Consider the following 144179-nt stretch of genomic DNA (forward strand, 5'->3'; position numbering starts at 1 on the left):
CCTGGGATCAGATGGGCCAGGTGGCATGAAACTGCGCAGGGAAGATACCACATTGGATCTTCTTCATTGAAAGACCTCCGACTGAATTGTCATGCAAACGAGGCCAGCCACTTTTCTGATATACGACTGAAGGCGGGTTCCATTTGAACAGTGAGTGACCAATAGCTGAGGCTCAGGTAAGGTGAATCTACTTTTTTCTGTTTTAGATCAGGGACTTGATTGTATTTGTTCTGTGAGAATTTTTAAAATTCAGGGACAGAAATATTGCTATCTTGTCATAGATCAGGGAAACAGAATAAGTAGGCAGGTAGTCTGAAGAGACTGTAAACACTTGGTGGTACCACATTAAAAACAAAAGGGTTACGTAACATTTAAAAAGGTTAAAACAAAATGGGTAATATGTGCACAAAAACAAAAAGACCCCAAAGCCCACCGTTAACCGAAGACGCAAAATATATGCAATCACAGCGCGCCGACAACGTTAAATATTACACTAAATGGGTTAATAAATATGAATTTGATGGGAAACTTGAAAGATCCTCACTTATCAAACTTATTAGACAGCTAAAAACTGATTCTAAAGGTCGGGTTAAAAAACAGCGTAAATTAGGAGTTCCTCAGGCACACAGGTGGATTGAGGAAGCAAACCGAAGAGAACAAAAGAATAAAAGTTCAAACGCAATGTTTCCAGGCAAAGAGGATAATAACTTAGTTATAGCATCGGCCCCTCCACCCACTCCGGTTTCGGTTCCCTTACCAGCTCCCTTACCGGAATATGAAGCAAAAGAACAAACTGACCCACCTCCACGATATCCAGTTGTTCCCATAAAACCACTACCATTTGTTAGAGATCCTATCGAGACTAGGTCTCGTACACGTAATTTAAAAGGGGATATTGAATTATATAAAATGAATGGAAATTCACGGGCTATGAGTGAAGAAGAGATATGCCCACTCATAGAAGTACCAAATCCTCAGGCAGGACAAGAAGGGCAGAACCCAACTCTCTTAGTATACAGACCGTGGACACCGGAAGACATCCGGAAAGCCACAGAGGGAATTCCCCATCCAAATGTTAATTTTAGAAAGTTCTTAGAAGACTTACAGGGCATGAGATTAAGTTATCACTTAAACAGAGAGGAAGTAGAAAAAGTGGTTAGACAGATAGTAGGTCCAGACTGGCACATGATCAGTGGCAACTGGAATCCCCGTGACGCTGCACTTAGGCCCCTCCCACATAGCAGTGCAGAACTAGACAACAGAGTGAAAGGTCTGACAGACCGAATTTCTGAGAAATGGAAGCCTAGGGCAGACTGGACTTGCATTAATCAATGCATCCAACAAGAAAGTGAAACTGTTGATAGATATTTTTCCAGATTATTGGAATGTTTTAACAACCACTGTGGAATGCAAGTGCCTGAAGATCAGACACAAGATTCCCCATATGAGCAGCAGTTAAAGAATGCATTTTTGAAAGGCAGTATTGCACCCATAAGTAGTTTCATTACTAAACACATGGTAGACCATCGTACAAGCAGATTACAATCACTGCTTGAATATGCTAGACATGCCAAAAGGCATTTTAACAATAAAAAGAAAAAGAAAGCCCAAGTATTTGCTGTGGAAGATGGAGAAGTTTATTTAGTACAGTCCGGACAAAAGGGCAAAAAGAATGCCCAGGGAAATAATCTGATCAGCGATCAGAGGACTTTGAAGGGAGAAAGAAAAGAGGTGAGTGCTTCAAATGCGGGAAAAAAGGACACATGGCAAGGGATTGCAGGAAAAATAAGAAGGCAGCAGTGGAAGACAAAAACGATGAGGGTGAGGACTGACTATATGAAAGTCAGGAATCACTAGATAGGAATAATAGAGAAAAGACAAATGACAATGTGATAGAAGGAGCAGAGAATGTGATAATAGAGGAAGTGCAGGAAGCTACCGATAGTGAAGAAAACGAAATATTAGACCTAGCCTTACTGAGCTTAGAGCTCTATTTGGCTGACACAAAACCAGAAGTGACACTCCTGGTAGAAGGGAGGGAAGTTAAATTTTTGTGCGATTCAGGGACATCACGAACCCTGGTACACCCCTCCAAACTACCAGAAAATTCAGAATCACATGACTTCATACTAGTAAAAGCAGCTAATGGACAGCTGTATCGAGAGTCTCTCTCCCATAACATTACAGTAACAGATCCTGTTTCAGGATTAACCCAGAAAAGCAAAATTGTTGTTTCTGCAAAATGCCCAGTGAACCTTTTGGGCAGAGATCTTATACAACTATTAGGCATAGCAGTAGTTCCAACCATGCAGGGTATGGAAGCACAGTGACAGACCAGTACTTTTGCAGTGCAAACGAAAGGTGAGACATTTTACTGGTACAGCCAGGACTTAGTTATGACTGGTCCTGGAGCAGTAACTGAAGAGTTAATGAATGTAGCTATCAGTAAGTTCCCCTCCCTTTGCATTGACATACAACACCTGTTGCACTGTACTCTGTATTATTGTAATACACCAGGACCTGACAAAAAATATGAACAAGAATTGTTTAAAAATCATGTAAACAGATTAGTACTGTGTAATTTGTACTGGGACATGAAAGGGAACAGTGTAGTTAGCTGTTCATTACCCCAGGAGTTCTTTTCACTTTGCAAATCAAATCTAATACCGCATGTTAGTTTAACTAAGTAGGAAGATTTAAAATGGATAGACCTAGGAGAAAAAGTCACAAAATGGGAAAAACAGACAGAATTAGAACTGTCAGAACAGGGAATACAAAGACAGAAACTGAACTGGATAACAGAAACACATCCAGCTGTACACTTACAGTCCAGCAAAGACAGCTGAGAAGCCCTCTTATTAGAAGAGGAAGAAAAAGCTTTGTTAGACATACCAGAAACTCTCTGGTCAACAGGAAAATCAGACATAGGACTTATTCGCACAGCAGGACCAGTTACTATCACACCAAAGTCAGCATTTAGATAACAAAAGAGACAGTACCCTTTGAGAAAAGATGCAGAGGCAGGTATTAAACCTATCATAGCAGCTTTGCTTAAGAAGGGAATACTGGTGGAATCTCCCGATTCGCCATGTAACACACCCTTATTCCCAGTTAGAAAAGCGAATGGAGAATGGCGTATGGTCCAAGATTTACAAGCTGTAAATGATGCAGTAATACCAAGAGCACCTACGTTGCCAGATCCACATACCTTGTTGAATGATTTAAAACCTCAACAGAAGTACTTTTCTGTGGTAGATATCAGCAATGCGTTCTTTTCGACACCGATACACTCTGACAGCCAGTATTGGTTTGCATTTACATTTCAGGGGAAGCGGTATACATATACGCGACTACCACAGGGTTATAGTGAAAGTCCAACAATATTCTCACAAGAGATGGCAAGTAATTTAGCGGGATTTATCCCACCGAGAGGTAGTCAAATTTTACTTTATGTTGATGACATCCTGCTGGCCGCCTCTACCCAGCAAGATTGTAAGGAAGATACTATAACATTATTAAAATTCCTAGCAGTTGAAGGACACAAAGTAAGCAAAAATAAACTGCAGCTTTGGAGAGAACAAGTGAAATACCTTGGATATGTAATATCCAAAGATGGCAGAACATTAGATGAGGACAGAAAAGTAGCGATCTTACAAGCACTAAAACCTACAACCAAGAAGGAAATGATGTCCTTCCTGGGTACGACTAATTTTTGTCGGAGCCGGATCCCAAACTATGCTTTGGAATCTGCACCTTTAACCAACCTGATTTTTCAGAAGCCTATGGCAGCACAAGATTTAATACAATGAACACCAGAAGCAGAATTAACTTTCTGCAAGCTGAAACAATTGATAGCATCATCATTAGTTTTAGAATTACCAAATTATCACAAACGTTTTTTCCAAACTGTAGATTGCAAGCAAGGTTATATGACATCAGTATTGACTCAACAGCATGGGGACAAACAATGCCCCATTGCTTATTATTCATCACAACTGGACCCAGTGGCGCGGTCTCTTCCCCACTGTGTACAAGCAGTAGTTGCAGCTGCAATGGCAGTGCAGGCTTCGGCCTCAGTAGTGTTATTCCACCCTCTCACATTGAGAGTGCCTCATGCAGTCACAATCATTTTACTGCAAGAAAAAGTAGTATATCTTTCCCCTGCTAGGCATCTTTCTTGTATGATTATATTGCTGAGCCAACCTCACATGACAACTGAACGATGTACTACTTTGAATCCGTCTACCTTGCTCCCAACTCCTGTGGATGGCACACCCCATAACTGCCTGCAGGTAATTGAGCAAAAAACACTGCCTAGAAAAGACCTCACGGATGTTCCCTTGGATGATGCTGAGGTGACATATTACGTGGATGGCTCATGCAAAAGGAGTCCTACAGGACTGAACCTAACAGGTTATGCAGTAGTTTCTGATACTGAGATTGTAGAAGCAAAACCTCTACCACATAACTTATCTGCACAAGCAGCAGAGTTGATTGCCTTGACACGGGCATGTACCTTAGCAAAGGGTAAAAGCGTAAACATTTTTACAGACAGCCAGTATGCTTTTTCTACTGTACATGTTTTTGCACAACAGTGGAAGAATCGAGGAATGGTGACATCTACTGGCAAACCGATTAACCATGCACAGTTTATTTTAGATTTGTTAGATTCTATTCAGTTGCCTCAGAAAGTAGCTATTTGTAAATGCATAGCTCATACAAAACAACAAGATAGGATTTCAAAAGGCAATGCGAGAGCTGACACAGCTGCAAAGCAAGCAGCCTCAGAAGCATTTCTTTTGAACGAGGAATTACAACCTTCTGAGATTTTAGACTTAGAAATGTTGAAAACAATGCAGACACTTACTACACAAGCTGAAAAACAAAAATGGAAAAGACGAGGAGCAATTCTCAAAGAAGGGCTGTACATCTCCAAACTGGGAAAACCGATATTACCGTCTAATTTATTTAGATATGCAGCTTTGTTGAGCCATGGGCAGAGCCATGTCTCAACAGGGGGGATGGTACAGTTAGTGAATCGGGTGTTCGCTACGTATGGGTTTTCTAACTACACTAAAAAATTTTGCCTGTCATGTCACACTTGTAGTAAACATCATGCACAAGGGGCATTAAAGCCCAAGCAAGGGAGTTTCCCTACACCACCGTATCTGTTTCATACTATCTGTATGGATTTCATAGAATTGAGGAAATGTGAAAACAAAAAGTACTGCCTTGTCATTGTGGATATGTTCTCCAAATGGGTGGAGGGCTTTCCGACTAGTAAACCAGATGCAGCCACTGTTGCAAAGACCCTAGTTAAAGAGATTATTCCTAGATTTGGCATACTGGAAAGGATCTACAGTGACAATGGTACACATTTCGTTAACCAAACTATACAACAGCTAAGTCAGTATTTTGGGATTTCTTTAAAACATCACTGTGCATATCACCCTCAATCTGCAGGGTTAGTAGAGAGGCACAATGGAGTTTTAAAGAATAAGCTTAAGAAGCTTATAGCAGAAACACAAAAGAATTGGGTGTACTGTTTGCCCCTGGCACTGTTGAGCATGAGAACTGTTCTGAATGCAAAAGGATTGATACCTTTGGAAAAGATTTTCGGAAGAGCTTATTATATACCTCAGTGGAAACCTCTCATGCCTGCAGACCAGGAAGCAGACTGGACACTTGCAGATTACATGAGGAATATGCTAAATAACAAACATATTTTACAGTTTAATTCTGTTTCAGATAAAGACCAAACTAACCCCTCCGAAGTAGCAGTAGCCCTAGGCACTTGGGTCTGGGTGAAGACAACCAAAAAGAAGAATTGGACGACACCAAAGTGGGAAGGTCCGTATCAAGTACTGCTGAGCATGCCCACAGCAGTCAAGATTGCGGAACATTCATCTTGGATTCATTTGACACACTGTAAACTAGTCAAAAACTTTGAACTTGATAAAACTCTTGCTAACACACAGCAGCAGTAAAATGACGACAAGACCTAGAGACAATAGAAATACTGAACGATTTCAGCAGAATATTCAGCAGTGTTGCATAATCATCTTAATAACTGCATTAGTGACAATGTTCTTTTTACTGTGGCTTTTGCTGTGGCCTTTCTTTTCTTCAGCTACACCAGCTAGACTGAACAAACGTGATTCAACACTCATAGACTGGCATTCGAACTTTAACACTTACCAAGCAATCAAATATGTGTATGCTGAGACTTTTAATATTTCAAATTGTTGGATTTGCACAGCTATACCAACAGCATACGGGGGATTATTGATGGCTGCTGTCCCCCTAGGGGTCAATGAGACCTGGGAAAACTTGATTTTTGAGACTACACCTGTGAAATCTAGAGACAAAATTGCATTATTTCTACCTGTTACACAAACAGGAATTGTATGCTTTTTTAAGAATGACACGATTCAAGTAGGTTGGAGTAGATATAATGTAACAGTTTCTTATAAATGTTATATTAAACCTAAAAATGCTAAAAATACAGAAAATATTTGTGATGCAGATTATGACTCATACTTTGAGTCCTTGCATAAAACTGTCAGTGATATAAAACATAATCCTGTTCTTTTAAAGCAACTGTCTATTATAGATAAGAAAATGTTTCATGCAGGGAAGGTGTATATCAATACTAAGGTAGAAAACTGTTATTTCACATGTGGAAAAAGGCATACAAATGGTTGCCTGAGAATTGGTCCGGCAGTTGTTTTTTGGGTTACCTGGTCCGGGCCATACGACACACTACAGCTTTGCCTCATGGGAGAATTCAAAATGTCAGAGATGTCGCAAAGAAACCTGAAAATCCAATCAAGAAACCTGAGAATCCAGTGGGACAGATCGTAGCAGGCTGGAGGAACCATAACTCCGTGAAAGACAAAAGTAAACTAGCACACATGGACTTGAGTGACACTATCATATCCTGGGCTGGCATATTCCCTGCATATGGTGCAGTTAAATCAATTTGGGAACTGAGAAAGCTATCCAAACTTCTCAAGGTCATGAGCAATGCAAATTTTTCTGCTCTTGAATTAATGACTGATGAACTGAATGCAATGAGAACTGTGGTGCTTTAAAACCGCATGGCTCTTGACTTCACCCTAGTGGCGAGAGGTGGTACGTGCACTTTAATCAAAGACGAGTGCTGTTCGTTCATTCCCGACAATAAGCACGAAATTAATGATCATTTGGAAGTGATCCAACAAGTGTCAGACATGACCAGGCCAGGCCCAAACCCACTAACGGACTTTTTCCAGAATTTGTTTGGGGGTGGGGGGGTTCCATCGTAATGAACATCCTGATTGCCATTTGTGTGGGATTACTATTGTTAGGAGCATGCATTTGCTGTGGAATTCCCTGCATGAAAAAAATAATCAAAGATTTTATAGACATGTCAGTTTCTGAGACTTTATATCAAAGTACTGAAATTGAAGAACTATTGAAAAAGGAAACACTTTCATAAGTTTAAACTGAATGACTCTCTTAGCTGCAAATCCTCAAAGGCAGAGGTTAGGAGAAGAAACAAACTGTTTATGTTTTTGAAATAGAATAAAAAGTATTAACAGGGGGGAAATGTTAGAAAAATATGTATTAACATATGTGTGCAATGCTTATTTTAATAAGGGAAGATTAACACGTTTTTATTCTATATGCAGCATTAGTTTTATTTAAGACTGAAAATGTGCTTTTCTGAAATTGTGCTTTCTGACACTGCAAGATGCACTCTGACCTAGTTTGCTAGCACAGCAAAATACATGTTTATGCCTTGGAAATGTACTGGAAAGCAAGTGATTTTCTGCTAGGTCAGGAAATTAAATGGAGAATAATAATAATTTCTGTAGAGCCATTCATTATAGACAATAAGCTCTGTTCGTGTTGATGAAAAAGTGCACAAGCTGCAAGAAAGTTAGATACTATAAACAATGAACTGCTTCAGAAATCTGTACTTGCATTGTGCTTAAATTAGCCATAGTACCTAGACTTGTAACATCACATAGCAAGAAAGTTATAAGTGACCAGTTGTCGTCAAGGCCATCCTGTTTACTAAAAAATCTTTTTTAAACTTTGAAGAGTCAGCTAGAAACATGAGAAATATCTGTAAAGTAACAGAATTGTGAACTGGTGATCTGCTACGTCAGTCGTAGTGGGCAATGTCTTGAAAGAAAGGTATAATAACTGTGACACTTCCTGATTTAGTCAGACAAACTCTGTAACTGCATTTTTTTGTCTCCTTGCGCAAGAATAAAGACACCTGAACTGAACCTTATGCTTTTGGTCTTTTTAAAGTATTTTTCTCTAACAACTTGTAATAGACAACTAGACATACTAGCCGATGAATTTGAACAGAGGGGGTATAATAAACAACAAGCACTAGAAATAAAGGATGAAGTCATGTCTAAGCAAAATAATATTTACGCACCAATATTTGCACATAAAAGTGCAGTCAGTAAAATGAAAGAGAAATCAAATATACATAATGAATGTAAATGCATCATGAACTATGACCAAAATACTAGAAATATAAGGCACATTATATACAAACATTGGCCCGTGTTGTCTCTGATACCAGAAATGAACAGCATAGGTGCAAATACCACTTTTATATATAGGAAATGCAACACTATAAAAAATAAATTATGTTACAAAGAACAACAAAGCAGTAGTTCACTTAAGAAGAAATATGTAGGAACATATAGATGTGGGAAGTTTGTATGTGTAAACATATATATACTAGCAAGAGTTTTATAGATTCCTCGAGACAGAAAGAATTTTTTACTAAAGCCTATGGAAATTGCAACACTAGCAACATTATTTATATGGCAAGATGTGTGCTATGCACAGTGTTCTATATAGGAAAAACAAACCAAAAGTGTAAACAGCGCATAAGCAGTCACATGTCTGAAATAAGGAGACAGGTTATTACTAACTCTCTGTATAAACATATACTGAATACAAATGAGCAGCATGTATTTAAATTTTTAATTTTAGAAAATGTATCTAACAAAGAGAGGTGGGAAAATCAAAAATTATACTGAAAGAAAGGAAAATAAGTGGATACTGTACTTTAATGCATGCACCCCCCAGGTCTTAATGAAATATTTTCCCTCAAACCTGAATTAAATCACTTACATAATTGTATTAAGTGAATATACTAAACATTTTATTAGAATTTTAATGTGCTTTGTTTTTATGCTTATGTCTGTATGACTATGTATATTTGAAGCTTATAAAGAAATACAACTTTGATGATTTTAACTAGATGATTATTCAATTAATGTACTAATCAGTAAGTATAAAAACAGTTAGATGAAAAGTACAAATGCTATCACCTGAAGAAGCAGATACGTTCTGTGAAAGTACTCAGTACTTGTGCTATCTGTTGGAATAAAGGAAGTTCATTTAGCTTTCTGCAATTGGTCATCATAAATGTCAGGATAAGCAAGATAGTGAAAACCTAAGACTTTTCTTGTGGAACATTTGTTGCATTCGTTCAATTTTGTTTACACTTGCCTTATATGTAGACGTTTACTTTATTATTTTCAGTTGTTGGGTACCATACACTAGCTCTAAATTCTGACATGGCTCTAATATAGATTATATATAGAGGAGTAAGTATTATTGCTATGTTGCTGATGATACACCTCAGCAAATAACTAAGGTAGACTTCATATTATAGCATAGATGGATAAAGTCCTACCTACAGCTCAGTCAACTCAATGGCTTGGATGTATGAGGATCAGGAGGGACAAGATGGGGGTATCTATCCCAGAGAGAGGATATGCACCAGCACACTGCTTACGTTAGATCTCTGAGGAGGCTGTGGACATGCAAGCCACATAAGAAAGTGTGTTCTAAAATGGGAACATGTGGGGCAATGGCTGAATCACAGTGGAAGTGTGACAATATGCTGCAAACCTCCATTGCACAACTTCCCATAAGGAATTACAAGCATATGCAAGGGGAAGATAGGGAATTAGGGTATAAAGTAGAAAAAAATCCCTGGTAGTGACATGATGCTCCACAGGGATGCCTTGATGTCTTTACCAGCCCCAAATATGGGTTGGAGTAATTCCACCGGTGTCAGGAGTGCGGGCTAGACCTGGTAATTGAGAATAGGCACAAGTGACAGACAGTTGTCAGCTGCAAGGAGAAAAAATATCCCAAAAATAACCAAGATATGCATTTTATTTTGTGTAAATGATACCCAAGTGTAGATTAAAGCTGAGATTAGTTTCTACTAAAACTTACAGGACCTTATATTATTTAACTTCATTTATTATTTTCCCACTGATTTCTCATATTGTTGTTTTGGACTGCCTCTAGCCTCAATAACTTCATACTTTGGTATAATTACACACACTGATTGACTTGCACAGATAAACTAATCCCTTTAAAGTCTTTTACAGTGTGTGGGGATCTTTATCCTTTTGAACACACATGTCAGTTTTAATATATTTTGCAGATTCAGTGTGAGATACTGTATCCAAATATTTTAAAGAACACATTTAGAGTAAGTATTTGTGTTCTTCAACACCCTAAAGGCTTACAAAATTAAGGAAATGGATTTAATCAGATTTTATTTTTCCCATGTTGATCAGCTCCATGGAGTAAAGAGACAAAGCCCTGTCTATGACCCTGAAATCCATGGTTCAATTAGCAGCATGGCCACTGAGAGAGCTGGAGAGAAGAGCAGATGAGATGAAACAATGTCTGCTTGTCTGTCTCTGTGAGAGATGTTGTGCTTATATGCCGGAGTTGCATGTCTCACAAGAGATGTCCTGGTATAGACCCAAAAACATACAGAAGTAACTGCTTCAAGGTGGAGGAGGGCCTTCTGATGGTTACATCGCTTGTAGAAGTAGGTGACACCCCCTCAGTAAGGCATGCTGCACTTCTGTTCCGAGGTTCTACAAGCACACACAGGGAGAATGTCAAAGATAAGTAGTAAGCTTTCTCCATCATGTGGGTGACAGCACCACCATCAGAGATAAGTAGTAAACTTTCTCCACCATGTGGGTGACAGCACCACCATCAGAGATAAGTAGCAAACCTTCTCCACCATGTGGGTGACAGAACCACCATCAGAGATGAGTAGTAAACTTTCTCCACCATGTGGGTGACAGCACCACCATCAGAGATAAGTAGTAAACTTTCTCCACCATGTGAGTGACAGCACCACTATTAGTGCTCACCTCTCACTTAAAGGAGAATGAATGAGGCAAAGGACTGTTACTTCTAGGGGTGGGAAAATATGCTGCATACCACCTGGATGCTCATCAGCTGAGCATCCAGGGAGAGGCTTAATAGACATAGGGGGATCAAACTAAAAGAGGAATAAAAAATTATCCTGGTCCATTAACCCCAGTAATGATAAAATAGTCCAGCAGGGGTGCATGCTGTCCCTGTATTTGTATTTTGGCTACTAATCCATTGCATTTTGTATCTGGGAAAGAAAGTATTCAGGATATCCAGAGATAAGCATACATATAAAGAATATAAATGTTGAATTTATGATGATAATGTCTTGTTAATCCTGAGTAACTCTGATCTCACATTCCATTGGTTATGGTATCTGACTGCAAAACAAATTCAGATGCACAAGATATTCCTTGATGAAGTCAAACACAAGTATTGTATATTAACTAGTCCCCGTCATTGGATTCGATGGCATGACAGATTTAGATGAGTAAATTATGCTATAAAATAGATTGGAGTCCACATTATTTCCAAGCTACAATTTAAGGAAAATTGAGAAGGAGGGATATGGACAGATACTAGAAGAGCTTTTCTCAGCAGAGACCAGAAGAAACAGAGAAATGCTACCTTAGACTACCCCCGTCCTTCACTGTTGCACCTAGCTTTGTGTCATCAGTGAAGAGATTGATCTTGTTCTGTATTCTGATAATTTGTGCACACTGTCATGTCAGAAAGATGTGAATGGCACATCTTTTACAGAAAGAAGAGGCTGGCCTAGGTGGAATGGGTAGCGGATTGAATGGAGTAACTACTCCCTTGATCTGCAAAAAGATTTCTTCATTGAGAGGGTTGTTTCCCCATAGCAGGGAGTATCAGCAATGGTAGTAAAAATAATCAATAGAGAGACATTCAGTAGGGCATAGGAAAACCAGAGAAAGAGTGAGGGGAAAGACAGGGATGGAAGAGATGTAGAATGTTACATGCACTTAAATGACAGACTAGATATTTTATTGTCTCCCGTCAGCCTGCATTATGATGGCCTAGAATAGTGTGCAATTAAGTACCACAAGTAATATGTGAAATCATGATGTTAAATTGATGGCTACCCACATGAGGATCAAAAGGTCTATGTTTGTTTCTGAATATACGTTTTGCCTGTAAGTCTTTTTTTATTGCATTGAGTTTTTACAGCACCCAGTATCAGTTTTGTACTCAGCATTTCATTTCCATATTTGGCATGGCATAAAGGTCTCAAACTTTACATTTTGCTTATCTTTGCATCTATTAATTGGTTTCTCATTCTCTGTATCTAACTTGAATCTTTTCTCTCTTCTCTTGTTTTCCTGGGAATCTCTGCTATCCATGCATTCCACATATGTTTAATGTCTCTTCTTTCTTCTATTTCACCATTATCAAGTCCAATACATACTCTGTCCTCTTAAATTATTTGTCACCTTTCTTTTCTTTCTTGCTTCCCTCCTGTAACCACTATCCGCCCTAAAGAACCATTCATAACTTTTTCCTCTCGAAGACCCCCCAAGTCAGTATTTCATTGCTGATTCTCACACTTCTCTAATTTGCCTGAACTCCCATATCAAATGGGATAGCCCCCCCCCTTTCCACACCTCCAACACTGACTGTTACCTGCTTCCCTTTTCCACGACCCTTAAGGGATAGGTACCACCTACATACCATGTGACAGACTTTGTCCATTATCTTTAGTGCCCTTGCATTTCCCAAACCTTCTTACATACCTTATCCCTTAATTGGTTGAGAACTCTTTACCATTAGCTTTTCTGACCCTCTCCATCACATGTTCCTCTTTTCAACACCTCATCTCCTTGTATATAAAACCTCCCCTTTCTTTCCTGTATTCTACCCACTTTCCCTACCTGCCTTTCTTCCATTTCCTTATAATGCTGTTTACCAACATGTTCTGCCAAAAATCTTGACAGACTAGTCTAAATTTTTAATTAATCCCATCGATTTACTATTAAAATCTGGAACAGGGGTTACACAAAACTGGGAAGGTCAAATGCGTGGTGTGCACAGGCTTGATGGAAATGGTTTTGAAGAATAATTTTTTATTATTCAATGGAGAATTTTTCCAACAAATTCAAGGTGTGGCTATGGATACAGCCTGTGCACCTACATTTGCAAATCTAGTTTTGGCTAACTGGGAGGAAACATATATCCTTAAATCTAGTTTTAATTCTTGTTGGAGTCTTTATCGGAGGTTCCTTGAAGATATTGTGGTTTTTTGGACAGGGGGGAATGAAAAATTAGAAGAATTTATGAAATATATTAATGAGACTACAGACGTCCTTAGATTTACTTATAAGATATCTGAATTAAGCCTTCAATATTTGGATATAGAAATATATAAATGCAATGATTCATTTGAAACTAAGGTATATAGGAAACCAACCTACTGTAATTCATTCTTACATTATGATAGTGCACACCCAGCACATTGTAAAGAAAAATATAGTAAAAGGTCAATTTGTTAGGGGGTCACGTATGACAAGTAATTTTAATGATTTTATCTTGGAGTGTGATTTGTTGGAAAGCATGTTTTTAGAAAGGGGATATGCTAAGGATTTTATTGCAAATATTAGGTCAGAAGTGGAAAGAGGTAGATTAGACAAATTTAAGCCCATCTTAGGAATAAAGGAGAGTAATGTTAACCCGGTAGCAGGAAGGAAAGAAGCAAACACCAATGGGGAATATCAACATGCCCTCATTTTAGAATATAATGCCTTAAATTATAGTACTAGATTAATTTTCCAGAAGGAATGGGAAAGATTTATGGCATTTACTGACCTGGAGGGAATTCCTAAAAGTATACCTAAGGTTGTATTTAGAAATTCTAACAGTATTAAGGAAATTTTGGAACATAAGAAGATTGATTATAATAAGATTAATAATTTTAATAATACCGGAAAGAATGGTACATATAAATGTGGGAAGTGTAATCAATGTGACTATATTGCTAATAAAGAGAAAATATATGTAGAAAGCAGGGAGAGATGGATTATCAGTAAAGGTTTGTACAACTGTGATTCTAAGGGTTTAGTTTATCTTGCCACCTGTGAAAAATGTAAGTCCTTTTATATAGGTAAGACAGAAAGAACCCTAAAGAGAAGAATTTATGAACATACCTATGATATAATAAAGGAGAAAGAAACAAATGCCTTATTTAAGCATTTTAAGGTATGTAAAGATAGTAAATTCCACTTTTTTGTAACAGAGCATATTAAAAGTGGTATTAGAGGGGGTCCTTGGGAAGACACTATAGGTTATAGGGAATTATGGTGACAAGTAACGTTAGAAGCAAGTAAATTCCCAGGTTTAAATGAACATGTTTCCATATTACCTCTTTTAAAATTAAAGGCAGCTAAATTATGAGGGTTAGTGCAATATATAAATTCACCATTAGGTGGTGCTGCTTGGGTATAAAGTTTTTTCCTTTTAAATAATAAGAAGTTTCTCCAATAATGATTTATTTAAAATGTCCTTTTATATAATGTATATAGATATGAATTTATACATATTTATTCTTTTAAGGTTTTATATTTATTCATGAAATGGCTATTTATAATCATGTATTAATTTATATTTATTTATTTTTTATTAAAAGGTAAAAATTTTAATGGAATTGACACAATACTTTAGAATATTAATGAGCCCAAAGGTCTATGTTGATTAGTGCATTCAAAATCAATTGGAGTTTTTTTATTGGCTTGTGTTTTTAATTGATGTATAAAAGTGATTTGATTATGTTTAGATAACATCTGGTGAAGTCCAGTGGTTAGGACGAAAACGCATGTATTTTCTAAAAAGAGCATTAATGACAGTGTGTTTTTGGCGTGTAGTTCGTGAATATTAAAACTGTGTTGATCCAATGGAGTTTTTCTCTGTGACCTGCACTCCTATTTATTAGTAAATTTTTAATTAATCCCATCGATTTACTATTAAAATCTGGAACGGGGGTTACACAAAACTGGGAAGGTCAAATGCGTGTTTCCTAGTTCCCGTAATGCTGATCCGGAAATGTTTGAATCCACAGTAGCGAATGACAGTGTGCATTTGGTAATGTGAGATCGATGTTCTGATAATGGATTGCACTACAGTGGGGATCAGGATGTTTACCCCTTTCCTCACTGTACTGCAATCTCAGAGTTGGAATATATAATTTTCAGGGGGTGTGGGGTGCAGGGAGGCATGCCCTCCTGCAAAACATAAAAACCTATGATGTAAAATTAAAAGTTTTAGGAGACATTAAACAGAATAGCCTGGGTGTCTGATGTCACCTCCTGCTGTTATATTTAACTCTTTACATCTGAGTGACGCTGCCAGGAGCATCTGCAGTTAACTCCTACTGGCGCCTCTAGGTGTCAAATATTGTTTGTTCATATTTGCATCAATAATTCCAAAACCATGCTATGTACAAGGTTTTAAAAGAGTTCACCTTAAAGCTTAGATAATAGCAAACTCAACTGCATTAATATTTGACCTCTGTCTTGTGCAGGTAAAGAGATATTAACTGTTGTTTTTATGATATTAATTTATATAGATATAATTTTCACATTTTTCTAAATATCTCAACAAACAAGTAACACAGACAAAACTCCTTAGCCTCATATGAAAGCTTTCAGCTAGATGAATAAAATGCTGCTGACAGTATTCGTGTAACTTGAGTGGGTGCTGAAATACTATAAGTTGTTTACAAAGGGTCTATATCATGACGCTGAATGATAAAAAGAGCAAATGCTCTGTTATCGAACACTAAAAGTCGAAAGCACTGAATGCCGAACACACGGAACAGCGATTTTTTTCCCAGGGAAAAAAATTGCTGGGCTATTTTCGGTACTTTGTCATTTCCTCCACGGTGGTGTGATCTCAGAGTTAGTATATTTAAGTAGGGAGGTTGTGGGGGGGTGAAGCCCCCCACTTCCCCACTTTATTTTGTTTTTGGATTTGTTTTTTTTATTTTATTTTTTTTGCGGAGCAGCAATTTTTTCCCTGGGAAAAAAAATCGCTGTTCCGTGAGTTTGACATTTACTGCTTTTGGTTTTTAGTGTTCGATAAAAGAGCGTTTGCTCTTTTTATAGTTCAACATTGTGATATAGACCTGTTTACAAAATATTACAAACATAATAGTTACTGTGTTTACTGTAACTTATAAAATTCAGTTAAAGACCTAGAACCTAAAGAATACTACCACTATAAAAATAGTTTGTGCTAAAGGGTTTGCCATTTATACTTCTTTCATAATCCCTATGGTTCCAGCAGCATGAACATTTGTTTGAAATGTGAGGACATAATTTGATTCTGTCAAAAGGCTGAGGCATTGCCATTGGAAATTACAGTGCAAACTTCCTAAGCTCTACTGGAGTGAATGAGTTAATGTCAAATGCAGGTGTCGGAGAAAGGGCATTCAAAATTATAGGCAGGTAGAAATTATGGATGCAACATTATTTTTCGACTTTTTAACTAAAATATTTTTGACTTTCCACCTTTTAATAGTAAACTATCTCATCAATAATTCATAGCTGATCCTTCTTTATCTGTAATTCATTTAAAGATATTATTCCCCCTCTTTTTTCACTTATTTCTTATTTTTCTCTTCCTCACTTAAGGCAGCTCAGTTCTTCTTTATCTAACCACTTCTGTTTTAAATGTCTCACTGCCCTCTTTTTCACCTTTGTACATGTTTCCTCTTTCAGATCTTCTTGCCTTCTATTCATGTTCTTCTCCTTTGCTATACCTCCTTTCTCCGTACGTTCTTTCATTATGCTGTACTCAGACCTTAGTGTAACACTTGTAGTTTCTGATGCAGGGAAGTCTTCATCCCCCCACCTCACCCCAACACATTTATCTTAGCTTTGTTTACCCACTTCCACCCCTTCCAAACATAAGCTATGACCACCCTATCCAATCTCTCACCAGTCCCTCACCTCACCCTATCAGGGTATCCCTCATCAGATATAACACCGTAGGCAGCATCTCCACCTTAACCACTGCCACTTGTTAGCTAGACCCATGTGACCTTCTTTGATCTATGTATTTATTTATTTATTTACATGCATTTGACAATCAGCTAGGTGTGCTGTTCATTTATCCCTTTTCTGCTATGACCCAGACTCCAAGGGGCATGAAAAAAATGAGATGAACATTAGGCAAACTTACATTTACACATTACAGTTAGTAAAACAGAGTATAAATATAATTATTAAAAACAGTTGAAGTTGCAGTTCTGTACACTGGAGAGTTATTACATCATGATAGGAATGACCTGGTATAATATATATGCTAAACGAGTTTTTAGGTGACTTGTGGATCCTTAAGGCTCATTATGTACCATCCATTATCAAGAAAACATGTTCATTTGGTATTAAATAAGTGTTCATTCAACTTAGCTTTAATGATAGTAATTCTCTGTTGTTTCCTTATTTCAACTAGTATTATCTTGTAGTAAAATTGCTAGTAGGCTGGTAAGGTTTTGGGAAGAGATAAATAGCATAATATCTAATTACTTAGGATTGATTAGTAGTATGCTGTTTATGGTCCACTTACTAAGTGTTGAGAAACTATTCTGCAATTTATTTTGCAGGCCATTTTTGGATATGGCTGATTCAATCAGCAGAAGGTCATCAGTATACATGGTCATATAAAGCAAGAGAAGGTCATGGGTAAGACCATTTATGAGCATTTATGAGCAGTGAGAGCAGAGGAGGTCCCAGTTCTGTCTCCTGTGGGAAATTAATATTTGGGCACCTATGTCTGGCAGTGTCTTGTTGGAGTAGATCTAAAATGTTCTTTTATCCAAATGACTTCGGAATCATTTTAGTGACTTACTACTAAAGTTAAGTTTACTGAGTTTTTTTAAGTAGCAGGTCATGATTGATAGTTTTAAATAATCTTTTATGTCTATGAAGATACCATCAGTAAGTAAGCTGTAATTCGTATTGCAATAAATGGTGTCAGTTACTTTATAAAGGGCAGTTATTACACTAAACTGAGTATTTAATCCATGTCATTCATCATACAGTAATCCATATTTATTTATATGGTCAAAGATTTGCTTATATAGCAACTTTTCAAATATTACAGTGAAAAGGCGCAAGCTTGAAATGATTCTGAAATCTTTGCATTTTTTGGTTCACTGACTTTGGGGAAAGAGTATAGTGGCATGTCTTAAGAGTTTAGGAAATATGCTGGATGTTAATAAGAGATTGTGTGTAAGTTTGCACTGTTAGTGACTGCCATGTTTTAAATAGCCGGGTAACGTACATTGACGTTTACTCAGTTTTTGTAACTGTTTATGGTATCTTTGGTTGATATTTCATTTTCCATGAAATATAAGGTTGGGCAGTATTCATCTAGAGGGTTTAGCCAAGCAGAGTTTTGTGTTTTTATTGTTGACTGGTTGATTGGGTGGTAGCGTGTTGGTTGTAATGTCAATAAAGTTAAGAAGAAAGCTTCTGTATTTTGCATCAAAGCCTGGACTATCATTGTCTGAGGTGGCATTATTTGAGTAATATGAATCAGCTATTGCCCCTATTAATTTATCTATTTCTAGGAGTGTAATGGGGAGGAGGACAAGACATTTCTCTTTGTTGTGAGGCAGTTAGCTTTAGCAGTTTTGTGGCAATTCCACTTACCTTTCTGTGCTCCATTTAGGGCTGATGTAGCTGAAGATTGTTAGGGCTGTGCTTTCACTGTTTCCAGACTTTGTTGCTTTCACACACAAGATTTTTTAGTTCAGTAGTCAACCAGTAACAGGTCTGTTCTTTACGTTTCCTATGGTTGATAGAAGAGATGGAATCCTGTATTTTAGATAGTTTACTAACAAAATAAGTTAGGGCCACAGTGTGATCTGTAAGGTTACATAAAACTGCTGTCACTCATCCAGTCAGGATGAAATAGATGAGCCTTCATGGGTTCTGTTCAAGCAGCTTTATTATGTGCAAACACATTAGGATTGAGGCTTAATAACTTTAACTTAGATAAACATAAACAAACTGGCTGTTAAACTCGTACATGCTCACTCTCTGGCTGCACTCTCAAAATGGCACTGATGCTAGCACGTGCTTGCTATTTATATGCACATGCTGACCTTGAAATGCTTCTTAAAGATACAACACACATACACACAAACACACACACACACACACACACACACACACACACACACACACACACACACACACACACACACACACACACACACACACTATTCTACATCCTCCATCTTTGAGAAATAAGTCATGCAATATTGACAACATTGATTGACATGCAATCGATACAAATAATTCTTTGTCATGCAATTATACAGAGCTAAATACATACAGACAATTATGTCCAGGTTGCTGTGTATTTCACACTAGGTCTGGAAATACGACGAAACTGTGTGACATAGAAATAAGAATTAGGACTAGCAACTGAGGCTGTCTCTGCTGAATGTTCAACTTTGGGGAGAACAGGAACATCAGCAGGAATGGAAGTAGAAGGTAAGACATGTTCTGTAACAGGAACATTGTCTGGATTGCTCTGAAATCCAGAGTCTGTATCACAGGAACAATGCTGCGATATTGATTCTAGTACAGGAAAAAGATGTCTGAGATTTCACCTGTACTCCACACCCTCAGATTCTACGAAGTAGGATTTTGGCTCGGCACATATACCTGATACTTGACTAATCCGGTCGAAACCTTTCGCCATTTGTATCCTCACTGTCTCTCCTTGTTTCAATGGACAAAGAAATTTGCTCGATTTATCATAGCTGGACTTCTGGAAAGGACGCTTTCTGAATAGCTGGGCTCTAATTGTCCTGTTGTTCTTAGCTTTAGGCCTCAACAAACTGGAACTGATAGGCAAAGTTGTTCTAGTTTGCCTAGACAGAGATCTCTGAGCAGGCGAGCCAAGTATATCATCACGGGATATGTTTCTGAGATAGAGGAAATTCAAAAGGACATCGGTATCATCACGCTTTGACTTCTCCAGTAACTATTTTGCACTCTGTACTGCACGTTCAGCTAGTCCATGTGACTGTGGATATTCTGGACTACTAGTAACATGTACAAAGTCTCAGTCTTTTGCAAATTTCTGAAACAACTGTCTTGTAAATTGGGTACCATTGTCAGAAATAACTTTGTGTGGACTACCATGGATGGAGTAATAACATTTCTACTTGGTGATAACAGCAATGGACGTTAGATTAGGTAGTAAATCAATCTCAAACCAGTTTGAATAAGAGTCTACCAATACTAAGTAATGCTGATTGTTCCACTTGAATATATCAGTGGCTACTGGTGACTAAGGTAGTTCAGGAACTTGACTTAGATGAAGTGTTTCATTTTGCAAATGCGATTTAGTACTATTGCATACTGAACAAGAAGGAAGTACTTTATCAAAGTCTTTTACTAGAGAAGGCCAAAATATTAGTCCTCTCACTCTTCTTTTGGTAGATTTGGAACCTCGGTGACCACAGTGCAAAATCTGGATATAGTCATGTTGTAATGAAGCAGGAACAACAATTTTAGGACCTTTGAAAATAATGCCATCTTCTATCAACATCTCATCACTGTAAGGAAAATAAGTTTGTGCTTTGGGTGGTAGGCTAGATTGCTTTTTCGGCCATCCAACATTAATGTAGTGGTTGAGCTTTTGCAAAACTAGATCAGTCATCAAGTCTTATGGTAGAAAAATTATGCACTTCTATGACATCAAAGTCAAAATTCTCTGCATGAAGCTGTTCTGTTGTATTTCTGGGCAATTTGGATAAGGTATCAGCCAGATAAAGAAGTTTGCCTTTTGTATAGACTGTTTTAAAGTTGTACTTTTGCAATTTGAGCATCATTCCTTGTTATCTCATTGGAGCTGAATGCATAGGCTTCTGTAAAATAGTAACTAGAGGCTGGTGATCAGTTTCAATCTAAATAACTCAACCACTGATATAATCATGAAACTTTGAACATGCAATTACTATTGCCAAAAGTTCTTTCTCAATTTGAGCATATTGCATTTCAGTTTGGGTAAGAGTTCTAGATGCATAGGCTACTGGTCTGCCTTCTTGAAGAATAAATACGCCAAGACCAAATTTTGAAGCATCACAAGAAAGAATTACTGATTTATTGACATCATAATAACAATGTAGGTGGGGTGGCAATTTTCTGCTTAAGGTCTTTAAATGCCTTCTGGTGCTTTTCCAACCAAGACCATAAAACATTCAGTCAGTTCTCTGAAAGGTGCTGTCAACTCACTGAAGTCTGGTATAAACTTGTGTAAACCACAGATAAAGCAGAAAATACCTGAACGAATACCACACGAAAATGGCCAGTGGTCCAAAAATAGTTATTGTTTATTAAAATACAAAATAATTCTCTAGCGCCTCAGCTGTAAAAATCCTTTAACAGAGTATAATCACACACACTAAAACTTGAGTTTATATACTTTTGAACTTTGTAAATTATTTCATTAATAAAACAATTAATCAATTACAATTTACTTAATTACATTACAACAAACACTTTCAAGTGCATTCTTGATTCAAGCCCCTAGGGCTCATAGTATCAAACTTAAGAATCAGCATAGTTTCTTTTTTTCTTAATACATTTTTTATTTGTTGATCAATCATCAATTCATTAGTTTCTACTTTTTCTAAAATTGCTGCTTGTAACCCTTCTGGGTTACTATTGTGAAATTCCTTAAAATGAACTGCTACTGGGCTAGTTAATTTACCTTTTCTGATGTCTCTTATATGTTCTTTAAGCCTACATGCAAATTGTCTTTTACTTTTCCCACATAAAATTTTTTACAGGGACATTTTAAACCATAAATAATTTTCTCCGTATTGCAACTATATATGCCTCTTGCTTGAAATTTATTTCCATTAATATAAATAAATTCCTTTACTATGAACTTACATATGCTACATTTTCCACATGAAAATGTGCCTAACATTTCTAGGGGTAAAGCTAACCCTATAGGAGGCATACTAAACTTCCCATGTACTAAAAAATCTTTTATGCTTCTATCTCTTCTAAAGGAGAAGCTGATGTTCTTATTTTGTAAAAAATCAACTTCCCTCTTTAATATTGTTCAAGAATATTTTACTTGGTCTTTTACTACCTCTGAAAATACTGAGTATGTTGATGTAAAGTATATACATTCCTGTTCTTTCCTATTTTCTTTCTTTCCGTGTATGCTTCCACTTTTCTGGTTCCAATTTAGTACTTCCTCCAACCCCTGTTCAACTTCTACTGCTGGATATCCTCTCTCACAGGACTACAATTTTCAACAGACAGTTAAGCGAGGTAAATGGAACTAAATGTAAAAAAACTGCTTCTGCAGAATGTGGTTATTTAGTTAATCTATCAGGACACTCATTAACAGACTGTGAAACGAGCTTTCTGAATAAGGGACTAAAATTTGTACCAACAGTATTTCCCAGGTTGCATGAACTGAAGTGTGTTTTTTGTTTTAACTGGAAACTGCATTTAATTAATTATTTTAAAGAAAGTGATAATATGTTACAGAATAGTAATACAAGCATTGAATCTGATAATAGTAATGTGAGCTTTTATTCTTGTTGTTCAGAGGATGAAGTAAACGCATATTACAAATTAAACACTGAATTAGTGAAAGTAAAAAGTGCATTCATGCCCCCAAAAACAAACAATAGTATAAAGTTGTTTGGGACATTGTTGAATCATAGTTTAGAAAGGGAATATTCATTATTTGATGGGAGAAATGTGAATTATTATTTAAGTAAAAAAAAAAAACAATGGAATAGTTTAAAAGACTTGAACCAAAATAAAGAGCTGATATTTAAACCAGCGGATAAAGGTGGCAAGTTGGTGATTTTACACTATACTCAATACTTATCCATGTGTTATAAACATCTAAATAATGAGCAGATTTACAAAAAAAATTATATAGATGAATATAAAAAGCTGAAAAATAATATAATGAGTTGATAAATAAGGGAATGAGGCTTCATTATTTTTCATTACAAGATGTACATCAGAAATATAGGATTAAAAATGCAACAATGGCTCAATTTTTTGTGCCCCAAAAATACACAAGGATTTGGTTAATTCTCCTGGATGACCTATAGTTTCAGCTTGTGTTTATTTCTTACACAATATAGCAAGTTTTTTGCATTATTTTATACTACCTACTGTGGATAAAATGTCTTCTTATATTAAAGATGTCTTTGATTTCCTAGATAAGATCAAGGAAATTAAATGGCCAGAAGAAATGTATTTTGTTGTAATTGATGTTGTTAGTTTATATACCAATATCAAGCATAAAGATGGTATTACAGCTATAAAATGTTTCCTGGGAGAAGCCCCAGTTATTCAGTATGTAACAGATTTAATCCTGATGTGTTTAGAAAATAATATATTTGAGTTTAACGGCTGTCTATATAGGCAGCTACAAGGTACAGCTATGGGGGCAGCCTTTGCCACTACTTACACAAATATATTTATGGGTCATTTTGAAAGCTGGTATATTTATACCACTGAATATTACAAGGAACATGTAGTCAAATATTTCAGATATATTGACGATTTGATATTTGTATGTAAAGAGGGACACAGTAAAGCTAAAGCATTTATTAATAAGTTGCATGATAATAAAGTGGGGGTAAGTTTTGATGGGTTACAAATAGGTGATGAAGTTCATTACTTAGATGTTAATGTAAAGGGCAGGAAGAATTTTATGTTAAGAACAAAAATACATAGAAAGTTTGTAGAAACAAATTTTGTTTTACATGGTTCCAGTTTCATCCCCCCCACACTATAAAGTCTATTCCATATGGAGAATTCCTCAGGGTAAAAAGGTTATGTAATAACACAATAGATAAGGAAAGGGAAATGGAAGAAATGTTTCATAAGTTCTGTGAGAGAGGATATCCAGTAGTAGAAGTGGAACAGGGGTTGGAGGAAGTACTAAATTGGAACCAGAAAAGTGGAAGCATACATGGAAAGAAAGAAAATAGGAAAGAACAGGAATGTATATACTTTACATCAACATACTCAATATTTTCAGAGGTAGTAAAAGACCAAGTAAAATATTATTGGACAAGATTAAAGAGGGAAGTTGATTTTTTTACAAAATAAGAACATCAGCTTCTCCTTTAGAAGAGATAGAAGCATAAAAGATTTTTTAGTACATGGGAAGCTTAGTATGCCTCCTATAGGGTTAGCTTTACCCCTAGAAATGTTAGGCATATTTTCATGTGGAAAATGCAGCATATGTAAATTCATAGTAAAGGAATTTATTTATATTAATGGAAAAAATTTCAAGCAAGAGGCATATATAGTTGCAATACGGAGAAAATTATTTATGATTTAAAATGTCCCCATAAAAAAATGTATGTGGGGGAAAGTAAAAGACAATTTGCATGTAGGCTCACAGAACATATAAAAGACATCAGAAAAGGTAAATTAACTAGCCCGGTAGCAGTTAATTTTAAGAAGTTTCACAATAGTAACCCAGAGGGGTTACAAGCAACAATTTTAGAAAAAGGAGAAACTAATGAATTGATGATTGATCAACAAATAAAAAATGTATTAAGAAAAAAATAAACTATGTTGATTCTTAAGTTTGATACTATGAGCCCTAGTGGCTTGAATCAAGAATGCACTTGGAAGTGTTTGTTGTAAATTGTAATTGATTAATTGTTTTATTAATGAAATAATTTATAAAGTTCAAAAGTATATAAACTCAAGTTTTAGTGTGTGTGATTATACTCTGTTAAAGGCTTTTTACAGCCGAGGCGCTAGAGAATTATTTTGTATTTTAATAAAAATAACTATTTTTGGACCACTGGCCAGTTTTGTGTGGTATTCATTCTGGTATAAACTTGCTTAAATAGTTGACCATACCAAGAAAATGTTATAGAGCTTGAACATTATCTAGTGCTGGCATCTCAAGAATGGCTGCTTGCTTGGACAGGTCTGGTCGGAAGCCAGTGCTAGTAAATAAATGACCTACATATGTAACTTCTGGTAGTCTGAATTTGCACTTCAGAGTATTAAGCTTTAAGTTCACTTTGCATGCTCTGTCTAGAACTTTCTGAAGGTTTCTGTCATGCTCTGCTTCACCATTTCCTCCAACCAATAAATCATCTACTATTATTGCACAAGGGTTACCTGAAAAAACTTTGCTCCATTGCATGCTGAAAAACGTCACTTGCAGAATTTATTCCAAATGGCATCCTGAGGAATCTATATCTTCCAAATGGGGTACTGAAAGTAGTCAGTAATGAAGATTTGTAATCAAGCATCACTTGTCAAAATGAACTTTTTGAATCCAAGATAGAAAAAACAGTAGCATTTGGTATTAGGGCTGTGACTTCCTCGATTGAACGCATTGGATGATGCAGTCTCTTTAATGCCTTGTTCAAATCTCTTGGGTCAATACATATTCTGATTTCATCTGAGCCTTTATTGTGGGCTGCTACCATGGACGGCACCCATTCAGTTGGTTCGCTGACTGGACAAATCACACCTTGCTGCACCATTTTATCCAGCGGAGCTTTAACTTTATTCTGCATAGCTATCAGACCTTTTCTTGCCAGTCTGACCACTGAACTGACCTCTGGGCCTAATTTCATAGGATACACTACTGGAAGTTTGCCCAACTTGTCATCAAAAACATCAGCATACTCTGAGAAAATAGCTTCAGTAAAATTGGAATTAGGATATGTGCTTATATGATGAACTTCTTTGGTAAAGGAAAGCAAATTAATTCTCAAACTGTCTCTGAAACCTAATAATGATTGCACAGGTCTTTGGACTACATAGAATAACAAGCTGCAACAGTTCCTAGGCAAATAACATGAAAGCTCTACTGAGCCTTTGATTTGAATTTCTTCACCTCTATAAGCAACAAGTTTCGCACACTAGCTACATTGAGTTGTTCACCAGTTATCACCTTAGCAAATGTGTCTGCTGACATAACACTACACTTTGAACCAGTGTCTACTTTGAGCTCAGTTGATTTACCATTGATCTGGACAGTACAAACCACTTCATTTTTTTGCCAGCAAATTTACTGCATCAGCTTTTTCACCAATTACTGCTACATCATCTATGTAGAAAGTAGAATTGCAGCTCTGTGTATGATCAACTTGCTTTTTTGAGTGACTCTTCTTTACAATTTTGTGAGGTTTACTTGATTTGCAAAACTTCTGAAAATGGTTCCATTTTTTACACTTGTGGCATTTCTGATCAAATGGCATTTTTCTCTTTTAGACTCATGATTGGCACCACAATTGCAACAGTTAACAATAAAGCTGGATTTGGGTTTTGATGACTCACCCTTGTACTGCAGTGAGGATGTCCTTTTCTTATAACTTGCTGGAAAACTACAGGTATTACCTGGGGAGCCTGCAGGGGTGGCAGGTGCCATGTGCTTAGGCCTGCTTCTCCTAGCCACATGCTGCATGCTGTCTACATCTGCTGTGGAGCCTGCTGAAATCATGGTCTTATCACTTACAAGCATCCTTGTGTGCCTTTCTGTAACTTCATGGATTTGACAAATCTCAATAGCTTTGCTCAGTGTTAAATCACTGTCACGAAGCAAAATCTTTCTCACGGCAGCACTAATAATACCACACACGATCCTTTCCTTTATCAACTCATCTTTTAAGTCACCAAACCTACATGTTTTAGCTTTGTTTCTCAGGTCAGTAATATAAGCTGCAAAAGTTTCTCCTGGTTTTTGATCTCTTGTGCAAAACAAATGCCTCTGTAATGTAATATTTGTCTGGGGATTACACATTTCCCTGAATTTGCACTTCAAACACTCAGGGTCCTCCCTTGATTCAGCCCATACAACTATATGATGGTTTTCACCTTCTCCCACATATACTGCTGGTGCATACACAAATGAACTCTCTTTTTCAATGGCCTCTGACCCAGCTAGGTTTAGCAAAATGAATGCCCTGGTGCATGCATCTTTGTCAGAATAAGCTGCTTGTATAAAAATATTGTACTCTTGCTCAAATATTCTTCAATTCTCTGCAATATTCTGATCAAACAGCGGTAGCGTTGTTACCTCACAGCAAGAGGTTTTCCCGTTCGATTCTCGGTTTGGCTTGGGAGTGCCTTCTGTGTGGAGTCTGTATGTCCTCCCAGTGGTTGGGTAGCGTTCGAAAGACATTCGTGCATAAATGGTGTGCCTTCGTTGAAGGTTTGGTGTCGAGCTGGCACCTTGGCGTTTCGTAAAAATCTGCTGCCAATCATTAGCGGACCGGAGTTCCGCTGTGGCGACCCCTTACCGGGAAAAAGCCGAAAGACAAACAACAACATTCTGATCAAATACAAGTGGTGATAGTTTTTGAAATCCATCTGCCATATTAACATATACCAGGCTTTTGCAGGTATGCACGAACACACACACATATACATATGCCAGAAATGTATGCCAGTATTTGTAACTATGCCCAATAACACAACAAGCCTCTGAATAACTGAACTGTACAAAATAAGTCTCTCAGGCACAAGACTACTCTTGAAATTACTGTACTGTAAGAAATCACCTCTTATCAGTGTAAGAAACATTTCAAAATAATTGCACTGTGTGAATAAACTGGCAGAAAAAACTCAGAGTAAGAAACATTTCAAAGTAATTGCACTTTGCAAATGAACCGTACACAGCACACTGAAACTTTCTCAAAAATGGCAGTACTTTGCTAAATAACTCTTTACAGTACAAGAAATACTCTGTAATGGCAGCACTTTGTGAATAGACATACCCAGCACAAGAAACTTTTTGAAATGGCTGTATTTTGACTGTACTTCTTGAAATAGTTGCACTTTGCACACAAATAAACTCTTTGGAATAAATGCACAGTAATAAGCACACACCATAAGCACTTTTACACGCTTTGAGTTACTTTGAATAACTCTAGTTATGCCCTGAGTACAATGCAAAATAGTAGTTCTGCCAAAACACAGCACTTTGCCAAAAAAAATGCAGTTGCCTTGCTTTATTTATGCTTAATGTGCCCTTTTTGCTCTTATTATATTAGTTTTGCTCATTAATCTCTTTTCATGCCCATTATACTTTTCTTGTGCTCGTTTTGGTCTAAACATGCTCAATTTACTTTAAACATGCTTGTTTTGCAATTCTGAGGTAATTCCAAACTCCTTATGTGCTTTTCTGATAATCATTTTATCAAATATCTTAATTTTAAACATTTTGTTTAATTAATAAACCTTTTGTGCCTCTCGCTTGTTTAGTAATGCAGTTTGTGCCCTTGTAATGCTCAGTTTTATCTTTTTTTTATAAGATAAATGGTTTGTGCAAGTTTTCATTACCTTTATTTCATTTCTGGCTCGATTCAATTAGTTTACCTGCACTGTTAACTCTGCACCTCATAGCTCTGCAAAGCAGTCTCTGGAATCCCAGTTCTGCCACCATGTTGCCTGTCCATTCAGGATAAAATAGACGAGCCTTCATGGGTTCTGTTCAAGCAGCTTTATTATGTACAAACACATCAGGATTGAGGCTTAATATCTTTAACTTAGATAAACCTATAAACAAACTAGCTATTACACTCATACATGCTCACTGTCTGGCTGCAGTCTCCAAATGGCACTAAAGCTAGCACATGTTTGCTATTTATATGCACATGCTGACCTTGAAATACTTCTTAAAGGTACAACACACACACACACACACACACACACACACACACACACACACACACACACACACACACACACGCTATTCTACAACTGCCAAATCCAAATATTTTAGAGTTGCATTAAGTGTGTCCTGTTTAGCCTAGGAGATGTGTCTGACAATTAGTACTGGTAGCGTTTTGTGAGTTTTGAAGGACCAGCATGATAAAACAGGACAATGACTTACTGTTGAATAAAATTAAGAATTCAATACACAGGAGGTTCAGATTCAAAAGTTTACTAGTGTACACCAGGAGGCAAAAAACATTCAAGTACAGAATTTTGTCTAACATGAAACATGACGCACACAATTTTATATAGGTTTAACATTCAAGCTGTGCCCACCTTACTGACGTGATATGTCACAGGGCATCTACATCACTTTAGCTTACAGTCCTCTATTCATAAAAACTGCTGATGCTGTATATTTTAAAAAAGTTTTCCTCTGGTAACAATACGGCCTTGCTATCCACCTGGTCAGACATAATGTCTTTCTGTAAAGTTACTTCTTCAAGGTTTCATATCAGTTCGAATACAATAGCAGATTCAGACTTTTAATACACATCTTTGTTCACTGTTACACTTTCCCACCAGCTGCATGCTATCTCAGTAGCACATATACAAGGCCAAATCATCCCAGCAGGAAAGAGCAGAAGATTTCATTATTTCACACATTTAATTTCCTGACCCAGCAGATAATCACTTGTGAAAAGCATAAACATTAAAACTTGCTAAGCTAGCATCTGCCAGGGTCGAAGGTCAGCTTGCTTCAAGCCACACTGCAGTTTCAAAACTACTTACATTTACACATGAATTAATCCTTTCTGTTATATGATTAATAGAATAAAATGCATTATATACTACTTTGCTTTTAAACTAGCATTTTTCATATATGCAAATACACATTTTTCTAACATTTTCCCCCCTATTAATACTTTTTATTCTATTTTGAAGTATGCATAGTGTCATTTCATCTCCCAACTTCTTCCACTTAGGATTTTCAGCTAGGTGAGTCATTCAATCTATACTTCAGAAAAAATGTCATCTGAGATCAATTTTTCAATCTCAATATCTTGATACAAAGTTTCAGTAACAGATACATCAATAAAATCTTTGATTAACCTTTTCATGCAGGGAATTCCACAGCAAACACATGCTCCTATTAGGAGTATACCCACACAAATGGCAATCAGAATATTCATTAGGATGGAACCCCTCCCCCCAAATAGATTCTGGAAAAAGTCCATCAATGGGTTTGGGCCTTGTTCAGTCATGGCTGATACTTGCTGAATTACCTCTAGGTGATTATTAATTTCATGCCTGTTGTCTGGTATGTACGCACAGCATTCTTCTTTGATAAGCGCGCACGTACCACCTCTCACCGCTAGGGTGAAGTCAAGAGCCATTCGATTTTGTAGCACAACAGTTCTCATTGCATTCAGTTCATCAGTCACCAGTTCTAGGGCAGAAAAAGTTGCATTACTCATTACTTCGAGAAGTTTCAACAACTTCCTCAGCTCCCAGATCGATTTGACTGCTCCATAGGCTGGGAATATTCCTGCCCAAGATATAACACTGTCACTCAAGTCCATATGAGTCAATTTGCTTTTGTCTTTCACGGTATTATGGTCTTTCCAGCCAGCTTCCATCTTTCCAACTGGGTTTACAGGTTTTTCAACTGGACCTTCGGGTTTTTGGGCTGCTTCTCTCACGTTTCGTATCTTACCCAAAGGCAATTCTGCAGTATGTCTTATTGCCGGAACCAAATAACCCAAAAAACAACTGCCGGACCAATTCTCAGGTAACCATTTATATGCCTTTTTCCCACAAATAAAATAACAGTTTTCTACTGTAGTACTAATACGCATTAACCCTGCATGAAACATTTTCTGATCTATAACTGACAATTGTTTAAACAAAACAGGATTCTTGCGAATGTCATTCATGGTTGTTTTCAATGAGTTCAAATATGAGTCATAATTAGTATTGCAAAAAGTATTGCCATTACTATTCTTAATATAACACCGATAAGATATGGTTATATTACAATTGCTCCAGCCCACCTGGAGAGTATCATTTTTGTAAAAACATACAATTCCTTTTTGTGTGACAGGTAAAAATAAAGCTATTTTGTCCTGTGATCTCACAGTTCCTGTATCGAAGAGTAAATTCTCCCAAGTCTCATTTATCCCCAAAGGGACAGCGGACATTATCAGTCCTCCATATGCTGTTGGTATAGCTGTACAAACCCAGCAATTTGAAATGTTCATAGTCTCTGCATATACACACTTCATGGCTAGGTATGTGTTAAAATTTGGATGCCAGTCTATAGACGTTTCATCACGCCTTCCCACTTTCACTTGTGTGGTTATGTGTAGGATAAACCACAACAAGAGGAAAATTGTCACAATTACAGTCAATAGATGTATACTCAACAAAATGATTATGCAACATCTCTGGGGTTGATCTAAATTTCTATTCGCTTTGTTTTTGGCCATCTTGGTCTGGTTGTGTATCAGTCACAAAGTTTTTATCAAGTTGAAAGTTCTTTACCGGTTTGCAGTGTGTCAAATGAACTCAGGATGTTCTCTCAGCCACTCTGACTGCAGTAGGCGTTGCCAACAGAACCTGGTACGGTCCTTCCCACTTTGGACTCGCCCAATTCTTCCTTTTCGTCACTTTCAGCCACACCCACGTCCCGGGGGCCAAGACTGCTTCTACCGGTCTGGTCTGTTCCTTATCTGAAAAAGAGTTAAACTGCAAAACAGATTTATTTGTTAACAGTTTCCTCATATAACTAGCTAATAAACTGTCAGCCTCTTGCTCTGCAGGCACGAGAGCTTTCCACTGAGGCACATAATATGCTCTCCCAAAAATCATTTCAAAGGGAGTCAAACCCTTCACGTTTGGAACCGTTCTCATACTCAGCAGTGCTAAAGGCAGACAGTGTATCCAATTCTTTTTGGTCTCCTCAACTAACTTCCTTAGTTTGTTCTTAAGGGTACCATTGTACCTTTCCACCAGTCCTGCTGACTGTGGGTGGTAGGCACAGTGGTTCTTTAAGGAGATACCAAAAAATCTCCCAAGTTGCTGAATTGTCTGGTTCACGAAATGTGTGCCATTGTCACTATAAATCCTTTCCGGAATGCCAAATCTAGGGATTACTTCTTTTATCAAGGCTTTTGCCACTGTTTCTGCATCCGGATTTTTGGTTGGAAAAGCTTCTACCCATTTGGAAAACATATCTACGATAACTAAACAAAACTTTTTCCCTTCACACTTATTCAATTCTATGAAATCCATACAAATAGTATGGAACGGATATGGTGGTATAGGAAAACTTCCTTGCTTGGTTCTAAATGCCCCTTGTGCATGGTGCTTGTTACAAGTATGACAAGCTGCACAAAATTTTTTTGTGTAGTTTGTGTATCCATATGTTTGGAATATTCGGTTTACTAACTGTACCATCCCCCCTGTTGAGACATGGCACTGCCCATGGCCCAACAAAGCTGCATATCTAAATAAATTAGACGGCAATATCGGTTTTCTCTCCTTGGAAATGTACAGTCCGTTTTCAAGAATTGCACCTTGTTTTACCCATTTTTGTTTTTCTGCTTTTGTAGTAAGTGTCTGCATTGTTTTTAACATGTCTAAATCTAAAATCTCAGAGGGTTGTAATTCCTCATTCAAAAGTAAAGTTTCTGAGTCTGAGGCTGCTTGCTTTGCAGCTGCATCAGCTCGTGCATTGCCTTTTGAAATCTTATCCTGTTGTTTTGTATGAGCTACACATTTACAAATAGCTACTTTGGTAGGTAACTGAATAGATTCTAATAACTCCAAAATAAATTGTGCATGATTAATAGGTTTTCCACTAGATGTTATCATTCCTCTATTTTTCCATTGTTGTGCAAATACATGTACTGTAGAAAAAGCATACTATCAGTATATATGTTTACACAGTTGTTTTTTGCTAAAGTACATGCCCGTGTCAAAGCTATCAATTCTGCTGCTTGTGCAGATAAGTTATGTGGTAAGGATTGGGCTTCTAAAATTTCAGTGTCTGTAACTACTGCATACCCTACCAGATTCTTTCCTGTAGGACCCCTTCTGCATGAGCCGTTAACGTAATATGTCACCTCGGCATTATCCAAGGGCATATCTGTGAGATCTTGTCTAGGTAAAGCTAACTGTTCAATTTCCTGCAGGCAGCTGTGTAGTGTGCCATCCGCAGGAGTTGGAAGTAATGTTGATGGATTTAATGTCGTACATCGTTCAATTGTCATATGAGGTTGGCTCAGCAGTATAGTCATACATGAAAGGTGTCTAGCAGGAGAAAGGTATGCCACTTTTTCTTGCAGTAAAATTATTGCAACTGCATGAGGTACTCTCAATGTGAGAGGGTGGAATAACACCACTGAGGCTAAAGCCTGTACTGCCATTGCAGCTGCAACTACTGCTTGTACACAGTGAGGCAAAGATCGCGCCACTGGGTCTAACTGCGATGAATAATAGGCTATGGGGCGTTGCTTATCCCCATGTTGTTGCGTGAGTACTGACGTCATATATCCTTGCTTGCAATCTACGGTCTGAAAGAACCGTTTGTGATAATTTGGAAGTCCTAAAACTAATGAAGTAGCTATCAACTGCTTCAACCTGCAGAAAAACGTTTCTGCTTCGGGTGTCCATTGTAAAATATCTTGTGCTGCCATTGGTGTCTTATATATCAAGTCAGTCAGTGGAGCAGATTCCAAAGCATAATTTGGTATCCAGCTCCGACAGAAATTAGTTGTACCCAAGAAAGACATCATTTCCTTCTTGGTTGCTGGTTTGGGTGCTTGCAAAATTGCTGTTTTTCTCTCCTCGTCTAATATTCTACCTCCATTGGATATTACATATCCCAAGTATCTAACTTGTTTTTTCCAAAGTTGTAACTTACTTTTGTTTACTTTGTGTCCTTGTGTTGCTAAAAATTTCAATAATGCTACAGTATCCTCTCTGCATTGTTGCTGGGTGGGGGCTGCTAGCAAGATGTCATCTACATAAGGTAGAATTTGACTACCTCCCAGTGGGGTAAACCCTGCCAGGTTGCTAGCCATTTCTTGTGCAAATATTGTTGGGCTCTCACAATATCCCTGTGGTAGTCGAGTATAGGTATACCTTTTACCCTGAAATGTAAATGCAAACCAATATTGACTATCAGGATGTATAGGTATTGAAAAGAAAGCGTTACTGATATCTACCACAGAGAAATACTTCTGCTGCGGTTCTAAATCATTTAACAAAGTATGTGGGTCTGGCACCGTAGGTGCTCTAGGTATTACTGCATTATTTACAGCTTGTAAATCTTGTACCATCCGCCATTCCCCATTTGCTTTCTTAACAGGAAATAGGGGTGTATTACATGGTGAATCAGGAGATTCTACCAGTACTCCTTCTTTGAGTAATGCTGCTATTATAGGCTTAATTCCTATTTCTGCATCCTTTCTCAAAGGGTATTGTCTTTTCTGTGGTCTAAAAGCTGACTTTGGGGTAATTGTAACTGGTCCTGCTGTTCGAATAAGTCCTACATCTGACTTGCCTGTTGACCAAAGAGTTGTCGGAATTTCACATAAGGCCTTTTCTTCTTCTTCTAATAAAAATGCTAATCAGCTGTCCTCGCTAGATTGCAAGTGTATAGCTGGATGTGTCTGTGTCAACCAATTCAGTTTTTGTTTCTGTATCCCTTGTTCTGATAGTTCTAAATCAGTCTGTTTCTCCCATCTTGTTACTTTTTCTCCTAAGTCTGCCCATTTTACACTTTTGTTCTTTGTCAAGCTGACATGTGGTAATCGATTTGATCTATATAGTGCAAGGAATTCTTGAGGTTATGAACAGCTAACTACACTGTTCCCCTCAGTATCCCAGTACAAAGTACGCAATACTAATCTAGTTGCACGATTTCTGAACAATTCTTGCTCATACTCTCTATCAGGTCCTGGTGTAGTACAGTAGTATAGAGTACAGTGTAACAAATGCTGTCAATCAGTGTCGAGGGAGGGGGCTTTACTGATGGCTACGTTCATCAGTTCCTTGGTTACTGCTCCTGGACCAGTCGTGACTAGGTCCTGGCTGTACCAGTAAAAAGTTTCACCCTCCGATCGCACTACAAAGGTATCCATTTGTCTCTGTGCCTCCATACCTTGTACAGTTGGAACTACTGCTATGCCAAATATCTGCATAAGGTCCCTGCACAATAGGTTTACTGGACACTTTGCAGAAACAACAATTTTACTTCTTTGGGTCATACCTGAAACAGGGTCAGTTATTGCTATATCATGGGAAAGTGGTTCCCTGTATAGCTGTCCGTTTGCGGCTTTTACTAGTATATAATCAGGTGATTCGGAATGTTCTGGTAACTTGGAGGGGTGTATCAGGGTCCGTGATGCTCCTGAGTCACTCAGGAATTTGAGTTCCCTACCCTCCACCAGAAGTGTAACTTCCGATTTCGTATCTGCTAAGTAGAGCTCTAAGCTCAATAATGCTAAGTCCAAAATTTCACTTTCTTCATCCTCCATATCTACTTGCACTTCCTCTATTCCTTCTATCACATTTACATTTGTTTTTCGTTCATTAACTTTTCCTGATGATTTCTGACTTTCGCATGATGTATCTTCACTATCATATAGTCAGTCCTCATCTCCCTTATCTTCTGTAATTACCTTTTTGTTTTGCTTACAATCCCTTGCTAGATGTCCCTTTTTCCCGCACTTGAAGCATTCACCTCTCTTTTTCCTTTCTTCAAAATCTTCTGATCGTTTGTCAGACTGTTTGTTTCCCTGAGCATTCTTTTTGCCCTTTTTATATGACTGTAACACAAACACTTCAGCTCCGTCTTCAGCAGTGAACACTTGCGCCTTCTTTTTCTTTTTACTATTAAAATGTCTTTCAGCATGTCTAGCATATTCAAGTAAGACTTGTAGCCTCCCTGTTCGATCGTCTATCATATGCTTTGTAATGAAGCTACTAATAGGTGCAATGCAACCTTTCAAAAATGCATTTTTCAATTGTTGTTCATACGGGGAATCATTTGTTTGGTTCTCAGGAACCGACATACCGCTATGATTATTAAAACATTCTAATAATCTAGCATAGTACCCATCTATTGTCTCATTTTCCTGTTGTATACATTGATTAATGCAAGTCCAGTCTGCTCTAGGTTTCCATTTCTCAGAGATTCGGTCTGTTAGACCTTTCACTCTATTGTCTAACTCTGCGTCACTATGTGGGGGTGGTTTGAGCTCTGCATTACAAGGATTCCAGGTGCCACAAATCATGTGCCAATCTGGACCTATAATTTGTCTTACTACTTTTTCTACTTCTTCCCCATTCAAGTGGTAACTCAACCTCATGCCTTGTAAATCTTCCAAAAACTTCGTAAAATTAACTTTCGGATGGGGGATTCCCTCAGTAGCTTTCCGGATATCCTCCGGTGTCCATGGTCTATATACTAAGAGTGTTGGGTTTTGCCCTTTCTGTCCTGCCTGAGGATTTGGAACTTCTATAAGTGGGCATATTTCTTCCTCACTCTCATCCTGTAGGTTTCTCTCTATTTGATATGATTCTGTGTCCCTATGTATTTTACGTGTTCGGGACCTAGTTTCAATAGGATCTCTAACAAACGGTTGTGGTCTTGCTGAAACTTCAGGATAACGTGGAGGCGGACCAGCCTGTCCACTCGCTTCATATCCTGAAAAGGGTAAAGGAGGGGGCAAGGGAGGAGGAGGAGGAGCTGTTGCTATTACCAAGTTATTATCTTCTTTGTCTAAAAATAATGTTTTTGAATTTTTAAGCTTCTGTTCTCTACGATTTGCTTCCTCAATCCACCTGTGTGCCTGAGGAATGCCTAATTGGCATTGCTTTTTTGCCTGACCTCCCGCATCAGATTTAAGTTGCTTAAGGAGTTTAACTAGTGCGGTTTTATCTAGTTTACCATCAAATTCATATTTGTTAATCCATTTCGTATAATACCTAACGTTATCAGAACGTTGTAATTGCATGTATTTTGCGTCTTCGGTTAGGGGCGGATCTCGCGATGTTTTAGTGCACTGATTTCCCATGGCAAAGAAAATGTTACGTAACCCTTTTTATCACGTGATATCAAGTTCTCAGTTCCTTTTCACAGTTTATCTAGAATAACTGCCTACCTTATTCTGTTACCCTGATCTATGACCAAATATACAGTACTTCCTTTTGTCCCTGATCTGCAAAACAAATCTTGACAACAATATACTGTAACCTAGTCCCTGATCTAAAACAGAAAAAAGGCAAATTCTTCCTACCTGAGCCTCCGGTATTGAATTGTCCAATATCCGCTCTTCGGCCACAGATCAGAAAGTGGCCAGCCTCTTTAAACGACAATTCAGTCGGAGGTCTTTTCACCCAAGAAGATCCGTTTTCGGTAACTTCTCCTGCGCAGTATTCGACCACCAGTAGACTCTGATCTGCAGCTGTCCGAGGGAATTCTGGCTCGAAGGACCAAACTGTTAAATAAAATTAAGAATTCAATACACAGGAGGTTCAGATTCAAAAGTTTACTAGTGTACACCAGGAGGCAAAAAACGTACAAGTACAGAATTTTGTCTAACATGAAACAGGAAGCACACAATTTTATATAGGTTTAACATTCAAGCTGTGCCCACCTTACTGACGTGATATGTCACAGGGCATCTACATCACTTTAGCTTACAGTCCACTATTCATAAAAACTGCTGATGCTGTATATTTTAAAAAAGTTTTCCTCTGGTAACAATACGGCTTTGCTATCCACCTGGTCAGACATAATGTCTTTCTATAAAGTTACTTATTCAATGTTTCATATCAGTTCGAATACAATAGCAGATTCAGTCTTTTAATACACATCTTTGTTCACTGTTAAACTTTCCCACCAGCTGCATGCTATCTCAGTAACACACATACAAGGCCAAATCATCCCAGCAGGAAAGAGCAGAAGATTTCATTATTTCACACATTTAATTTCTTGACCCAGCAGATAATCACTTGTGAAAAGCATAAACATTAAAACTTGCTAAGCTAGCATCTGCCAGGGTCGAAGGTCAGCTTGCTTCAAGCCACACTGCAGTTTCAAAACTACTTACATTTACACATAAATTAATCCTTTCTGTTATATGATTAATAGAATAAAATGGATTATATACTACTTTGCTTTTAAACTAGCATTTCTCATATATTCAAATACACATTTTTCTAACACTTACCACAGTCCTTCTGTCTCACAAAATCTTCATGTTGTAATGTCTTGATATTATTGCACCATTTTTCTCAATAATCCTCTGTCATATAGAATTCCATGTCATCATGTCCCAGTACTAAGCTACTCTTCTCGCTGTTTCATTTCTTAATCTCTTCCCACATCTGAAAACATTTGATTTTTATTAAACACTGGAATGTAACCATTTAAGATTAAATGTATTTTTCATACTGGGTGGCACAGTGGCACAGGATATAGGGTTGTCGCCTCACAGCAAGAGGTTCCCTAGTTTGATTCTCAGCTGGAGTGTCTTCCATGTGGAGTCTGCATGCCCTCCCTGTGTACTTGTGGGTTTCCTCAGGGTGCTCCAGTTTTCTCCCACATTCCAAAGCCCTGAAGTAGGTGGATTGGACACACTAAATTGACTATAGAAGTGAGTGTGGTGTAGAAGAGCAAACACAGCAGGGCTAGCCAACTGATGCTGTAAACGTTGGGTCTAGATGATTGTTACTGTTGAAGTAACACCCCGACCCCATGTGCAAAAATAGGAGAAGGAGGTTATGGATAGATGGGTATTTTTCATATTATTCAATGTTTGTATAGATATTTGTATGTATTTTTATGCATATGCCAAAACTATTGTCATGTACTAAATATATTTGTTAATATTACTGTCATGTACTAAATGTTTGTTTTACATAAATGTTATACATTTCTTGTATTACTCATTATGCAATGTCTTCAGAGTCTGGGTCATACCTGAAAATGGACCTCAACCAGTGTACTTACCTGGTTAACAAATATATACATAAATAAATGAATGAAATAATGAATAAATAAATAATCAAGTGGTTGGGCAGAGTAGAGACTTGTAAACATCTCTGTGCAATGTTAGTAAAGATAAGGTCTGCCAGAGTGTGATTGCCAGTTTGTTGGTTAGACCTTTTGTAGGGTTGCTTTACTCTGATTTAGACTATGTTCTTGTAACAATTAAGCCAACTGACTGACTTCAGGACCTGTAGCATTTATGTTAAAATCTCCCAGTATTATTGTGTCCTGTGTCTAACCACTAGGAAACATTTCATGTAAGACTTGTAAAGGAGACTGTAGGAGGTATATAAAGTGACCCAACATTCATCTGTGTTTGTGCTCTTAGTGTCAGTTGTACATAGACCCAGAAGTGTTCTTTATCATTCTGTGTATTCGTTTTTGTAACTTAAATGGCGTTTAAGTATGGGTCTTTTGTATGAGCAGTGCAGATCTGCCATCTGTTGTTATCCCCATCTGATGTTATTTTATATGGAGTACCCACTGCTGATAAATCGAGAGGGACACAAGTTATCTTTTTAGTCATGTTTCTGAGATAGCAATTATATGTGACTGTTCAATGATTATCTTAGTTTCAAGAGCTGACCACTTGTTATTTATACTATATATATATTCATGCTTGCACTTTTAAGAGCGTTATGTGTGTTTTTCATTGTACTTGTTAGCATGATGGTGTGGATTGTGGTTAGCCTGTCTATAACCAATACAGCTATTCTATTAAGTGTATAGTACAATTTGGGTACTAGTTTCTTGAGCTTCCAGATACTTTGTTGCAGTGACATACATATTTTACCTGTAGAAGGATGTGTCTTTTAGAAAGGTAAGTCAATCTTGGAATATATTGTTTTATTAAGGTAAGAACAACTATTTCAATACTCATGGGAGCACTCCAATTAGGTGTTGCTGAAGGTCTTGGGTTTATTTGGATTGTGTTTGAGATATAAAGGTGCATGAGTAATAGAGTAAATAATAGAACTGAGAGTAGGGTTCATAGGTGTGTACTAGGCTAATGGCCCTGGAGTCTTTACAAGCCTAGCCCAAAAAAAATTGCCCAGGCACCGTGCCACCTCATGTCAGTTCACAGTGCCCCTATCCAGTAGGGCAACTGGAGTGATCCCTGGGGTGAACTTTCTGTTACCCATCCACTCGTCAAGACTTCTCTTGAATAGGGCCAGTGAGGTGCTCTGCTTGCCACGAATGGGAAGCCTATTCCAGAGTATGGGCAGTCTTTGGGAAATTAACTTGTCCCTCCAGCATGTGCTGTTAATTGTGGTAATGAGGTTGTGATCTCTGGAGCGTATGGCACGGGGGGATTGGGATTTCGTTAGGTGTAGCATTTCAAGTCTGGCTGGGTCTGACATGGCTTTGTAAGTTAAGCAGATGTCACCTCTAAGTAGACGATAAGAGACTGAGAACAGCTGAAGTTTCTTGAGTCTGTCCATGTAAGACATGTGTTTAAGGCCTAGTATCTATTTTGTGAGGTACTTTTGTGGCCTCTCCAGCTGTTGTAGCTGTCTGGTCAGGTACATGCCAAACGGGGCATTATATTCAATGATTGGTCTAATGAGGGATGAGTAGAGAGTGATGATGACCTCTTTCTTCCTGGATGCTTTGGTTATAAGATGTGTCACATAGAAGGACTTTCTGTCCACAGTGGCAATGTGGTGGTCGAAGGTGAGGTGGCTGTCGACCTGGGTGCCCAGATTTCTTATGGCCCCTTCAATGTTCAGTGGGCTCCCATCAACATGGTAATTCATGACAACTGAGTTTTTTCAAAAGGGGATGATAAAGCATTTTTGGCATTAAGCTTCAGGCCGTGGTTCCGACACCAGTCATTGGTCTCAGAGAGGCCCTTTTGTAGGATGTCTGCATCACTTGGGGAGTTGATAATGACTCCTAGTTTGCAGTCATCAGTGAACTTGGTCAGCCAGAATCCTTCTGTGTTGACCTGGACTTCTGAGAAGTAGATGCCAAACAGGAGTGGGCCCAGGACCGAGCCCTGTGGGACTCCACTCGTGACTGGTCAACAGTGTGACTTAGAATACACAACTTTCACTCTGTGGGTCCTATCTGTGAGCCAGTTTGCAACCCACCTAGTGATGTAAGGATCGATGCCTAGTTTGCTGAGTTTATCAATGATACCTGAGTGGGGAATGGTATCAAAGGCCTTGGCCATGTCGAAGTAGGATGTATACACTGCCTTACCCTCATCCACAGCCTTGGTGACTGCCTCAAAGAAGTCAACCAGGTTCAGCAGGCAGGATCTCCCCTTGACAAAGCCAAACTGTGTGGGGTCAAGAGTTTGGAGATTGCCTATATCCTTGCTAAGCAGGTCCATGATGATGTGCTCCATAGCTTTGCATAGCAGACTCGTCAGGATAATGAGGCAGTAGTTACCAGGGTCTGTAGTTGCTCCCCCTTTATGGAGTGGGATGACTGTAGCAGTATGCCATTTGTTAGGGACATAGCCTGAGGTAAGGCTGTGATTGAACAGGGCACACAGATGTGGTGCCAGTTTGTTTTGTAGCTCATGTAGGACACAGCCAGGGATATTATCAGATCCCATGGATGCTGTATTCTTGGCTTTGGACAATGCAGCTTTTACCTGTGCCGTAGAAATGGTGGGTACCAAGCTTTCTTCTGGTATTGTGATAGGGCCCTTGGGGGGGGGGGTAAAGCTGGCACCGAATCTGCCAGCTGGTATGTTGGCTACATCTCTTGGCTCAGTATAGGAGGTACCATTGTGCAATAGCTCAGAGCAAATCTGGGTATTGCCTTGGAGTTTTTTTGATATAGCTATAGAAGGGTTGTAGGAATGTGCATTATTATGAGAATGAGGTGATAAATATAGGGGTGCTGATGCAAGACCGGGGTTGGCAGCAATGTATGAGGGGTTGATAATGAAAACAGAGATTTTATTTATTTATTCATTTAACATTTGTTTACCGGGAAAGTCTGACTGGACAGCATGTCCATTTTCAGTGGAGGCCCGGAGAGAAAAGCTCCATTTTAGGCAATGAAAGAATTTTGTATGGCATACTGAATTAATAAGAGTATGGAAGGATTACAGGGCTATAACCCAGAGAATATGGTAGATTTAAGTTAGGATTGTATGAGTTAAGCTATTGAAGTATGAGAGAAAAATGGAAGATGGGGTACAGACTATCTGCCACCTAAGCTGTGAGGGGTGTGCAGCAGGTTAGGTCAGGATATAGGGTGATATCCCAACTTAACTACCACCAACGCTGTACAGGTAGAATTGCAAGTAATAGTATAGAGAAGTGTATAAGGAATATTACAGGTACATATGCTAGCTGTAGCAATGTACAAAGAGCTGCTACCTCAGCTGTCAACAGGTCAGTTGGATGTATGAAAGGTGGGAATAACTTCAGGTAAGCTGATGTTAGTTGTGCACGAATAAGTAGGGGATGAGCAGTATACATGAGAACAGCTCAGCTAAGCTACCACCTTAACTGTAAATGAATAGGTGTGGTTGATGAGAAGTAGATATGGAAAGAACCTCAACCTAGAGGCCATCTTAGCTGTATATGAACTAGTGTAAGAGAGGTTTCAGGTGAACTACCCCCTTTGCTGTAAGTGGATAAGGGGAGTATATGAAAGGATTCAGCTAAGCTGTCCCCTTCACTTGTAAGCAGTTAGGTGAGATGTATGAAAGCCAGATAAGAAAGGTTGCAGGGTGTTTCTACTTTAGCTGTAAGTGGAAAGATTGGTTTAGTGGAAGGCAGAGAGGAATTACAGTAGAGAGCTATTGCTGATGTTGTGACTGTGTTTGTAAAATAGCTAATCTTTGCAGAATATAAACATTTTACAGAGAAGTCTGGTAGATACACTGATGTGAGGAAGATAAATGGAGAATGTTAAGGTGGATTGTTTTTCTGGTGCAGTGGTTTATGAAGAAGTAAAGTTAATTTGGGGGTTATAGATAGGAAGTTGTTTGTTTGTATGTAAGCTGTCAGATAACTGAGAACATCATCTCCTTCTACTAAGAATGGGAAGATCAGCATAAGCTGCTCATTCCTACCCTCCCCTGCCCATTCTTCAAGGGTCTAAGCAGCTAATCTTACTCCTGTACTACTCTGACATGCAGATTGCTAAGTGGGAGGCCTGCCTCTGTACTCATGTCAGCTAGAATGCCCTAGCCATATTTAACAGGAAGCTGCATAATACATGTCTCACACCTTCTGTCTGCAGCCTTCCTATTACATTCCATATTTGTTCAACTCTACGTGCCCTGCCACTAGTCACTGGGGTAGCCCCTGGGACTTCACCCATCTATCAAGTATGCCTTAAAAATTCCTCCATCCTCTCTTCCCTCCATACCTTATAACAACCCAATTATTCTGAAGTTCTACCTTTTGCTGGTTTTCGCGCTCATCTAATTTCCACAATAGGTGCACATTTTTGAATGTTTAGCAGTGTTGCTCATACAGAATCCCAGCCCTCTTGTCCAGCTACTTTTGTTGGGTAACCTGTTTTTAATCTAAGCCCATTATGGTTTCTTACTGAGCATTAACTTCAATCTATAGGACTTTCAAGCCTCACACCAGGGACAGACCTATTGTGAGGTTCAGGAACTAGTCAGTTTTCTCTACCATAATGCTTTTGCTCTGCTTCTGCATTTACACTTATAGTTTTATTCTTACTTTTTATATTCCCCTTTGCCTTCCAGTCACTTCTGCCACTACAAACATTCACCAACAAACCAGAGGAGAACAGTTCCTTTATTCATTCTACATTTCCTTTATGGTGAATGCTTCATGTACCCAGGATGTTGCAGAGCACTTTTACATTGCATTCATTTTTCAGCACCTCATTAGCACTGCATTTCTTACTAATACATCTAATACATTAAAAGTTTACTTTCATCATAAATGGCATTGCTTTTAGCCAGCTGCATTGGCATAGACAGAGCCAGGTAACTAAAGTTCATTTAGCAGTCCAAGCACTTGTTGGAGCTGGCAGGGAGGAGAGGAGCAGTGATGATGCAAAGCTACCTCACCTCTTTTTGTGAGGAGGGCTTGGAGGCACATGACCAGGGCACATGTCCTGTGATAGAATCCCTGGTGTCAACCAGAAACAACATAGGAGTGATGGGGAGAGCTGGTATGAGGGGGCACATGACCAGGGCACATAGTCCTGCGGTAGACTCCCCGGTGACAGCCAGAGACAACTTAGGACAACTGTCTTCTGATGGGCAGAGCTGGCTTCTGATGGGCAGAGCTGGTATGGGGGGGTTGCATCACTCATGGGAGTGACTGATATGCCCTTGCTAATGCCCATTTCATGACAAACCCTTGGTTATGTTACTGGACAAGTGCTGAAGAGTTAGAGATACGAAGAGAAAAAAATAATGGCTGCATAAATCTGTCAGTCAGCACTAACCCCAATTAAGGGGGAGCAAATGAGTCTCTAGGTGGGGGGGGGGCTGATGGCTGGTAGAGCATGGCAAAGAAAAAGTGCAGAAAATGTTAATTATTTGCAATGGCTACATGGTATGACACTGCACCTAAAAGCATCACTGTATACATAAGCAATCTGTTAATTCAACAACGCATGGACTTTAAGAAAAAATGTGAAAACATATGTTTTTTGCAAGGACAAGCACCATTTCAGCCCTGCAAACCCCACATTTTTAAATATGCTAACTGAGCTCATGCAAACACAGGGGTGATGAGAAACATCTTCAGCACCACATTTTTGGGATCTCTCAAGAGTTCACTGCTAGTGGTCTGATTATGGATCAGACTGCAGATTAAAATGATGGACAGTTCCTATTTTGTGTTTAACCACTGCACTTGTATCCATACATCACACCTCCAGTGCTGAAGTAATTTAGCCTGATGAAATATTGTTGCAAAAATATAAAACTACAACTACTACTACACAGCTCCAATCTAAGGCTTTTATTACTTCTTGCTACACTCTGGGTATTGGATGTTTAAATGAAACATTTTTTCCTGGGTTATCCTGTAAATGGATTCTAGAAGTGAAGTGAGATTTACCCAGTGTACAGTGTTAATGAATGAATGAATGAATGAATGAATGAATGAATGAATAAATAAATAAATACATAAATAAATAAAAAGTGTATACTTAACAGGCAGCACCTTCCTCTGATACTGGTGGATCAGATGTCTGTGGGTTCTCTTCCCATTCTATGTGTTTAGATTCATTTTCCAGTGCTGACATCATAGTGCACCATAAGGGGTGAGGCATGCAGCACATCTGAGCAGACATCCTTTAGATGAGACACTAAACCATGTTTTTTCTGCTTGAGATGTTGGTAGTACAGATGGCTGTAAAAGATACCATAGTTCTTATGGAAGCCATGGCAATTTCCTAATGGTGCTGGCCTAATTTCCCATAGTAAATATGAATACCACTTCTGGTTTCCACTGGAAATAAGCCATGCTAAGTAGGACTAACCAGGTCGACAAAAAATGAATGAATACATAAATAAAGGTGGGAAGCAAATCATATGACCAATGACAAACATCTAAGTACAGATTTAAATTTTATGAGGCTATTAAAAAAATTGCCACTGGATGATATCAATCTTGTTGCGTTTTTGCTTGCAGTATGTATAGATAAACTGTCTCCTCTTGGGAAGTGACCAGACGAACTCCATTCTGGAATGCTTCCTATTTCATTGAAAATGGCTTGCAGTTGCAATGTATGGATACTCCACCACAGTGCAGATGAAGTAACTAAATTACCCTTTTTGTATTGTTATGCCCCTTAACGCTCCTGGCATACAGATACCAAACTCTTTCTTTACTCTGAAGCAAATAAGGATTACAAACAAATAGCTAGATGAGGTACCTTAACCATAGAAGTTTCATAATGGCACTAGACCAAAGTGATTTAGCCAGCATGAGTCCTACAATAATGGTGATGGAGGCAGTGATGGGAGTACAGATCAGTCTTAGTATTATCATGCTTTGGATATTTAAAGCAGTAAGGAAAGTAACACAGCAAAGTAAACATATTTTTCCAGCAAAATACGTGTTCTTACTGAAAAGTAGGGTACAGAATGAGGGTCTATAAATGACAGTTGATGTGCAGAAAGAAAAAATAATAACAAGTTCATCTGGTGGCTGGAGAAAAATAAAAACCATAACAAGAAAATGGAAATCAAACACTAAATCAGTTTTAGAGAATATACTGAGCATTGTAAATGAAATTAAAGAAACGGAACTATGCCGCTCTTTTAAGGCAGGAGGAAGTAAAGTGCCTAAAATAGGCAGCATATTTGCGATCAATACTTTACCATATTTGGGATGAATACTTATAAAGTAGCAATCAAGAAGATGTGGAATGTGGAAGGGTTGGTCAGAACTGTAACTACGTCATTTGGCACCCTGTGCAGTTCCCCCAAACTGTCCTCTCAACTCAGAGTTGACAACCAAAAGAAAAAAAGTCTTCCCAAAGTTGAGAAGGTGATGACCAAAGGGGAAAAAATTCTTCTGCTCCCTTATAACAGTAGCAAACTGCTTCCTGTACCTGCTACAGTTATTCACACTCTTAGAGCTTCTTCCATGACCCCAGAATCCAACATTGCATTCATTATGAAACTGCAATATCCTCACAGCTTCATAAATCACTACTAGTACTGCATTCACACCCCACTGCTATCTGCTGATCAGTCTTCCTAATGTTTTGTGTTCAGGGCAGTTGCCCCTTTTCTCCGTCCTAGTTATGACTCTGGGGTTGGTGGGCTATTAAAAACACAAAGACATGATGTAAACACTAAATCTGAAGCTTTTGAGGAAAAATGTACAATTCATGAAGAAGTCAATGGAAAATGTTCCTGAAATTTTATCATATTTGTAAGTTAAAGTGTGATGAAGAAATAAACTTATTCTAGGTTAAGCCTAGGTGGCTTATGGTATAAAGCCATATTTACAGTATGACATGCCCAAAGGATCATAGTGACACTCCTACACCCATCTTGATGGTAAAGTTTTGTGGTTAGTAATTCCTGATCTTTGAAATCCTGTTTATTATGTTACCTGCTTCACACGACTGCCAGTAGGAACCAGATCCATGAACAGTTGATACTATGTCCAGTATATTTACTGACATGCTACCCAAAAACCGTCTATGAAGCTATGAACATATTAATCTTCAAGTAAACCAAGTTATGCTACTTCCTAACAGGCTAATTGTAGCCAACATGCAAATGCAGTTGCACTGATAGGAACTCTTATACTGATAAGTTGGATCATGACAAAGACATCTTTGCCTAACTGGCCTTGTAAGGTAAGGTCATGCACTATAGTTGGTTTATTTGTAAGCAGCTTTAACCAGAAGATTTTAATGATGAAAGCATTAATGCAGACCATTCTTCCTGTCTTGAAATCTGAGCTTCAGCAATAGACCCCATATTTGTAGTGTATGTATGCTCTTTATTGTTGTTTTTATTTCTCTTACCTCCTTGATTTTGAGTCAAAATGTTGCTCTAAACTTGTTAAAAGCTTTGATTTCTGGTATAAAACCTATAAAAGGTCCAGCTACTTGGAATTAAGTGCTTGCAAAAGTTAGAGAACAAAACATTCTGGACTTATTCAAAAGTAAATTAAAAGAGCACCTATTTAATGGCACCAAATATTCACATTTCAGAGATGAAGGCTAACTTTGTACCACAAGTTTTAATTATTTCCTTATGCAAAATAACTGTATATTGTACATATTGTAAATAAGTATCAGATGTTTGCCTATATCATAAAATGCATATTCAGTTCACTATCTGCTGACGATGATGTGTCCAATTGTTTGCATAAACTCAAGAAGTGTTTCTTTTTGTCATATGTTAATTTATGCACTCCTGTGTTGTGGCTTAAAAGTTTACTGAACAGTTCATATAACCTGTTAACAAACTGAAATACATAAATAAATAAAATAAAATACATAAATAATGAAACCACTGTATCATGCATTACATTTATATTCTTCAGAAAATGCACATTAACACATTTTCTTTTAGTCTTTCCTTTTTAACTGAAAATTTCCAGTATTCTAAAAAGTGTCCCTAATTTGGAGGCTCTGATCCTGATAATTTTTTCCTGCTTTGTCCCTAATTCTTAAGAGGTAGAACTTTTTTTGTGGTACTTCATGTTTTTGGATACAACTAATAGCAAAACACTGATTCAAAGTGAGATGTTGCATAAATGTAAATATCCACTAGATGGCAATCATGTCACATTTTTGAGCAGCCAACTCTCTAAAGGCTTAAGACAAGTGATGTAGATAGATATTGAACCCTAAAAACAATTAAGTATGTTGGAGCAGGCAACTATGCTGTAACACTTGATTGTCATTTCAAGCATTCTGATTCAGATTCATCTGTTAAATATTTGTTACATTTGGTATGTATGTTTCAGAATCTGCTGCCAAATATTTGCTGTACTTGGGCCTTTATTATTTATTTATTTATTTATTTTACATTTGTTGTCCGGGCTAGTCCAGCTGGATATATGTCCATTTTCAGTGGAGGCCCAGGGAGAAAAGCTCCAACATAGATGAAAAACATCTTATTTGTATTTATATTTATTTTATTTTACATTTTTATTCTGCTTTGCTTCTTCCTTACCATAAACCAGTTCTGGACAAAATTAATTTGTCTGTGTTAATTGCATTTCTACATTTCAGCATAACAGACTGAAACTACCCCATTCAGCACATTATAGAGCATAAGCTGTTTTCCATTCCTATTGCAGCTCTTGCTGTCATATAACACTGTCACTGGACTTCCATCAAATACCTGTCATGCAGATGTCTCCTAACCAGTGCATAGGATAGGCTGCAGGGGCAATGGGCTATAGATGCTGCTGTTATTGCATCCGGACTCAGAGATATGCTGCAATAATTTTAGGATAAGCATGAAAAAAGTGCCAACCTAACTATGAGAGCAGTATATTGCATTATTACAACATTCCACCCACACCACCTCTACTGATATTGTTCATAGGTTCATAGGTTCATAGGTTGATACTAGGCTATCAGCCCTAGGGCTTATACAACCCTAGCCATAACAATTCCCTGGCTATTTCTTCCCACACTATTTACTTCCCTGGACCCCTGTCTAGCAGGGCGACTGACGTGATCCCCGGGGTAAATTTCCTTTCTCCCATCCAAACGTCAAGGTTCCTTTTGAAGAGGGCCAAAGAGGCACTCTGCTTGACATGTATGGGCAATCTATTCCAGAGTCTGGGGAATCTCTGGGTGAGGAACCTATCCCTCCAGCTTGTTTTGTTTATTGTGATGACAAGGTTTAGATCCCTGGAGCATGTGGCTCTGAGGGATTGGGATTTCTTTAAGTGTAGCATGTCCAACAGCTCTGGGTTTGACATGGCCTTGTATGTTAAGCAGAGATCGCCTCTGAGTAGACGATATGTGACAGAGTATAGCTGGAGTTTTTTAAGGCGGTCAGCGTAGGGCATCTGCTTTAGGCCTGTGATTCTTTTAGTGAGGTATTTCTGCGGCCTTTACAGTTGTTGCAGATGTCTTGAGAGGTACATACGAAACGGGGCATTGTATTCTATAATGGGTCTAATGATGGATGAGTACAGTGGGACAATGACCTCCTTTTTTCTGGATGAAAAGCCCTTAGTGATGAGGTGCGCCACATAGAAGGATTTCCTGACTGTTGTGGTGATGTGGTTATCGAAAGTGAGACCACTGTCCACCTGTGTCCCTAAGTCTCTGTTGTTAGGTTTACTAGAGCTGAAAGACAAATCCCCCAACCATTATTCTATTATTCTCTTTGTGTCTGAACTAACTACAATCACACTACTATTTACTTGCTTCTCTACCCGTACAGAAGGTGCACTCAGCTGGACATATGTTCACACATATGTACACACGCACACACACACACACACACACACACACACACACACACACACACACACACACACACACACACACACATACACACACATAAGAAATGATTCACTTATTCCTGTTTTAGTTGTGCAGCATAATAGTTGTATTAAATAATACATTTAAATGTAATATTTGTCACAGCCAAATATAAACACTGATATGCAGTTGCATTTAAAGGTAATAATGTTTGCATGCTATCAACAAATCTAATGGTGCAGTACTACTGTAAAAAAATATTTAATATAACTAATGGAATGCATCATTGCTGTAATGTTGATTCAAAATTACTTTTAATCAAAAATTAATGTTCAGTGAAGGTATCAATGGTGAGCTCCACATTTATAACTGCTTTGACTTTTTTTTTGATAAAGTGCAATACTTTTTATATATAAACATGCTAACTTGCACTGGCATAAATACATTTGCTTTTCACTTGCAATACAATTGCTGCATCTGAGCAAGCCTAGTCTTCATGAGGGTCTCACCTGGTATCTGGAATGTTATCACAGTATCTCCATTTAGCTGAGCCATGCCTGGTATACCAGGTGACTCTGCTGCTTGCTTAATCTGGCCTTTTATCTGAGAGTCTAGGGTGTCTTTGCTGAAGGAAGTCATCTGACCTCATTCACTTTTGTGATGCCGCATGACCCACAATCATCTCAAGTACACAGTGGGCAATCATTTATAGGGTACAGCTGGAGGGTGGACCATGCCTCTCAACTGTCCAGATTTTCACAGAATGTCCAGATTTTTGCCTCATATTTTTGGTCTAGTCCTCATAACATTTGTAGTTTTCTGGCAAATCACTGAGGATTGAAGTCACTAAATAATGACATACATTTGAGTTTCAGACTTCATATACTTAAGAATATACATGCTGACATAATTCCTATTATTCTACCTACTTTCTAAGTTTATAAGAGGAATATTTTAAATATGTCCCTATTTTGTGGGCCTTTGCCCCCAACATTATTATTTTAGGCTTTGTCCAGATTTGTTGCACTAAGAAGTTGAGAGGTATGGTATGGGCATCCATCCTTCTAGGAGCATAGCACTGGTCACCTATCATGCTCAGGGTATAGCCTTGGTCATCTCCCCTTTTTGAGATACACCATTAGTCATCTATCCTTCGTGGGATATGACATTAGTCATCTACCACTCATAAAGAATGTCTTTAGCCATCTGTCATGAGTAGAATAAGGCCTTTGTCATTCATCTCTTCTTCTTCTTCTTCTTCTTCTTCTTCTTCTTCTTCTCATAAGCCACTGGTCATCTGAATGCCTTCCATAACTTTGACTGCCTTAAAAAAGGTGCTAGTCCTTCAAATAGCTTGCCACTTTGAATTAAATCTACATATCTTCTCTGTGTGTCATCTCTCACTTCAACGCCCTGACCTAGGAAAACAAATTGTTCTGGTCGCTATTGTCATTTCTCTACTCATATAACACATGCTGAACAATACTTATACTTTTGGATGGTTGTCATCTGTGTTTTAAAATTAATATTTTTTGACACTTAGCCTTATTAAGTGAAAGGGGCATCAAAGTTCCATTTTATAATATTACTAAAATCATGTTAATGGTTGCCTGTTGTACACTGTGGTGTGCATGAAAAACTAAATTGTTTATCTTCCTCTGCAATGGCTCATAGGTTCATAGGTTCATACTAGGCTATCTGCCCTGGGGCATTTATAAGCCTAGCCCAATTGTGTTTGGCTTACACCACCCCTCGATTTGAGTATACTGTGCCCTTTTTAAAGTTTAGTTTACTGTGCCTCTGTCTAATAGTGACACTGAAGTAATCCCCGGGACAAACCTACGATCCCCCATCCACTCATCAAGATTCTTCTTGAAGAGGCTCAGTGAGGTGCTCTGCCTAACATGAATTGGAATTCTATTCCAGAGCGAAGGGAGCCTCTGGGTTATGAATCTGTCCCTCCAGCATGTTCTATTTATTTCTGTGCTGAGGTTCAAGTTCCTCGAGCGCATGGCTCTAAGGGATTTAAATTTACTGAGGTGGAGCATGTCCATTAATTCTGGGTTGGACATAGCTTTATATGTCAGGCATAGATCGCCTCAAAGTAGGCGGTATGCAACTGAGTAGAGCTGGAGTTTTTTTAACCGAGCAGCATATGGTATCTGTTTGAGTCCCTTGATCCTCCTGGTGAGGTACTTTTGGGGTCTTTCTAATTGCTGCAGGTGTCGGGTAAGGTACATCTCAAAGGGGGCATTGTATTCTATGATGGGCCTGATGAGGGATGAATAAAGGCGCACGATTACCTCTCTTGATCTAGATGTGAATCCTTTCATGATGAGGTGGGCTATGTAGAAGGTCTTTCTGACCACTTTGACAATGTGGTTGTCAAAGGAGAGATTGCTATCAACTTGGGTCCCCAGATCCCTAATTACTTTCTCTGTACTTAATGGGTTACCACCTATGTGGTAATTTGTAGGCACATTGTTTTTGCCAAAGGGTATGACTATACACTTTTTGGCATTTAGCTTTAGACCATGGCTCTGGCACCAGTTATCCGTCTCTGCGAGACCTTTGTGAAGGATGTTTGTGTCAGCTGGAGAGTCGATTATGGCGCCCAGTTTGCAGTCATCTGCGAGCTTGGTGAGCCATAGTCCTCCCACGTTGGCCTGTACCTCAGAAAAGTAAATACCGAACAAGAGAGGTCCCAGGACAGAACCTTGTGGGATGCCACTTGTGACCGGTTTCGAGTCTGACATGGCTCCAGCAACTCTGACTCTGTGGGTTCTGTCTTTGAGCCAGTTTGCGACCCATCTTGTGACATAGGGGTTTATATTTAGGCTGGATAGCTTATCTATGATGCCCGAGTGGGGTATTGTGTCAAATGCCTTTGTGAGGTCCAGATAGGCTGTGTGGACTACCTTCCCTTCATCTATGGCCTTGGTGACTGTTTCGAAGAAGTCGACCAGGTCAAAAGGCAGGATCTGCCCTTGACGAAGCCAAATTGGGTAGGATCTAGTGTCAGTAGGTCCCCAATGTCTTTGTTTATGAGTTCCATGATGATCCTCTCCATAGCCTTGCAGACTAGGCTAGTCAGGCTTATGGGGCGATAGTTTCCAGGGTCCGCAGAGGCGCCACCTTTGTGGAGTGGGACCACTGTTGCTGTACGCCATTCTTTGGGCACATATCCTGTAGTGAGGCTGAGATTGTACAGCAGTTTTACTTGAGGGATTAGTTCTTCTTGGAGTTCATGTAGGATGCAACCTGGGACGCCATCTGGTCCCATGGAAGCAGTGTTTTTTGCTTTGGAGAGGGCAGCCTTCACCTGAGCATCAGAGATGTTTGGGAGGCTGCACTCTGCTGGGATAGATACTTGCTCTTTTGGGGGGTGGAGAAGTTTGCACTGAACCTGTCTGCCAGGATATTGGCAATGTCTGTGGGTTCAGTGTATTTTTTGTCGTTTAGAATCAATTCAGAACAAGTCTGGGAGTTGCATCCCAGGTTCCTAACATAACTGAAAAAAGCCTTATGATTGTCTTTAGTGTCCTGTGCAATTTTTCTCTCGAAGTTGGCCTTGGAGGATTTTATGAGGGATCTTAATTTTTTGCTAGTACTGATCAGAGATGCCTTCCCTTTTAGGGATTTTGCTCTATCATGTAGTAGCTTCCTCCTTCTGTTGTACAGTTTATTTATGACTGGGGTCCACCAGACTGGACACTTGCCTTTGGATGACTGGGTCTTGATTTTGTTTGGGATAGCATGATCCATGCATTCCTGGAGATGTCCGTAGAATGCGTTTATATAGGATTCTGCAGTTTGGGCCGTAGTTTCCACTGGCCCTGGGGCCTTGAAGGATTCCACTTCAGTTTTGAGAAGTGTGAAGTTCGCTTTTGAGAAGATTTTCACTGTGGTTTTCTGGGCTGTGGATGGGGTCGGGATGTGGATATCCAGTGAAATTAATTTATGGTCTGATCTTACCAATGAGGGATATACTTCTGGTATGGAGAATAGAGTCCCCATGTTGGTAATGATCGGGTCTAGTATGTTTTCCCCTCTTGTGGGAGTGGTGACTAGTTGTTCCATAGCATTTGAGTTTATAAATTCCAGGAACCTTTGGGCTAAGGTGCTGGGGCTTGAGTAATGCTCCCAGTCTATGTTTGGGTAGTTGAAGTCACCCAATATAATGGTGTTCGGAGAGATCTTCATGTTCTCCAATGTTTTCAGGAAAGCCGAGTGGGATTCCTGACTTTGAGAGGGTGGTCTGTAGGATGCTATAAACTGAAAAGCAGTCTAGCCCAATGTCAGTTGCACATGGATGGTCTCCGATACTTCGTGCAATGCCACTAACCTGGATGTGTGGATATCCTTGATAAATATGGAAACTCCCCCTCCTGTTGTGGTTCGGTCCGGGTTTTGGGGCCGAAAAGCATGATATGAGGTATAACCTGGTAGTGCTGGGGTACACTCTGGAGCCTTGAACCAGGTTTCTGTCACTGCACAGATATCAATGTTCTCCATACTGAGGAGAGCTTTGAGTGCATGCATCTTGAGGTTAAGACTTCTGGCATTTAGCAGCATTATCCTTAGTTTCTTGTTCCTTGTGCTGTCTATGGAGGTAGGTTTGACTTTTGAGCCTTGCCTAAAAAAGACACTATGGGGGTGGCAAGAGCCTTTGCCAATATCCGAAAGCCCAGGGGTGACAGGTGCAAGCTGTCCCTAGCAAAGCAACGTGGCTTGTCGAGCATGTCATCCCAGGCTGACAGACACTGGATCCCCTTTGAATGACACCAAAATTTTAGCCAATTGTTAAAATCGATCATTTTGTCTTTATACTGTGGCATCATTCTAGGTGAGGGTAAGATGCTGCTCAAGGTCAGGGTCATACCGGCCTGGGCTATATGATCAGAGAGCTCCTCTATGTCTCTTTTCATGTAGTCGAGGGAGGTACGTCTCAGGTCATTCATGCCAGCATGATCAGGATTCATTGCCCAAATAGCTTTCTTAAATGTTTGGACAAATCTTTCTACTAATTCATTTGTGGATGGGTGCTGAGGACTAGATTTGAAATGTTAAAAGCCATTTTGGTGAGTGAACATTTTCTGTTACAGAAACATTTTCTTTTTTTGTGAAATTGATTTGTCTATTTGCTGTATTTCTTGTACTTTTCTGCACCATTTAGCAGTATGATTTAACTTGACACAGGATATACATTTTGTAACACTGGTTGGAGAATCACATTTCTGAGAATATTTCAGTACAATTTCTCTGAATGAAAGTATTAGCCTATTTTTAGTCATGTATATAAATAATTACTAGATTGTGTTGAGGTTTTCGTTCCTGAACAATAACTATGGCATTTAGGTCAACTTTATGTTTTTTTTTTCACTAACTCCTGAACCCCTCATTCTAATTATGTGCACCCATGATATAAAAGATGATGTATTGCTAAAGTTAAGTTTTGCTTCAAGCTATTTTTCTTGACTGATATGTAGCTTTGAACAAACCAAGATTTTATTTCTGTCACAGTATATCATCAAAATCACAATCCTCTGGTGGCATTTTACCTTGTAAGATATGAATCTCAGTGAGTGTATGAGCATGTTGGCATCCTTTCTAAATACATATATTTTATACTGCATATCATACTGCACATTTACTTAGGTAAAAATAAAGTGATGAATTAATTTTAGTATTTGCATATTTATTATCTTCAAAAATTCAAAAATTAGTGTATTATATAGGATTATGATTCTGGATGTGATTGTAAGCTACTTATTACCTGTGTAGAAAATGGATGTCAAGAAATTCACCTCAAGAACAAAATTCAGTGGAACATCTTTCCTTGATTTGGTATATTACAGACTGACAAACAGTAGCCAAAATACTGGAGGATAATAATGAAAATATTCTTGATAATGAGGAATTGTCCTCTGTTTAAAATGTTATTTCTTGTTTTCAAATAATCTCATCTACTTAGTTCATGTGAATAGACTTCCTAGTGAATCAGCTTTTCTAAACAAACAAGTTAATGCTGGGAGATGGTTTTGTTTAATGGGTGTATTTTTTTCAGGTCATTGCAGCATTCTATTCAGAGCTCAAGTTACATATACTGTCATGCAAATAGGCAGCAGATCTGTCATCAAAATGGGTTTTTGAGGTGCTGCCCCATTCAGGAATGTTCAAACCTGAATATATCAATGTACGAATAAATTAATATCTAAATATATGAATACCTTCTGAGGCGCAGACTAATTATGAATTTCAAATGCTTCTCAGCCAATAGCATAATCCTGCTGTTATGCAGCTGACAGACTTATGAACTTTGACTAATGATATGCAGAAATGCTATATCTATCAGTGTTAACAGGGATGTATAAGCAAATATTGTACTAAAATATTTGTAAACCTCCACCAGTATTTTGGGGAGTTAATCATAGACTTATTGTGACCATGTCTCTCAACTTCTAAGTGCAAGAAATCTTGACCAAGCCAAAAATAGGGGAGATGCAAAGGTCCAAAATCAGGAACAAATTTTAAATATTGCTCCTATAAACTTAGAAAGTTGCTAGAATAATATGTTTTGTGTTAGTTCACATGCTCAGAATGATATGAAACTGAAACTCAATTGTCTGTTATCATTTAGAGACCAATCCTCAGTGATTTAGCAAAAAAACATTAATTGTATGAGGAAATGACCAAAAATATGTCAAAAAGCTGGACATTCTACGAAAGTCTGGACAGTTGATACATGCAATTCTGACCTATTCCTGTACTGATGCAATTAATTTAGACAATTTCCGTTTCTGAAGTGTTAAGTGCATGGCTGTAATGGCCTTGGGAAAACTTGGATATGAATCTGCAAAGTCCATACTGATTGAATATGAAAGTTATTCTTTTCCATTAGGGTCTTCACTAAGGTCCCTTGTGAGCATGAGTTGATGCAGTTCTAGAAGCTGTTTCTACTGCTGTTGATGCTGCTTGTCTGCTTCTTTCAGCTTACAGATAGTGTTTTCCTTATGTAACTCTTTACAATGAGGGTTTTTTTCTGTTTTATTGCATCTTCCTTATGTAACTCTTTACAATGAGGTTTTTTTTCTGTTCTATTGCATTTTCCTTATGTAACTCTTTACAATTAGGGTTTTTTTCTGTTCTGTTGCATCTCAGTTATGGAGGAGGTAGGGAAGAACTTAATGGGTTATTCTGGGATACCTGTAGTTTTACCTGTTCCAAGTACTGTTAAAATTACAAGTTCTTACATTGGTATGTGTTACATGACCAGTGCCTCAGTAATGGGGATCCTAGTAACTAAAAATAATAAATCAAAGCAGCAGGATCCAATGAAAACAGAATTTGAAAGTCGCTTAGTAAATATTCATGAGGTTAGCTTATTAGTTTCTTATCAATGTGAGCACTTCTTCTTTCGGCTTTTCCCGGTTAGGGCTCGTCACAGCGGATCACCTGTCCGCTCATGATTGGCAGTGGAGTTTTACGGTGTCGAGTTGCCAGCCTGGCACCCAACCTTTCACAGAAGGCACACACACAGACGCACTCATGCCTAGAGCCAAATTTAGAGTGTCCAATCCACCTACAGCATGTCTTTGGGATGTGGGAGGAAACCGGAGTACCTGGAGGAAACCCATGCGACCACAGGGAGGACATGTAGACTCCACACAGAAGGCACCCCAGCCAAGAATCGAACCGGAGAACCTCTTGCTGTGAGGTGGCAATGCTAACCGCTGCACAACCGTGGCCGCCCATTATTAATGTGAGCACAAGTGTGGTAAAAGGAGAGAAGTGCGTGAAATGTATGTTGACATGTGTGGACCTCTACCTTGCCCAGTTGTTGTTCCCAGCCCATTAGTGAACTCATCATATGCAGTCAATGGCCTGCAGTTCAGTGGATTCCTTGACATTTGGTCTGCTGAACTAGTACTAATCATATTCCAGTCTCCCAGATGACCAGCTGCCTTTCTTCAAAGTATAGAGAGAGTGAAAAGAAATTACTGCACAATGTAACAAAACATACATAACCATAATAGCAAGCTATGGTTTCAGCAGTTGTATTTATTTAGTACTAAATGACCTTCTGATTCTGTTCTGCAGTCAGTTCCCAGTTCTAAGTTCCTATGAAAGTAAGAAAACATTTTTTTGCTATATGAAAGTAATTGTGTATAGATTTCAGACTAGCCTTAGTTTGCTAGTTTTGTAAGTGTTGTTCAAGTGATTTGTTTTCAGGAGACACAGAAATCATGTCCACCCCTTTTGGTAAATCTTATGTCTTGATACAGTTTGACAGGATTAACATTTTCCAAAATTATTTAAATAGCTGCTATGGTATATCAGACAGAGTGAGGGATAGGTAGGCTGTTGTAATGTATACAGTGCTGTGCCTGTACCATTGCAAAGAGAGATAATGTCCTGACTGGCTCAGGTGAGCTGAGTTGAATAGAGTTTCAGGTACTTGACAGTGTAGGCAGGGAAGATGTGCATGGCCATCCTGGGAAGGAGGGTGCACTTTCATGACACATTCATATGGTTGGTTTACCTGGTGGGGGAAGCAACCACTTGGTGTTGCTGGTTGGTGGTGCAGTCTTGCCAACAGTAGCTCCTTGTAGAAGTGAGGAATGGTATTATACAGATGTCTATTGCACCTCCCCAACAGGGTGTCCTTGGGCAATGCAGGGAGTGGAAATAAAAAAAAAATATTCATCAACAGCAGATGCTGCCTCAGATGTCTCAATCTCTTCTCCTGCCTCAAACACATGGTGGAATTAGAATGGGGAGGCTAGCTGGATTCAATAGACTCACTGGATAAGGAACAGCTGTGGGAGCAACTGATTGTCAACTGTGGGGAGTAAAAATGTGCAACAAAATGTACAGAGTAGTGTACATTCATTAATCACAGTGTCTTGCATGCATGATATTAAACAACTATGTTTTCTTCTTCTTAACTTGTCACTATATGAATAAATGGTATGGTTGCCTGTCAGCGAGCTCCTGTGTCTCCATCCTACATTATAGTTTTCCATATAAGCACATGTAGTAGTGATATAATCAATAATAACTGGTGTATTCTGAGAAGCTCTTCTGAGTTACAGGATCTTATTCCTGAAAAAGTTAGATTTGCCTATCGGAATTGTGAGAGTTTAAAACAAAAGCTTTGTTATAAAGATTTAAAATGTACAAATATGAACCAGTTTATAACAACAAAGGGAACTGTCCCTTGCCATAATTGCAGTTGTTGTTTATCCATTAATAATGAAGTTATATTTACACATCCCAATAGTGGTAAAATTTATAACATTAAATGTTTTGCAACATGTAACACTTATTATACAGTCTATCTTGCTACATGTCGGACCTGTGCAGCCTTCTATGTAGGAAAATTTACTAGACGACTTAGAGATAGGATTGTAGAACACAGGTCTGACATAAAAAGAAGCAACTTAACAAATTCACTAGCTAAACATGTTAGTGAGAATGGTCCAACACATAGTTTTACCTTTAGAGTGTTAACTATGCTTCAGAAAACAATTAGGGGAGATGATATTAATAATAAATTGGAAATGAAAGATTATGAATGGATTACACTTCTGCAAGCTGATGTTTTGCCTGGTGTTAAAATTATCACACTCAGACCAGTTCTTAAAGATAGGATGTTATGTTTAAGGTAGAACAATTAATTTTGTCCTGCCTTTAATAAATTAGCTTTTATTTGTTTGTTCATTATATATGTTTAATTGAGAATTTGTTTTTATTGGCCGTGTTTTATTGAATGATTGCTATTTCATTGGTATTTAAGTAACTCAATGAGTTTGCTTTTTATCTTGTACTAAAGAAGGGTTGTTGTAGTTGAAACCTTTGCTCTACCAATAAATGTTTTAGTTGTATCGGTTTGTTTTCTGCTGTTACATGTAGTAGTGAACATTTCAGAATGCTGACAATATAGTGTTGTTTTGGGAACACGTTAGTCTCCATGGAAGTTTTCATTAATGGTCCAAGACATTGTAATGCCTATTTGACGAATTGCGTTGAAACATCTCAGTTCTTCTTTTTCATACTTTGGGGCTTTCCAAGAAGCAATTTTCTTTCTCAGATGAGGCAACCACTAGACTAAGAAATATCCAAATTCAAAACTTAACAAAACCAGAATGATTTTACCTGAAAGCAAAAAAACTCCCATAAACCACCACCTAGCTGACCTTAGGCATATGCCAACTAGGCAGCCGCCTAGGGGACCGCTCTAGCAGGGGCAATTTTGCAGTTATCTGGATAGTGTAGGTAGACCAGGATGGGGGCACCAGGTGGTGTTGGGGTGATGCTGTGGAAACCTTTTGCCTAGGGCATGAGTTGACCAAAGGCCATCCCTGACCACCACTCTAAACAAATGTTACCAAAAACTGCCTCAGAGTATCAATGCCAGAAAAAATTCATTTATCATATTCAGCATGAATAAGTCCTTGAATAAAACATTAAAAAAATATTGAAAATCTCTGAAAAATATCATAACTCACCATGGCACATCAAATAATTTAAGACATGCAATTTAGCATGCTTTCACAATGTGGTTAAGGTATTAATACTATTCACCTAACAACGGTCAACAATCTGATTTAGGCAAATATAAAGCTCAGGTTTCAGCAATACTGCAAGTCCAAACAGAATTTGCTGTTATCCAAAATTTGTTTTCTACTATAAATTAAGGCCTATAAAAGTTGGGAGATGTATATTTGCATGCATGCATAGCCAAAGACTGTGTGCTTAGTGATTTGCATGATTCACTGCTGAGAGGCAGAACTGTGTTGTGGAATCAGTGAAAACAGAGTAGAACAAACTATTATCAGAAACCAGAATTAACACTGGTATACTGGTAAAAGCTGTGAATCTATGGAGAGCAGCAGAATAAACAAGTGTTTAAATGAAAGAACTTGCTGAAGATTTAAATCTATAAAGTGAAGCAAATGTCTGTTGTTAACAGGCAAATTGCTATTGAAAAGTGTGCAACTAACAGCAGGATAGCAAAAAAACGCTTCCTTGTAATGCACAAGTCTGATAGCTCAAAAATGAATGACTGCTCACTGAACAGCAGCTATCTTGTTCTAGGTTTTTTTTTTTTTTAGCATGAAAAAAATCCATGTCCAGCTATTAAATGAATATTTCTCAAGTATACAAATTTAAGGAAAAGAGTAAAAAAACTATTTTTTAATCATTTAATCCCAAACAGCCAACAATAATAATATAAACACTAATGTGACTAGTACGTTGGCTCAAAGTGTAATAATATGTTTGAAAGTACAGTTGATGTATGTGCCAAAGCTGTGTATACAGTTTGTTCAATGGGCTCAGAATTGTAGACAATGTGTCATCGTAAAAATACTGGATAGAAAAATCATGGATAAATTGCATTCTTTATCATATTTAAACAAGATATTGTTGCACAGTACAATATTATCAGTAAGAGTGCATTTAACCAGTTGGGTCTGAAAAATTTGTCTGTATCGATAGCTTCTTTGTTGACTTATTAAAGGCAAAAACTCAAGCCATTGATCAGATAATGTTCTGTCCTGTGTATAATAAATAATAGAGCAATCTAATGTCTGACTATATCAATTCAGCAACCTAATATTTTGGAAAGGCCTGTGTATATGACTTGATGGGTGTTATTCAGAGAATTCATAGTGTGCAAATGACTGAACAGCACACTAAAGAATGAAATGCAGTCAGAGACACTGACTTGCACAGTTGCAGAGACAGTAATTTTCATAGTCAATGCAAATGATAGCAAGGTCACAGAGTCAGTGAGTGTCATGGTGACAAAGGCAATAATTTATGCATTAATGCAGTAATAAAATTAAGCCTCAGCCAATGAATGTAGTGTGCTGTGCTTCAAAGTGCAACCAAGACTTCTTCAGGTGAGTTTGCTGAAGGTCAGTGTGCAATGTAGTACTACTGATAAATCTTACTGGCGTTTCTTTGGCATACAGAGGAAAACTTATTGCTTTAATTGCTGAGAAACATGACTGTCTGGATGGTGAAATGAAAATGACAAAAAGAAGGTTTCATTGCCTATTCAAGCTTATTACACTTATAATGGGATCCACACATCACAAGCATTGATTTTCAAGCCCCACTGAGTGATTATTACTACTTAAGTTAGTCATGTTAAATAAAATGCATTCAGCATATTTGGATACTGCTGACTGCAAGGAAAGAATGGTTGATATCAAAATAAAGAATGAATGTTCGGTGAACACGGGATGCTGAATTACAGTTGGATCCCGTATTGCCAACCTTCATATTAGCGAGTGTCTGGTGCAGCAAATGCTATTGTGCATTTGGTAATATATGGCCGACATTACGAATAGGGATTGTGGTACAGTGCGGATTGGGAAATGTATCCCTTTCCTCACTGTAGTGTGATCTCAGAGATGGAGCATATAATTTGCATGGAGTGTGTGGGAACAGCCTCCTACAGGAGGTGCAAGGGGGCTTGCCCCTTGCAAAATTGTGAAGTTAACTTACTGTTATAAAAGGTGCATGGGAAACAGTATGTCGAATAATGCTGAATTCAAATACTCAGCATGACATTCGACATACTGACCTACTTACACTGCCGTCGTCGGTGTTGTGAGTCACTCATATGAACGGATTCTGTTGTAGAATTTGTGATTTTAATAGTAAACCGAAAAGAACAGGTAGCATTTTATTTTGGCCATACATGTTAAAACATGCAGAACTGATGGTAACAAAAAATGCCATATTCATAACATAAATGGCTCCGAGATATAATAATTCCTCATAAATCTCCATCAACAATGGAGTAAAGTTGATCTGTTTAGTTTTAGAGACAGTCAGTATCTTATCTGGGGTGATTACTGCTACAAATATTCTGAGGTGATTAAACTTAAAGACACATCAGCACAATTGTCATAGCATTGCTGAAATCAATTTTTTCATGTACATATTACATATAATAGCCTGCAGTATGTGACCCAAGACTTAAAAACATGTTCATAAGAATGTCCATCCAAACATATTATTTGATTGCAAAGATATGCATAGTCAAATAAACAAGCATAGTGAACCAAATTCCAGAAATATATACATATATATCTATATATTGTATAAAGACATACACACGTTGTCAGAACTGTTATCTTGCAGTACAAAATTACACTTTTTAACCAATATGACTTTCACTTTCTTAGGTATTGACAAGGAAGGGAATGAGAATACAATTTCCAGTATTAACAGCTTCACACTAGATTGAAGAAATCCCCAGTTTTCAATTAACATGGCAAGCTATACAGGAATAACAGAAGTTTTATCATCATTGATAAGCCAAGTCATTACCTGTGTTGAAATCTGGAGAAATAGTCTGTAACCATGCCAAGTATTACGAATAACCAACAATAGCTGTCAGTATGTATGATACACCAAGGCTGTATGTCGTCAGAACAAAGGGCAGTCTTTTATTATGTTATAATCATAATCACGTGTAGCATGAGACTTACATTACTGTAAAATGTGCACATCTTAGGGAATTTACCTGCTCAAGTCAATGTTTAATCTGTCCCAGCGTGCAGTTCAAACAGGACTCTTGACACGAAATGTGTTCCAGCTGATGTTTCCGATTCCAATGTGATTGGTGATGGTTGCTCCAATGAGGAGGAGCTACCTAATATAGCTGCAGAACTTGTAATGGTTACGATGTAATTTTGTAATGACTGCAATTTGTCTAAATATGGTAGATTAATAAAAAGGTTAGGTGAAACGACTGTGTCACATATTGTGATTGAAACAGCTGATCTGTTACAGAGTTGTGTATGTAAAAATGTGTGTTTCAAAAAAAAAAAGCAACTCTTTAAATGACATATGTGAATGATTGATGTCTTTAATCTATAGTGTTTCCTATAGTATTTATTACTAAGTGTAAATGTGTTTAATTCAAGTATTAAAATTTAACGGAAGGGACGTAATATATAGAGTGGTATATATTCAGTAGTAAACACATGTAGAAAGTCACATGCCTTTATCGTCATCTTCATTTGTTGATAGATGTGTGAGTAAATGGAATGGCTGCCTATCAGCAACCTCCCATGTCACTGCCATTCTGTTACTCACTACAGCTTTCCACAGGAGTACACAAAGAAATAACTTCCCCCAAAGTCCTGATAAGACAGCTATAACATTTTAGCTAAGTCTGAACTGACAAATAGAACTTCCAGCCTTGCAATTCTGAGCCATCTTCAAAGTGACCATAACAGAAAAAAAAATTAACGTGATGACTAAACTTTCCTTAAGCCCAGTTCTCCAGCTGCAGTGCGAGTGATTTCATTTAATACTCTGTTCATCTAGACCTAGGCTTCCAAAAATTAACAGAATAACCATTTAACATGCAACTACATACAAACAAAAACCTCCCAAGAAGGAGACACACAGTCAATCAAAGTAACAATGCACAACCACAAGAAAGAAAATAAACCAAATAAAATAAAATAAACAACTGGCTACTGTTCCACAGAAAAAGTACATTTATTGACTCTAGTGCCTCGACCACAAGGCCTTCAAGGAGTAACAAACATCATAAAACACATACATATATATAAAAACAGTTATTATAGAATTAACCAATTAAATCAAATATTTCTAGTTGACTTCACAATTCAAACCTGCAGGTGTTAAAGTGTTATACTTTAAAACAAAAACAGACTCTTTATAAAGAAGTTGATCTTGCAATGAAAAACTTTCTTCTGCTATAAAACTGATTTTTTTTCAAGAACAGTACTTTACAATAACATAAAATCACTATTATGCTTTTCTTTAAAATGCAAAGCCACAAGCTTATCCATTTTTTGTTTTTTTAACATCCCTAATGTGCTCAAGCAACCTCACTTTAAACATAATTTTTGTTTCTCCAATATAAAATAGGTTGCATGGGCACTGTAGAACGTATATAACCTCCCTGGTATTACAAGAAAGCAATCCTGTTTAACAAAACTTCACATTATTAATTATTTTACAATAACAAACCACATTTCAACAAGCAGCACAACTATTACATGGAAAAGTACCACTAATAACTACTTGTCTTATAATATCAAAATTAGGCGATATAAAAGTACCATGCATCAACATATCTTTAAGATTATGTCCACCTTTATATGAAGTGCAGGGAAACCCCCAAAATATCTTAGCCAGTTCACTATCTTTTAACGGAGAATCTCTGTTGCCTTTTTTTAAAGCTGTCTCACTATGTTAAACCCATTTAACATAGCGAGAGAGTTTTGAAAAAAGCAACGGGGAAAGCAAGATCTCCCTTACTATTTTTAAATCTATCTCGCTATGTTAAACTTGTTTAACATAGCGAGACAGTGTGTAAAAAGCAACAGAGATCTTGCGTTCTCCGTTGCTGTAAAAAAAGAGTTATACTAATGGAAAAAGTCCGGGCGATCGGACCTTTTTCCATTACTATAACTCTGATTTACAGCATGCATGCTGACCAATCAGCATGCACGTTTTGGAATATTAATGGGGGGGGGTCGTTGTATAATTAAGAATTCTTCATACAAACTTTCAACTGAATAATTTAACATGGCATCAAATTGTATAATGCTTTCATTCATATAAGGGGGAATAAATTTACTTTTGTAAGCAATAGAGGACATAATAAGCAATAAGCATTATTCAACAATTCAATAGTAATGCTATTCTCTATTTCTGAGTGACATGAAAAAAAACTTTCATCTGAAATTGCCATGTCAGCCGAACTCATCTGTACATGGGTATTAATTTCTTACTATAAAAAAAACTTTAAATGCAGTTTGCAAACAAAACAAAAAATTTCCTGCTTTAAAACATATAAATGTGGTAACACTGTGGGTATACATTTTAGTCCTAAATTTAAAACAGCGTACTGTTCATTCTGTAAAGTACAACCTGATAAATTAACAACTAAAGAATTAACATCACATTCATTTCGCATATTGGCAATTGATCTAAAAAAAATCATTGCCATCTACCTTTCTTCTGAAATTGTTGAAACTGTCCACCTGTGGCCATTCCATGAGTTCCATTCCTTCCTCTCTTTAGATTAAATAGTTTTTTGGCGTTCTCATTATTGCCTCGAAAACATTGTTGATGTGCTACCAGATATTGTGCAGCAGGAAGTGAAGGATATCCATTGTCGTCAGAATGAGACAAGTAACAATGCAGTCTGTTTTTTTTCTGTTATTGAATTATGCATACATACAAAGATAGACAGAAATCTTAACACTTCACCCCAACCCCCCTGTCCTTATTTATTCAAGCTTGGTGACCAAACAAAGTGGAAAGAGGAAATACATGAGTTTCCCTCTATAAGGGGACTTTTGATCTATATTTTATAACTCTGTAACAACTCAGCTGTACTTCCTTATGGGGATCAATAATCCCTATATGGATGGCGGTTCAGGAGGCTTGCCCCCCTATAAAGTATTGTTATTGACTTTGACTTACATTTTATACCATAATGAAGACTATGATATACTACTATTATGTGGCACAGTCCGCAATCCATGGCTGAAAGATGCACAGAGCTTTGCACCTGTGGTCAGCAAAGTAAACAACTGTGTGTTGATCAGTTTAAGTAGCTGCACCAAAGATGCAGCATTCATTCCTTGGAGACCTGAATCCTTCAAAAGCACTTGGGTTACTAGAATTCCATCACTTGTTTTTTTTAATACATTTCTTAACAAGGTAAGCCCACTGGACATGTGTCCCTGTTCAGTGGTGAATCTGGTTGTGACTTGGCTCAGTCACACAGTGGGCAGCTGGAGGTAGAAGGAATCAAATCCTATACCCTTTGGTTATAGAAAGAAGTCCATTAAGAGTTCAGAGCCTAAATCCTCTGTGCTAACTACCAGACAAATCACCTAAAAAAAGATGGAGGAACACCAGCACCCACTTTACCTCTCTCCATTTCCTCCCGCCTTTGTCTCACTCCCTTTCCCTTTAGACTGAATGAAGGAACAGATGTATATGCAGATACACAAAAGAAGCAGGGCCACATGACAGCTTCATTTTGAACCTGGCAGACACTAAAGCTTCTTTTTATATAGCCAGGTGTCCAGTCTCACTAATAATCTGGCCATTCCCCTACTTCCTAGTTTTACTGATATACCCAGTGCTACCTCTATGACTCCAAGGATGGGATCCCTTTTCCTATAGATGGACGTCACTGTACTGGAGGAGCAGGTAAGATAATTATTTTATTTTTTATTTTTATTTGGTCAGAGATTACTAGCATAGCCAATAATAGTCATTTGGGGAAGTCATTCCCCTCTGCAACCTCCTTCACCTGTATATATCTTGGAACCAATTGCTCATCTGTGCCTTTTACCATCTGCTGTATTCTGAGAGAATCAGATGACACCATGCAAAAAGTCTGTGACATGATACTAGCGAAATATTAATTATCACAACTCCAGAACAGATCAATCATCAGTATTTTGCTGCAAGCTTGTATGATGCTACAGAGATGCACATCAAATGGACAGGTTACAATCTCCCCTAAACCTAAGATCTTTGCTCAGTTCTCCCTAATCCCTTGGATTGAAATGCAGACCACTGTGACTCACAACAGATAAATGTTGGGATAAACAGATTCTCAACCATAAATAAGTGCAGCATCACTTTTCAGGTACAACTTTCCAAGTGATCACAAAAACTTAAAAATCAGCATTCTGCCAAAATGTGTCTGTCTCCTCTTGCCCTGTCAGCTGAAGCTGCTCCACTCAGCCACAAGAAGCACCACAGAAAGTGATTTACCAGCTGTCACTTTTGCCCCACCCACCTGACTATAACGGCCCAGCTTTGTTGGACTTCTGAGGCAACTCTACTTCATTTTAAACTGTGCCCCTCAAATGCCTTTCTGAATGCCCCCCACAGACTAGCCTAATTAGATGTAAAAGGTGCTAGATCTGGTACATAAAAAGCATGCAGTACTTCCCTGTTTATAGAATAGTAGTTTGATCCAGTGTAAAAAAGAAAGACTTTTCATAAATAAGAAGAGAGAGTATGTGTGACTAAATGGTGGGTTCAACAAATCATAATATGAGACCACTGCCCACTTACATTTATGCATAAAGCTGCTACCAGTGCTACCAGAGAATAAGTTATGCAAATTTAAGGATTCTTGAAAAACCACACCAGTACCTCCACACTCCAAACTGATGCAACAACCAAAAACTCCAAATGTGGAAAATAATTAGATGTTGTAAAATAAAGCAGCCAAGCAGTAAAAAAACAGTACTTTATTCTTAAGAATTCTGCCTTCAATGTCTTTGTCACTTTGTACTCTCCAGGAAAGTGCTGCTCTATAGTTATTCTAAAAGTAATAACATCATCAAATACAACTACTTACTAACAGCTATAAGCATAAAAAGTGGATATTATTAAAAGAGTCAGCACTACAAAGGAAAACAAGTGAAACATAAGGCAGGAAGTTAGAGATTTTTTTGTCTCAACATAAGCAGGTAGTCTCAGGGAAGCACATTCTGTATGTGCAGCATTGTTATCATGTAGTCTTATTCACTTTGCTTTGTTATGGTTTTGTTTCAAGCTTGTACATTTGGGAAACATGACCATGGCACAGCTGAAAGGACTGATTTATTTTTATCTACTGTGATCTTCTAAAGCAGAGCAAAATGTTAATTCATTACTGATTTTTTCCTTTTAACCCAAACAGCCCTTTCTTACAATCATATCTGGCCAGCAGTGTCTGTAGCACCCTGGGGAGCTACAGTTCCAAAGCTGTTACAGCCATGACAAATGTTATACCTTCTGGGTAGAACACCTTGAGGATGGCATGGTAATGTATTTCATATTTCTTTGTCACTCATGCTGTAGGGCAATGGTACATCCATGTAGGGAATGATCTCCTGGAGGCAGCATTCATCAGACCACATGCTGGTCTGTAGGATGATGGATAAGCATATGCAGCCCATGTAGCACTGTGACTGTCACTCTTGCCATTATCAGGCAGCTGCAGGAAAATGATGTTTCCATTCAGGGAAATGTCCTGTATGAGCAGCATTGTTAAAAACAGAAAGTGCACTGTTAAATACTGAGCACTCAATATATTTGAAGTGATGTTATTGTTCATATCACATAGGGTAGTACATTTGATACATTCCTATCACTGGCAGAAGTTTGGGTATCTAATTACATTTCATACTCACATCTTGTGTGTGCAATGTGACAAAATGTTTACTTTTATGTATGTTCATAGTTTTCTGTCTTATGCAGCATAAATGCCCGACAGAGAAACAATACAGTGGTTAGCATTGCTGCCTCATGGTACTTGGTTCTCCTGTTCATTTCCCGGCTAAGCTACCTTCTTTGTGAAGTGTGCACATCCTTCCTGTCCCAGCTTGGATCTTTGCCGGTGACTCCTGCACTCCAAACACCATGGATGAAATGGCATTCATACAGCTTGCTTATCGGTGCGTTGGTGTCTTGTTCAGGATAGCTTGCCTGCCTCTAGCTGTGAGTGTGTCAATAGTCGCATTCTCCAGTATGATCCTGGACTGGACTCAGCAGGTAATCAGAGAATGAAAGAATGAGTGTTAATCAAATGACCTTCCACTTAATGTAACTCTGCTCTCTGTATTATCCGTTACTTGTGCTTAGGTAAAAAACATTTATAATGAAGCACAACAGTTCTCAGAGCTTCTGTGTAGTTATCTGAATCTCAACTGCTATCCGGATCTATAGAAAAGGATGCTCACCAAATACTAGTGATCCAGTAAGAAACCATATTAGTTTCATACAAATGTCACTTTTGTAGTTTCCATTCAACAAAGTCAGAGGAATCAAAACTTAGCATTTTATGGCTTAATCATTATTTATGAACTCTGATAATTTGACGTGAAGGGTGTGATAGGTGAATTCATTAAATGTCATAAATTCACCTAGCAGTATAAGGGCTACATTGATAATCATTTTATTGCATTGTACTTATTTAAAGCTCCACAAAATAAATTCCCAGTTTCATAGGTTCACTTGTCAAGCTTAGACTTTCAAAAAGTTGATTAACATAATTCTGTGTTCATGTTTTCTACTTGCTATATATTTTGTAACTTTATTTTGAACAAAGTTAATAAAAAAACTTCTTCTGACTGTAAACAAAACTTATTCCATAATTTTATACAGTGTTGCATAATGATTTTGTTATGTTTTTGCTGCCTTATTTTGTTATTTATTTTTAATATTCAATTCCACAGCCTGGTGATAGTCCCCCGAAGTTGTATTCTATGCATAGACTTTCAAACAGAGGTAGATCAGACATTGGCTAACAAAGTAGAAATAGACTATATTGTCATTTGTGAAGGTTTTATGAACAGTTTCTTACTTTTCACCCTCACGATTTTGCTAAAAATTAATTGTTGCATTTTTTTTATATAGGATTACATGGCTTGTTTAAAGACTGCAAAACACAATGATGTAATCAATAATGAGTCAGATCAGTAACACAATGATGTAATCAATAATGAGTCAGATCAGTAACACAATGATGTAATCAATAATGAGTCAGATCAGTAACACAATGATGTAATCAATAATAAATCAGATCAGTAACACAATGATGTAATCAATAATGAGTCAGATCAGTAACACAATGCTGTAATCAATAATAAATCAGATCAGTAACACAATGATGTAATCAATAATGAGTCAGATCAGTAACACAATGATGTAATCAATAATGAGTCAGATCAGTAACACAATGATGTAATCAATAATGAGTCAGATCAGTAACACAATGATGTAATCAATAATGAGTCAGATCAGTAACACAATGATGTAATCAATAATGAGTCAGATCAGTAACACAATGTTGTAATCAATAATAAGTCAGATCAGTAACACAATGATGTAGTCAATAATGAGTCAGATCAGTAACACAATGATCTCCAAGGAGTGACTAGGCCTGCATGTCAGAATTAGAAGGGCAGCAAAGGATGCTTTTCTGACTGTGGCAAATAAATACACTGGTCAGTTTAAATCGTCTACAGTTGTCCCTAGGTCATTAGCAATGCTGTCATTTTTTCACCATTTATTTTGTAATCACAGGTCTGCATTCCTTACAGCTACACTAAGTGCTGCTATTATGTTAGTGGCGTATCAAGCCACTAACGCAATAGCACACTATTTGGTATTTTTAAAATGGCTTTACATGATGTGTACAGCTGCAAAACAAAGAAAAGTGGCAGAATATGCTAATGACAGAATAAAGAGCTGAAATACATGCTAATTAACCTATCCAACATGGCAGAGTTATTCAGGAAGCTATGAAGCAATTGTGTACACTCAGTGTAGCCATTTGCCCTGAACACCAAAAACTGTAGTACAGGTACAATTACACTTGCTGCTGCTATTATTATCCTGTAAGTGCAACAGGATGTAATTCAGGGTGCTGCTGCCAGACCTCAGGCAAGAAGAGAAAGGGTATTTGGACTGCATGACACAGAAATTGCTGAGTGATACAAGTTGGACAGGGAAGCACTTGAGGAAATAAGCAATCTATGCCGCCCCCACCTCAGGCCTTGGGGAAATTGTGGAGATCCCATTCCAGTGGGGAAAAAAAGATATGTGTAGCATTATGCATACTAGCTACTGGTACTTTCCAGAGACCCACAGTGGATATATTAGAGGTACCATAGGTATCAGCCTTTAGAACATTACATCAGTTCTTAGATGCAGTACTACAACATGCAAGGGATTACATCTGTTTTTTTTATGCACACCACAGGAGAGATCAAGAAACATGCAGGAATTCTATGCAGTAGCACACTTCCATGAAGTGTAGGGGCTGTAGATTGCACACACATATAAATAAAAGCCCCACACAGTGAATAAGGAAGGAGGTACATCAACAGAAAAGGTTACCACTCTGTAAACTGTCAGGTTGTCTTTTATGCCCAGGGGATCATCCACAATGTTTATGCAGGTAACACAGGTAGTTTCCATGACTCACACATATGGCACACCTGTGAGCTGTACACCAGGTTTGCTAGGGATGACATTTGTTAAGGGCATCTAGAGGGGGATGTAGGTTATGCTCTGGAGCACTGGATCATGACACCCATGAAAAACCAAAACAACCCCACTGAGCAAAAATTCAACAAAGCCCATGCTCATACTAGGAATATCATAGAAAGTGTGTTTGGATTGCTCAAATCAAGATTTTGGTGTCTCTAGACACATCAGGAGGTACACTTCAGTATGACCCAGGCACCTTTGCCAAAATAATTACAGTCTGTGCCATGTGACACAATATAATTCTCATGAAACAGCTTTAACAAGGACAGCAATGGACAGGACCACAGTTTCAAGGACCACAGGCAAGGCCAGCAGAATTAGCAAATACAAATGAGGAGTCTGAGGGAGAACCAGCAGCTGCAGATGGTGCTGGCAGATGGAGGCATATACAGTATGCCCTGGATCTGGCTAATAGGCAAAGGATAGCACATACAATCACTTCCTAGATCAAAGCCTAGGAACCCACATACAGACATGTTGGAAAACTGTTGCCTGTCAAACTATGCAACCTTCACTTAACCATGTAATGGTTGTGTTCTGATAGCATCAGACAGGGACAGCCCCCAAGGACATAATTGTTACCTGTAGTAATAACAAAGTGTGGAACCTGTATGAAAATAAGGTTACATAATACTGTACTCTCATATGGAAATATGTATATGCCCCTAAGCAGAGCATTTGTCTGGGATGTACATTTATGTCAGTAATATCTCTTATGTCTGATGTTTGCAGTATACAGTTACGTATTCTAACCAATACTGTGCATCAAGCATTTCAACTGATCACTGTCTATAAATCATGGAATGGGTCAATTATACCCTCATTTGCACAATGGAATCAAGAAGTAGGACCGAAGTACCTACTGGTTCCACCGCTTTACATACTATACTAGCTGAAATGCAATGAGGTTCAACAATTACATAAGCAATCATTCACAAATGAGTAGGAACTAGGAATCAAAAACTTTTCTTCTGTAATACATATTGATAAATGTGAGCTTGTGAGTAAGCAAACATTAGCTAGCCCACTGTGTGCATCAGACATATATGCAACCCTACATCACAAAGACATGGGCAAAGGGCTGGGCACAGTCATCATCATTTGCACAGTATGGTGGTGGGGTGGCAAGAGGGCAAGGTTGACACCAAAGAAGTAGTTGCATGTGAGTAATAAACTCATGTATCTGTCAGAGTATACAGTGGTCATGTAACAACACATGCATAGCTCTCAACAGTACTGTTTAAATAGCTTGCATGTGTGTGAGGTGGTATGGAGAAGTGATTTGTTTTGTTCAGTGTGTATGTCTGCATGAAAACAATCAAGCACTGTACTAGCAATGCATCCTGGCATCTGGGACAGCTGTGAGCAATGCATGATAGAGTAGTCAGTTCAGCACTGTTGTGCCCAACCATAAAAAACACCTCTGGCAGGACTTGCACTCCTACTTCCACATCCCAGGTTAGAAATCTGGTGCTACCTGAAAGAAATTGATGTCTGCTGGATGAGCTCTCCTCACAACTACATCTAGAACCATGACCGTATGGCTTACCACACCTGTGTGTGGACACTGCCATCACTGACAGAGCAGTGGAAATAGTGTCACTATGGGAGTGGGATCTTGCACGGCCACGTTTGCAAACACTAGAAGATGCAGAGGCTCTTTTGCCATGTGAACACCCACCCTCCTCCAGCAGATTTTCAGTCACAGATACTGCCTGATTCAATGTGCCATTCATCTTGTTAAAGAAGTCACCCACATGGTTCAGGGAGTCATGCATGGGAGAATGCACAACATTTAGTACTTGCGCTATCTCTTTCGAGGCCCTGGTGGAACTTGCCTGTGCCTTCATTATGGCTGTACACATGCATCTGGTGACACCTAATGAAACATCAGCATCAAGAGGAGGGTGGACAGCAGGACTTGTCTGAGCACCTAAATCAGCCCTTCTGTGTGGCACCTCACCCTTACAATGGCCATGCAGAGAAGCAACCAGCTCTGCAACCAGAGTAACCACACTACACTGATCAACTGTGTCACCTTCAACCTGCCCTTTATCAGAGGTCTCCATATCATGGGTATGCTTATGCATACTGACTGTAACCGAAATATGAGTAGGGGATGTGTAAGCCACAATCTCAATGTCAGACTGACCCCCTGCATCCAGATTGTGCCTCTTCATTGCCATCATCATCATCATCATCATCATCAGGAGTTATCAAAACTCTGACATCAGGTGATAGGAGTTCCACAGTGACACTGTCAGGATCACTTATGATAACAATAAACACAACAAACAGAAATAGTGAATAAAACTGATCAAAACCTTTTCTTATACAAAGGTATGTTAAACTATGATATATGCTAAAGCAATACAAATATTACTCACAGACTGGAATCTACCTTACATACAGTAATAACAATAACCAAATGTGTGCTTACCATGTGCAAGTGGTCTTGCAGCCTGTAATCTAAATGTCCCTGTATATAAGGAAGGGAAAGGAAAGAAGGCTGATACATATCACAATGCAAATAAGAAACAGAGAACAATCCCTTTCATATGTGCAAATTAAGAATGTTTTCATATAAAAATGTACTGACTAGTTGAATCCCCCCAATACCCTGCTCTATCTCTCTATTACTGTGTTGTCTGACTCATGCTTAATGCTGGTTCCGGATATATCAGACATATAAGACATATGTACATAAAGACATAGCAATGACAATCACAATTATTTTTATTTTGCATACCTGGAAGTTCTGCTTGAGACACTCCAGGTCTGTCACCCACATCAGCACCAGCATCAAGGATTCTGTGTGAACCCTCTGCTGTGTTATCTGGATCTCTGACAGTGGACAGGAACTCCTGTGTTTCATTTAGTAGTGGTTCAGTAGAAGGACCACCTACCATAGTCACCTGTTCCTGGGCAACTGTACAGGTTGTCATATTACTTGCTGTATGTTGTATCTAGCAGTAATTCTCCCATGCCCTCCAACAGCAATGATGCAGTTGACCACCTACTGCCATATCCTATCTTGGGCAGATTGGTCATCTCTGCCTCTCCCTAAGATAAAGCTCTATGACAATTAAAGGCTTAGATAATGACCTGATTTTCTGCAGCAGTGAACGGTGGCTTGCAGGGTATAGACTTCTTCATGGGCACCATATCCCTGTATGAGATGAAATAGAAAACAGACATATAATACACAGACAGGATGGCTGTGAATACAATTATGTGTGAATGTATGCATCACCAAGCACACAACAATTTAAAAAGTAATGCTGTCTATGACTACACACAAGTTACCCCCAAAAAATATTAATAAAATAACAATATAATAGTCCTGTAATGCACAGAACAGGTTGTGTAACTGGGTAATACATCACAGTATTAACAATAATATTCAGAATGTATAAGAAGAAATGTAGAAAACTATTGTAGTGCCATCACCACTGTTATGGATGGCAGTCAGGTAGACAACACAAACTTAACACACTTCTTTGTGTAATGTGTAAAAATACCTGGCCTTGCTTCAAAGTTATACTATACTCTTCTGCAATACCTGTTCAAATTCCAAGAAAATGAAACCTACAAAACATAGTTCAGGTAGCAGCCTTTAGCAAAATGTTTGTAATGCAGACATAACTGATATACATGGGCTATTACAACAATAAAGGGTAAAGAAAAAGCAGAAAGATAAATAAATGGTTTGTATTGGAAATTGTAATTCATTATTAGTGTTACACTAAATGGTTTATGTAAGAAATTGTCTAAAACTGACAGGTATGTCATTTGAAATTATATCAATAGTACTACTAAATCTACTTCATTTCACCTAACTTCCAATTCACTGACTTTCATTTCACTGACCCCATTTCACTGAAATTTCATTTGACTGACACTTCATTTCACTGACAGTTCATTTGACTGACAAGTATTATTAGCAAGAAAATGGAATATGCCCCCTTCCCCACTGTAGTGAGACCCTGGAGTTAGAATATATAGTTGGGGGTTGTGGGGGGCACAGTCCCCCACATGGGGGGGTGTGGGGTGCAGCCCCCCACTTCATTTCATATGATATTGTTAAGTTTTGATATAATATTGCTTAGTAAAAGAAAAGTAAGTGGGGGGCTTCACCCCCCACACCCCCCGTTGTGGGGGGCTGTGCCCCACACACACCCCCAACTATATATTCTAACTCCAGGGTCGCACTACAGTGGGGAAGGGGGCATATTCCATTTTCTTGCTAATAATACTTGTCAGTCAAATGAACTGTCAGTGAAATGAAATTTCAGTCATTTGGTCTCAGTCAAATGGGAGTCAGTGAATTGGAAGTTAGGTGAAATTAAGTAGACCCGTGTGTGCTGTGTGAAAAAAATGAAAGCATTTCTGTTGTTCCCTGTCCCCTTTTCCAGTCCGATGGCATTACCTAAGGTCCGGATATTGTGAAACATAAATGATAGTAGTGCTGTGGCAGGGAGATATGAGAAGGCTGAATGTGTCAGTGCAATGCAGTAGGAGCTCTGCTCATTGCTAGATATACACTGTGATTCAGTTCACATTCTTTCAAATTGTTATCCAAAACAGTTTTTGTAAATGCTTTTACTAAATATTGACTTGTGTTTGCATACCAATTGGCAGCATAAAATTAACTTTCATGGCATAAGGAAAAAAGTGAAAAAATGAATTTGGGTTGCATTCAGTAGCTCAAATAGGGCTGGTGTTGGTGAAAGGCAACCTGGATAGTAAAAACTTCAGAAAATGCACCTGACAGATGTTCACCTCTGTGGCACAAGGTGTAAATGAAGTGAATTGAGAGAAGTAAGCCACATGATGAATTGTTAAAATCCCATTCAGAAACCACATATAATTATTCTCAAGATGTAGTCTTTTAATCTGCATTTGCATGGTGCTTGACAGTGCACAAGCATGTGTCACTACCTAAGAAAAAAGTGAAAAAAATAGTTTAGTTTGGCTTGTATAAAGTAAACATGCCCAACAATAGTGTATTTTCATCAGGACTCTGTACAGTACTGAGTGGCTAAATTCCACATCTCAGATAACTATCCATGTGGCAAAATGTATAATTGAAAAGAATTGCGACAAGTAAGAGAAATGATGCAGAGTTTGAATGCAGTGAATTATCAGTTTTACAGTAGGTAGTATAAATACACATTTACACACATGTTTGTATTACTGTCTTGTGTAAATCTCCCTTCTATTCTCAATATTGCTAAAGGCATGTGAGCTGTTGTCTGTCCACTTTCACATCATTTGTCATTAACTACAAGTCTAATGATGTATTCCACAAATTACATATCTGTTGTTGCAAGGAGATGTGAGAAGGATGAATGTGCCACTTGAATGCACTTCTTGCTGTGGTCATTGCTACATATACCCATTGATTGCATTAATTTCACTGTCAGCTTATTCTCTCTCATATATTTATTTCTAATACTTTTTGCATTTGCTCTCCACTCAGCAGCATGCAAACATGGTTCACTGCCTAAGGAAAAAAGTGAAAAATTAGTTTAAGCTGCCTTATATAGTGCAAACAAGCCTGGTGGCATTGTGTAGCCATCAGTTCTCTGAACAGTATTCAGTGAAAAATAATACACCTGCCAGGTAACTTTCTCTGTGCCTGCCAGGTAACTCTCTCTGTGGCGCAAGGTGTAAGTGCAGTGAGCTTAGAGAAACAAAACAGTTGATGCCAGATTCAAATCCAGTGAACTAACAATTTTAAAGAGGGGGTCTGAATACATATTTACACACATTTTGTGATATCATTGTGTTGCTGTCTTATAATCAGCTGTCCCCAGTATTGCTAATAACACATTAACTGTTATGTCCTCTTTAACATTATTTTTCATTTCCCACAGTCTTGATAATGTGTGTCAGAAATTAAAGTTCAGATGTGTCAAAGAGATGAAAGAAGGATGAATGTGTCACTTGAATGCACTTCCTGCTCTGGTCATTGCTAGATATAGCCATTGATTGAATTCATTTTATTGTCAGCTTTTTCCCACTCATATATTTTTCCCATTGCCTTTCTGCATTTGCTTTCCACTTGGCAACTTGTAAACACTGCTCACTGCATAAGGGAAAAAAGTGAAAAATTTAGTTTTGGTGCCTTATGTAGTGCAAAGATGCCTGGCGATGGTGCAATTTTGTCAGAATGGAGGAACTCCATCTGTCACTTACTTATCCTGCACAAGGTGTAAGTGTAGTGAGATTGGTAAATGACACAGGTGATTAAGAATTCTAGCCCAGCTAAAAGATACTTTTACAAAGGGTGTCAGAATCCCATTTCTCACAACATTTTGGCTATAAAACTGAAGAAAAATGATAATGGTAAACATGGTTATTGTAAGCAATGTATCAGTAATTCTTGCATAAGTAAACTTTTCTGTTTAACATATGTCATTAATGCCTTACATATGACCTCAAACTAATGTGTTTACATTTTCTTAAACATGACACTGATGATGTTTATTTTAAAATCCACTTGCATATGTATGATGCACACAATACTTTTGTAATAATCCTCAAGACTCATCACATATCCTATATGTTTAGGACAGTTATGTCGTGTGAAATAAGTTTAACATACCCCAACAGGCAGATCAGGTAGTACTCAGCTCATGTACTTGCATCCATCTGAAATGTATTTGCAAGCAGAAATGCTGCATTTTACATAAGAATGCATTCTCAGGACTACTGAAAAGTCACATACATGTAAGCCTCTCTGGAATATATCTCCATTCTTTCTGAAATTAGTGTATCTCTAATTAGCATGCTTAAAAGGTAGTCCTCCTGTGGCAATGAGAATTAATAAGCTTTAACCCTTGGGTTCAATTCCCAGCTGGTACAACAAAAGTTTAACACCATGGAAGCTTCAGTATCACAATATGTGACAATTCATCCTCTTTATCCTTTCAAACTGCAAGGATTAAAAACCATGCCATTAAGTATTTCATTGGGTGAACATTGAAACCTGTGTCAATAGGTTGAGAACCATGCATGGCAAATCTCAATGCCATATTTCACACCTTTAGTGCTATTTGATGTAAGTAGTGCCAAAGTATCTGTCAAGGAATCTATATGCTCTGAATTGCTCAAATGCTGTTGGCAAGGCTGTGTGTCTTTGCACACAGCCAGTTACATGGAAGATCTAAACTGGGTGCCGATTCAGACATATATCATTAGCTTGAGTTTTGCAGACATGACTGGTGATGGAGAGTATGATACTAAATTTAGAACACAAAGATGGGTATTGAGGAGTCCAGGATATTTGTGGCACTCCTCATGAAGTGCTAGAGATATAGTTTACTACAAGGGGATTATACCTGGTCTTAGTATAAGGCCAAGGCTTGGAATAGCATAGCCAAGGGTGTCTCCAGTGCAACTGATGTTCCATGCACTGGGGAACAATGTCATCACATCTTATACTGACTATAAAAAGCACAAGCAGGACCTCCTAAGCTGATGGGAACCTGAATTTAGGATTGCAATACCCCTCTCTTATGTAAGTATACTGACTCATATCCTGTGTGTTATGGCATTCATTATCTCGCTAGCCAAAGCAGTTACTCATTATGCTTTTATATAGATTTCTTTTCTTTTTGTACTGTGCAGTTGCAGGGGAAATAACAGTAAACCATTAGGCACACCGGGGAGATTAACTCATCTCAGAGAGGCATGGCATAACTCAACTCATGTCCAAATTCAAGCCAGAAAGTTATTTTCAGTCCATCAGTCACTAAAATCTTGAGCAGTTATACATCAACCTTGATATCTATAGCATGCATGCCTTCCGCACTGGCCTAACTGTGTGTGGGTTCAATACCCAGAAGAAGTTGGCTTTTTATGTATATTTATGTAGTCTTTGTATATGTACACATGAATGTGAGTATTAAGTCAATAGGAAAATGTATATACATTTTTTACACAATTGTTTATACAATTTTTAGGTACATGTGTTATAGAAATGAGAATTGTATCAGGTGATATGGTGTCATGTGAGGTGACTGAACATGTGACTATGAATCTGGTTTTAAATATGGCTACCATTCTTTGAACTAGTGCCTGATGAAGTTGAGTGTAAGAATACTTGATGAAAGCGCTAACCATAAAAGTTTAAGAATTACTGTTGCCTGCCTATTTTTTGTTATTTTTTGTTGTTTTTCAGAAGAAGTCAATTAGTTTTTATTACAGGATAGTATGTCTAAAATATTAAATTCAATAGTATGTCAGTAACAAATGAAATATAGTAATTGCAATTATTACATTTGAATGCATATATCCTATCCATCTTAGAGAAAAAAAGGTTGTTCTGTCTTATACCCAGGTAGTAAGATTTCTTTATTTTATGACACATTTATACATTAACATCATATATGGATGTGGCAAAGGTGTACAATACTAAATTATCATAATTATTGATGTAGTGCCAAAAACATTGTTTTGAATAAATAAAATAACTCCATGGATGTAATTAACTATTTTTTTGTCTCCACCACCCTATATCTTTTTTGTGGGGTGAGTTATAATTTTTAACATTCTTCTGTTTGCATACCTTGCTGCTGAAAACAAAATTACCAGCAACAACACAGAGAGGTAGACTGAACACTGCAGCTTGGCCCTCCATACCTCCACAGACAGCAGCATAGGCACCCAGCGCTTCGGGTTCACAACCTGTCAGCATTGCCTCAACAACTCTTGCCGTACCTGCTCCACCTGAGTCAGGTAGCTCTGCCACAGCTGCTGGGGCACTGGTATCATCCAGCAGCAGTTCCAGTGCTGGTGGCAATTCTGTCATCCATCAAGAGCTGACAGGGCTGGTGGAGGATATCATGGAGAGGTGTAGGATATCATGGAGAGGAGCAGGATTGTAAAAGGTCCTGGGCTAGTTTGCTAAAATGTTGCCACATCCAGCATTGACAGCGGTAGCTGATATAGGCAACAGTGATGACATTTCTGAGGGTAAGGACTAGATTCTCACTGTTCTCAAACTGGACATGGGTGCACCTCTGATTTCCCCTACCTATCCCCAATTATGGTATCCCCCAAACTTTTGTCTTCATCACCATCCCAGTCTGTCTTGTATGTCCTGTATGCTTGCACATGCTTCCTAACCTACTTTACCTACAGTATCTGACCCTCTCATTCTTAAGCACCTTCCACAACATTCTTCTCTTCCCAAGATAGAAAATGACACCTGTCCCACAATATATATATATATATATATATATATATATATATATATATATATATATATATATACATATATATAGGTTCATAGGTTAATACTAGGCTATCTGCCCTAGGGCATTTATAAGCCTAGCCAGAGTGTGTTTGGCTTTCACCACTCTTTTAGATTAGTTGACTGTGCGTCTGTATAGTAGGTCACAGAGGGTAACCCGTTTAAGGTTAGTTTACTGTACCTCTGTCAAGCAGGGACACAGAAGAGATCCCAGGGGTAAATTTATGATCTCCCATCCACTCATCAAGATTTCTCTTGAAGAGGGTCAGTGAGGGGCTCTGCCTAACATGGATTGGGATTTTGTTCCAGAGTGAGGGGAGCCTCTGGGATATGAATCTGTCCCTCCAGCTTGTCCTATTTATTTTTGTGCTGAGTTTCAAGTCCCTGGAGCGTGTAGCTCTAAGGGATTTGGATTTCCTGAGGTGGAGCATGTCCATTAATTCTGGGTTGGACATGGCTTTATACATCACACAGATCGCCTCTGAGTAGGCGGTACGCAACTGAGTAGAGCTGGAGCGTCTTCAGCCGAACTGCATAGGGCATCTGTTTGAGTCCCTTGATCCTCTTGGTGAGGTACTTTTGGGGTCTTTCCAGTTGCTGCAGGTGTCGGGTAAGGTACATCCCAAATGGGCATTGTATTCAATTATGGGCCTGATAAGTGATGAGTAGAGGGGCACAATGACCTCTCTTGATCTAGATGTGAACCCTTTCGTGATAAGGTGGGCTATATAGAAGGTCTTTCTAACCACTTTGGCAATATGATTGTCAAAGGAGAGATTGCTATCTACTTGGGTCCCCAAGTCCCTAATTACTTCTTCCGTGCTTAATGGATTACCACCTATGTGGTAATTTGTGAGCACTTTGTTTTTCCCAAAGGGGATGACTATGCACTTTTTGGCATTTAGCTTTAGGCCATGGCTCTGGCACCAGTTATCTATCTCTGTGAGACCCTTTCGGAGGATGCTTGTGTCAGCCGGAGAGTCGATTATGGCACCCAGTTTGCAGTCATCTGCGAACTTGGTCAGCCATAGTCCACCCGTGTTAGCCTGTACCTCGGAGAAATATATACCGAACAAGAGAGGTCCCAGGACTGAGCTTTGTGGGATGCCACTTGTAACTGGTTTAGAGTCTGACATGGCACCTGCTATTCTGACCATGTGAGTTATATCCCTGAAACAGTTTGCAACCCATCTTGTGACATAGGGGTTGATATTTAAGTTGGTGAGCTTATTTATGATGCCCGAGTGGGGTATTGTGTCGAAGGCTTTTGCGAGGTCCAGGTAGGCTGTGTGGACTACCTTCCCTTCATCTATGGCTTTGGTAACTGTTTCAAAGAAGTCGACCAGGTTCAAGAGGCAAGATCTGCACTTAACAAAGCCGAATTGGGTAGGATCCAGTGTCTGGAGGTTCCCAATGTCTTTGTTTATGATTTCCATGATGATACGCTCCATAGCTTTGCAGACCAGGCTAGTCAGGCTTATAGGGCGATAGTTTCCAGGGTCCGTTGTGGCACCACCTTTGTGGAGCGGGACCACTGTTGCTGTGCACCATTCCTTGGGTACATATCCTGTAGTAAGGCTGAGATTGGACAGTGACTTTATATGAGGGTTTAGTTCTTCTTGGAGCTTGTGTAAGATGCAGCCCGGGACACTGTCTGGTCCCATTGATGCTGTGTTTTTTGCTTTGGAGAGGGCAGCTCTCACCTGTGCATATATATATATATATATATATATATATATATATATATATATATATATATATATATATATATATATATATATATATTTATATATATATATATATATATATATATATATACAAATATGTCCCATACATAGCTCTCCACTTTACCTATTTGTCATCTTGACACACTTGATTTGGTCCAATTGGCCATACAGCATTATTTTGTTGTTGTCACCCATCACTGGGGTGCCGACACTCCAAAGTCATAAAATTATGTGTGCAATTACGCATTTATGTTGTGAAGAAGTGTATAGATATGATGCTCTCCCACCACCCTCCTGCAAATTCCTGTATTCTTTCTCCTGTGTCCTATCCTCTGCTTGTCAACCCTATTTTCACCACTGTCCTAGCCACCCTCTTTTCACAGGTTTAATTTGGTGAAAAAGTGGATCATCAAACAACACAGCAAGCTAGAAATGGCTCATGCAAAAGCCTTCATTTTATGTCCTCAGCATTAGCACTGAGGTTGGCATAGTGCAACAGTAAGGAGTGATAGTGAATGCTGTTTAACTTCTTATTGCAAAAGCTGATTATTTCAGTTTAATCCACTGTGGTCTGGTTACTGTCATGCAAATGTGCTTAAGTCCACTGCTTTATGTGAATACAGTGTAAAGGCAGACTGAAGGCAGTCTATGAAACAGTTAATTTAACAGTTGTTAGGCTGCTGGATGTAATAAAGTAGGAGGTCCTATGTAGCATGTTGAGATAATTACCTTGTTTGTAGACTGATGTTTTTGCATCTCTCTCTCTCTCTCTCTCTCTTTCTCTCTCTCTCTTCCTCCCCTTCTGCTTCAGTAAGTTTTTGCTGTGTTTCAATTGTGTTATTTAAATATTGTGAAATAGTAATTCATTTGTGGCATGATTAGATTATGTTCACATGTATACCCAGATTGTTCTAATCCCGCTATTATCTAGGTGTTACTGCCTATTTGATACACTAATTTATGTGTACCTGTTGGCTACATTTTTTTATAAGCCACCATTATACTTATTCTGTCATAAGCGACTTTGCCTCTGCCTCCCTCTCACCCTGTCAATGCACCTTCGCCCTTCTGTATCATTATTCTTCCATCTCTGCACTTGTACAACGCCTGCCGCTGGGCATCAAATGCAACTAAGGCTAACTGGAAGTACATGGCTTAAGGCAATATCTTGTGATTATATGCCTTCAGCCACATTACTCTGTTGGACTTTGCCCTGCTGTGCTTAGCTATGGTTACTCGATTTAATGTACTTTTCAACAAACCATGGAAGTGGATGTACAGATTACAGTGGTCAATAGGGTAATGAAGATGAATACATTCATTCCCATTTTCTGAAATCTGCAGTCACGTGAATTTTCTGAAGTATGACAATTTCCTTTGCGGTGTGCTTAGATAATACTGACGTATACGTTTTTTCTTGGAATGCTCTAAAGGTTCCAATCCAGAATGATGAAAAAATGTATTAGAATGTTTTGTATGACTCCTGTGGCTGTAAGTGCTGGCTACACATTTCTTTAACACATAACTATCCTGCTTCTATATTAATATGCATGCTCCCTATTATGAAGCCTGTCTTGTACAGATCTTGCATGAATAATGTTGTTGATAAATCAAAAAGTAACACAACACAACATGAATTTGATCATAAATGACACATGCACTACTGTGTTATTATGTCTATATTGCGTATTCGCCAACTGTTCTGCTCTTCCCACCAATACTGCCTCATCCAATAAACCTCTGTGATTCAACAAAGTTTCCTTAAGCTATGTTTCCACAAGCAATAACACTGGTCCCTCATATGTTTCATAATGCAACTATAACATACATATAAGGATTTACTAAATGCAACTGTCATGATAAATGTGTCAGCCATTACTGCATTCAGACTGTTGTATAATTCTTATTGTGACTGCACATATCACTAACACTATTGTCAAACACATATGCTATGTACACATATAGATATTGCTTCCTCTTACAAAAACCTGTGATATTTTCTCACATGATAGTGATTTTAATCAGAGTAATGATGTCAAGTGATTACATTTTCCTTATATAACATATGTAGCAAATGTTGCCCTCTGGCTTGAGGGAATGAGACAGCATTCTGTGTTGTTGCTTTATTACAGCAATTACAGCCACACATATTCCTTGTAGTAAAAGCATGCTGTAATGCCTTGAAATGTTGACACATCTCACAACTGTGATGAGTCTTTTACCATGGTGCATACATTTTCTACAATATCATGTATTTTCTGTAGTCAAATATTCAGGTGTTCAAAACCCACATTTAGTGACTGTTAGCTCTGTGTGGCCTTCTGCTGTAATGCATGGATTGTATCCACCACAGCTATAATCTGTACATTAACAGTGGCAGAGGGTTCACCCAACCATTTTATCTCAAACAGATCGTTTACAATACATACATATGATTTAATAACTTATCATGGGTGGAGTGTCACACTAGTGTTAAGACTTCCAATGTGGCACTTGTGTTTCATCCATGTTATTAGCCGGTTGAGTTACATGGCTTGCTATTCAATTCCTGAAAAGGGCAACATTATATGAATACCCTGTCAATACACAAACACCATTGTATCTAGTTGTTAATATTTATTTTATGCAGGACAATGATGTATAATCACAGGTTGTGATTGCATGGCAGTGAAAAGGTTATTCATGGCATATTATGCTGTGAGTGGCATATATATTAAGTACTGGCTTGTATAACATACCTACACAGATAGAATGTGGTCCAAGTCTGCAACAGTGTGTATAGTATGTGAGGGAAACTGCTTCCTTGTCAAAGAAACATTGATATTATACTGCTCACTGTTGTGTGGACAGTAACATGTGTAGCTCATTTTCAGCATTCTGATGAATTTAGATTGTTCAAGTTATATTTGTAACTCTATCTTACTGCACACATTGATTTCAGTTATTTGTGACAGCTGTCTATGCTATCTCCTGTGGCACATGCAGTCAATATAGAGGTCTATAGAGAACCTAGTATCATAGGCAAGAGTTTGAATCAGATAGCATGTCTGTTTGTCAAACAGCAGTGGTTTACACACAGACAGTAGTTATGGCAGTCAGAATGCCAACTTTTTCAGGTTATTGTCCTAAAAGGTAGAGCATCCATACCTCTTATCACAGAAAAATGTTGTAATAACTTCTAGAGTGTTCTTCATGATACGACTGATATGCATATTTCTCTGGTGTCCAAGACTGGTGTACACCTCTCTGATATCTGTCCTGGCATATGTTTGAAATTGACATGATGCACTTGACCCTATGTCACATTTTCAAGGCTTTTTTCTTTGGTGAAAACCCTGAAACAAAACAACAACAACAAAATAAATACATTTTCATGAAAATCCATCCCCTATTAACTTAGAACAAATGCACAAAACTATGTACATTTTCAAAAAATGAAGTTAAACTCTTCAGAAAGGAACAACTGACCCAGATTCACAGCTGTACTGACAGGCATTATATAGCCCACAATTAAGGTTATCTATGCTAAATTGCATGTTACAGCATGTGTTACCTTTTTACTGATTCCTTCCCGTTCTTTTCTTGTCACTATTCCCCCTCGCAGATGTGAAAAACAGCCCATATGCTTTTAGAAGACATTAACTTTTAGCCCTAAGAAAAAGTGCATTGGCTATCTGTAAATACAATGTAAATATGCACTGTTCTATTAAATGTATTAAGGCTGCCTGGGAAACTACCATCTCTTTTATTCACTTCCCAAAATATCAACATTTATTTTTCACTGGACTGCTGGCCATTGTATCTTTAAATTTTGCATTTTCACCAGCAAATGATGCACATAACTTTTAGGATTAATTGGTTGCACCTGCAGATAGCTTATCTTCTTATAAAAAATAGTCAATGATGAGTAGAAAAAACAGCTAATAGCTTTGCAGATGCATCAAGGAATCTTTGCAAATTTCATTCAGGATTCCCCTGGCCAGCTATATTCAGCTGAAGACTTTTTGTCTCCCACTGAGAAGATTTGCTAATGGAAAAAAAATGCAAACTAATATCTTTGAAGATGCAACAAATTTTTCATGGATTTCATCATTTTGTCATTTTTCAAACCTATTTTCTTACAAAAAGTGCTTATAGCTTAAGCCAAGGACATTAATCAAGATAGCCACTTTTTGTAAATCAACAGAAATTATCTTAATAATACATATAATGCAATCAGTGTACTTGTATATATACCACACACAAGCATTCTAAGATAACAGCATATTAGCCTAAACTTGGTGCTGTTTTAAACCAAAGCCCAGACTTTCTTTTCTTGTTATACTGAAAAGCCCAATTCCTTTCAACCAAAAAAGTACTTGTTTACTTTAATATCTTTAACACATACAACAGTGAATGAAAAGACTCCCCCATATTTAAAATACCCAACTGTACACTTTACAAAACTGCTATACAATATAACATGCAGTTTACATAATAAAATGTTTTATACAAATGATAAGTACATAAATTATTTTACTTACAGTTACTCTTTTTCTAAGCAATAATGACATAACGTGGGCTATATACTTTACATTCCTGCCAAACGTTTAGCAAAGTCAACAAAAGTCCAGTCTTTCTCGGTCACTTTATTTATTTATTTATTTATTTATTTATATATATTTTTTTTCAAAGTCATATTTCATAAATAAGATTGATGCTTTATACTCTTCCATTTATTCACTAATTTCAGTGTGGTTGGTCTTCTTCCTGATCATCTCCATCTCCCAGTAACAAACTCTGATTCAAGGTCAAGGTACTCCTGATTCTTTTACCCAACTCCTGTATTTTTTCAGTCTTTCAATAGTTTCCTTTGGACCACTGGAAAAGGTTTCACTGGCAAAGTCTCTCTCTGAGCTTTATTGTCAAAAAATGAGATGCAGAGTTCCCTTCTGTTTGTTGGTGCACTTTTTTTGGGGTAGACTTTTTTATTTCCTCCTTAGCCTGGTCTGCATCAAAAAATGTCTTTGATCCTCCAGTAAATATATTTTGAAGATAGCTGGACAAAGCAGCTTGACTGTCACACCTTCTTTTTCACATCCCCTGATTGCTGAGATAAATTTGCTTCTCTTCTGCCTGGTGTACAGTGAACAATCTTTTTCCACAAACCCCCCACTTTCTCCAGTTTTTAATACTTTTCCTTTCTGCCACAGTTTTGTCTGGATAAGTTCTTTCTGCTGTGCTGGTATTGCATCTACACTATGTCCTTTCTGTTAACAAATCCTACTGTGGAACACCAGTCCAGTTGTTTATTTGTGGTTTCATAAAATTAGTACAGTCTGTTTTTTTTTTCAGTTTTCTGGTATAGCAGCAAATCCCAGGTTTTCTGTATACTCTCTGTTCTAATTCTACCATTTTTTGAAATAGCCCTTCTTGAGATGCCTCATACTCAGCCATCCTTCTCTTCATTTCACCCCTGATTTATTTTCAATTTTATCAGTTCATCTGAATATCATCTTCTATTTTTCCAGCCTTTTGTTATTTGATTTGATATACTAACTCAGTGTTTCATTTATTTTAATCACTCCTGAGTACATTTGATTTATTTTATCCTATACGTTACTGGAAGCCATCTAGTACCAAAGGTGAAGTTAAACTTTTGGTGAACTACTGCAGGATTCTTCTCAGCCAGTGTTTTCTCTTCACCCTTTCTGGTTGATTTTCTTTTTTTTTTTTAACAAGAAACATTTTTATTAAATTATCATGTATGATGTAGGGGCCATGTTGCATTTATATAAAGGACAATAAACCATAATGACACAATATCAGTTGCAAACATTATACATTCCAAACCGTGCAACACAACTGTAGCAGCAAATATTACACATCACTTTTATCATATCCAATAATTGTTAGTCATCCATTACAGAGCTCATTTAAACCCTGCCTTCTTTTAAAAGTTGTTTCTCCATATTAATCCTCCGTATTAATCTCACAGTTCCCATTTTTCCTATGTAATTTGCTCCTATCCTTTTCTAGAGATCCCAGTTCCAGTTGTTTTAACTCTGATACTGTCTTCACTGCTTCTAGTAAAGTTGGCTTAGACTTTGATTTCCATTTTCTAGTAATTGCTTTTTGGCAGCCATTATAAGACTCAGCAAGGCCTTACTATGTCTAGGCAATCACAACTTTGTATGATAGCTCAAAAAAATCATTTCCCTAGTCACTCCAACTTGCTCAACCAGCATCTCCAACAGAACAGTCTGCAGGGAATCTTTAAAATCAACCATCTCATTACACTCCCAGAAAATATGTTCCCAGTTACTTCTTTCTACCTCATCACACCTCCAACATTTGCTGTCTACCTTAGGAAAAATTTGTTGAAGACTGCTTGGGGTATAAAAGTACCTATGTAAGCACTTCCAGGCAAAGATATGAAATCTTCTAGACTTTGTTGCCTATCTGGGAGACATACATATACTCCACATTGTTTCTTTTTGAATTGCTTGTTTAATCTATCTTTCCAGTTCTTCCTAACTTCCTCTGATTGATTCTTATAGTTGTCATACAATATTTTATATGCTCTACTAATTATTCCTTTCTTAATGGCACCTTCTGTTCTAGATTATACTAAAAACTCTTATCAATGCCGGTCTTTTGTTTATAACCCCCCCTATTTATTTGTCTTTGCCTATACTGTGATATCAGTCCTTGATATGAAGGCAATCTTTAGCCTGCAGTCCAAATAAGTTCTTGGCATCTAGCCATTCTATTGGTTCACTTTGCTGACATATGTGCAGTATACTTAATAGTCAGTAACTGAATTATCCAAAGCTATCACTTACCCTTATTTTTCAGTTTCTGTTTTCACATTAACAGAGCCAAAATTAAGTTGTTGATCAGTATGCAGCCATCTTGGAGTAGTTTGGCATGTTTTTTAAGGAATTACATTAAGTAATCTACAGTTTTCAATATCTTTATTATTCGGGACCATTTTCATTTTTATGTCTGACTAGAAGGGTCTATATTAAATCAGCGAATGCTTAAAAAAGCGAACGCTGATTTATCGACCCGCTTACAATCTTGAACACTTAAAACACTTAAAACACCAATTTTGTTTCCAAGGGAAAAAAAAATTGCTGTTCTACAAAAGAAAAAAAAACCTTTAAAACATTACATAAAGTGGGGGGCTTCACCCCCCCCCCCACTTAAATATACCAACTCCGAGATCGAACTACAGTGATGAAAATGGCAAAATAACAAAGGTGGCCATTTAGGTATTTTGCCGTTTCGTGCTTTCAAGTTCGATCAAGATGCATTTGAAAGAATGCGTCTTTGATCATATAATAGGAACCCGACTAGAAAAGTGCAAAAAGAAATAGCAGTATTACAGAGCCCTGTGGGATACCAGTGGTAATTCCTATTGAGATGGACAGATAACCCCCCCTGCCCTGACTTATTGCATCATGTTGCTCAGCCAGTGTTCAACCCTTTTAACCATATATGGATTGATATTTAATCCAGTTAATATGTTAGCAAATCCTCTCTACAGAATTATGTTGAATGCCTCAGCAAAATTACATAAGCAATATGCAGTATAAGTTTTAATCGAGTGTTGCTGTTACCTTTTCAAAGAATGCCATGATGTTCAAAAGTCAATATCTCTCCTTAACAAACACATTTCACTAGATATGATTTTATTATTCATAGGGTTCATATAGCAACTCAGGATGGATCTGTTTAGAAAATTCTTAAACCAAATGTAATCCCAGTGCAGGTTTCAAAATTGTACATCAGTCTGCTTCCTTCAAATTTATTACACTAGATTAAATATGTTCTCCACAGACAACTGGCAACATATTCAAAATCTGAATCAACCTACATGCATCTTAATACACAAAATGAATAAAAAACATAATGATCTCAACTATTACATGCACACTTAATTCAGATCATACAATAATTGCTAAAATAATTAATTCTACTTTAGTGTTATTTTCAAATACATTATTTTCATCCTAACAGTATAGTTGTGCACCAGACAAATCACTGCATACATTAACACAAGCTCATCAATGAGAGATCTTCCTTGCATTATTTAAGGATGCCAATCTAAACTGAAGCATTTCTAGTGAGCTGCTGAGTTTGGCACTTTTCTAGACAAAGAGTTGATCAGGTGAACACAGGATTTTCATCATTACATTGTTATTCATTATGCAGAAATATAAGTCTCATATCAAACTCTTTTCCTTAGAGTACATGACATTAGTTATAAATAATAGCAACAAAAGCTTTGTAACAAGACATATTTGATAACAATAGTTTTCATTCCAGTTGTATTAAACTGAAGCATACCACAAATGGAAACATGATGAAATTAAAATGCGTTTTATTTTAATATCTTTTAAAACAAAACTGGTACATTGGCTTCAACAGCCTTCAAGTTTTCAGAGAAAAATGTCTTGTGCCATCTGTAGAATATCATCCATATAAAACTGCTGAGTCATAATAAATGGCAAGACACATTTACCTGTAATTTTCATTGTGAAACTGGAACAAGATTTTGAGAAGTTATTCAGAAATGTTCAAGTCCATAAAAACTTTGTCTAGTTTTACAGAAATTGCCAAGCGCAATACAAGGATAGAAATAAACAGCACTTAATCTTTGTTATCAAGGATGTCTGTTTCTTCTCTTGATACTACTGTTGATCCTGTACCAACATTTTTGACTAGTAAAAGAAGACTGAAGGCATTCTTACCTCTTTCTTTTAGACAGATTATTCTTACTCTAACATAATGGCTACTGACCAGTAAACAAATACACAAAATGGCATACTGTCACACAGTTCTTAAAGAGTTTTTTCTATCTACTTCTTGACAATTTTAATTTTGAAAATGTAGCAGTTAAGGAGTAAAGGACTTTACAAGGCATTGCTTCAATCACTGGGAAGAGAGGAATTTAATATATGCATAATTTTGATAGACCTCTCTTTGACCAAACAAGTTACAAAACATATTATTATTTGTCTGATCTGTCTTCAGTCTCCTGGGTTGTGAATTCCATGCTCTCTGATGTGCTCTTTCAAGGTTCAGTTCCTCCATCGATATTTGTATCTATTCATCTAATTTCTTTTTCATGACTTCCAGACAGTCTTTTCCCTCCATACCTTTCAGAATCTTACTAAAACACATTTATTTCTCCTCGATCTAACCTCAAAATCAGTCAAGGTCATAGATATGATCTCCATCCTGGTTTCTGATGCTTTCATTTTGGCTTTCAGCTCTTCATTGTCATTGATTTATGACTGCAGTACTTTGGAGTGCTCATTCGTACCCTCACTTGTTTCTGTTGGCTGACATTCATTATCTTTTAAATAACTGTCTGTTGTAGTGTTTATCCTTTTCATTTCATTATATATAGACATTGCCCGTTCGATTCTCAGAGCATCTTCTGAGTGGCGACATGCGTGAATGGGCGTTCCTTCGGTGAAGGTTGTGCGTTAGGCCTGGCAAGCCAGCACGTAAAAATCTACTGCCAATCATTAGCGGACTGGAGTTCCACTGTGGCAACCCCTAACCGGGAAAAGCCGAAAGACACAAAAAATATATAATGAGTAATGTCACATCTGGCTCAGCAGTTTTCTCTGAGTCCTATGAATAGGGTTCCTTCATTGCAGTTCTGGTTTAGCATAGGTTCATAGGTTCATAAGTTCGTACTAGGCTATCTGCCCTAGGGCATTTATAAGCCTAGCCAGAGTGTATGTGGCTTACACCACCCCTTAGGATGAGAATACTATGCCCTTTTAGGGTTTAGTTTACTATGCCTCTGTCTAGTAGTGACACAGAGATGACCCCCGGGGTAAACTTACGATCTCCCATCCACTCGTCGAGATTTCTCTTGAATAGAGTCAGTGAGGAGCTCTGCCTAACATGGACTGGGATTCTGTTCCAGATTGTAGGGAGCCTCTGGGTTATGAATCTGTCCCTCCAGCACGTTCTATTTATTTCTGTGTTGAGGTTTAAGTCACTTGTTCTCGTGGCTCTGATGGATTTGGATTTTCTGAGGTGGAGCATGTCCATTAATTCAGGATTGGACATAGCCTTGTACGTCAGGCACAGATCACCTCTGAGTAGGCGGTGTGCGACTGAATAGAGCTGGAGTTTTTTCCATCGGGCAGCATATGACATATGTTTAAGACCCTTTATCCTCTTGGTGAGGAACTTTTGGGGTCTTTCCAACTGCTGCAGGTGTCGGGTGAGATACATCCCAAATGGGGCATTGTACTCAATCATTGGCCTGATAAGAGAAGAGTACAGGGGCACAATGACCTCTCTTGATCTAGATGTGAAACCCTTCATGATAAGGTGGGCAATATAGAAGGTCTTCCTAACCACTTTGGCAATGTGAGTGTCAAATGAGAGGTTACTGTCAACCTGGGTCCCTAGGTCCCTGATTACCTCTTCCGTACTTAATGGATTACCGCCTATGTGGTAATTTGTCGGTACCTTGTTTTTCCCAAAGGGTATGACTATACATTTCTTGGCGTTCAGCTTAAGGCCATGGCTCTGGCACCAATTATCTGTTTCTATGAGGTCTCTCTGAAGGATGTTCGTGTCCGCTAGAGTATCAGTTATGGCGCCCAGTTTGCAGTCATCTGTGAACTTTGTCAGCCACAATCCTCCTATGTTTGCTTGTACCTCGGAAAAATAAATGCCAAACAAGAGGGGTCCCAGGACTGAGCCCTGTGAGACACCACTTGTGACTGGCTTAGAGTCTGACATAGCTCCAGCAACTCTGACCCTGTGGGTTCTGTCCTTGAGCCAGTTTGCAACCCATCTTGTGACATATGGGTTTACATTTAAGCTGGTGAGTTTGTCTATGATGCCTGAGTGGGGTATTGTGTCAAAGGCTTTTGCAAGGTCAAGGTAGGCTGTGTGAACTGCCTTGCCCTCATCAATGGCCTTAGTGACTGTTTCAAAAAAGCAACCAAGTTTAAAAGGCAGGATCTGCCCTTGAAAAGACAAATCGGGTAGGATCCAATGTCTGTAGGTCCCCAATGTCTTTGTTTATGAGTTCCATAATGATCCTCTCCATAGCTTTGCAGACCAGGCTCGTCAAGCTTATGGGGCGGTAATTTCCAGGGTCCGTAGAAGCACCGCCTTTGTGAAGTGGGACCACTGTTGCCGTACGCCACTCTTTGGGTACGTATCCTGTAGTAAGGCTAAGATTAAACAGCAGCCTTATGTGTGGGTTTAGTTCCTCTTGGAGTTCATGTAGCACACAGCCCGGGACACCATCCGGTCCCATTGATGCTGTGTTTTTAGCTTTAGAGAGGGCGGCTCTCACCTGGGCATCTGAGATGTTAGGGAGGCTACACTCTGCTGGGATAGTTATTTCTCCTTTTGGGGGGGGAGGGGGAGGAGAAATTTTCACTGAACCTGCCTGCCAGAATGTTGGCAATGTCAGTGGGTTCAGTGTATTTTGTGTCATTTTGGACTAACTCTGAGCATATCTGGGAGTTTCCACCCAGGTTTCTAACATAGCTAAAGAAGGCCTTGTGATTGTCTTTTGTGTCTTTTGCGATTTTTCTCTCAAAGTTGGCCTTGGATGATTTTATGAGTGATCGTAGTTTTTTGCTAGTACTGATCAGAGATGCCTTCCCTTTTAGGGATTTTGCTCTGTCATGTAGTAGCTTCCTCCTCCTGTTGTAAAGTTTGTTTATGGCTGGGGTCCACCAGAATGGGCGCCTGCCTTTGGGGGAATGGGTCTTGGTTTTATTTGGGATTGCATGATCCATGCATTCTTGAAGGTGCCCATAGAAGGCATTTGCAAAAGATTCAGCAGTGTGGGTTGTGGTTTCCACTGGCCCAGGGGCCTTGAAAGATACCACCTCAGTCTTAAGAAGTGTGAAGTTTGCTTTTGAGAAGTTCTTCACTGTGGTCTTTTGTGCAGGGGGTGGGGGTGGGATGTGGATTTCCAGTGAGATTAATTTATGGTCTGATCTTACCAAAAAGGGATGTACTTCCAGTGTGGAGCATTTTGTCCCCATGTTTGTGATGATCAGGTCTAGTATATTGTCTCCTCTTGTGGGAATGGTGACTAGTTGTTCCATTGCATTTGAGTTTATGAATTCTAGGAACCTTTGGGCTAGGGTGTTGGGGCTTGAGTAATGTTCCCAGTCTATGTTTGGGTAGTTGAAGTCTCCCAAAATGATGGTATTTGGAGAGACATTCATACTCTCCAGTGTCTTCAGGAAGGCTGTGTGGGGTTCCTGAGTTTGAGAGGGTGGTCTGTAGCATGCTACAAACTGTAAGGCAGTTTTGCCTATGGTTAGTTGCACCTGGATAGTCTCCGATGCTTCGTGCGTTGCCACTAACCTGGAGATGTGGGTATCTTTGATGAAAATGGCTACTCCCCCTCCTTTTGTGGTTCGGTCCAAGTTTTGGGGCCGGAAAGCATGATATGAGGTAAAACCTGATAGTGCTGAGGTGCTCTCAGGAGCCTTGAACCAGGTTTCAGTCACTGCACAGACATCGATGTTCTCCATACTGAGGAGGGCTTCAAGGGCGTGCATCTTGAGGTTTAGACTTCTGGCATTGAGCAGCATTACCCTTAGTTTTTTTCCACTTGTGTTTTCTAGGGAGGTAGGTAGGTTTTTATCTTCATTGTCTTGTTCTTGTTTTTAGGTTTTTGCCAGTCCATTTGTAATTTCTTGAGTTTTCCAGGTAACAGACATTTTTATTATTATATAGTACCAGGGTTTACACTGATTTTATAGAATTTCCCAGCATTTGTTACTGTTATTGCTTGGTAAGTCTGATGGAGCTTGGCCACGTTTCTGCTGCTACAGCTCTGCTATACCAGAATGTCATATTTATTGAAGTTTCTAATGGATCTGTATTAAGTGATATACAATCACATTTAAAAGAGGAATACTTGACAAGTCAGAAAAAAGACATGGAATCCAGTTGCTGACTTTTCAAGAGTGTGTCAACATAGGTTACTTCAGTAAGCATAGATAGTGAGTAGATTCATCAAGGGGTAGCATGTTCCCATTCATTTGGTGACAGCTGTACTAATATGTCAAAAGAGTCAAAAACAAAGATGAAAGGAAGAACATGACCAGCTACAATTTTGTCCAAGGCAGCTAATTGATAGAATCAGTGACATTATATATATTCCACAAACAAAGCTAATGAGTGCTAGGATTTACTTTTCATCCAGCCCTACAAAAGCACATAAAATGTGGTACCTGTAAAGGTGTCCAGTGGACCTGGACACGATCCCTTTAGCATGAAATAAAGAAGATAATCTGTATTTCTGTTAGGGGGGGCACTTATGTTTGCATTAGTTCTGGCTGTTGAAGAGTTGACAAGATTAGAACCAGGACTTACTGTTCATTCAGCTATAAAAAGTGTAACAACAGAGTGACAAGAACAGGAGTGCTTTGAGTAGCCTTACATGGGATCTCTAACTTGTATCAAGGCAACCTAATTAATTGACAGCACAACAGTATAAACCTCCTGTGAATTGTTCTTGTGAAGAAACACTAACACTCTGAGACATACGGAGAAATACAGGTAAGAAAGAAAAGTCTGTCATAAGGATAACACTTGCTCATCAAATTTGAAGAAAACTAATCATATGTTCAGGCTTCTTGATATCTGTATTGTTGGCACTGTTTAACTACCAGTGCCATGTATATTAAGAGCCTTGGGAGACTGTAGAAACCCGGACCTCTACTTCTGTTTAGATTGTATGTTGTCGGATTCATGCTGAAGGTCTATTACACTTTTAACATTTTTAGTGCATCTTCTACAATCTCTGAGGTGTGGATTCTCACTGGCAGTGAAAGTAAGTATAGCAGAGTAAGCCAGTTTGAATGTGATACTCCCCACGAGAATGCACTGAGGGGTGTAAACTCCATTTATTTTAGTACAAGAAGATAGAAGTAATCATAATTTCATGGTATTGGTCTACCTTTATGTAAGGCAGGGTTGTTCTTCCATGCTAATCACATTACTTGTTATTTAATATGATAAAATGCAATTACTGCTATCTCTGTTATGCATTACAGCTTATGGAATTGTGTGGTCGTTCTCTGTATGTCCACTCAAACTGAATGGGCACTGGCAGATCTGTAGTAAGGGTGGGATGAATGGGGCTCCTGCTCCAGTGACCAGTTTGTATGCCAACAGGCATATTATGTATGTATATAGTTAGAACATAGTTGTTGAAAACAGTTGCTTTATTTCTGACTCTTTCATGTCCCCTTCAATGTTTTCAAAATATTCCTCAAATTGTTCCTGTGCTTTTGTTAAATTATGCCTCAGTAACCTAGGTGACTGTCTTATGATTGCATAACCCTCATCCATATTTGTGACAAAAGCTACAAGCCTCCTCATGAAACAGCTGGTTGCCTTCCTACTTGACAAGCATCTGGCCATACATCTAAGATAATCTGTCACAAAGGTGATGTGATGCTATTATTCTTTAATGATCTATGAGCAGGGGAGAGCATTTTAGGGGCATCGATGTTAAAATATTTTCTCAATGTCCTTTTATGTTACTAGACTTTTGTGGATGAACACTTTAGCAGGGGTGCATAACTTATAGACTTTCATTGAATGAATGAGTGTTGGCAGAGTTTTAAATCAGAGTACAAGAATTAAATGAGGCACTTTCACTTTTACATTATTGTAGCATTTTCATGATCTGCCTAAATAATTGCCTGCAGCATATTTTCTGAGGAACAGTAGTTGTTGGCCCCTAAAGGATTTCAAACTTTGGGGTTCTTTATTTTACTTCCTAGAGAATCCCAGAAGAGGAATCTGAGAGAAGATAAAGCTCTGATATGTAGAATGTGATTTTTCAGAACATTGAAGGTTAACCATACCATTTGATTTTCATCTTAAATCATGAGCAGCTATTTCGAGGCTATAGCAAAAACTAGACGGTGGCAGCAGTTGAAATTATGTCTTTTGGAAGTGTTTTAAATGAACCAAACAGTAAAGTAGTACATCAAGTAAAGCAGGAATAAAATAGCCTGTACTTCAAAAAATGTGCATTATTTCCCCGCACAGAATACTGTTGCCTGTTTTGATATTTATTTAAATGTTTGAACAACTAATTGCTTTACTTTGTGCTTGTAGCTCTATGTTGAATTTTAAATGATTAATTGTGTTCTGCATGGTAGGTTCAGGTCCTGTCTGTGTAGTCTCACTTATGATCAGAAAACTACTTGGTTAAAGGATGGATAAATGGATGGATGGACAGATGGACAGAGATTGACTACCTTGTTCAACTGTGATTTCAGATTATACAACGTTTAATTTTGCCAGGGGTAAAAAGAAGAAATCTAATGTTACAAAATACTTTTAATGTTATCCCTAGGATGAATTAATACTCTTGTCTTTGTGGTTTAGTGATAGATATGAATAGCTTGATTCTGGTCCATTTAAAGGGAGTTAGTACCAAATATATATCAAATGAACAAACAATAGTCATTAGGTTGGGAGCAGGGACAGCACTGAGTTAGGTTTTGGATCAGGATTTACAAAATGGAAGTATTGTCCAAGGCTGGGTACTGGGGTAGGTTCCTTAAGTATGTTGTAGATCCATATGATAAAGATCCAATCTACACATCTGCCTGGTTCTGGTGTAAGGTAAGTTACATATTCAGCCATTTAGAACTAGAGGGAATGGTACAGGTGCCTGAGCATGTGGCTGTAATGGACCTGTGACTATAATGAACTTGTGGCTATACTGGACCTGTCAGGAAGCATAAAAAAGGCTTTTTTTTGTGAAATAGCATCAAAGGGGAAGGGAGGGGCAGATCTGTTTTAAATTCTGAGACTATGGCTATAATCATGCAGATGTTTTCAGTGCTGTTGTTGTTGATAGACCAAAGAGTACCATGACATTCCTTTTTTGCCCCAAGTACTAGGTCTGCAACTGCACCTGAAAATATAAACACTTAAATTCACAATTAGGTATAAAGGATGATGCAGTAGAAAGATTTTACAAAAATGATCTAATATTCAAACAACTAACTAGATAAAAACAGTTATATTGTTGATCATTATTACACAATTATGCACAGTGATGCTAACAGTCACAAGAATTATTCTTCTGATCATCATGTAATTAATTCAATTCCTTCTGCAAGCATCAAGTACTAGTGACTTTAATACTGGGTCAAGTGAAATCCTCCTTTCTATATGTTTTTTTTTTTTTAATGTGGCAACTTCACTGGTCAAAAAGTTATCTTTTCAGTTCTAAATGAGTATGACCATTGAAAAAAGAGCAGGCCTGAGCTCTCCAAATCTAATTTGAATTTGCCACCATCAACTGACTGGTAGGTTTCTTAACTATATTGCAGCTCCATATGATAAAGATCCAGTCTTCATATCTGACTGGTTAAAAATAACCACGCATCTAGCTCAGGCTTTTAAGAGTGAAATGACTCAAAACAGCATACTCTTGTTAATGTAAAAGAAATACTGATAAAAACATATCCACATATATAACTGTACACATGCCTCATATGACCCAGTCACACTTAGTCTCTGTAGAAATGCTATTACACACAGACTACTGCTTTATAATGTAGATGTGTATATATATATATATATATATATATATATATATATATATATATATATATATGTGTGTGTATATGTGTATGCCTACTATATCTATAAGCAACAGTTTTAAATTTTGAGACTTGTAAGTGCAAGTCCTGAAACAGTGGGAATGAAGGTCTGAAAACTAAGACTTACATGTACTAAATCTGAGATTGTGTGGCTTGGAGTTTTCCATTTTCACCAAGATATGGCAAACTCAAGAGTTAGCGTATATATGTAGCAGGGCAGTTGGGGTGTGATGGTGTGAATTGAGGGGGTTGCCTTCCCTGCAAAAAAAAAGATAACTTTAAAGGATAACAGTGACTGTCAGCATTCACTGTTCTTTACTGTCATTTTTTTTTTTTGTATTCTGTAATTTGCAATTATGGGTCTTGGAATTATGATGAGTCATATCTCTATCTATACTTGTATCTATATCTACATTTATCTTTCTCTATGTAGAAAGATGGGTAGATGATAGATTATATTTGATTACTGGTGGAAGGAAACAGACTATTTTGTTTACCGTTTGAGAGCATTTAACATGCTGCGTACCCTCCCGCATTACCTTCTCCCCTTTCCCTTCCTCCAGCTCTCCAGTTCCTTCTTGAATGCCTCTGTGAATCTTCCCTTCATTTTTCATTTTGATAGTCCATTTCATGAGTTTACAACATTCTCTATGAGGAACTACCAAAGACTAAGGGAGTTATTAGAGACTACAATTAGCTGCCAGTGCTTCCCTCTTCCCCTCTGTCCTTCCTGTTGTGGCCAATACCTTCATATCTCTCTCTCTCTCTCTCTCTGACATGGTCTTGTGCACCAGTATCACTCCCTGTCTCTTCTAGTCTTAGGGAGAAAAGAACTCTAGTTCCCGTAGTCTCTGGTCATATTTCTTTCCATCTGTCTAACATATAGGATCATGGGATCATAGGAAGTTACTAAGCTATTGGCCCTGAGGCCCTTACAAGCTTAGTCAAGAATTTAGCCCATGTTCTGACAAGTCAGCACCCGATGCCCCTGTCCAGCAGGGACACAGTTGGAATCCCAGGGATGTACTTTCTGTTCCCCATCTAGTTATACAGGTTGAGCTTAAAAAGGGTTGATGAGGTACTCTTCTTGACATGGAGCGGGAGTTTATTCCACAGAATGGGGAGTCTCTGGGACACAAGTCAGTCCCACTAACAAGTCCTATTGATGCCACAGACCAGGTTGAGATTGCACGTGTGGATTACTTGATTGGAGCCTGACTTGCAGATATGCAGCAGTCCCATCAAGGCGTGGTCTGATATTGCTTTGTATGCCAGACAGATGTCACCTCTGAGGAGTCTGTATAAGACTGAGTAGAGGGACAGGACTTTTAGCCTGTTTGTGTAGAGGAAATGTTTGAGGCCCTGGATTCTCCTGGTGAGGAACCTCTGTAGTCTCTCTAGCTGATGCATGTACTTTGTGAGGTACATGCCAAAAGGGGCACTGTACTCAAATAATGGGTCTTATAAGGGAAGAATACAGGGATGTTATGACCCCCTTGTCCCTGTATGAGATACCCTTACTAATGAGGTGCGCCATGTAGAAAGCTTTCCATACAATAGAGGCAATATGGTAGTTAAAAGTCAGTTTGCTATCAACCTGGGTGCCCAAGTCCCTCATGACTGATTGCATGCTTAAAACCTTGTTATTAATGTGACCATTTGTGGGGACATCACTCTCTCCAAAGGGGATGATGATGCATTTTATGCCATTCAGTTTGAAGCCATGGTTCTGGCACCAGTCATTTGTTTGGGTGAGACCCTCTTGCAGGATGTCCACATCACTAGGGAAATTGATTACAGTGCCCAGCTTCTAGTCATCTGCAAACTTAGTCAGCCATAGCCCATTGGTTTTTGCTTGCACCTCAGAAAAGTATATCACAAACAACAGAGTCCCCAAGACCGATCCCTGGGGTACACCACTCCTTACGGGTCTACTGCCTCAGGTGGCCTCCCTTATTTTGACTAGGTGGGTTCTATCAGTGAGACAGTTTGCTACCTATCTGGTAACATATAGATTGATGCCTAGTTGAGAAGTTTATCTATTATACCCAAGTGGGAAATAGTATTGAAGGCTTTAGCCAGGTCAAGGTAGGTGGTGTGCACCATCTTCCCCTCATCCATGGCTTTGGTGACTGTCTGAAAGAAGTCGACCAAATTTAACAGGCATGACCTCCCCTTGATGAAACCAAACTGTGTGGGATTGAGTGTTTGGAGGTTGCCAATATCCTTGTTAATGAGGTCCATAATAATCCATTCCATGGCCTTGGCAGATCAGGCTAGTTATGCTGATGGGTCTATAATTTCCTGGATCAGTGGATGCTCCACCTTTATGCAAAGCAATGACAGTGGCTGTCCTCCACTTGGCTGGGACGAAGCTGGTACCTAGACTTTGGTTGAATAGGCTGCCTAATGGTGCTGCAAATTCCTGCCTGAGTTCATGTAGGATGCAGCCTGGGATATTATCAGGTCCCATAGAGACTTTATTTTTTTACCTTTGAAAGGGCAGTGATGACTTGCTCCCTAGAGATAGGGGGAAGGGGGGCAGATGCTGGGGATGTCCTGATTACTGATGGGGGGACAGAGGGGCGTAGTTTTCACTGAACCTGTCTGCCAGCAGGTTGGCTATATCTACAGTGTTTGTGTATGTGGTGTCCTTGATCATCAGTTCTGAGCAGATCTGAGTGCTTTCTTTGAGATTGTGGACATACGTGAAGAAGGCCTTATGACTGTCTTTAGTAGATGTGGCCAGTTTGGACTCAAAGTTTGCTTTGGAGGATTTCTTATTTTCTTGTTCAGGCTAAGGAGACATTGCTTCCAATTAGGCACCTGCACCTTCTTGGCCCTGGACACAAGTTTTTCCTTTTATTATAGAGTTTATTTATATCAGATGTCCACCAGACAGGTTTAGTCTTCCTTGAGGAGGAGGATTTTGTCCTGTTGGGTATTCCTGATTCCATGCAGCTATATAAATGCTCATATAGTACTTTGGTATAGGTTTGGATATGTGCCAGTTCCTATAGTGGGGGAGGGTCTGTGATGCCAGTTATACCTTCCCTCAGGAGGTTGTAATCAGCTTTGGAGAAGTTTTTTTGTTTGATCCTAGCTGGGGAGGGGGGTCAGGGGAGATGGTGACTTCAAATGTGACCTCTTTGTGATCAGATCTTACAAGGGATGATGACACTGTAGGGATGCTGCAGTGGTTACTCATGTTGGTTAATACCAAGTCCAAGATATTATCACCTCTTGTGGGGGGTGTCAACCAGCTGGCTCAAGGCATTTGCATTGACTAAATCAAGGAATCTCTAGGCATTTGTGTTTTGGTATGAGTAGTTCTTCCAATCTATCTTTCAAGTTGGTGGCTTTCTATCCAATCCTTCCAGCATCCTGATGTCTCATTCCTTGTACATACTCCAGAACTGCACAGAAAGCTGAAGGTGTGGTTTAACCAGAGTCCTGTAGAATGGAAGCATTACTTCTTAGCTACTTTACTGCTGGAGTCTATCACCCTCCAGATACATCCAACTATTATGTTTTCTGGTGCCTCTGCTATCTTCATTGGTCTGTATTGGCTAATCCAGGTGTAATCAACATCCATAGATCCTTCAACATCCATAGATCATTTTTCTACTCTGTAGTCAGCATTGAATTATGAAACAATACAGTTCTTCATTATTGGTTGTACCACAATCTCTCCAGCTTTCATATTCACCTCATGTGTGGGACTGTATCAGAGACCTTGTTAAAATCCAAGTTGATCATGCCTACTAGTGTTCATTATGAAATTTACCTATAACCCAATCGTAAACCTGTATCAGATTTGAGTGACAGTTCCCTAACAATGAACCAATGTTGGTTTCTGTCTTGCAGATTGGTGTTTTCTAGAAATCCCTCAGAATTCTCTCCATGACTTTCCATTCAACTGATTTTAAGTTAGCAAGCATGTAGTTACCAAGACGTTTTTTGCTTCCCCCTGTGCATCTGCACCACACTGGTTTTCTTTCAGTCCCCAGGTACATCTGCACTAGTCTTTGATCTGTTGTAGATCTACATCAGGAAGTCCATCTGCATATTGTCCAGATTTCTAAGGACTCTGAGCAGTAGCCCATATGATCATTGTGCATTATCCTCATCCTCTCTAAGCGCAGACAGTTTCCTTTCCACCTCCTCTCTATTTGTCCTATTATTGACCCATTGTTCTCACCATTCTATACGGCCTCCAATGTGGCACTCTGTTTTTGCTTTTCCTTTGTGAAGACTGAAATAAAGAATTAATCAGTACTTTTGCTTTTCCCAGCCTTCTGTGCTCATATTCATATCATTGCTTGGCCTGGTCATTTCTGTCCCACCTTCCTCCTTTTCTGCTATTTTGCTAAAAAAAATATTTCCCTTCTTGATCCTTCCTGTCAGTTCCTGATTTATGTATTTGCTGCCTTCACCATTTATTCTGTCCTTTTGCTAGTATCATTTTATTGTGTCACCTCCATCTCCCCACCCTTTCTTTTGCATCTCTTGTAGGCCGTACCTTTTGCCCTAATTGCTATCTCCCATACCTGTGTAGCCACATCAGCCTTCACTTTTTGCTGTTTTTCCTCTTTTTATACACCCTTATCATAGCCTTGATTACTTCATCACTGGCACAGACGCTATAGTTTATTTACCCCCTTGTTTTGCTCTCAGTCTACAATTGAGTGTCTACCCCAGCAAAGTTTAACCGACTCTCCTAAAATCCTACACCACTACCTTTGTATTCCTACCCCTCCTCTTACTTTTGTTTAATGGTGCCTTAATCTGAACATCTAGGATCTACCTCTGCACTGGACAGAAACACACCTAGAATTCTATACTTTCTGGTGCAATCCTGCACCAGCTGGCTGAACCTTTCATGGTGCAAGACCTCATTTAACTTTCACTTCCTATCTGCCCTGGAGCACGGAATCTCCTGGTCTGCTTTAAGTAGATTCAGATTCTCTGTGAGTATTAATGTCTTCCTCCTGCCATTCTCCTTTACGCTCTGCTCAAGGTTTTCATCTTCATTTTTATGTGCCTAGAGGATGATATCTGGCAGTAAGTGCAGGAGTTTATGGTGAACACACATACCATCTTTTATCACTTTGACAAAGTGAACTTTTGACAGAAGGTATGTATCTCATATATACGTGTGTGTGTGTGTGTGTGTGTGTGTGTGTGTGTGTGTGTGTGTGTGTGTGTGTGTGTGTGAGAGTGAGTGTCAAGATTATTTCTGAAGGAAGTAATGACTGACTTCAATTAGCAGTCTTATTTCATAGTCTTGGAAGGTATTGTGTAATTTGAGTCATCTTTAGTTTCAATTACTGAGGTTTGTTTTTAATATTATGTTCCCTGATCTAGCTTTAGCTCCCCAGCTGTGTTATCCAGACACATACATTAAAATAGAACTAAATCATATGCTGTCATGCAGATTAGGCAGAGGTGAGCACTAACTAAGCTACATGAAAAAGAATATAATGACAATTCCCTGAACCTTTTGGAATACTTCAAGATTCCCAGTCCAAATATTTGTTTAGTAAGGAATTATTTGATCTGATATTGTCAATTTTTCATCTTCTCCTCACATGTGAGTTCGGATCTGAGCCCTCGGATCCAACTCGGCTGTTAGCAAGCTCATGGCAACAAAAAAGATCTTGGATACCCCCTTACCTACAATGAATTTCTCTCAAATACTTCAGATCTCGTGTGCCACTTTGCAAAGACATGGTCATCCCAGTTAGCTCTTGATGTCAGGTTGTATTTTTCAAATTTATTCCTTGTAGTTCTTCAAATTCTTAAACTTTCAGTATTATAATTCTTGTCTGTCCCTCCCTTGAACTTCAGGACCTTTTCTTGTGGTGACTCCTTCTTTATTTAGATTACTTTCACTTCTTATTATTATTCCAGCCAGTAACCGCTTTTTATAGATAACTTCACTCCTCTTTACCTTAAAGGTATTTCTTACCTACTATTGTTAGTAGGTGTTTTCTCTTTCTTCTTATTCCATCTATCTGCCTTGAAAAACAAAAGTCTCTCCTTTGCTGTTTCTTCCTGAGCGAGTGCATCTGTGTGTGTGTTTTCTCTGGCCTTCTTCTTCTGTCATGGCAGGGAAATAGGAGAAACCAGCTGGTTTCAAAAAGTGCACCAAGTGTGGGCATAAAATTCCTTTTAGCAATGCTCAAGCCTTGTGTGTGTATTGTCTGGGACCTCTACACTTACAAGAGAACTGTGTGATATGTCACTCTTTTAATAACAGAGCGTTAATAGATCATAAGAAAAAGTTCATCCTGAGGGGCATGTTACCTTCCTCCTTTGGTGAAGCTATTTCTGGAGACAAAGAAAAGTCTAGCTCTTCTTCTCATGTCAAATCAACTAATTTGAGCTCTTTTTCGTCCTTGTCCTCCAGATCTACAGACAAGGCCAAAAAGAAACCTTCTTCATGCTGACAGATATTTTGGAGCTGAAGATGAAAAAGAAGAAATCTCCCTTATCTGTTGAGTCCACAATTTGATCGGAGCCTTCTGCTCTGATTGCTACAACATTGGATCAAAGTTCTTTGGCTCTGATCCCATCTAGCAAGGATGGGTTGGATCCATTTGGGGCTGGATCTGACACTTAGCCCATTCAAGCCAATCATACCTTTACCGAGGGTAAGGTACTCTCTGTATGTTGACCCACTTCCTGACAGGGTACCTTCCCCCTTTCTATCACGGCCAAGATCCCCTTCTGCCTTGTCCTCCCATTTGACCAGGAGTCTGACTGAAGATGTGGAAGGGATGGTGTAGAAGATTTTATGGGCACAGGGTATCACTAGGTCTCCTTCGACCTTGACCCATTTGGTTCTGTGTCCACATAAGTCATGCACTGCCCCTCTTCCTCCTCTTCCAACTTTGGGGCAAGCTTTGGAGCTCACATATCCAATACATCCGGTGTCTTTTAGTTCAGATCTGAGGTTGTCTGCTTTCTTGGATCAGACTTTTGCTCAGGGCTTATTGGCTTTTTCAGAGCCAGAGAGCTAGTGGAGACAAAGCCTCGGGGCTTCGACGAAGGTGAGCTCAACTCCGGCTTCAACCCCAGGTGAGCTGTCTTCTGGACTGGAGGGGTCTCCATCCCAAAAGTGTGGTTTGCTGGAACCAGTCTTCATCCATTCAGGAGCAGTCAGTCTTTGAGGCTTTGGAGAGGGCCATCACTGCCACTGCATCAAAAAAGACACCTACCCCCTTGGATCTGTTATCCTGTGTAGATACTCAGCATTCTTCTTCATACCATCTTGTTCCACAGGAACAGCGAGACCCTAGGCACCAGGATACTGGTCAGGGTACTCCTGACTCTTCTGATGCCTCCTCAGACTATCCCACTGAGGAGGTCCCTCGGAAAAGGTTATGCAAGAGGAAGCATTTGGACTTCATGGTGGAGTCAGCCACAGAAGACACTGACCTTGACGAAGGTGAAGGTTGCCCATGGTCTCCCCTAGAGGATGTTTCCTTTGGAGACAATGTAAAGATGCTCAAGCAGAGCATGACTGGCAGTCCAGAAAACCTTCACCCGAGGAGTTGTACCTGGCTGGGTTTGGTTCCCATCCTTCTACCTCCTGGGTGACTCTTTCCACCAATGAGCTCATAGCTTTGATCTCACAGCAGGCATGGGAGACCCCAGACTCCTTTGAGACATTTCCCCAGAGACCAAATAAGATTATAACTGCTCCCTGAGATAAAATGCTCTGGACTAAAGGGGTTACAGTAGATACCATGGTTATGGCAGTGACAACCAAGACGGAACTTTCTGAGGAGAGTTCCACTATCCATCCTCCTAATAAAAACCCTAGGACAATGGATAGATGTGGGAAGAATGTCTTTTCCTCAGTGACCTTTGCCTTGCGGTTTCCAAATAACTTATCTCATTTCACCAAATTACAAAGGGATCTGATCAAGGACCTCTCAGATACCCTTCAAGGAGCAGTAGCTGAGGGAGCTAAAGAGAAAGTAGCTTTCCAGTTAGCCATCCTACACTCAGTTGCCAACTCTTCCATGAGGCTCATAGCCCACGTAACCGAAGGAATGAGTAGAGTTGCTGGTTCCAGCATTTCCATGAGAAGGCATGCCTGGATGTGCCTTTGTAATTTTGTGAAACCTTTAGGTCTTCATTTGTCAATGCTCCATTTGACAGCATGTCGCTCTTTGGTCCCAATGTGAAGGATATGCTATCCAGCTGGGAGAAGGAAGGTAAGACACTTTCTACCATGGGATTATGTTTTTCAGCTCCTCAAAGACCCTATCTCAAAGTCAATGAGGCAACAGATAAATGTGGTTCAAGAAGTCTCAAGGGTCATATCAAGACACATGTGGAGAGTTTTCTTCCAGAGGCAGAGGGGAAAAAAACAAGGTTCCCGGGAACCTTCCTTCGGGAAACATTTTGAAAGGAGGCCTGATTGTCTGCCTCTGGGGGCAATTGGGGGCCATCTATCCCTGCACTGGAGAGCCTGGCAAATGATAAATTCCGATATGTGGGTGCAGAGGATAATATCCAGGGATTACCAAATTCCCTTCCCACATCAACTGCCCCAACAAGAAAATCCCAGACATTCCACCCAGTCAAAGGGATCAAGCAGTCTCACAAATTCAAAAGCTGCTAAAAAAAAGAGTCAACCAAAAGGTCCACCAGACCAGAGAGGATTCAGAACTTACCCAAGGTTCTTTTTAGTACCTAAGAAAACAGGGGAATGGAGACTGATTCTGGATCTCAGCAAGTTAAACAAATCAGTCCAACGCAGCAAGTTCTGAATGGTCATGGTTCAGTCTATACTTCCTTTACTGGAAAAGGATGATTGGATGTGCTCAATAGAGCTTCAGGATGTGTACTACCATATAATGGTGGACAGGTGCTCCAGAAGATACCTACGCTTCCGGTTGGGAGCTATTTATTGCCAGTTCAGAGCACTGCCCTTTGATCTCAGTACCACCCCCAGAGTGTTCACCAAATGTATGGCAGTGGTTGCGGCTCATCTGAGATGACAAGGATTTTGGGTATTTCCATACTTAGATGACTGACTCATTTCCACACTGACCAGTCAGCTACTAGTCTATGTAAGAGACTCTGCTCTTCAACGTTGTTCAGAGCTAGCCATAACAATAATTCACCAAAAATTTCATCTGGAACCCACTCAAACAATAGTGTTCCTAGGGGCCCTGCTAGACACAAGCCAGACAATTGCCAAACCTCCTTCTTCTAGACTATTGACAATCAACTGGCAGACTATAAGGTTGATCAGGAACAAAATGGTAGCTGCCCGTCATGTTCTACAGGCCTTAAGTTCCATGGCTGCTGCAGTTGTGTTAGTCCCACTGGCCAGGTTTCACATGCAAATTTTGCAATGGCTTCCAGCCTCTCAGTGGTCAATAATGCATCAACCAATGTCCTATCAGATCCTCATAATGGACATATGCAAAAAAATCTCTCATAGTGGATTCATTCTCAAGAAGTGACACAAGGCTGACCCTTTACTCCATCTTAACTACAGGCTACGGTGACCATGGATGCTTCCCAGATGGGGTGCGGGGCATTTTCTGAGGAAGACCATCCAAGGTACTTGGTCTGCAGACAAGGCCAAGCTCCACATAAAAGTCTTAGAGATGAGGGCAGTGCTGTTAGCATTGCAGGCATTTCAGTCTGCCCTTCCTCTAGGGATGGTATTGATTCAATAACATAACATGTCAGTAGTATGGTACATAAACAAGCAAGAAGGAACCAGATCATACCCTCTCTGTCAGGAAGCACTCAGAGTGTGGCAATGGGCAATCTCATCTAACCGCTTTCTAATAGCAATGCATATTCCGGGGAGATCCAACATCATAGCGGACAAGCTGAGCAGAGCCATTCTCATTCCGCATGAGTGGTCCCTCAACCAGAATGCAGTGGAGAATATTTTCCGCACATGGGGCCAGCCTTGCTGCGATCTTTTCACCTCTCCCTAAAATGGCAAATGCAGCCACTACTTTGCCCTGATTCCCCCACAGGGCCAAACCCTGAGGGATGGTGTGAAACACGATTGGCCCCCTGACTTCTGTATGCCTTTCCCCCCATTCCATTGATCCCCAAGTTTCTTCAGAAAGCCAAAAGGTTGAAGAGGGCAATAATCCTCATTGCCCCATACCGGCCTCGACAAATCTGTTTTCCCTTCCTGTGGCCTCATCTACAAAAGGGTCCCTGTATTCTGGATCCCTTTCCAGACCTGTTGTCACATCTGACAGGAATGACTCATCCCAGCCTTCTCAATCGCAAGCTGACAGCTTGGTTCCTCCAGTTCCATAGATCACCAGACAACCTATGCTGCCCTCCCCGGTCCTTCATATCTTAACGTTTTCCCATAAGCCATCTACTCAGAGACTATATAGAAGTAAATGGAAGAGATTCATATTCTGGGCACAGCAACACAATATGGACCCCATCACAGCTCCCATTCTTTTCATTCTGGAACTCCTAGCCCACCTTTTCAAAAACGGGGCAGCGGCATCTGCTATTAAGGTGCAGCCATTTCAAATTTCCATATTGGGTTTGATAACTTGTCCTTAAATTCCCACAAACTTTGCAAAGCCTTCTTAAAGGAGACCATGTTATTAAAACCTCCTTACAAGAACCCTTCTCCCCCATGAGATTTAAATCTGGTTCTGCGCCTGATTACTTAGCCTCCCTTCGAACCTGCAGCAACCTGTGATGTTAAGTATCTTTCCTGGAAGACTCCCTTTTTGGTGGCTATCACATCAGCAAGACAGATTTCAGAACTTCAAACACTGTCTTCTGAACCTCTGTATTTGATTTTCCATAAGGGCAGAGTCTCGTTGTGTACCAACCCCTTCTTTTTTGCCCAAAGTTTTTTCACAAACAAATCTTAATCAGACTATATATTTGCCTCTGTTCTTCCCTAATTTTAGTAATAAGTGAGAATATATACTACATTTGTTGGATGTTCATAGACAATTATGTTTTTATTTACATAGATTGAAAGAGTTTCGGAGAACAAAAGAGTTGTTTATCGCATTCGCAGGGCCTAGGAAAGGCCTACCAGTTACCAAAGTTACCTTATCCAAGTGGCTTTCTAGTTGTATCTCCTTCATTTATTCATCAAAGGGCACGAAGTCTGACAATTCCATTTGGGATCATTCTTCTAGAGCAATGGCCACATCTGCAGTATTCCAGACCCATCCTTCCTTGGATGATATTTGTATAGTGGCCACTTGGGCAAACCATCATAACTTTATCACTCATTACATATTGGATTTGGTCTCCAGGGGAAGGACTTTCTTTGGCACGATGGTTCTGAAGAATATTCTCCTGTGAGTCCACCCTAGATAAAAGTAGCTGGGGACTCTGTCCCACATGTGAGGAGAAGATGAAAAATTTACACTATCAGATAAAGAAGTTATGTAGTCACCATAACGTTCCATCTGTATTGTCAGTTTTTCATGTCTACTCACAATCCCACCATGCAATCTCCATCCTTAGATTCCTGATTGAATGGGAATAAGTTTCCTAGGGTTAGAGTGAGCTCTATTAGGCTCCAGAAATTGCCTCACTTAAGGTTCTTTTGGGTGTTAAATACTAACCTTTCCTTTCTACTAATATTATCAAAGCAAACAAGATCTGAGTTATTTGGGAGAGGTGCATTGTGGGCAAGGGGGAGGTATCCAAGAGCTTTTTGGTTGCCATGAGCTTGCTAACGGCTGAGTTGGATCCAAGGGCTTGGATCTGAATCCACATGCGAGGAGAGATGACACATCACCAATACAGATGGAACGTTATGGTAAGTACATAACTTCTTTTTTTCAAGTTGTTTCAGTTGGCATGTCTGAAGACTAAAAAACAGCTATGTTTATATTCAACAATGGGGCAGGTCATTGAGGTTTAATGTGACATAATGATCGCCCCAGAGAAACTAGACATTTTAGAATTAAATGGGCTTGAGAATGTGCCTTTCTGATTTCGGAAATATACACTTATTGAAGATGAAACTGCTGTCTGTGATAATCCCTAGATCCTTACTGATGGTGTCATTGGTATGACCTGGTCTTTTACTTTGTTATCATAATTTATATATCTTTTGACAAGTTTTATGTTGATACATTTTATTGTCTTTAAAGGTGAATCCAATATTACTGCACTAAGTACGTATTTCTGGAGGTCATCTTGGAGAATTTTGACTTCATCTATTCATGTAATTATGTTACCCAGTTTGCAGTCATCTATTCATGTAATTATTTGCTATCCAGGGCCATTTTCCCTCTATTATATCAGTGAAGGATAGTCCAGAAAGTGACCCTCAGTTCATAGCCTTGTTGGGACATCACTGGCAACCTCCACTGGGACAGACAGGCAACCACATGAATTATTTTGCCTTGTTGATTAAGTTTCTTGCTGATTGAATTACATATGAATTCAAATTTAATGATTTTAATTTGTCTGCTATTCACTTTCCTTATGTAGAATGCTTTCAAATATTTTAGCAAGCTCAAGCTTCAAAAGGTAAGACCCATACTGTTTAACATAGATATCTCGGTGGCACAGGGTGTAAGTGCAGTGATTTTAGATAAAGAACACAGCTGATTAAGGGTTTGACTACACCTGCAAGATACTTTGGTTCATTTGTTCAGAGCTTCCTGTGCCTTGCTTGGATGCGTGTGACTACAAGACCTTGAACTGCATCTAAAACCATTTGTGGAGCTACAAAACTGATATAAATATTTATATTTTTGCAAGTTTTATGTCAGTGCTATTTAATAGTTCTGTGCTACATTTATTGATTTGCTTGAATTTATCACTGTTTTTCAGCTTGCATTTGTTAAAGAAACACCATCTGTTTTTTTACTGTTCTGCTCTTAGGTCATTTTAACAGTGTTCTGATATTTCCTAAAGCTCCTCTAATACTGCAAATGTTGTTATGAGTTTGCCAACGTTCGCCTGAGTTTGCTAACATATTTCTAAGTTTTGCAACCTTTTTCTGTATTTGTAGAAGCTTTCCTATGTATGTGCATATTTTTCTGTATTTGGGAACATTTCTCAGTGTTTATGAACTTATTTCCAAGGATTCCTGATACTGCAGGAGTTCTGCCTTTTGTTGTAAAGCATTTGTTACCCCACTTGAGATCAAAACCAGATTGTTTTATATTAAGATGGTTTTATTCTGCACTCTGGTGGGAGCAGAGAGCTGATTCAATCCATCTGAGTTGGGAACTGCTGGTGAGCTTATTGTGTGTTTATATAATTGGCCTGAGGGCTTAATTGTGTAATACTCTTTCATTTTGCTTGCATAAATGCCTTACATTTTTTGATACTGTGCTCATTTATTCAGAGCTTCTCTGTGTATGGCTTGTGCACCTGTGACAAGACCTTGGATTGCATCTAAAACCATCTGTGGACCTACAAAGCTGATATAAATATTTTTTGCACTTGTTCTTACTATCTCAGTGTTATTTAACAGTTTGTGCTGCATTTATTGATGTTCTTGAATTTATCACTGCTTTTCAGCCTGCAATTGTTAAAGACATACTATCTGTTTGTTACTGTACTACTCTTAAGTTATTTTAACAGTATTTTGATATTTCCTAACCTCCCTTGATACTGCAAAAGTTGTTCTGAGTTTCCAAAGTTCTTCTGATTTGCCAACATAGTTCTAAGTTTTGCAAAGTTTTTCTGTGATTGTAGAAGTTTTTCTACATTTGTGTGCATTTTTCTGTATTTGTGAACATCTCCCAGGGTTTGTGAAGTTATTTCCAAGGATTCTTGATACTGCAGGAGTTCTGCCTTTTGTTGTAAAGCATTTGTTACTGCACTTGAGCTCAAAACCAGTTTGTTTTACATTACCAGGGTTTGATTCTACACTCTGATGGGAGTAGGGGGCTAATTCAACCCATCTGGGTTGCAAGCTGCTGATGAAGGCTTATTGTATGTTTATATGATTGGCCTGATGGCTTAACTGTGTAAAATGATTTCATCCTGCTGGTATAAAAGCCTTGCACAAATGCAGTTACTCATGCCTTGTATATAACCAAATCTTTCTAGTTTAAAATCCTCTATAGGAAACACTTTTCATAGTCTCCCACTGTTCATAACTGCTCAAAGTGCTGCCAGTTTGCTCAGAAGGCAGCAACACTGCAGTTCATCTTATATTATACCATTAAGCATTCTCATTTAGACCTTTAAGTGACTCTCCCCTTCCCCTTCCCAATTACTAAGGATCCAGTATAATGGATAGCTATTTCCATGTCATCTCTGTTTCTTGCCTGGTTGTTACGGGCATCCTGAAGCCATGTAGTAACTTCCTCATGTTCACTGGCAACAATTTAATTTAAGAACAGACAAACACAGTGTGCAAGAGATGTAGACACACCATGTCATTGCAGGCAACTTCACATAAACAAAAAATGAAAACCAGGTAGTCAGCATTACACCCAAAACACTCAATACCAACACTAAGAAACAAACACATAGACCCACATAGGGTGGAGGTACTCACATGTAATCTACCCAAACCTCCAAGACCTCCTAAAACCATCACTTGGTGGCCTTGTGCACATTCAAAATAGACAGCACCTTACACAACAGATAGCTCTGAAAATCATAGTAGCACCACTTCCAAACCCATAAGGCAACACACCACACAGCCAAACATTCTTGTTACTGGGGATTCCATTGTATGACATGCTGATGTCTCCCTTACCAGGCTAAACAAGGAGAAGGTCACAGTCAGTTGTCTGTCTAGAGCCAGGATCCATCAGATCATACATGCACTTAGGTCTTTAAATCACAAGTAACAGTATGACATGGACATAGTCCATGTGGGCATAAATGACCTAAGATGTACCTCACTGAACTATATGAAGAGACATAATGGAGCTCTCTGAGTATGTGTCCCAGGTGGGTATGAATCTAGCCTTGAGTAGTATCCTACCTTCACCAATGATGATGCCACAGTACCAGCAAAAAATGATGTAGTTAAAGAATATCCTAAAAATTCTCCCCTTAGATAAACTATGGATGCTTTATAGAGACAAAAACTTTCTCACCAGCACAACTAAAACTACACTTGCCACTACCTACCTCTTCACCTCACTACTTTAAGGTGCTCCCATCCTTACCATCCTTATTAACGTCCAAGTAAAGCAAAAATCAAAACTTGAACAATGCTATAATAAAGTGGCTACACTGTATAACACTAAAAAACCTACATTGGTTAGAATAACCCAATCAAATAACACATGCATAACTTCTCACCACCTATAAAATTATCCAGTATCCATGACCAAAAACGTCTCTCTGTCAGAAACCTAACAAATCTGTTTTGCATGGTCTGTACTCATATCATGTTATTAAGGCGTGGAGCTCCTTTTATATATTAAAAATGAGTCTTTCTGTCATACAAATTAGATCCATCAGGTCAATACCCTCCCTCCAGTCCTTTAAAACCATTCTGAAAGACTTCCTAGTCAAAATCCAGCTCTGTTTTTGCTCAACCCCAGGATAAACTATATCACTAAATATCAACAAGTACCTGTTCATACTTTATATGCCCTTACTCCCCCATTTTCCCTCACTTTCTAACTTCATTCAATTTCCAACCCCAACTCTCTATCTAAACTTGCCATAACCCTGCTTTTTCTGTTATTTTATATTGCAATTTCTGTTTGTATTACTTTAAATTAATTTCTTTAAACTGACTAAAAATTCTCTAAATATTAAATCATTGTCATATAATTTGTATCTATTTTAACCAATGTTGTCCTATTATGTCTAATTTGTTATAATTATTTAAACTGTAGATGTTTTTGTATTATTTTTGAGGACTGTAAAATTATTGCTCTTAAAATGATTTTGTAATACTTTGGAGCTTTTCTACACGAGCCTACGGTAAAAATGGGCGCCTACTCAGTGGGACTTTCCCAGTAATCTGATGTCAATAAATAATTAAATTATTTATACTTTCAAACTTTGAGATTAAACCAAACTCATAGGTATGGAAGATTTGATCTTTTTTTTTTCAGTACTCCTTACAGAACGAAGGGAATTGATTCCATTTAACTTTCATAGGACAAATCATGTTCATAAACATTCTGAGAACAAAAAACACAGAAGGCAGTTCTATAGCCAGAAACATAATTATTTATCAGGTCAGGCAAATATTACTCATAAATAGAACATGCACTTAAAGGAATTTCAGCTGCCACTCAAAAAATATGAACACACCTGATGCTTCTTGTCTGTTTACAAGCTTGCACAGAATTTACAAATTAGAGAAGCATTATGTGATTAATGTGTTTTGTTTTAAAGTACAGTTATTTTTAGGGTTCAGCAGCAGACATTGTCTGGGTGGACAGCCCACTGTCATTCTGCAGTGTAGGCTACATTTCCAGCTTTTATGACAAGTCTCAACAGCTATCTATTAAACTTGTATGATGTCATGCACTGCTTGCAGGTTCAAACAATGGTTAGACTCATTTAGAGACTCATGAACCTCAGAGTGATGTTATATTGAAGGGGTCAAGTTCTGCTAACCAGTGGTGCAGTTACCTCAGAACTTGTTGTATCTTTTGGCTTTTCCCGGTTAGGGGTCGCCACAGCAGAACTCTGGTCCGCTAATGATTGGCAGTAGATTTTTACATACCGAGTTGCCAGTCCTGACGCACAACCTTCAAGGAAGGTATGCCCATTCACGCATGTCTCCACACAGAAGACGCTTTCGCTGAGAATCAAACAGGACAATGTCTTACTGTGAGGCGACAACACTACCGCAGCACCACCACCGCAAAATAAGGGCGTGCAAGGGGGAGGTGGAAATGAAGATTTTTTTCTGTTTCAGTCAAAGCAGACTTGCTTATTCTCGTTTTATTTCAATTTTTCCTATTTAGCATTGTGGATATGAGATACCTGTCTGTGACAGCATGATTTTCACAGTCATATAAAAATGGAACTATTGTTTACAATTTGAAGTGAAGATTATATTTACATTTGACATTTACTATCATCTCCTAGCTAGTCAGAATATAGAAAAGAATAACTTCAGTACTGTTTTAATGGCTTTAAAATCCTTGGCTAGGATTCACAGACAAGCACAATGCATCTTAACAGTGCTAAATGGCATGTGGCCACTGCACAATGTGACCTAAAACTAATCAAGTTAAGTAATAGGAATATCATAGAACTGACATAGTAAAGAAAGGTCTGCATAGTAACACAGAAGCACCATGTCATGTAAAAGAGCAGTGCTAGGCTGGCTCAGCTGGCAGTAGATTTATCGAAGGTAATGCAACTAACATGGTGGATATCACCGCTAAGGCAGGTTAGTGAGAGGCACCACACATAGGCTCACATGTGTGGGGAAGCACTGTACAGCAGTCACTCTCAGCCATCCAGATAGCCCAAAATAGTGCAGCATAACACACCTAAAACCCATTTCATTGTATGCATGAGAAGGAAAGGAGAGAATATAAAACAGAGGAAAGCACATAAGGATAACCGTAAGGTATGACAGTTTAGGAAGAGGAAGTGCAATATGTTGCATGATAGAAAGCCTCATTTTTGATATACAAAGAAGAAGGGTATGCAAGGAATGGTTGTAAAAGGATAAGTGGGTGAAGGGAAAGACTCAGGGGCATACAAACAAGCAAGCCAATGCAAAATGCAGACACAGGCAGACATGGGGACAAGAGTGGATGTATAGCCAGACAGAAGGTAGACATGTGGTGATAGGGTGGGATGGACAATGCAAAAAGTATGGGAAATGACAAATTGTGGAAAGGATCACCTAAATAGGGAAGGGGCAAGGGCCATGGACATATGCCAGGTTGGTCCAGAGGGCAAAACGCAGCATCAGTCACCTCTATGCCTGATGTCACAGGCAATGGCACTTCTGTTTGCCCATTGGTCATGGCCTGTCAGTCTTACAACTTCACAGGCAACACCAGGAGGCATTCCATATGTTTATGGCTATCTAGTTCCCAGTGCACAGCCACAAATTTGTGTAACTATGATCCAAAACATGATTTGTAAATATGAATATAAGACAACATTTACAAAAGTAATTGTATAACGGAACATAGCAGTTTGGCAGAAGGGTCACTAAAATGTCAACCCTTGAAAATGTCCTACCCAAATTCTACATAGTTAAAAAATATAATCATGACACAACAATCAGTTAAAAAGGGAAGTGGAGCTGATTTACATTAAAATACATTAGAGAATGTGCAAATTGTACATCAGCACCCTGATTGGAAAACGAACGTTCTCCAGCAGGATATTAATGTACAAGAATGCCCCCTGAAAAACAAGTCCACAGCTTTACGACAGCATATCAAGCTGCTGTGGAGCTCAGACTGAGAAAACCTAATGGCTGCCATTATTTTACACTCGCTAAACAGCACTTTTGCTGTTTAATGAGTGCAAAAGAAAAAAAGAAAAAAAATTTAAAATAAAGTGCGCATCTAAGATTGTATGTGTGTATGAGAGTAAGAGAGAGAGATTGAGCAAAACAGAAAAAAAATGTGTATATGTGTGTTTTGTTTCTCTGTGTGTGAGTGAATGTGTGCATAAAAGCAGAAGAGACTTTGTGTGTGACTGTGTGTGTGTGTGTGTGTGTGTGTGTGTGTGTGTGTGTGTGTGTGTGTGCGTGTGTGTGTGCGCCCGCATGAGAGACAGAGAGAGTAAAGTGTGAAAGTGATCTAGCGATCCTCTGGCAGCAGCAGCAGTTTTGAATACCTCTTGACCTCAGACATAGTTCTCAACCTATTAGCTCAAGAAATCTGGACAAAGCCTGACATAATGGGGGGCAAATGCTATGAAATAGAGACACATTTTAAATACTGCTCTTATAAACTTAGAACTTCACTAGAATAACAGGATTTGTGTTAGCATGTATTTTCTGAAGGATATGAAATCTGAAACTCAAATGCATGTTATTATTTAGTGACTTTAATCTTTAGATCATCCAAGTGGTTTTGTCAAAAAACACATTTTTTATGAGGAACAGACCAAAAATATGAGGTAAAAATCTGGGCATTCTATAAAAATATGTACAGTTAAGAGGTATGCTCTTTGATCAAGGTATCTGTATAAGCCTAAATAAACAGGACAAAGGCTCAGAATAGGTACATATTTTAAATGATTTGTGTTAGCATGCATTTTCTGAAGCAGATGTGTGTGTGTCTCTGTGTGTGTGTGTGTGTGTGTGTGTGTGTGTGTGTGTGTGTGTGTGTGTGTGTGTGTGTGTGTGTGTGTGTGCGCATGTGAGAGAGAGAGTGAGTGAGATCTATCACTGGCAGGAGCAAAGAGATGTTTATACCTGTGAGCCCTTCAGCTGAAGAAATCTGGATAAAGCCTAAAATTAAAGGGGAACAAAGGCCCAAAAATAAGAACAGATTTTGATTATTGCGCTTATAAAATTACAGACTTACTTAAATGAAATGATTTTGTTAGCATGAATTTTTTGAAGAAAATAAAACTCTGAAATTCAAATGTATGTCATTATTTACTAATTTCTGTCTGAAGGACCTGATAATAAACCAAATGTTTTAGGAGTAAGGGACCAACAAATAAAGTAAATGCCTGGATTTGTTAAATTGTTATATTTTGGATGTAAAATGTTTCCTCCAACACCATTAACATATACTACAGCAAGTTTGAAACATTAGGTGGAGGAACTATTTTACATCAAAAATATATAGAACAAATCATATTGTACTTAAAAAAATAAATAAGTAAAACACAAAAATTTTACAGAGAGCCCATTCTCTAAGCACAATAATACCCTCCAGGATGTGTGTTAATGTGTAATTAATGCCCTTCCAGGGGTGTATAGGCCTGACACCCTGGACAGGCATTAATTACACATTTAACACATACCCTGTCGGGCATTATTGCTTGTGTAATTATCACAACTACGCTTACTATTTGTAAAACTAAAGCTGACGAAAACAATACAGATGGTCATTTTATAAGTGTAATAAGGTACCCGAGTGCTGTGCATGGTACAGATATTACATCATATGCAAGGACTGTAAGGCACTTGCTCTTCAAGCTTGTCTCTCTCAACAGTCATGGACATGCGACAATATCTGATCATGCACATCCCTTCATGCCTTACTACACACATATTTAATATCTATCTAATTATGTTAGTTATGATTGAACTAAACAACAGTGAACACCAAAAGGGTAAACATAATAGCCCGACTTAAAAGTAAATCAACCTCACTAACAACCAAACATATAACACTCCCAACACATAAAAAATACAACATGGTCTTTTTTTGGAATGGAACAAACCCTCTACTTACAACATGGTCTTTTTTTTTTTGGAGTGGAACAAGCTCCCCACTCCCACCTGGACTTGAATATACTAACTCCATAATTATGCCAACATAAAGAGGAGAGAAATCTCCCTGAAATCAAATAATTACTGCCAGCACACACTGAAAACTGCACCGGCAGTGATTTCCTACAAAAAGAATAATCTGCAAGAAAAACATTAACAACCAAACCACCACTATCCTGCTCAATAAAATAAGTCCAAAACATACATCTACAACTAGAAACCCTCTGCCATTATCTTAACAAGTTCACACTGCAGTTGGCATTATTGCTGATCACAGAGTGCTACATTTGGTCTTATGTTCAGATGCTCTATTTTATAATGCAAAATTGTGTATGCCTAAATGACAGTTTGGTCAAATAGGAAAATAAAAAACAGAGAAACTAGTGGTCTTAAAACTTCATTGATGAACTCAGTCACAATAATTTCCAAAAATCATGAAACCCAGGTAGTGTTCCAAAGCAACAATCCTTAGTTTGTGATAGATAAGTGATCCTCAGTAACAAAAAAATCAGAAATATTTCAACAACGTTAAACATATCAGCTTTTATATACTTAGAAGTAAGTAGGTGTGGAAAAAATATGTATTGTTTAATTTTAAACCAGCCTATTCATGGCAAACAATATAAACAAGGTTGTAAAAGTGCAAATCCTAGTTAAGGAAAACACAACCTATCTATTTGCAACCCACATTCCAAGATCAGATATTAAGGAAAACATAACACATACATAAAAAGATATACATAAAAAGACTTTTAACTTTTTAAAATTGCTTTTGGCTAACTAAAACAATAAAGCCTTCATCAAGTCTGTAACAAGAACCAAAATCAAGAAAAACACGTAGCTATATAACCATAAACATAATCAAACTAGAACACTAAATATAAAAATACATCTGTCTTATAATGTCTAGTAAATATCCATCCATGTGTATTACTGTGCATAAAAAACTAAGTTATTAACATCTCAGTGCTTTGCAAAAAAAAAAAAAAAACAAAACTAAAAAAGCCTGTTAAGACAGTTTTTATGTTTACAACCCCAAAAAACATGTTTATACAATGAAAACTAGTAGAAAAGCACATAAAATACAGAAAAAGTGGATGAAGTAAACTAGTAACATATAAAAGTGTGTGGGTGTATGCATGAGTGTGCATGAGCTTCCGGGGAAATTATACCAATACTACATGGTAATAGCGGCATGAAAAAATGTGCAGTCTGAACTGACTCTTTAAATCTCTGGTGTGATGCAATAAATCTAACCAAAGCAATATTAAGGTTAAAGTAACTATAAATATTTATATACATTCTGCACATCATTTTTATTATTATTTAGTATATTTTTAGTACATAAAAATATTCCTCAAAAACTTACCTAAAAAACCTTTACAAACTGTGTGGCAGCTTACGTAAATTCAACACACTCTTAATAGAGCAATAATAGTTAAGTCCTGTTTTTCTGAATGCATTTAATTTCAAATGTCAGCATAGTTATTTTTTTCTCCAACACACCATTGATGTCCCCTTCAAGCTCATTTCAAGATGAGTTTTATTCTACGCATTCCTTTGAGGAGGTTAAAACTACATATATAGAATGAAAAGTGATACGCTAACCATAATGTTTAATGAAGAACTTATTAATAAAAACTTTTTGAGTATTTGAACACTCCTCATCCTAAGTTACCTTTTTTTCGGGATTCCCAAACCCCATAATAATAGGGAAGATTCACCTTACAGACCTGTTATTGCAAGTGGAGATTCCATATCAGAGGCCACTGCCATGTACTTAGATTTTTGCTGAAAAGAGTCTTGCTGAGAAGAACTCATCTTTTATTTCAGATTCACTTGATTTTTTAAGAAAAATGAAAGAAGTGTATGTGAATGAACAAAGCATTTTGGTAACTACTGACATTGAAGCCCTATACACTGTGTTACAACACCCGTATTGTAGTGAAGCAACTACAGTGGCTTACAGCAGAAATAACAATGCTATGAAAGGGCATACTAAGTGCTTGGGAAAGCTAATAGACTTGGTATTGAGTTACAATTTTTTTCAGTTCCAATGGCTAGGCTTACAAACAGACAAGGGGGACAGCCAAGGGTGTGGCAATAACCTGTAACCTGGCCAATGTAGCCTTAACAAGTGGGAGGAAGAATTTGTACTGCAAAGTAAATACTGGAGTTTTATGACCAGCTACCTTTTCTTTATTGATGATGTATTCATAGTCTGGCAAAGCGAGAAATCTAAACTCAATAAGTTTAACCATTATAGATTCATAGGTTCCTAGGTGTGTACTAGGCCAATGGCCCTAGAGCCTTTACAAGCCTAGTCCATAGAAGTCCCCTAGCATCATGCTGCCATTAATTCCTGGTGCCTCTATCAAGTAGAGCCACTGGAGTGATTCCCGGGGTGAACTTTCTATTTCCCATCCACTCATCAAGATTTCTTTTGAAAAGGGCCAGTGAGGTGCTCTGCTTGACATGTATGGGAAGTCTATTCCAGAGCATGGGGATTCTCTGGGTTATGAACCTGTCCCTCCAGCATATTCTGTTTATTGTGGTAATGAGGTTGAGGTCCCTGGAGCATGTGGTGTGGAGGGATTGGAATTTCTTTAGGTGTAGCATTTCTAACAGGGCTGGGTCAGACATGGATTTGTAAGTCAAGCAGAAGTCAAGCAGAGATTGCCTCTTAACAGACGATATGAGACAAAGAAAAGCTGGAGTTTTTTTAATCTGTTCATATAGGGCATGTGTTTAAGGCCTAGGATCCTCTTCTTGAGGTAATTTTGTGGCCTTTTCAGCTGTTGCAGGTGTTTAGTGAAGTACATGCCAAATGGGGCATTATACTCGATGATTGGTCTAATGAGGGAAGAGTAGAGAGAGAGATTACATCAGCAACTCCACCTCCTTCCTGAAATTTAGCACTTCCATTAGCTCAGAGTTAGTGCAGTTCCTTGATATGACTGTCAGTATTGATAAATACAGAGGAAAATTAATTAGTAACTTATATAGGAAACCAACAAGAGTGAACTACTTACTACACAGAGACAGTATGCATCCAGTAAAAACTAAGCACAATGTAATAAAATCACAAGGCTACAGATTTGCACACATTACAACAGATTCGGCCCCCTTCTCAAAAATATGAAGGATCTTGAAAATGATTTCTTAACCAGAGGATATGAATCAAACATGTTACATATGACCCTGGATCCCAGTAGAGATTCTAAAACTAATAATGATTCTATGTGGAACAGGTCTTTTGATAAAATTATGCAACGAACACACCCTAACCCAAAAGAAGAGAAAAGTGAGGGTAGTGCATTTTAACTTACACCTGGGATTTCAGTAAAATTAAAGCCATTATTAAGGAGAACCGGGCCATCCTCACTGACAATCAGCAGCTTGTAAGGGTTTTAGGAGATCATCCTACTTTTGTATGTAAAAAGAGCAGAAGCATACGTAGCTATGTGGGAAAGAAAAAGAAGGAACACCAGGATGACATCAGCACTAAACTCTGTGGGCCACCTAACGGTACTTCCTGTGAATACTTGATGCAGTACGACTCATTAGAGTGCTCCTTTCTTAAAACGATGGTGAAATCTTCAGCAGGTGGTAACTGTAATACTGAAAAAGTTGTATATAGGGTCATGAGTAATGACTGCCCTGCATTTTATGTGAGTAAGAATATGAATAAACTGAAAAGGAGGATTTCAGGTCATCTTTCTGACATCAGATGTAAATGCCAGGGGAATGCCTTATCCAAATACTTATTAAAACACCCCAGACATTCTGGTTTTAAATTTATCATCCTGGACTGTGTGGGGATGAATGAGCTTGAAGGGGACATCATTGTGTGTTGGAAAAAAAAAACTATTCCAGCAGCTGAAATGAAATGCATTCAGAAAACCAGGACTTAAATATTATTGCTCTATTAAGAATGTGTTGAATTTATATAAACTGCCACATAATCTGTAAAGGTTTTTTAGGGAAGCTTTTAAGGAATATTTATATGTACTAAAAATATACTAAATAATAATGAAAAATATGTATAGACTGTGTGTGTGTGTGTGTGTGTGTGTGTGTGTGTGTGTGTGTGTGTGTGTGTGTGTGTGTGTGTGTGTGTATATATATATATTTACTTAGTTTAACCTCAATTCTGCGTGGAACAGATTTACTGCATCACACTAGAGATTTAAAACATAAATTCAAAACACATTTTTCATCCTGCTATTATGATGTAGTACTGGTATAACTCTCCCATTTACCATACTGGTGGATGCTTATGCACACTCATGCATACACCTACACACTTTTATATGTTACTAGTTTACTTCATCCATTGTTTTCTTTATTTTTTGTGTGTTTTTTCTACTAGTTTTCATTGTATAGACATGTTTTAGGGCTGTAAACATGAAAATTGTCATTACAGCTTTCTTTTTCTTTTTGCAAAGCAATGACATTTTTTCTGAGATGTTAACTTTTTTATGCACACTAATACACACGGATGGATATTTATTAGATATTATTAGACAGATGTATTTTCATATTTAGTGTTCTAGTTTGATTATGTTTATGGTTAGATAGCTATGTGTTTTTCTTGATTTTAGTTCTTGTCACAGACCTAATGAAGGCTTTATTGCATTAGTTAGCCAAAAGCAATTTTAGTTAAAAGTCTTTTTATTTACATCTTTGTATGCATGTGTTATGTTTTCCTTAATATCTGATCTTGGAATGTGGGTTGCAAATAGATAGGTAGTGGTTTCCTTAACTAGGGTTTAGTTTGATCTATTCAGTAGTAGTGTGATGGTACTTGCTGTTCTAAAAATGTACTTTTAAGGCCCTGTTTATATTGTTTGCCATGAATAGGCTGGTTTAAAATTAAACAATACATATTTTTCCACACCTGCTTCTAAGTATATAAAAGCTGATATGTTTAATTTTAAAATATTTCTGATTTTTTCTTACTGAGGGTCACTTGTCTGTGACAAATAAGGGTTTGTTGCTTTGGAACACCAACTGGGCTTCATGATTTTTGGAAATTATTGTGATTGAGTTCATCAGCAAAGTTTTAAGACCACTAGTTTCTCTGTTTTTTTTATTTTTTCCTTAACACTTGTGGTGGTGAGGTTGGAACTAGACAGATTCCTGTGCATGTTCATAGGTTCATAGGTTGGTACTAGGCTATCAGCCCTAGGGCCTATACAAGCCTAGCCATAACAATTCCCTGGATATTTCTTCCCACAATATTTACTTCCTTGGACCCCTGTCTAACAGGTCAACTAACGTGATTCCCAGGGTGAATTTCCTATCTCCCATCCAATCGTCAAGGTAACTTTTGAAGAAGGCCAAGGAGGTGCTCTGCTTGACATGTATGGGCAGTCTATTCCAGAGTATGGGGAGTCTCTGGGTCAGGAACCTATCCCTTCAGTATGTTTTGTCCACTGTGATGGCAAGGTTTAGATCCCTGGAGCATGAGGCCCTGAGGGATTGGGATTTCTTTAAGTGGAGCATGTCCAACAGCTCAGGGTTTGACACGGCCTTGTATGTTAACCAGAGATCGCCTCTGAGTAGATGATATGCCACAAAGTATAGCTGGAGTTTTTTTAGATGGTCAGCATAGGGCATTTGTTTTAGGCCTGTGATTCTTTTAATGAGGTATTTCTGTGGCCTTTCCAGCTGTTGCAGATGTCTTGTGAGGTACATACCAAACGGGGCATTGTACTCTATAATGGGTCTAATGAGGGATGAATACAGTGGGACAATGACCTCCTTTGTTCTGGATGAAAAGTCCTTAGTGATGAGGTGTGCCACATAGAAGGATTTCCTGACTGTTGTGGCGATGTGGTTATTGAAGGTGAGACCACTGTCCCCCTGTGTCCCTAAGTCTCTCATCACATTTTTGGTGTTCAGTGTACTGCCACCTATGTGGTAATTCACGGGTACATGTTTTTTCCCAAAGGGGATAACTATAAATTTCTTGGCATTAAGCTTGAGCCCATGGCTCTGGCACCAAGCATCTGTTTCTGTAAGGACCTTTTGTAGAATATCCACATCATTTTGGGATTCAGTAATGGCTCCCAGTTTGCAGTCATCTGCAAACTTTGTTAGCCAGAGTCCCTTAGTGTTGGCCTGTACTTCAGAAAAGTAGATGCCAAACAAGAGCGGTCCCAGGACTGAACCCTGAGGTACTCCATTTGTCACTTTTCTGGATCTGGATTTGGATTTGGAGTCAGCTACTTTTACAGTCTGGGTTCTGTCAGTAAGCCAGTTGGCAACCCATCGAGTGACATAGGGATTTATGCCCAGCTTAGTAAGTTTATCTATGATTCCAGAGAGGGGGATTGTGTTGAAGGCCTTGACAAGGTTCAGATAGGCTGTGTGGACCGCCTTACCCTCGTCCACAGCTCTGGAAACTGATTCAAAGAAGTCAGTCAGGTTCAGGAGACAAGATTGGTCCTTTATGAACCCAAACTGGGTGGGGTCCAGTGTTTGAAGGTTGCCAATGTCTTTGTTTATAAGTTCCATGATAATGCGTTCCATGCCCTTGCAGATCAGGCTCGTCAGACTGCTGGGACGGTAGTTCCTGGGATCCAAGGTGGATCCTCCCTTGTGGAGTGGGATAACTGTAGCTGTGCACCACTTAGCATTTCGAGACTATGAAGCTGAAACTGTAGAATACTAAAAGTGCATCAGAGTGAATTCAAATATCTCAAATCTGCCCTTATGCATTTCCAGTATGTTACGTTAAGTGTCTGTTTGGGATGCTGTTCAGAATGTCAGGTAAGTGAGTGTATGTGAGCGTTTTTCTGACTTGTACCTGTGGGTTAGGTTAGGGAGGTGCAAGTTGAGATGTGAGTGTTGGATGTGTTGGTGTGTGTGTGTGTGTGTGTGTGTGTGTGTGTGTGTGTGTGTGTGTGTGTGTGTGTGTGTGTGTGTGTGAGTGCATGCGCGAGGGACTGTAGAATGTCTGTGTGTGATTGTTTTCTTTTTTTCTGTTTGTGCGATCGCGGAGTTGGTATATATATATATATATATATATATATATATATATATATAGATATATATATATAGATATATATAGATATATATAGATATATATATAAGTAGGGTGGTGTGGGGGTGCAGGGGGGGGCTTGCCCCCCTGCATTTCTGTATTGTAGGTGTGTGCCTGTGTGGTGTTTTGGTGTGTTTAGTTGTTTTGTGGTGTGGGTGCTGTGGTTTGTGTGTGGTGTGGTGTGTGCTGTGTGTTCGGTGTTCTGGTTTTGGCTTTGTGAGTGTCAGTGTTGTGATGGTTTCGGCTTCATGGTCTCGAAATGCTGAAATTCGAGATTTCAACAATTCGAGATTATGAAGTGAAACTATATATATATATATATATATATATATATATATATATATATATATATATATACATATATATATATATATATATATATATATATATATATATATATATATATATGGGTCCCCTTCTAAAGACCGAACCGCCGATCCCCGACCTTGAAATCACCGGCCAGATAACCGACAGGTACGTATACCGACAGGGTGATTCGCCGACAGCGGAAAGACCGACAAGGGTAATGTGTGATCGCGACCGGTAAGTGTGCGACAGTGACGGAGGTAGGAGTGGTCAGGTAAGTGAGTTAGGGTTAGGGTGCAGGTAGGTGAAGTGTGCGTTAGTGTCGGAGCTTGGGCTAGGGGTGGGTAAGTGAGTTAGGGTTAGGGTGCAGGTAGGTGAAGTGTGCGTTAGTGTCGGAGCTTGGGCTAGGGGTGGGTAAGTGAGTTAGGGTTAGGGTGCAGGTAGGTGAAGTGTGCGATAGTGTCGGACCTTAGGGTTAGGGTTTGGGTCAGGGCTAGTGTGTATGCTATGTAGTGTAGTGTGTTGTTTACGTTCCGTGTGTCGGTGTTATGGTGTTCGGTGTTTCGCGTTGTCAGGTTTGTGTGTTGTCGGTTTTCTGGCGTCGGTGATTTCTGTGTCGGGGAATCGTCGGTTCGGTCTTTAGAAGTAGACCCATATATATATATATATATATATATATATATATATATATATATATATATACATTCATACACACATATTTGTATTTATATAGAAAAGCTTGTCAGCACATAAACATGCCATATTTGTATACAAATGCATTTATGTCTACAGATACATTTTTGCCTACTCATACCTTTGGATTATATTTACATTTATATTTGCACTTACACATACATATCTTCTTGTATTTACCTGCACTTATGCTATACTGCATGTTTTAAACCTATTTTGATAACACTAAAAAAGGGAAAATACGATAGAAATCCGGTCTTCTTGCCATCACCTGGTCTCCCCACTCATCAAGCTGGTCATACCCTTGCTTCTGAAGATCATCATTTCTCAGACAGCACTTTGGGCTAGAGTGGATGATCCCTGAAAGAGATGGCAGGTGCTCACCCAACTTCTGCCATATGTCATTTTTTTCCCTGTCTTACCTGTGTGCACAGGACACACTATCTCCTGATATGAATCCCTAAGAAGGCAGAGCATTATTTTGATCTACAAATGCAGGACACTGCTTCGGTACAATAAAGGCTGTCTTTAAGCATATACCAGGACTGGAAATATCTAAAACAATCCCAAGGTCATCAAGACAAAGGTATATATATTTATTTCAAAAAGCCCAAAGGCTAAAAACAGAACAAAAACAAAAAATAATACGAAACATATAAACTTATTTTCACTGATTTAACGCTTTCATCTCCTACCAGGAGACTTCTTCAGAATCAGTGTATCCTCACAATTCCATTATTTTATACAACTTTCAAAATTTATTAGGCTGTGTAATTGGCTGGCATTTAATTACCTCTTTGATTGAAGGTATAAATTTAAAGGCAGAACATCCACATACATAACGCGAAGGACTTGAATGAAAATACAAAAGGTATACATAACAATCACCTTATTTCTCATTTCTTATCTCAACTTTTCGTTGTTTTCTCAATCAATAATTAATTAAATATCAAGAGTGATTCCAGATAAAAACATAATAAAATAAAATAAAATAATAATAATAATGTAACCATATAATGGTTAAACCTATAGATATAATAATAATGTATATATGCACTAATATATCAACTCATCACTAATATATCAACTCATTGGTAATATGACTTACATTATTATTATATCTATAGGTTTAACCATTATATGGTTACATTATTATTATTAATATTTTATTTTATTTTATTATGTTTTTATCTGGAATCACTCTTGATATTTAATTAATTATTGATTGAGAAAACAACGAAAAGTTGAGATAAGAAATGAGAAATAAGGTGATTGTTATGTATACCTTTTGTATTTTCATTCAAGTCCTTCGCGTTATGTATGTGGATGTTCTGCCTTTAAATTTATACCTTCAATCAAAGAGGTAATTAAATGCCAGCCAATTACACAGCCTAATAAGTTTTGAAAGTTGTATAAAATAATGGAATTATGAGGATACACTGATTCTGAAGAAGTCTCCTGGTAGGAGATGAAAGCGCTAAATCAGTGAAAATAAGTTTATATGTTTCGTATTATTTTTTGTTTTTGTTCTGTTTTTAGCCTTTGGGCTTTTTGAAATAAATATATATACCTTTGTTTGACGACCTTGGGATTATTATGATCTGTTTGACAGACCAGCTTGGCCTCATGCTTTATATCTTTCAAAGTGCCAGTACCAGAATGATGACTGTAAGGGAAGGGCTGTGGTTCATTGGCTTGGAACCACATCTTCTGTTTTGTAATATCACCAAAACAAAACCCAGCTAACACGTAGGGGCATTATGCATGGTGCTGCGATTATTGGCAGGTTTGGTTTTACCAAACTTCTTTGTCAAATACATATTTTTAAGGTATGTATTCACATTTAATTTCCATGGTGAATACAATTTGGTAATGAAATTGTTACTTTTTAAGTTGTTTAGATCTGTTTCTGCTTCTCTGCTTTACTGTTATTATCTTTATTTGAGCAATAAACCTGAAGCACCATCACAATCATCATCATCAAACCTGTTTTCTCCTATTTTTTTACATGGATTGGGAGTTGTGTCAACTGTCGCCATCTCTATCTCTTCAGTGTCACTCTCCTGCCTTATGCCTGACTGTTGCAGGTTTTCTGTCACACAATCCATCCATATCTTTTCTGCATGCCCTCGTTTCATCTTGCCTTCTTCCTATCTGTGCCAAATAATCTTCACCAGATTATTTTCTGATTTTCTGCACATGTGATCGAGACATGGTAATTTCTTCTCTTTGACCTTTTTTTGCAGTTGGAGCTATGTTGGCTTCTGCTCTTATGTCTTCATTTCTTCAGCTGTCCCACATTATGCATCCTACCATACATCTCAGGCACTTCGCCTCCATCACCTTTAGCTTCTTCAACTGCTCTGCCTTTACTGCCCAGGTTTCTGTACCATACAGTGTGACTAGTTGCACCACTGTTTTGTACATCTTACTTTTCAGCTTCTTTGGCACTCTTCTGTCATGCACTACACCTGACACTCTGTGCCAATTGGCTGCATCCTCCCTGATTCTAGCTTTGACCTCCTCATTCAGACTTCCCTTCTCCTCAACTACTGCTCCCAGATACTTGAAGGTAGTAGCCAGTTCCACTCTTTTCCCTTATATCTCAATTTTCATCTTCCTCTGATTTCCCCCAATTTCTGCCTTTATAACTGTCTTATCTATACTTAGTTTTATCCCATGTGCCTTCAGTTTTATATTCCATTCCCCTCTCCTTTGCTGAAGTTATTGCTCAGAGCCTGCCTGTAATTCTGCTTCTGCATACAGCAACTTTGTTGATCTGTTCTCTTCAACCTGTTTGCTAATGTAGTCCATCACCAGTATTAACAGCAGTGGGCTCAGAGCTGAACCCTGATGCACACCCACTTTCACTGGAAACTCCTCTGTGAGACCAAACACTGTTCATATTTGAGACATTGGATCCTTGTACATAGCTTGCACTAAATCTATCAATATTTCTTGGACTTTAAAACACTGCAGGGCTGCCCAAATCAGCTTTCCTGGGACCTTATCATATGCTTTATCCAAGTCCAGAAATCTCCAGTTGGATTCTTTCCTCATTTTCTTCTCAAGTATCTGTCTTACTGCAAACATTTGGGTTAGCTGTGGTGCATCCTTATCTGAATATGAGCTGTTCATCTCCTATCTTACTTTTTCCTACTCTAGTAGTTAATCAATCACCATCTCCAGAACTTTCATGCAATGTGAGGGATTTGACCCTCTGTACTGCCCACAGGTGTGAATGTCCCCTTTGTTCTTGGACACTGGCACTAGTATGCTTATTCTCCAGTCATCTGGGACACATGTAATTCTTACTTTTTCCAAGAAATACACCAAAGCACTCTGTACTTCTTTTTTTTGTGACTTAAAGGCACTTTTTCCTCATTCTGCTTTTTCGTAATTCTTACTTTTTCTATAGTAGGCCTCTCCTCTTCTTTCATCGTAGGCTGCATCTGAGGCAGTACACCTTCTGTGGGGTTTTCTTCATTCAGAAGCTGCTGGAAGTATTCCTTCCATCTGCCTTTGATGTCCTGTGGACTGGTGAGTAGGTTGTTGCTGGCATCCCTTATGAAGGGTGTCTGACTAACTTCTTTTTGTTTTTGTCTTTGCCTTGCAACCTGATACAGTTTCTTTGTGTCATCTCCTGAGTCACTTTCCAGAAGCTGATATAGTGCCTCTGATACCTTGTTCTTTGCTATAGTAACTCCTTTCTTAGCCTCTGTGTTAGCCAACCAGTATTCCTTCCTACCCTGCTCTATAATTTCTATGTCCTACTTTCTGCTGCAATCCTTCTTTCTTTTAATGTCTTCCTGGATTTCTGTGTTCCACCACCAGCTTTCCTTATGTACCTTATTTCCATGCCTGGCTCAGCCTCATATCTGTTCTATAGTCCTCACACATGCTGTTTTGTGGCTGTGCCATTCTTCTTCAATTCCACTTGTTTACTCTTCCTCCTGATGTGCTAGAGCACTGAGTAATTTCTTGAACTGTTGTGTGTTCTTTCCAGTCAACCTCTAAGTCTTCAGCCTAGTTTCTGTTGACCTTAGGGCCTTCTCTGCCCACTGCTTGCAGCTGATTGTGGCAACTAGTAGTTTATGCTATGGGCGGACTGTTTCAATGATGATGAATTTGCAGTCACTGATTCTACCCCAGTGCCCCTTCCTTACTAGGAGGAAGTCTACTTGAATTGCATGGTGGTCACTTCTGTATGTGATCTTTTGACTGTCTCACTTTCTGAACCATGTGTTGGCTACTATCTAGCCACTTGCTTGACAGAAGTCTAAAATGGCTTCTCTTTCTTTATTCCTGTTGCCTCATCCATGTGGACCCAGGCAGTCCTCATATACTGTTCCTTTTATAAATCTGAATGCCATGCAATATTTATTTCTTTAAGGATACTTTTCGTATATTACTTCAGTATAAATCCTTTTTATATAATTTATCTTTTCTGTATAAATAAATCTTTCTGTGTGTGTTGTTATGAACTTGTAGTAACTACTAAATGATCTGAGGTAATGACATGTGCCAGAATGTGTTGGATGGGCATTTATTATGCTTTATGATTGTACAAACTGACATGTGCATGACTCCATTTTCCTCTTTCTAATCATAGGGACATTAGAGAATTGCTAAGGTGGTTTGCATGCTCATGTGGACAACTGAGGTCTGCTGGGGATTGTTGCAAATTCCACCACTGTCCACAGCTCATTCAGTTACCTGACTCCTGGTTAAATTGATTGGTTGACTTATATTTGCATATATTTCTGAGATTCATAGAGATAACAGTAAAAAAAATCCTAATTTGCATTCATCATGTGTAAATGAGCCTGAATTCAAGCAAATAAGCTTACAGGCACCATATTAACTTGCAGTCACTCGAGATTGGTTGCAAATGATTTAGAAAACCACAAACTTTCTCACGTAAGAAAGAAATATTAAAAATGTTAAAAATTATTAGCAAGCATTTCATAATAATGTTAGATTACAGTGTTTACTGCATAATTGCATATTTTATTGATCTGATGGTCAGATGTTGATGATTCATGTGAATACTAGTGAAATGAGTGTCATTTACAAGTGGAAATTCATGACAAAAGCACTGGAAATTAATATTGAAGTAGTCATAATGGCGAAGTAAGAGACAGTTTGGAAATTCGTTTTGGTGTCATTTTGTGATTATCAAACATGGCTGAAATAAATGCTTTGCAGTGATTGTATGATGATATACTGCATTTTCAAGAATGTATTGTTGTGACAAGATACATGGTGCTTTACTGGGAGATTTCTGAGTGTTAATCCTAATTGAAAAAATGACAATATTAATACCAGAAACTGTTAGGGGAAGGATACAAGTCTGTTATCAAAGTGCTTGCAATAGTAGTATGAATGCGTTGATGATGATGATGCACAGAGTACTTCAACACAACCTGCTGGATTGGGAATTTGCACGTGTATAGGAATATAGATTTTGTGTCATCAAACTTGGTTTTATATTCAAATCTTTTTATTTATTTAACATTTGTTTACTGGGAAAGTCCGACTGGGAATGAGCCAATTTTCAGGGAAGGCCCAGGGAGAAACACTCCAGATGCATGTCTTTGTAACATGGGAGGAAACCAGAGCACCCAGAGGAAACACATAGTAATGCAGGGAGGACGTGCAGACTCCACACAGAAGGCACCCCAGCCAAGAATCGAACCAAAGAACCTCTTGCTGTGAGGTGACAACCCAAACCTCTGTACCACTGCACAAACAACACAGCAATGACAGCAGGCATGCTTTCATTGCTGTGTAGTTTGGCTGATGATTAGATCAAAAGTTTCAGTGCATGACTTTAGCAAGCTATTTTAGTAATGATGCAGCAGAAGGGGTCCAAACAAGGAAAGGACATTTTTAGCCATGCAGAGGACCACATCCTCATGGCAGCCCTTAGGACATATATGGCAAATGTCTTTTTAAAAAAGGGGAATCAAAACAAGCTGAGGGGGCAAAGGCCTGGAACCAAGTGGTTATGGATATAAATGCTGTTGGTGGAAGGATTTGCACATTGCACAGTGGAAGATGAGGGCTAGTAATATGGTATGATGTGCCAAAGCAAAGGGAAAGCAGAATGCAATTCCCCATAGCAGTACTGGGGTTGATACTTCTTACACTTATACATCTAACCCAATGAGGAATACCTCTTCTCCATTTGTGGGTATAATAGTGACACAGAAGATGATGGCACTGGCAAAATCAGAGGTGGTGTGGACACTGGTTATTAACCATGTCGACAGTGTCAACAGACATCTTCTCAGGGAGATTGGTTTAATAACAGTAACACATTTATACAGAGAAAGTGATGGAATGATTACATGTAACAGACAACAATTACTATTAACAGGTGAACCCGCCACATATCTTCTTGAATTTACCTGCAGTTATGCAATATTTCTATATGGTGGTGTATGTACTGCGGTGGTGGTGCTGCAGTAGCATTGTCACCTCACAGATAGACGTTGTCCTGTTTGATTCTCAGCTAGAGCGTCTTCTGTGTGGAGACATGCGTGAATGGGCGTACCTTCGTTGAAGGTTGTGTGTCAGGGCTGGTAACTCGGCACGTAAAAATCTACTGCCAATCATTAGTTGACCAGAGTTCCGCTGTGGCGACCCCGGGAAAAGCCGAAAGACACAACATGCCATTATTTCGTTAGTAATGTATTCGATTAATTCTTTACAGGGTAAACAGCAGGAACAAAGAGTTCCACTATACCAGCAAATTTGGAGGATAGCAGCAGCAGAATGACTGATAATAATGATAAATAACATAGTTATATTTATGAGGAACCCTGAGGAAAGTGGCTCACAGTCCCCAAGTGTAATGGCAGGATCTCTTACCTCATGACATGTTAGTAACTGCAAGAAGTGACACTGGATCACTAAGTTAAGTACATGGTGGCATTACACTACAAGTTGTACAGGCAGATAATCCATGTACCTCTACACCAGTATCTCCTAACCTGCAAACACCTTGTGGATGATGGGAGAAATTCAGAGCTAACAGTGTTCACAGTGACACCTTTACAAAGGGGTGCAGACACAGGCATATGTCACAGATACCCCAGGAAGCACATAAAGCATTGGCTGCCCAGCAGCAAATGTGATGTGACATTGTTAAATCTCAGTGCACTGCTACGGGGAGTCAGCTAGAAATGGTCAGAGCCCTCCAGGGTGTACATGATGATTTACAGAACTACACTGAAATAGTAGACAGTAGGAATAATGCTGTGATCACAGTGATCTGTAGTATATTGCCACACCAAGCATCCATGGGTGTCTCTGTTTGTAGACTAGTGAGAACTTACCAGAGAGTTTTGGAAGGAGCAGAGGACATGCTACTCTCCAGACACATGGGAGCATATCACATGGCACTACAAGTGCATCCCAAAAAGGTAGTGTAAATAACAGGGGGGAGAAAACACAACAGATTTCATTCAGGCCACATCAGAGTTCATCCAAACATAGCAGAACCTATCATTCAAGGTACCAGTCCCACAGCACTGTAAGATCAGTGTCTGTAGTATCACCTGCATCAAGTAGGTCACAGCATCACAACAAATCAGCATCCAGCTCACATGACAGCCCCTCCTCAAGATCACATGCATCTTCACCTACCCTGTCTTTAGGAGATGTCATGTATTTGACCTTGACCTGCAGTGATTCATGGTACACATTTCAGGTAGTTGCAATCTGATTTTTACATAGAGATTTCAATGTTTAATTCGAAAGGCAATGAGTTGTTAAAGAAGATACAAAATAAAAGGCAGAGTATGAGAATGCAGACTATACCCAGTGTTAAGACATTTTTCATCTACATGCATTTCATTTCAGTAGTGATATTGATTATAATTAAAGGAAATATCTGGAAAGAAAACTGTCCATCATAACATTCACATTGCAATTATTTACACCATTAATGGTCTATACATTATTAAGGTTACAGCTGACAATTAATGAGAACATAAAACTAGTAATACACATTACTGAGAGAAACACTCCTTAAAAAAATAACAGATTGAGTAAGTATCTTGCCATGTAAACTAGCACTGTTGCCATTTCACTCTCAGCACTGCACAAATTATGATGTATGCCTCTGTGGACACAAAATGTTATGTATGACAAAATGAAATAATCTGTTGTGCAGTACCATATCAGAGAACAGTTAAGTCAGCTCAAATATGCAATACTTAAAACTGAGGAAACATTGTTTAATACCCAAAAATGCGACACATTTTTCATTCAATTGCAAGATGAACTCATGTTAAATACAGAAATAACACTTTATATTAAATATACCAATTCAGGAGATTCAGAGCATGCATACATGAGTATACCACAAAGGCATAATTTTTATGCAAAACAGTTAAAAATGTGATTATTCAGTATATGATGCCTTATGAGATCACTGAACTGATGTCAGTCAGCAGTCAGGCATGACTTTTTTAATCAATAATATGAGTACCTGTTATGAAATAAAAACAAAATATATTATTATGGAGATCTGATGACCAGTAACTGTAGATCATGCACCATACAGCATAGCCTATCAATATCACTGCATGCATCAGTTCTACTCTGTGTGTTTTTTTCTAGAAATGAAACACTAACCTGAATGTCATGGTCCATAGTTCTAGACTAGATGTCACCTCTTTACCCGGGCAGCCACATGCCATGCACAAGCCTGCTGCATGGGATCCCTTGCATCTGCTGCAGGCTGGTCATCTTTAGTTATTGAAGTACTGGAACTGGGAGGTACAGTAACATCATGGGTCACTTCACTATCAGACCAGCACGTAATCATGTTATGTAGAATGCAACATGCAATAAACATCCTGCATGCAGTAGCTGGGTCATATTGAAGGGCACTCACAGACTAATCCAGACACCTAAATTCATTTTTAACATGCTAAAGACTCAATGACAATACAGGTCTGTGACTTGTCTGTATTCTAATTATCTTCTGCAGCTCCACTTGGAACTATACTGCTGTCATGAGCCATGGCTCCAGTGGATATCCCGAATCACCTGAAAATGAAAAGAGAGAGAGACAGAGAAAGAAGGGGATAGACAGAACAAAAGAAAACCTGTGTAGGATTAAGCAATACATTTTTCTATGAGGATAAAAAAATAATATTTTTTTAGTTACAAACAAGATGACCACTGGACATCCTACCACAAGGAAGTGGTGGTAGATTAAGTATATGTGCCAGATATGGGAATCATGCACTACCAGGATTCTGGGAAGATAGATAGGAGATGCATCCCCATACATCACAAACTACCTGGCAGTTGATGGAATGGTAGCTCTTCCTATTATGGTACTGCTCACCCTGTGGACCATATGGGGCCCTAATTGTAATATAAGTGCAATATATCATACCAGGCACCTAAGGAAAATGTGCCACCCATTAAAAGGATTGCATAGTCTTGGCTCAGTCCTGAGGTGACATTGGGAAATAGATGTATTGATTCACACATGCCAAGAGTACGTCCAGGAACTGTTTAAGTATTCTGAAGGCAGAAGCCTGAGAAATAACATGTCCCCAGTCTGTCTCCAGAAGGTCAATGTGGCAAGTGTAGTGAGGGCTATACATAACTTAGTATCCACAGGGATAAGAAGGCCACATATCCTGGAAGTATCCCTATGGGTGCCATACCCACTAAAACCCTTACAGTATCTCTGTACACACTAAATCTATCAAGTATCTCCTAATTATCAAAATTATGAGGAATTATTCTCTGCTTAAATCTCCACCTTCTTGGCTGTCGAGAGTCGCTGGGTGCAAGCGAAACACATCGGGAAATAGCAAAGCTATCATCAAGGAAAGCATTATCTTGGATTGCAAAGTAGATAGAAAAGGTGTGATTTCTGTATTATATAATGAATCTGTGCATGGTGCAGAAATACATCAAATTATAACGATGAATCACAGCAGGTGTGAGATGGCTTGGTGTGAGCGGATTTACATCATTTCTTATTTACGTCATATTATTGCTACAGTTGCTTAAGTTTATTCATGGCCATCATGCATTAATATAAATGGCGTCTGTGAATTGCACCTTTGTTGCAAAAACACACAGACAGGGTGGATTGTCTCTATGTGTTCACATAATGACTATGAATACCACACTATGTTAAATGTAAAAAATATATACTGTGTGTTTTCAGTAAAGTGGGAACTGGATACTTTAGAAAACAAATGTAAAATTAATAATAACAGTATAATATAAAAATAATTTGTTCTTTGGGTCACTGCTAATGAAAAAGTTAACAGAAGGCATTTTTATGGATAAAGATTAACCATAGCTCTTGACTTTACATCTCCAAAATGTGGATCACTACCTGTCACAGTGTGGGACCAGTTGACAAAATGTGGGAAACTTAGTAGCAGCTTCAATTAAGAATCTTGTTGCATGATTCATAACTATTTTCTCATACTTACCAAAAGTTCTTTTGATGAATTAGTATGATTTATTATTATGTAACATAGGTATTTAAAAAAAATCTTAACAATAAATGTGTGACTAACCTTTCCAATGTGGAACAGAGTTAAGTAATCTTTCAGGCTCTAGATGAAGAATGTTCCTCATAATAAGGTACATTTCAGAGGTGTGGGCTTACTAACATGTTACCTGCAATTAGCAGTACCTTAACCTTCATCTTAGCCATTATGGTAGAAACTGATCAGAAATTCCTGCTGTAATCTTCACTAGAAACGTCCAAATTAAAGAAAATCTATGCATCTTCAAATTTTTAGATGAAAACAATTAAGCACATATATCAGGAACTACATGCATATAAAGCCACAGATGAAGTCTGTGCAAAATAGCTTCTAATTTCTGTTTGCTGTTTACCTACTCTGCTCTGGTCTATGTGGCTATCCAAAATCATATGCCTAAATGCATGCAGTTGCAGGAACTGTGAATTTTCTGTGTGTTACTTTGGTGTCATCTGCTGGTATAATGTTACATTACAATGGGGAACTATTGCTATAAATGTTTTTATCCTCATGTTTTTTTTTTATTATTATTTTGAATAGTGAATGCTTTAAAGACATGACATGAGCGCATTTCAAACCACTACCTTTTTTTTGAAGTACACATTCCACTAGCATGGTGTTGAGAAGCACAACAAAAAAGGTAATGTTCCCTAAAGGCAGGGAATGTATCTTCAAGAGAAAAAGAAAAATACTTACTAAACATAGCATGGTGGCAGTCAAAAGCAGCCCAACAAGTAGGGTTTAGTTAAAACATTCTTCTTTTATCAGGTGAAAGCAAAAGTCAGTATCACTCATCACACAAGTTTAGAATCCTTCACAACAGAGCACTAAACAATGACAACATTTTTGAAAGAAGCATTCTTATGAACTGCATATTTTTAGTTTTCTATACCTACCTTTAAGAACTTGTTTTGCACGCACAAATGACATATCTATGCTAACAAAAAAATATATATAGGATTTGTTATACCAGTAAATCAAGCAGTTCAAACCTTTGACTTATTTTAGTAATAGAATACTATTCTTACCCTGAGGTACACAGGGGTAAATAAATTACAAATATAATCACACAGTCATTTGACACATAAATACTTTTATGCTTCACTTAGTCTTCCTACCTCCCTAATCCCTGTAGAATCACCATACTTTATTCAGTCTGATGCTCCCCAGCTCTATAGGACTCCCGTTTACTATTAAATCCTAAAGGATACTGGATTCTCCTTTATCACTATTGCCAGAGAGTTTTTTCATGGCTCTATCTGTTATGCTTCTATCATTCCCCAGAATCATCCCATCCATTCAGTATCATGTCAACCCACTTATTCAAATATGATTTCTGTTTACTATGCTTAATTTTCCAAAGTACCTGATCATCTGTGCATTCTGTCATTATTTCCTCCAGCAAATAAGTATTAAGGTCTAGAAGATTTTTTTTCATGTTTTGGTACAACGTGTTTCTTTATTTTATTTTATTTTACAGTTTGTTTACCAGGATAGTCCATTGGGCCAAGAAGAGCCCATGTTTAATGGAGTCCTGGGGAGAAAAGCTCCATGAACAATAATATAATATGAAGACAATGCATTTGCATTTATGTAATACTATTGAAGAACGATGGTATTACACAACATGACAAAAAAATCCATGATTGCAGTGAAAATAGAGTCAAAAAAGCAAAAGGTAAAATTACACACACACACACACACACACACACACACACACACACACACACACACACACACACACACACACATAAATAAGTCAATTAAAATAAGAAAACTCCATTGGTGCATGCGTATCACATATGGTGCCTCTTTTTGTGTCTTTCTGAAGATGGATCTCCAGAAATGAAGGCAACATTATAATAAGGACCTTACCACTGATCTCAGAACTTTTTATAGTTTTTTGCTTGTTACAGTTTTCCTTTTATACTTTAATGTTTTATTACTATTCCTGTTGGCATAACAGACTGTAACTTCAATCTCATCTTGTCAGGTAACATAATCCTTGTTGCCATCTATTCACCTGCGCAGAAGGATTCTACTTCCCATATCAACACAATTACATGGCACACAAAATTACTACTCCGGAAGTGTAGTGTTGGTTTAACACGTAAGACTGCAAACAGTGTTGCATTTCCCCTTAATGCAGTTGAACAAGTCATATTTTTCTTCTTAAGGCCTTTCTGCATTATCACATACCATTAAGATTTAAGTTAAAGGAAATCTTATACTTAAAATATTTTATGGTCAAACTGATACAAAAAGGGAGATGAAATAAAAAAGGGGCTTTACGAAGATTTTTTTATGTAACTGCCCAGAAGTACAGAGGTATCTGGCAATTAGACTGAGACAGCTAAAGGTGAATTGAGCAAGGTGTAGGATGTGGAACTAATCTTGAAGAAGAAGAAAGATAAGCAGTTTGTATATTTGTAAATTTTCAAGAATTTTCAGTCTTTACACTAAAGGTAAGACAATGAATAACACGTGAGAGAAGGTGTTAGAATTTCTAAGAGGGAGCAGTCTACCAGAATTGCCTAAGCAGTATAGGGAAATGTTGATGGTTCTCATCATGTGGGAAGATGTAGACAGGATGTTGAAAAAATTACCCAGAATAAAGGCCCCATAGTTGGATGGACTCTTGAAACATATTTGTAGGGAGGAGAGTGGTTTCCTGGGGGGTTATTTCAGATATTGAACAGGATGGTGACAACACTAAAGGTCCATCATCTGGGAGGGAGGTGATAATTGTTATCCCAAAGGGGGTAAGTGCCAGGTGAAGACAGATTTATTTAGCTTGATATCAATATTCATTCAAGACTACACAAATATTGTACCAGTGTTGGTGATCAGGCAGGCCCATTTACACCAGGTTTGATACATATTGATCAATTTGGGTTTGTGACTAGGAGGTTGACCTCTCATTACATCATTAAGATACTGTTAATAATAAAAAAGCTGATAGTTTGGGGTCTTCCCTGCTGACTGAAAGTCTGGACACTGAAAAGGCCATTGATAGGACAAATTGGGAATACTTGTTTGAGATTCTGAGGGAGTTTAAATTACCTTAGTAGTTCAAAAATTGTAAAGAACACTGTGTTCAGTTGCAACTACTGGATAAAAGGTGAAAGATGAGTTTTTTGCTTCTCATACATTAAACTGAGAGCTTTGGAAAGGTCGCCTACTGTTGCCTTCCCTTTTAATCTTCTACTTGGTGCCACTGGATAAGGTACTCAAAAGAGTAAATACTGAGATATTTCAGCTGTATACTCAGGAGTGCAAGGTGGCTTTACAAGAAGATAACTTATTTGTCTACTTGTATGATCCTGATACCCACACAAGGCCTGTCTTTTAAATTTGGGAAGAATGTAGCTGGTTTTCAGGATATGTAGTAGATTATAATAAATAATAGGCTGTGTCAATTCATTATGAGCTCAATCAGATATTCAAGGATCATTTTCACTACATGTAGAACAATGGAAGAGTGGAGTATCAGGAAAATATCTGGCTCCAACACTAGGACAAATAGTTAGGATTTCTCATGAGAAAGACAGATTAAAATACAAGGGACTGACAGAGAGCTAGAAGTGTCTGGAACTAAAACTGGATTAGAGAATCCAGGCAATTCTGATGTTTATTGTTTCAATATTGATATATACTTTTATGGAAATATCTTTATCTTCATGTAAGGCAGTTTTCTCAGGGCATGAGGCATTATATTTCTGACATTCATGATGGGGTTAAACTCCAAGGGTCACTAGGATTAAATTGTTACTAAAATTGTAGGTGTATAGAACTCCCAGACCTTCATTGTTATTAGAGAGAGTCTCAAACTGAAACTGTTTTCCCTATGGCTGGAAAAGGATGGAAACAGACAGTTTTTAAAATTCTGATTCTTGGCCATCGCTGGGGATTTGCTCGTCTCTACTGTAGTGCGATCTTGGAGTTGGTATATTTAGTTGGGGTTGTGTGGGAGGAGCAGCCCCTCACTTGGGTGGGTTTTAAATTATGTGGTTCTTGTGACAGTCGCTATGTTGGTCCACTAGTTAGTTTCCCAGGGAAAAAATTCACAGAAGTGATTGTTCACTAAATTTAGCTTTCGATTTATTGAGTTTGATAAATAAGGATTCGATGGTTTGTGTTTTCGACCAAATAATATAGACCCAATTGAAGGTACATACTGAACTGAAACAGTGGGAAAAATTCATTTATAAGAAAAAAATGCCCAACTGACAACCTGCTAGTACAGTCATATTTTTAGTGCCAGACTGACAACGAGCTGGGAAGACCCCAAACTATCAGTTCCTTCTATTATTAACAGCACCTTAGCTCTATAAGATTTTAATTGGGATCAAAGCCCATTATCAAGTGAGTTTGAAGCTAGCTGAGGCTAAATATTGGATAAAGTACTAACTCATTAAGTGGCAGATGCTATAGTCTCTTCCTAGATATGCCATATAGTCCCATAAATTCAGGACATTTGCACGGAAGTACCTACATAAGTCATTTTACACCCCGGAAAGATTGAGGCATATGTTTCCTAATGTTGTAGCCAACTGGAGCTGTACAGAGGTTTCACTGTACTCATCATGAAAGCACAGCTTTTGTGATTGTCCTAAAATGAAAGATTTTAAGGAAGAGATACAGATATGTTTCAATAACTTCTGGTCTGTTAGAGTCAATTTAAAACAAACTCTTGTTTTTTATAAGGTATCCCAGAAGGTTGTTGGTGGTATAAACATGAAAAGCCATGTTGGGTTTCATAGTGCTTCTAAGGAAAATGATGATCACAAGGAAATGGAAAATGTTGCTCACCCCCCCCCCCCACCATTTTTGAAGAATTAATACAATTAATGGGTAGCTGTCACATGATGAAACTTAGTTAATAAAGGAATATGACAGACAGTAGTACATTAATAAGTAGTTCCCCTTAATATCATGGATGGAATTTAGGTTAAGTTCTGGGCAGTAAGAGAACGGAATGCTGGACTTGTTCCCATTTTCCCAGTGTCACAAGTAAATCAAGTATCTTATTAAATTAGTAAATTATGTAAAATATTTAAAAAGTGAATTTGTAACTTTTGTTATTAGTAGTCAGCTGTACTGGTAATATCATTAAGATGTGTTGTTTTGTTTAACTTATTATTCAATTATACATTTTCATGTTTTAAGGTTATGCAATTTTTTAATAAATTTGTTGTTAAAAAAATCTGTTTTAAGATGGATAAGAAGATTTTCCAAGGGAATTCTTTATAATTTCTAAAATTAAAATGGGAACATTTGATGGGATACTTATAGTCTGTTCATGTTGATTTAAAGAAAAGACATTTGATATTGGAAAGGGCCACAGTGTGGGATGTTACTGGTATACAAACATGTCTTAGCTGTCTTTTTGCATTATCAGAAGTAATTTCTTCTGTATGACAATGACTGATTACTGTTTTCATTAACAAAAGGGGTACTTGCTAAAAGACAAAAAAAAAAAATATCAGCGGTTACTTGAATCCTCTAATAACAAATATGACCCTATTGAAGAGCTGCTGGGACAAAGTCTCTTGGGAAAATGCCTAAGTCATATTTCTGTCTCAAAGATCTATACTGTATTTGCAAACGTTATTTGTTGTTTACCCAGGAACTTTTGGGAAGAG

The sequence above is a fragment of the Protopterus annectens genome, chromosome 2.part1 (genome assembly GCF_019279795.1).
Source record: "Protopterus annectens isolate FY-2018-M chromosome 2.part1, PAN1.0, whole genome shotgun sequence".
NCBI lineage: Eukaryota > Metazoa > Chordata > Ceratodontiformes > Protopteridae > Protopterus > Protopterus annectens.